Source organism: Miniopterus natalensis, chromosome 3 (assembly GCF_054644295.1).
Source record: "Miniopterus natalensis isolate mMinNat1 chromosome 3, mMinNat1.hap1, whole genome shotgun sequence".
NCBI classification, from domain to species: Eukaryota; Metazoa; Chordata; class Mammalia; order Chiroptera; family Miniopteridae; genus Miniopterus; species Miniopterus natalensis.
In genome coordinates, this window is record NC_142083.1 from 75,153,606 (window position 1) to 75,267,489 (window position 113,884).

The window sequence follows — 113,884 nt, forward strand, 5'->3', positions numbered from 1 at the left end:
TCCTTCCTTCCTTCCTTCCTTCCTTCCTTCCTTCCTTCCTTCCTTCCTTCCAAGGTTTTTTATTGACTTATAGAGAGAGAGGAAGAGGGAGAGAGAGAAACATCAATGTGAAAGTGAAACATTGATAGCTGCCTTCTGTGCACCCTCTACCAGGATAGAGCAGCAACCCAGGCATATGCTCTGAATGGAAATCGAACCAGAAACCTTTGGGTGCACCGGACTACATCCAACCAATTGAACCACACCAGCCAGAGCTGTACCGTCATCCCTTGATGGGTCCCCCTGTTGGTGGGCAGGTTGTTGCCATTATTTGCTTTCACCAAACAATTAGCATGGCTCATACATCATTTTGCAAGTGAGCAAGTGCAGCCAAGGATAAATTCCAGGATATGGAATCCCTGGGCCAGAAGACACGTGTGGGAGACTTCTGTAGGATTTGCCAAATTTCCTGCTGCAGTGATTGTTCCAGTGTACACAGCCACCGACATACAGAAGTGTGCCAGCACCCCCTTCCCCCATGTCCTCACCAATCTGTGACCATCGTCCAAGCAATGGGAAAATAAAGGTTTCTCAGGGTACTTAGGGCTAATTTTTTAGGTGGTTTATCAGAGCCATTATCAGTCATTCTTGGTTACTAAGATTTGCCCCCTCTGCCTGGTTGTCCTTTAGGCATGTTCCCCTCCCACCCCCCACCTTTGGATATGGGCCAGGCCACTGGGGACTGAGAAGCAGCTTTTTAGCTTCTGTAGATTTAGGATTCACTCCCTGTACTGTGGGCTACTGATGAGGCCTGGGTGGTGGGTGGTGGGCAGGGAGGGCCTCTGTGAAAGTCAAAAGTATTCAGGTGTTGCTGCAGGCTAACCCCTTCACCCAGCCTGGAGACATGCCCTCCACCCCCCCACCCCCTCCAAGGCCAAGCCAGGGAAGCCCAAGCTGGGCTTCTTTTGTCCAATTCAGGACACAGTCTTTGCTCACCCCCAGTGCTGGAGAGCTTGCCTCCTCCACAAGCAACTCTGTTTATCTTCAAACTATTCCAGCTGTGAGCAAGGCCTGGACCCCCACCCCACTGATCTGCCAGAGTGGCCCTTGGAGCCTACACCAAACAACCATGGCTATTCTTCCCAAAGCCTTCAGCCTACTCAGCTCCAAGCTCCATGTCCCTTTTCCCTACCCTGCCATGAGTTCTAGACCCCACACTGACCTTGTCATTGTCTCCTAGAGAGCCTCCACTTTGTCATGTTCCCTTCTGGAGTGTAGTAGCTTCCAGAGTGAGGTTGGGGCCTGGGCCTCCCTACTGTGCTCTGTGCTGTACAGAACAGACACGAACAGATCAAACCCTGTCTTCTTCTGGACACTAGACCTTCAATGATGCCACCACAACCCCCTTAGCTTTGTTGGCCACACTTCCCTGGTTTCTGGTCCTAAAAAACAGAAACCAGCTCCAATTAATTTAAACAGAAAGAGGTTCATTAGAAGGCTATCGAGTATGTCTCAGATTCTCTGCGAGGGCCAAAGAACCAGCCCAAAGTCCACACCCAGTCCGGAACAATTCCCCAAATCACCTGCCAGAAGTGGCTTGGTGCCAGCCCTGGCCACAGACCACCCCCCATCTCACACCAACACTGGACACCAGGTGCTGCCTCTACAACTGCTGGTCTGCTGCATCCCCCTCATCACCTGGAGACTGGGACGGCGCTGTCAGCTCTGGGTGGGCGGGGCCTGCCTCAGAAGACCAGGTGGGGGAAGGGATCAGACCTGGGCAGAAGAAAGGGGTTCAGATGTTGGGCATTCCAGAGTGACAGTATTCACTGTACGGTCTTTTTTTTTTTTTCTTAAATATATCTTTATTGATTTCAGAGAGAGGAAGGGAGAGGAAGAGAGAGATAAAAACATCAATGATGAAAGAGTAATTGATCGGCTGCCTCCTGCATGCCCCCAACTGGGGATTGAGCCCACAACCAGGCATGTGCCCTGCCCTGGAATTGAACCAGGGTCTCCTGGATCTTAGGTCAATGCTCAACCGCTGGGCCATGCCCAGCCAGGCCACTGCAGGGTCTTGAATCTCTCCATGTTGCACCCCAGATGACATTAGTTTAATACCCACTAAATGCCACCTGGCACCCACATAGTTTTCTCATTTGGTTCTCATGACAACTTGTGAGGTAGGTGCTGTCACCCCATTTCCCTGAGATTCCTGTGATGTGCCCAGCATCCTGCACCAAACTCCACTTTAAAAGGGAGGGAGGAGGCTCCAAGGGAGCTGCCAGTGGGTCTCAAGCTGCTGCCCCGTTTCATCCCGGCTGACACTTACCTCTGCATTGCCTGGCCCTGGCCCTGTGCCTGGGAGCACAGCCTCTAAACATGGGGAATCCCGGTGGTCAAAACAGAAGATTCAGCCAGAGAGGAGCCAAGCTTCCAGCATGTTCCCAGAAACCAGCCTCTGGGGAGCGGGTGAGTCAGAGGGCAGGTCTGAGAGGGGAGCTCAGCCCTGGAAATGTTGGCCTAGACCCTCCATTTGTTGTGCGTCTACAGAGGGGATCCTTTCGCTGAGCAGACCACTGCCCTCCTTTTTTATCCCTGTGTTCGTTCATTCATTCATTCATTCATTCATTCATTCATTCACTCAGTCATCTGCTTATGTATTCTGCATTCACTGAGTATCTGCTGTGTGCTAGGCCCTGTGCTGAGCACTGGGGATCCAGAGAAAAACTCGCCATGGTTCCTCCCCTGAGGGGTTCACAGTTGAAGGGAAGAGATGGAGGTAGCAAGGTGTTTAAGTGCCAGAGTAGAGAAATGCCTGAGGAATATAGAGGAAAGAGCCAGTGACATTTGAGCTGGATCTAGAAGGATTGATGTGGGAGCAGCCTGAGCAAAGGTGTGCAGGTGTGATGAAGGCTGGGTGTTCTGGAAACATCCAAGAGGGAGGTGTTGAAAGCTTATGGAACGCAAGCCTGTGCAAACAGATAGGTACCAGCCAATGAAGGACCTTGACTGCGGGGAAAGAGCTTGGATATATTCCTGCACAGGGTTTGAACAGAGAAGTGACAATGGATGGACTTGGTGCTGGGAATGCAGTGGATTGGCATTTGAAGTGTCAGCTTGAGGGTCTCCTTCCCACCCTGAACTTCCTGTGCTCCTCACCCATGTGAGTGGAATATCCCTTCTTATATGATATTTTTAGAGACCCACAAATATGTTCTCATTTCTTTTAGAATCAAAAAGAAAATGAATATAATAGTAATGAATATGTAACAATGAATCCATCCTGGATTGTATTCATCTTTATATCAAAGTGGTCATAAAATATAAATTTAATATCTTGGTTCATATCAGTCAAAAGCGCCTGAGTTCATGAAAATCATAATGCTCCCTGGCACAGGACAGGAGCACCTCTTGAGTTTCAACACATGCCTTTGAACTTCACAGCAGATTAGTAATGCTGAAGGAAAATAGTGTTTGAGTTGCAGAGTCCGGGTCTTTAAGCATCAGAGGAGCTTGGGTAGGACCAGTTATCTACCGCTCCAGCCTCCACCGGAGGCAGGGAAAGAGGCTTAGACAAGGGGGAGTCCCCTGGGTGCTACCCCAGGAAGGGGGTCAGATGCCAAATTGCCTGAGATGAGAAAGGAAGGTTCAATCAAGATCACATTGAATGATAGAAAAATAAAGTTTTACTCCGGGAACTGCTGAGCTTGTGTATTGCAGGCCTTACCCATCAGCTAGGGCTCCACTCTACACTCCAATAAACATTTAAAAATGCACCCATGCTGGAGGAGGGAGGTGAAATGGGTGCAGGTGGTCAAAAGTTACAAACCTCCAGCTATAATATAAGTCCTGGGGACGTGATGTACAGCATGGTGACTATAGTTAACACCACCATATTGTATATTTGGAAGTTGCTAAGAGATAGAATGGGTAAAGAAAATGTGTCATATATATATATGAATACTTTTAAAAAGTATTAAAAAAGAAGAAAATCCTGCCTTTAAAAAAGATTTTATTTTTTAATTTTTTAAAATATGTCTTTATTGATTTCAGAGAGAGGAAGGGAGAGGGAGAGAGAGAGAGAAACATCAATGACCAGTCACTGATGGGCTGCCTCCTGCACGCCCCCAACTGGGGATGGAGCCAGCAACCCGGGCATGTGCCCTGACTGGGAATCGAACCCCGATCTCCTGGATCCTAAGTTGATGCTCAACCACTAAGACATGCCAGCCAGGCTAAAAAAAAGCTTTTAAAAAGAAGGAAATTCTGGCTCATGCCACAACATGAATTAACCTTGAGGACATCATGCTAAGTGAAATAGCCAGTCATAAAAAGACAAATGTTGCCCGATTCCACTTATATGTGATACCTAGAGTAGTAAAACTCAAAGAAATAGAAAGTAGCATTGTGGTTGCCAGGGTTCTAGCCTGAGGGAGGGAAAATAGAGAGTTGTTATTTAATGGGCATGGTTTCACAAGATGAGAAAGTTCTGCAGATCTGTTGCACAACCATGAGCATATAGATAACACTACTGAACTGTAAACTTAAAATGACTAAGATTGTAAATTTTATACTATGTATTTTTTACCCCCCAAGATTCAAATATATCCCAACTTTATATGTACTTTTTGGCTGTAAAAATATTTGAAGAGATTTTTATAACTTAGCTTTTGAAGCTGGTTGGGTACAAGTAACTGGTTTGATTTACTGCTGGCCTTGATTTCTCTGCAAGCATCATGCCTTCTTGGGAACTTGGGGATTCTTACAGAGTGAGAAAATGTGACCTACAAATCGTTTTCATGCTTTAAAGTACTAAATTTCACAGTAGATGAAGCTGACATGTTGCATTTAGAAGCTATTTAAGTAAACATTTACTATTTTAAAACATTTTGTGGTTTTAATATTTTGCAGCCAATGCCTCCCCCTACCCCCACCCTTCTCAAGGACTTTGATGAGCTGGAAGCCCTATGCCCATGGGACCTCCTAGGGAAAACTGTCCCCGCCCAGAGGAAAGGCCTTCTCAGGCAATCCTTCCATCCTCCCATCAGACAGTGGCAGCCAGTCCCTGTCCTGCCACTGCCAAGTCTCGATGGCAGCCCCCACACGAAGGTCAGAGGGGCCCAGCTAGGGACCTGCAAATGCTGAGCACAGGAATCTGTACTAAACCCAAGGCCACAGGGAGCCCTGGCAGGCTATGGGTGAGCGACAGCAGTGTGCCAAGAAGCCTGGACTTGCCAATTGTGAGAAGCCTGGAGGAGACAGGCTGAGAGGTATTCACAGGCCAGATGGAGTTCTGTGCCCAGCCGCCCCCTGCCCTGCCAATCTTGACACCCTTACCTGCCCCCATTTAGACAGATAGGATTAAATATAACTTTAAAACGGAGGCCCACAGTGATGAGTGTGAGCCCTTGAGCCAGACCACTGAGTTTAAATCCTGGCTCCTCTATTATAATAGAACCTGCTGTGTGACTGCAGGCAAGTTAACTCAGTCTCTCTGGGCCTCATTTGCTTAATCTGTAAAGTGGGGCAGCGGTGGCTGCACCGCACAGAGTAGCTGTGACTAGACCATGTTGCTGTCGCCTGACCTCAGGAGGCACATTCACATGCTGAGCCTCTCCGGGCTCCAGGGCGAGAAGGATGGATGTGTGCCAGACAGGGGCTTGGCCCGGGGCCAGTGCAGCTGCAGCTGGAACGTAAACCTGTTGTGGCTTCTGGCGCCACGGCCTCCCTGCTACAGCTCCAGACAGAACTCTGACTGGAGTGACAGGAACCAGGAACCTCGGGGTGAAGGTTGGAGCCGCTGGGTGGGGGAGCAGGAGGTGGAGGCGGCTCCTGGTCCTCAGCCGAGCTCCCGCTCAGACAGCTCTTGTACACCCTTCACACCCAGCAAGCCCTCCCCTTCTCCACTTGTGCAGCTCCTGGTGCACTGTGGCTACTCAGGACCCCAGCTCCTGGGTGCCTCCCACCCTCAGCTCACCGGGGCCCCTCTGCCCAAGCTGTCTCTAGCAGGACTCACATGGTCCCTCCTGGGGTCTCTGCTTCTGCTTTACCTGAGATCTTCCGTGTGACTGTCCCCCCCTCCCCTGCTGGACCCCACACAGTGTCTCTTCACCCACGTCTCTCCGGCCTGTGCCTGAGTGAGGGCAGCGAGGCGGTGTGAGCCGCGCAGCGGGACCAGGCATCCCAGGGTGACAGACAGCTCCCCACGCTCCCAACTCCTCCTCGCTGCTGTGGCCACAATAGCATACAGTGGGTGCTCCATAGGTGCTTGCTAAATAAACACAGCCTGCTTTCTCCCAGTAAAACACACCGATCCTAAGTGAACAGCTTGTTGAAATTTTACACTTGCCTACACCTGAGTAACCATTACCTAGATTAAGATCTAGAACATTTCCAGCCTCCATCAGGCTTCCTTAGGCCCCAGTCCAGTAACCCCACCCTCAGGGATAAACTCTCTCCCAAACTGATCACCACAGTTAGTCTTACCTGCTTTTGATCTCCATTTGGATGGAATCATACAGTATACAGCATACTTCGGAGAGACTGAGTTCAGTTCCAGGTGACAGGGAAAAAAGCAAATATCACTATAAAGTGAGTCACACGAATGTTTTGGTTTCCTAGTGTATCTGAAAGTTATGTTTACACTATACTATAGTGTATTAAGTATGCAGTAGCATTATGTCTAAAAAACAACGTACACACCTTAATTTAAAAATAATTTATTGGGAGCAAAAATTGCTAACCGTCACCTGGGCCTGTTGGGAATGGGGTGCTGACAGACTTGCCTGACACAGGGTTGCCACAAACCTTCAAGTTGTAAAAAGCACAATATCGGTGAGGCGCATTAAAGTGAGGTATGCCTGTAAATTCCTCTGTGCCAGCTTCCCCTCAGCGCAGTAATGACCGGGACATCTGCACGTTGCTGCCTGTATCAACAGTCCCCTCTTCTTTATTGCTGAATGTATTCTACGGTGTGGATGCGGTTCCCTCCATAGTTTGCTTGTCCCTTCACCCTGGATGGACATCTGTATTGTGTGCAGTTTGGGGCTGTGAGAAATAGGCTGCTAACATTCTTGAGTGCATATGAGTGCAGGAGTACTCATTTCTCTCAGGAGAACTTATGGCCAGAACTGCTGGGTCCTTGGGTGGACATAAGAACGCCGAGTCCTGCCCTGGCCGATGTGGCTCAGTCGGTTAGAGTGTCATCCTGAACACTGAAAGGTGATGGGTTTGATTCCTGATCAGGGCACATTCCCAGGTTGCGGTTCTGTCCCCGGTTGGGGCTTATACAAGAGGCAGCCTATTGATGTTCCTCTCTCTCTAAAAGGAAAAAAAAAAAAAGAATGCTGAGCTCTAAGCAGGTTGATTCTTATCCCCCACATTTCACACCTGCCCCTCCATCTCACCAGTGGACCCACCAGATCTCGCCTCCACTTCGTCCAGGAGCCGAGGAGTTGAAACTCCAGATTCCTCAGCCTCGTTTGGCAGAGCAGGACAGCTGTCCTGATCTCGCTCTTGCCATCCTTGTGGGCCCAGGCCCCCCTTTCACAGCTAAAGGGCCCACTGGGCTGGTCAACAAGGAGAGAGCCCTTTTCCCTAAGAGGACATAGAACTTTCAGGAGCTGAGATCTCCCCTCAGGGCCCTTCAGGACTGTCTACTTGGGGGATGTCCCTCTGTCCTAGCCACCTTCCCCTCATAGGGCAGGACAACTAGAAGCCCAAGGAGGACAACAGGCAGCTGGAGACTCACAGAAAGGTGGAGTGGGAGAGAATAGCCCACAGACAAATGTCCCACTTTGGGGACTAAGCCTGGAGATGTAGGCTCAGGGTCCAGTGTCTCTGGGCATAGGGGCAGCTTTTGACTTCTCAGGGCCTTAGCACAGGCTTCATGTCCCTCCAGCATCCAGGTGGGATTTGAGACCTGTTCTCCCCTTCACCCTGGCCAACCAAGCCTTAAATCCAAAGCGAGCCAGTGGGGACAACCAAGGCCACATCGGCCACACCTTCTCCAAACAGCCTAGGCTGGAGCAGGTCCACAGTGGGAAAAGGAGTCTCCTGCCCTGTCGAGGCAGAGAAGGCCTCCGTTCAATGCCTGCAACATTCTCAGAACCTTCTCTGGGCTGGTGGCTGGTTAGAGAGACCAAGCTGTGGCCCCAGGGCAGTGGGCAGTCAGGCTCCAGGACCATAGGTGCTGTCGTCCACCCCGCCCTTGGCCCTCAGCCCAGACCCAGGTTCCTCTCTTCCCAGAAATTCACCCCCCTGAATGGAGCTACGTGCTTTGCCCTCGTTAACCTTCTGAACCTTCCAGAAAGGAGTGGAAACGCCCTACATCATCCTCCTTCGGAGGGAGCTGGGGGTGGGATTGGGGGAAGGTAAAGGGACCACCCTGGCTGCTGCCCAGATCAAGGCCAGGGATGGAAAAACGAGGAACCCCTGCCTCCCCACCAACGGCCCTGCAGCCCCCTCCCCTCTAGCCATGTCCCTCCAGCCAAGCTCTGAGACCCCTCCTCCACCCCCCTGCTGGGTTCCCATCCCCTGTGTTTTCTGCCCTGGTGGCACTTACCACACCTATTTTTCATCTGTAAAATGAGACTAATCATGGGATCACCCCAAGGATTTGGGGGTTCACATGTGTGAATTGTTCAGGCCAGTTCCTGGTGTCTGGTAAGTGCTGTGCAGGGGTCAGCCCCTCCTCTGAGTCACCATGTCCTTCTGTGTGTGGCCTTCTCTGGCTTGGGTTGGAGTGACCAGGGGTGGCTGACAAGGGGGGCCTGAGTCCCCCATCTCTGTTTCTGTTGCTCTCCACCTATTCCTTCAGTTCCTTCCGTCTCTCTCAGTTCCTTTACCTCACCAGGAGTGAATGGAGAGCCAGCTTTATGGGCAGAAAGGAGATATTCTTGGGGTCCTTGAGATTCACAGGGGACAGTAACTTGCAGTGGAAGGGGTCATAGGTGGCAACAAGGAGAAGATGATGTATGAGCTGGGAGTGAAGGACCAGGAGGATTTGGGCTCTAAAAAATGGATGGAAGGTGAGGATAGCATCAGGAGGGCAAAAAGAACACGTGTGAGCCCTCGGGTCATCACCCCAATGACACAGGGCCTGAGTCTGGGCAGCTCAAACAGCCCAGCAAGCAGGAGTTCCAGCCCGTGCAACACCATGTCCCCAGCATCCTGCAAGTCCCCAGGGGGATCCCAGGAATAGCCTGCATCTTGGCCTGAAATGTTCTCCCAGCGAGATGCCTCCCAACAGGGTGGCTCTCTCGGGTCATGTCCCTTGCATCTTTGTGCCCTGAGATGGAAACATCCCCCAGGGAGCTGCTGGGGTTAGACCCAGAGCAGGCCACTCCCAGACTCCAGAACCAGCTGATTCCTCCTCTCCTGGCCTCATAGCCCCTCCTCTCGGGCCTGCCTGGCTTCCAGCACCCCTGGGACTTCAGGCCCCTCTGTGTGAGCCAGCATTCCTAGGAGAGCCCAGGTCCCATGCCAAAGAGGGGGTGCAAGTATACATCTATGGGGAGCAGAGCTGCCCAATTTCCTACAACAGTCCACTTGGCCATCCAGGCCCCTGCTGCAGAGGACAGCTGGGTGTCCGGCGAAGGCCAGGGCATGGAGGCAGCACAGCAGGACCAGAGGTTGCAAAGGGCTTTGGGGGCAGGGCCAGCAGGAGGGGGGCCTGGGGTGACCCTCTATCTACCGCTTTGGGCTGACGTGCTGCGAACGGTCCTGTCCCTGACATACATTCTCTTTCTTCTTCTTTTTGCTCTGTTTTTTGCCCCTTTTCTCTGCTGAGCCCAAACCTGGAACCAGCTTTCTGATTTTATCTTGTATTTAATGGGAAACGGCTGTGCCCATCTCTGGGCCAGCTCAGACGGCTTCCCCTCCAGGAAGTGAGTCCTCACGGCTTGTTCTTGTCCAAGTTAAAAATAGAGACAAGAGACAGCGAGAAACAGGCAAAGAAACATAAGAGAAGGGGACACAGAGAAACAGCCAGCCAGGAAGATAGAGCGGGGCAGAAAGAGGCAGCGAAGAATGCGGCAGGTCCCCTCCTCCCATCCATGTGTCCATTTATCAGGCTGATATCAGGTGACATGTGGCCCACTGGATGTCACTTCATGACTCAAGACCATTGTCAGAGTCTGTTTTCCCAGGTCTGTGCCCTTGAGAGCTGGAGTGCTGAGTGGGTTGGTGCAACCATATCTGTGGTCAGTGTTACCTGACCAGCTCGTGCTCCAGGCCCGCAGAAGAGCCCAGAGAAGCAAGCCCAGGCATGGCTGGGGTCCCCATGAGAATTTGGGGGGATAATCCCACCCATACCATGCTGGCACTCCCATAGCCCCTGAGGTCAGGCCCTGGGCTCAGCACGGGGCAGATACCAAGAAAATGGCTTACATCTTTGTGGCCAGGCTGAGTCTATCACATGTCCCCAGTTGGGGGGGGGGGTCAGGGAGAGAGGTTGATGGGGGTCTTCTCCAGCCTTCGGTCTGGGGATTGGAGGACCACAGTACCATGAGGTGCGGGGCTGGGGGCCACTCTAGGTTTGGCTATGGGGGAAGCATGGTGGCCTGAGGGGTCTCTGGGCTATCCAGTCAGAGGCAGCCAGGACCCCTGTCCTCTAACACTCTGGGATCAGCTCCTGCAGAGTCCTCTCCCTGGCCTGAGGCTGCCCTCTGTCCGGGACAGGACTGTGTGGTCATCTGTCTACCCCTCTCCAGTCTGGAGACCACAAGAGGAAGGGTCTGATTGCACAGGATCTGCACAGCCAGCCTGTGCCCCTCTGTGATGTTGTGATACAATAAGAATACTGTAGTCCCCCCTTATTCACAGTTTCATTTGCCCACAGTAAACTGTGGTACAAAAATATGAAATGGGAAATTCCAGAAATAAACAATTGATAGGTTTTAAGTTGTGCGTCGTTCTGAGTAGCATTATTAAGTCCCGCTCCGCCCTGCTTGGAACATGAATCACCCCTTTGTCCGACACATCCACCTGCACCTGCTCTTTACTCCTTACTCGCTTAGTAGCCAGCTCACTTATCAGATCGACTGTTCTATTATTAGTCATTGTTGTTAATCTTATTGTGCCTAATTGTAAATTAAACTTTATCGTCAGTATGTATAGGAAGAAGCAGAGTGTATACAGGGCTCAATACTATGTGAGTTTTCAGGGGTCCAGTAGGAGACTTGGAGCATACCTCCTGTGGATAAAGGGGGGACTACCGATGTAATTTGGTCTCTGTCCCTGGTTCCTGGCACAGAGCTCCTAAAACCCTTTTGAGTGGTAGGGGTGAGAGGAGCATCTTTTGCTGTTCATAGTGTTGTTCACGATTCAGGCTGCTCACTAGAGGAACTAACCATGGGGTTAGAGGGCTGGGACTTTCAGCCCTGCCCCACCCCTATAATGTCCAGGTAGGGGTGTTCAATCACCAATGGCCAATGCTTTAATCAATCATGCCTGGTAATGGAACCTCTATGAAAAGACAATGGGGTTCAGCCCGGCTGGGCGTGGCTCAGCGGTTAAGCATCGACGTAGGATCCAGGAGATCAGGGTTCGATTCCCGGTCAGGGCACATGCCCGGGTTGCGGGCTGCAGCTGATCAATGACTCTCTCATCATTGATGTTTCTATCTCTCTCTCTCCCTCTCCTTTCCTCTCTCTGAAATCAATAAAGATATATATATAATAAAAAAAAGACAATGGGGTTCAGAGAGCTTCTAGGCTGGTGAGCACACAGAGGTGCTGGGAGGGCGGCACACTCAGAGAGGGCACGGAAGCTCTGCTCTGCCCCTTCAGAGCCAGCCCTGTGCATCTCTTCTATGTTGCTGTTCCTGAGCTGGATCCTTTTTCATAAACAGGAAATACTCAGTAAACGGTTTTCCTGAGTTCTGTGAGCCATTCTAGCAAATTATTGAAACTGAGAGGGTGGTTCTGGAAATCTCTGATTTATAACCAAATTGGACAGAAGTATGAGTACCCCAGGCACGCACTGCTTACAACTAGTGTCTGAAGAGGGGATAGTCTTGTGGGACTGAGCCCTTTAACTGTAGGGTCTGCACCAACTCCAGGTAGTCAATGTCAGAATTGAAATTGTGGGACACTCAGTTGGTGTCCAGAGAGTTGGAGAATTGGTTGGTGTGAAAATAACCCATAGATTCAGTGTCAGAAGTGCTGTGAGTAAAAAACAGACTGTAATACCCTCTGAGTTCCTTCTGTGTCTTGCTCTGGGCCCAAGAGGCTGGGACATGGACCATGGACCACACCATCCAGACCCCTCTACCCTCTTGCTTCTGGTGAGGTGTGATCAGTGGAGGCACCAGAAGGCGGGAGGAGAGAGGCAGGGGTATTTACTCAACAGCTCCCTCCAGGGACTGTGTCCCTCTATCTACAGCCCCAGCTTTTGCCAGATGGACCCTGCCTATGACTTCTACTCACTGGTTCTGGAAACACCACTCCCTCCCATCACAGCAACCCTTCAGGTACAGGAGTACTATGGCCCCATCAGTGCCTTAGGTCACCCTGTCCTGTTGGTTCTCCTAACTCTGCCCACACCTTTGTAAACTCTCTCAATTGCCCTGCTAGAGGCCTGCCATCTGTTTCCTGCCAGGGCCAGACCCTGGCATTGGTTTGTGGAGTGCAAAGCCTTAGGGTCACCTAGTTCAACCTTCACTTCTTACATAAAGGGACATTAAGGCCCAGAGAGAGTGAGTGATCTGTCCAGGGTCACCCAGCCCCAGAAAAGGCTGTGGAAAGACCAAGACAAGTTGGAAATCTGTTTGCTTCCTCCCCTGCCTGTCCCTCCCAGCCTGGCTCCCCCAGGGCCCGTGAGCGTTTCCTGTACAGCAGGAGCAGGATGTGTCTGCACCGGCTAATAAACCAATTAGGGCCATGTGCACCTCCCAGAGATAGGCACCTAGAAAGCCAGCCAGCATGCTCCTTCCCTGATCCCCTGCCCTAGTGGGTGAGGCCCTCCACGTGGCATGGGGTGCTTCCTGGCCTCCCCCCACCCCACCTCGCCCTCTAGCTGCCCCCAACCTGGCCACCCAGCAGTCTCCAACTGCTTCCAGGCCTTTGCACATGCTGTGGCTCTCGCCTGGGTACCCTTCCCATGTCCACCTGGCATAGTGCTGCCTCTTCTCCAAGGCCACACCCGCTTAGGAAGCCTCCTCCCAGCCTCAAAGTCTGTGTTCCCTCCATCCCTGTGTGGTAATGACTCTCTCCTCCCCACAATGGTGGGCAACTTGAGGGCAGAACCTCACTCGAGGCAGAACATCTCCGGCCCTTCAGGGCCAACCAGAGTGCAGTGATGATGGAAATGCTGGTGCCTGGGTTAGGTTCAGGGCTGGAGTCAGCTCTGGGCTGAGCCCAGCCTTCTCTGAGAGCTGAATTTCATACTCACTTTCTGCTCCCCGGGCCCAGAGTAAGCACAGGGGCCTGTGAAACTTTGAAGCTGCGCCTCTTGTGCAGGAATTGGAGAAAGGGGAGGTGAATGGCTCTCAGGCCTCCAGCTGGGAGGTGAGGCCAGCTGGAGAGAGGGGCCACAGGAGGCTGCTGGGGATGAGGGGGCAGCAAGTGTCAGACATGCAGGGCAGGTCAGCCCATTCACCTCCTTGGTTTGGACTTAGCCCAGTGGGCAGTGTGCTCACCCTCATTTTACAGATAGGGACACTGAGGCCCGAGGAGAGGCTTGCCCTGCTCTAGATGGCTTAGCTGGCCTCGGACCCGGGACCTCAGCCCTGGTACTATATCTGCCTAAGAACTCCCCGCCCCTACCCAGGGGATCTGAGGCAGAGAGTGGGGAGACTGCCAGGTGTACAATGACACGATGTACAGAGGGATGTTGGGGATGTTTATTTCTGATAGTGATTTCTGAGCTCCAGAAGCTGCAGGACATGCTCCCAGCCCAGGCTCTGCAGCCTGGACCAGGGAGAAGGTTGCGGAGATGGGTGCCCCCCAGGGCCACTCAGAAGCCCCCCATAGCTGGAGGGCTGAACATGTGGTGGGAGTTATATCTTCTCATGCACACCAACTCCTCTGGTCCCGAAATGGGGCTGCTCCCACAGCTGTCATAGCTTGGATGGGGACAGGGAGAAGAGATGGAAGAGAATGATGAACACAGGGCCTGAAGTCCCCTGATTATTGCTTAGAGTTTGGAGTTCTAGATACAGGAGCCCTGGAGAAACTGAGGCTCCACTGGCCAGGCTGGATTAACCAAAGGGAACCAGACTATTCCTCTAAATTTCACAAAGCCAGCTCTCCCCTCCCTGGCAGCCCCCATGCCCCCCTCTTCTATTCCTCACACCCCAGGATGCCTGTTTCCCTAATAAACCCACCACTGGATCCCTCTGGCCTTCAGGATACAGCCATTTCCTCAGCTGGGAGTCAGCGCCAGGCCTTGCTTGGCTTCCAGCAACCCTCCTGCCCCAGCACCTTCCCCTCTTCCTCCGCTCCAGATCCTACCAAGGGATAGGTTTCCGCTTTCCTGTAATTGGCCTTGTGGACACCCACTCTCCACCAGGCCCCCATCTGAGCTCTGAATGAAAGGCTTGAGGCAAAGCTTAGCACTTGGCCTAAAAGCAATTCACCTGGGTGACTCACAACTGGAGTGTCTGCTGCCTGCCCCTACTCACACTTCCAGCTATTACCACCAGGGGGCGATGGTTCCCACTCAGAAATTGTGGACCCGTCGGGCGGGTAGTAGGGAAAGACAAGGGAAGGAGGGGTTAAGAAGTTCTGGACCCTGAGGATTCCTTGCTCAATAATTGTCACCCATGTCTGGCCTTCAGGGAAAGCCACTCGGCATGGCTAGCAAGGGGAGCTGGGCTGGGGGCCTGGGCCGGGATCTGTGGACCGATCGAGGCGGGAGAAGGGGATAAGGGCTGTCTGGGTCAGGGGCCTCCCCCCTCCCAGGGGCCCGGAGGTCTCAGCCCTGTCCACTTACCAGGTGTAGATGAGCAGGGCAAGGAGGGTGGTGAGGAGGACAGCCAGCAGGACTGAGAGGGTGGCGATTATGACCACTGTGCCCGTGCTCTGGAGCCCTGGGGTAGCCTGGAGTGCCTCAGCTGAGGGGCAGGAAGGGACCTCGCAGGCAGGCAGGCAGGGCAGGCCGTGTAAGGAGGAAAGAGATATGATCTGACTGGAGAAGGGGAACCTGGAACAGCCTCCAGATCAACCACCCCCCACCCAGGCTGGGGGAGGTGTACTTGCGGACAGCCAAATGGCAATGGTGGCTCTGACTGACAGGGGCTGGCCCACACCCAGTCCTCGGGGTCTCCCTAGTGTGTGAACTGCTCATCTGGCCCCATACCTTGCTGCAGAAGGGCGTCACTGGACCACTCTGTCTCAGCCACGGGTCCTCTGTCACTCATCACCAGGAACTTCACTCTGAACAGAAGACCCAGCATTGGGGGTGAGGGTCTCTGGGTCCTGAACCCATGGGCCCTGGTGCCCATCAGTCTGCTCCCTTGATTCTCAGGGCGTGGTGGGCTGGGGAGCGGGGACTGGGCCTTAAAGCATAGCCTTGGAGTCCACCTGGAGGGGCCCCAATGCCAGCTGTGACATTTCCCAGATGTGTGGCCTTGTGTGCATGCCTTGCCCTCTCTGGGCCTCAGCGTCCTCACTTGGGAAACACGTGTGGAGTGAACTAGATCCCCCAGCACTGACATCAGTGAATGAAGCCCTGAGTGAGGGGAGATGGGTCCAGGGACCAGTCCCTCCCAGGGGCACACTCTGCCTGGATGGGGAGCCTCCACCTGTGGGATCCAAGTGGCCCATGGGCACAGGGGTTCGAGCTAGGGACCCTCTGCTCAAGAAGGACAGGAGAATTCACCCAGGCCTCCCCCCCCAGTTGCAGAACTAGACAAGAGAACCCAGGCATCCAGCTGGCAGCTGCCCCAGGCTCAGGTTTGGGCTCAGGCAGAGCTGCTCACCGGTAGGGCCCCGGACCTGGCAGGGGGTGGTTGCAGCCTCTTGTGGTTGGGAAGCAGCCAGTGTCATTGCCAACACGGAGGACCCGGAGCTGGTTGCCAGGCTGGCTACCCGGATAGAGTGCCCGGCTGGCCATCATCGTGAGGTAGTAGCCCCTCTGGGGGAGGTCAGCAGGGACTGGGGTGTCCTCCACCCTCTGTGGGGCAATGAAGTTCTGGGAGGCTGAGGGTGGCATTTGGGTCAGATGGGTAATGGTGGCTCTGATAACAGGGGCTGGCCCATCCCCGGTCCTCAGGAGTCCCCAGGTTCCCAGGCTTAGTGTGTGACCTGCTCATCTGGCCCCATATGGCATGGGGGCCACATGGGCGGGGCTCCAGCACATCCCACCAGGCCAGACAGCCTCCCCACCCACAGCCACATCCCTGGCAGCACTTCCTCCACTCCTTCCACCCCTGCTGCCCCTCCCATGCCCCTTGCCCATTTCACAGAGGGAAAACCAAGGCCTGCCCCAGGGACACCCACCGTTGCTCTGGGCCACCACCAGCCAGATAGGGTCAAAGTCGGAGATGTTGAGGTGACTGAACTGGCCCCGCGGCTGCTCCAGAGTGAAGGTGGACTGGGTAAGTGTCCCTGCCAGAGTGGCACTTGAGAGCTGGGGCACATAGTTGATGCGCTCTGCGGCCAGTGGGGTCAGAGAGAAGAGGCTCAGCCAGAAGCCCCCCACAGCCCAGACTGAGGGGAGAGGGCATAGACCTGACCTGGAAGCCCAGGTTGAGGGGGAAAGACAGGGTCCTGGGAGGGCAAAGGGATGGCCCTGCCCTGGGGGCCTTAGTCTGAGGGAGGAGTTAGGGCTTTTCCTGGGAGCTATGTTCAGGCATTAATCAGGAGGGCTCCCTGGAAACTCTGTGCCCATGGGCATGGGTGGGTGGCCTGAGTCCAGCCCTGGCCCCTGCCTTGAGAGCTTATGAGGGGTGGGCACTGTGGGAGGTCAGGAGAGGCCTATCTGGCACTGCTTTACTTGGGGTCTCCATGTGATGGGCACAGTCCGGGGAAGGGGGATAGCTAGAGGCACAGGAGGCCCTTCCTCCTGGCTGCAGGCACAGTTCTGGGGAAGAGGGTCTTAGGACTTGTTGGGGTGAGGCTCAGATTTGAGGGAGCCTGAACCCTCTGGTGCCCAGTGACCTTGAGCTCTGACTCACTGGACCTCAGTTTACCCACCTCTCAAGTCCCTCCAGCTCTACCTGTATGGTTCAGATTGGTTTGCTTGATGAGAAAAATGAATGTCTTGGGAGGAGTGGAGAGGTGACAGAGAAAGTTCCCTTCCAAGAACTGAGGCCCAGATTTGGGCCACCAAGAGGGGGGCTGTGTCCTGGCTCAGAGCTTAGGACACCCTCTCCTTCCCACCCAGTGTTTTGCCACCACCCACCCAGCCCCAGGGCACCTTCCCCTTCAGAAACTTGACCCCTTCTCAGCCCCTCACAGCCCCATCTGAGAAAGGCCAGGGATAGCTGGGAAGGACAAGAAGCCTGGGCCCCCATGCCCATGTCCAGCCCTGCTGCTGGGGGAGCTCAGAACCCCTAACTTCTCCCTGGGCCCCTTGAGAGCAGTGTTCCTCCTCTCTCCCTCTCTCCAGCCCCAAATTCCAGAGAGCTGCAGAAAAATGAGGTGAGCTTTGATGCAAGTTTCCAGAACCCTCTCCCCTCTTTTGGTTCAATTCTGTTCAATTAAATTCATTTCCATTTAATTTCACTTAACTCCCAAGGTTCAGTGCTAGAACCCTCCTTTCTCTGAGCTCCCAGTTCTTCTCTGAGGCCCAGTGCACACTGCATACAGCAAGTACTTAATGTTCGCTTCATGAGGGAAAAGGCCTGGAACAGCAGAGACGGGGAGACTGCATCTCTAAACCCCCCTAGTTTAAGAGCCCACAGTGAACAACGCCTGCAGCCCCCTCAGTGATTTCCTTTTGGGGTTGTCCTTGCAGACTTCTTTTAACCTTTGCTCAGGGACAGGAAGGAGGGCAAGGAGGGGAGGAGGGGAACCATTTGGTGAGAATTGGGGTGGGGGCTCAGGGAGCGTGGAGATGAAAACCCCAGAGAGAGAGGAAGCATTACTTACTTTCCTGTCCGGGGGTGGGGGATAGGTGTCTGTCTTGTGACCTGTTTGGTGGGCTGTCTCTCCTGACCCATCTAGGACCCAGTTCCCAGACTTGAGGTTTTGGAGCCAGCTGGGGGAGGTGAGGTCTGTTCTCCCAAAGCCCGAGGCACAGTGGGCACCCCTGCCCCACCCCACTTGCACTCACCAAGGCCTGTCCCCAGCTGCAGACAGATCAGCAGCAGCCAGGGTGGCATCAGCAGCCCAGAGTGTCTCCCACTGAGCCCCATGGCCAGGCCGAGCGTCCAGCTGTTTGTCAGAGGGTCTGTCTACAACGTCTAGAGCCTCAGAGCTCCTTCGTCTGGGCTCGGCTGGGGGAGGCTGCTTCTGGCACCTCCTGCTGCCCCTCCCAGGTGCCCCCTCCTCCCAAACAACTGGTTGGACAGGTTTTGGGGTAGAATCTGCTGGCCCATGGATTTCGCATTGTCAGGGAGGGGTCCGAAGAGAACAATCAGTTGCTGCTGCGAAGACAAGCCTGGACACCCTCGCCACCCCTCTAACAGGGCCAGGGCGGGGCCAGGGAGTAGGAGGCAGCCCAGGTCCAGGCAGCCCCATGGCAGCCCTCCCACGCCCTATGGAATCTTCTCTTCCAAACAGCCCCTAACCTGACAACGAGAGCTCTCCACAGCCCTCCTGTGCAGAAAGCAGTTGCCCTCATTTTCTAGATGAAGCATAGAAAGGGGAAGGGGGCTTGTCCAACATCACCCAGCCAGGCAGGGCAGCGCCCAGATTAAAGGATCACACTCAAGGGCAAGCTTAGGGGGCTCCCCGATATCACCTTCTCTCCTTTCCTCCTCCAGGTGACCTGCCCTCTCTCCTTCCTCCACCTGTGGCCACTGCCAAGGTGGGATAATCCCTCCTCGACACAGAGTATTATTGGATGGGGCCCAGAACAGGTGGGCAGAGCATGGACTGACCCCATCTCACCTGTATTGGAGCAGCGGCCCCCCATGGGTTCCCTGCCTCAAGCACCAACCAGCCCTTCTCAGCCTGGTGTCTGCACCTGGCCAGAGACACCCTCCCCAATCTCAATCTCCTTTTGGGAGTACTTAAGAAAATTCTTTTAAACCATTATAAATATTTTCTAGTTATTATAATGCATTTACACTCTCTTTAATTGCCAGCCCACATACACTATTTTTCTTTGCAAAAATTGTGCCAATTAAAAAAAATTAAAAATGAACCGTGCTGATTGTTTATGCCAGTGAACTTCAAAAAAGGAAAATATTTCTGCCAACACGACGTAATTACCTAGTATTTTTTTGGTGACCAACTCTTTACTCAAACATGCTAGCAGATGGTGTCAGACTTTTCAAGACAAAATTACTCAATTTCATGATTGATTGGCTCAGCCCCAAGACAACTGGGGGCCTAAACCAGAGTAAAGGCTCAGGGAAGGCAGCTGAAGGGAGGGGGGAGTCCTAAGTGTGCACAGGGCTCAGTCCAAAGGCCACTGACACCACCACTTACACCGCTCCTGCTGCTCCCCGCCTCTTGCTCTGTGCCTTTGCTTAGGCCAGGAGGGTCCTCGCTACTTCACAATACCCAGCAAACTTTTGTTTTACCTACCCCAGGGGTTGGCACTCTTAGAAACGTGCCCTGGTTGGCCTCGGTGCTTCCCCTCCATGACCCTGGTACCTGGCTGCACCTCCATTTTCTTTTTTTAGATATGTTTTTATTGATTTTAGAGAGAGGGGAAGGGAGAGGGAGAAGGAAAGAAACATTGATGTGAGAAACATCCATCAGTTGCTTTCCCCACGAACCCCAACTGGGGATCAAACCCGAAACCTGGGCACGTACCCTGATCGGGAATCGAACCAGCGACCTTTCTGTGTACAGGATGCCGTTCAACCAACTGAACCACACAGGCCAGGGCCGTGCCTCCATTCCCTACTCCCTGTGACAGTGCAGTGTTACGTCAAGGGCACCCTCCTGCTGAAAGCTCCCTGAGGGCAGAGCCTGGCCCTCACTCAGGACGGTGGAGGTGGGTGGGCTCCCAGTGTCCTTCACAGGCCCACCCACAGAGCAGCCACTTCAGCACAGTGGCAGTCACATGGCTGCATTTCAGATGCAGGTCGTCCAGCCATCAGCACTTAGAGGACAAACTGGTCAAACAGGCAGAATTTTAAGCAAATATGTGGGTCTTGGAGAGAGAGCATGACTGGAGCTACACTGCCCAGATGAAGAGAAGAGGATATGAGTGGGTCCAACTGGGGCCAGCGGGTAAGTCCGGGTCAGACTCAGCCATGGAAAGGCTTTCTTTACCTCCCCAGCTTTGTCCGATGGAAATGACCACATCTATATAGTATAAAAGTATCCAGGTCAATGAATGCCCGTATATACAGCCTCCACCCAGATCCAACAATTGTTAACATTTTGCTATATTTGCGCTGGACCCCCGCTCCCCAGGCATATATATATTTATATACTGTGTTACTCTCTGTACACCTGTAGGAGGCAGTTAGGCATGAGCAGAGAAGAAACCAAGGGCCAAGTTCGGAAGGTCACCAAGGCGGAAAGCCCCAGGGTGACCTTTCCTCCCCTAGGATATTGCTGGTCATGTGATTTAGGCCCCCTGACCTTTCATATTACTGGTCGTGAGGTTTGGACTCTCCCCTGACATTTCCTCCCCTGGCAGGTCCGCTAGTCAAGGGGTCTACCCTTAGAAAAAGAACAAGGGGGCCGGAGAATGGCCTCATGTGACTCCCTGGCACAGGCACTCCCTTAGCATTAAGCCCTCAGGACAATGAGGTTCTGACCCACATCAAATGATCTTGGAAGCAAAGCCTCAGGTCTGTCGACCACAGAGACAGAATTTTGGTCAAACTAGAGATAACTTCTAGGCCTCAGTTGTGTTTCAGCTCTAGGACCAGAAAAGCAGCAAGGCCAGGCCAGCAATGCCATGGCTGACATCGGGACCAGCTGTGAAGACCAAGGATCCCCCCTCCCAGGAGCTGACCAATCAGTGGAGACCGTGACCCTGAGGAGACACACCTGGAAAGCTGATGAATATTCGTATCCTCCCCTGAGACCTCCAGGTAAAAACCCTCAAGACAAAGGACTCAGCTTTCACTTCTTTCAGGGCTCACTTCTACCTCTGTGACTTTCTAAATAAACTTTTGCTTGTATTTGAGTCTTGACTCTGAATTTTTTCTTAGCCAAAACTCAAGAACTGAGGTAACACTGGTGCCATTTTGCTGCTAATTCATCTGTATACACACACACATATATGTATATATAATATATATGCTTATATAATAGGTTTTTATATATTACATATTTTATATAATATATATTAATATATACATGTTTACATTTCTTTCTAACTTTTGAAAAGAGGTTGAAAGCAGACATAAAGTGGGAAGGACTGGCTTCATCCCTTTGAATGCACGTTCTTGCTCAGGAGCTCATCTCCCCAGGTGCCCAGACGTGGGCAGGGCAAGCATTCCTATTAATCTCATTAAGCAGATGAGAAAACCGGGCCCCCAACTGACTGGGGAACTTCATGTGCTGGGCAGCGGCACAGCTGGAGATCAACTGCGAATCTTCTGAGACTCCGGCAGGACTCTCTTTTCCCTTTTTTATCTGTGTTTGATTTGGAGCCTGTGGGAGCAAGTGATTAAGCTTCTTTCTCAAATTGTGACTTGCTTCTTACTGCTCTGCACAAGCCCTGCCTTTATTTTGTTAGATTTTCTCTTCAAGCCCATCTCTTGCCCACTCTTGCCCCTCCCTCAGTTTGGTGTGTGTACCCATATCAGTTAGTTACCTGTGGCCGTTGTGATATACAGGGCGTCCCCCAAAAATGTATACACACTTTAACAGCGGATAGCTCAATTTGAAAGTGAAAAGTATTTTAATAAACACTGCCTTTATAATTATTCACAGTGTGTGTGTACAGTTTTTTGGGACACCCTATATATTATGGTCTTTGTCTGTGGACCAGGCACAGAGCTCCTAAAGGGGCACCTTTTGTTTCCTGAAATAGCTCCAGAGTAATGAAGGTCAAAGGGGTGCTTTTTGTTTTTCATAACAAGCCCCTTTCAAACACACCTGAGTTTATGTTAATAAGGTGGTTTTTTGGAAAGCCCCTGGAGAACCACAGGATGGGAGCTGGCTGCCAAGGGAACCAGCCGGGTGATATCAGCCTTACCTCCAGGGAAGGGAGAGGGACTGGAGGTTGTATTAATTATCAAGGATCAATGGCTTAATGAAGCCTCCAAAACAACCCCAAATACTGAAAAAAACTAAAATACTGAGAAATCAGTCCTTTCCCTATTGATTTGAAATACGATTTTTATCATACACTAGAGTAGTGGGCAGTCCTTAGCGACCCATCTCCCGTATGTATCAAGGGTGTTCACACCCGCAGCCTGCTCGGAGTACCAGCTGGCTCAGCTTATCTCCTTGGGTACTGGTGTGAGGGCTTCTTCCAGGCCCACAGGGCTCCAGGAGCCCTCTCTGGTCTTGCATTCATCCTGGGGCTGCTGCAGGTGACAAGAGGGGAGCCAGGCAGCGAACAAGCAAGCACTCGGCGAGGCTGGAGGGGGAAGAGGCTGGGTCACCTGCATTTCCCCTCCCTGCCCAGACAAAGTCCCAGGCCACAGATCTGGGGCCTCTCTTTGCTGAGGAAGAGCCTTGCTATGTCTCCCTGTATACCTCCTAAGGACAGGGTGTGATGGTTGTCAAGAAGCTGAGGACTTATTTGGTGACATAGGGCTGGGTGGGCCTTTGGGAGCCTTTCACTGGCTGCTCTATGTGAGGGGATGAGAGAGAGCCCCACCCTGTCCCATGAGTCACCCTAAAGGTATACAGCAAGGTAGGTCCTTAGGAATAGACTATATTCCCCAGGGCTTGGCATGCCCCCACCCAACCACCTTGGCCCCTCTGGCCATTCTGGGCCCACTCCCTGCACTCTGGGAGTTGGGGACATCTGGAGCAGGGCTGGGGACATCTGGAACAGGCAGAGGGGACACAGCAGGGAAGCTGGCCTCTGCCCAGAAGCCATGACATTCTGGTCATCAGCCTGATGCTATAAAACAAGACAGCACCCATGGGCCACCTGGCCAGGCACACAGAGCAGGAAGGGGTCAATATTAGCAGGCAAAATGATTGCTGAGCACAACTATTGTGCCAACCCTGGGCTCAGCGCTGGGGTGACCAGATCCCTGCCCTCAGGGAGGTACATGGAAAAAAGGCGTTCACCAAATAACAATATTGCTGATTGGCGACTCATGACTGTGAGGGCCCATTTATCCTGTGGCAGAGGGAAACACAGTGTAAAGTTACAATGACCAAAAAAATGGTCTGGTACCAATTCCTGAAGAGACAGATTGATCCAAAGCTTGAACCAGAGTCTGAAAACTAACCTTGGGGCCACTCACCAGACCTTGACAGACACATTGGTGTTAATATCAAGCAAGAAAGACCTCACAGTTCATCAACCCTGTCCTGGGCCTGAATCTTTCTTTTTTCTTTTTCTTCTTTTTAAAATATGTCTTTATTGATTTCAGAGAAAGAAAGGGAGAGGGAGAAAGAGATAGAAATATCAATGATGAGAGAGTCATTGATGGGCTGCCTCCTGCACGCCCCCTACTGGGGATTGAGCCCACAACCCCGGCATGTGCCCTGACCGGGAATCAAACCGAGATCTCCTGGATCCTAGGTCTATGCTCAACCACTGACCACGCCAGCTGGGCATGGGCCTGAATCTTTCTACTGCCCAGTCTGTTTGTACACCCCTCACGACAAGCAGCTCACCACCTCCCCAGTTTAGTTAAAGCCTCGTACACATGGAATCATAAACCAGAAACTGTTTAATAAGTGAATGCCTCTTTTCAGTAAAATCTCACAATTTTAGGGCCATGAGGCAAGCGACCCTGGCTGGTCCCTGATCCACTGAGCCTGGGGCCAGGTCCTGTCTGCTCTGGGCCTGCATCTCCCCACCTGGATACTGGGTAGCTGGGGGTCAGAATACTGAGACCTCTTCAGTTGTTACGTTCAGTACAACTGTTTGGTGAGGGTCTACTATATACATGCCCACTCTGGGCGTGGGCTGTGGGCAGAAGCTCTAGAGGAGAAGTGGGGGTTGGGAAAAAGGCAAGCACTTTATCCATTCATTCTCTAGCAGGTCATCATAGAGCCCCTGTTCTGTGCCAGGCTCCGGAGTACCTCGGGGAAAATAAACCAAGTCTCACATCCTGGTTGGGAGGGACACAGTAAAGGGCTCTGACAAGGACAGGGCTCCATGCACAGGGCTGAGAAGGCAAAACTGAGCCTGGAGTTTTCCTAAATTACTCCTGGGGACTTTGGGCCCCCTCTACTGGGGAGCAGGGAGGGGTCTGGAGATGGGGAGGGAAAGGCCAGGATGATTAATGGGACATTCCTCTCTGTCCTTTAGAGGGAGAAGTCGAGGAGAAGAATGGTTGTCAAGGGCAACACATTCTTTCCTGTGGATAACTCTGGCCTGCGTCACACACAGGGAGTGGGGTTTCGGGTGTCTGAGCCAAAGGCGCCTTGAGATATTTCCTCACTTACAGAGGGAAAACTGAGGCTGGGGAGGCGGGCAGGGCTGCCTGGCAGGGCTCACAATGAATGAGGCATAAAGGGGGCACCCTGGGCTCCTGTCTCAGTCCTGGGACCGTCTTTAGGAGTCAGGGACATCCAGGCTAAGACCAGTGTGAGCAGGGTCAGGGTCAGGGCCAGGGAGCAGGCAGGGTCCAGCCTGCACTCACCCCAGTCCATACTGAAGGCCCTTCCTACCTCCGAGCCTCTGCACAGGCTGTTCCTGCTGCCTGCAAAACCCGGGCCCTCTGCTTGTCTGTGGGCTCTCAGAAAAGCCTCGTCACCGCCGTCTGTTCTGCGCACCCACCCCCGTCACCACTCATGCCCATGACGCCGTAAAGGTGGGTGGATTGCTCTGATTGCGCTGCCATAGCAAAATGCTACAGACCGGGGGGCTTAAACAACAGATATTTATTTCTCATAGTTCTGGAGGCTGGAAGTCCAAGTTCAAGGTGTCGGCAGGGTTGGTTTCTCCGGAGGCTTCGCTCTTTGGCTTGTGTATTTGGCTGTCCTCTGCCGCCTCCTCACACAGCCTTCGTGCCCCCCCCCCCCCCCGTGTCTCTACGTATTAATCCCTCTTATAAGAGACTGGCTCATTGGATGAGGGCCCACCCTGAAGGTCTACATTTACTTCTCTCTTTAAAGGCTCTATCTCAAATTCAGTCACATTCTGAGAGGGGATTAAGGCTTCAACACGTGAATTTTGAGGAACAAGATTTGGTCTAGAACAGTGGGTGTGCCTCCTGGTGAGTGGGACACTTTCTGAGGACAGGGACTGGGTCTGAGCCTCTGCGTGGCCTTGGGCTCTCTGGGTCAGGTCTCTAGGCCCGTTGTCCTGCTCAGTAGTGGGTGCCCAGCAACTGCCCCCTCCCCCTGACTCCACCTCATTCCTCACCCTCCTGGACTTCTGGGGGTGGGGAGGTAGGCTGCAGAGCGAGCAGTGAGATGTGGCGGTGTCCCTCTGCTCCAGTTTCATGCTGGTCTCTCCTGAGCAGGTGGAGCCTGCCCCACCCTCCATAACAGGCCCTGCACGGAGGGGAGGGAGCTCCAGGAGGCAGGGAAGCGGTGGGCTGGGCTTCGAGGCCAGGAGCTGGATACACGCTCTCTGGGCCCAGCTTCCTCCTACGGACAGTGGCAAAGGGCCAAGCTCTGCAGAGGGTCCTCATGTCCCCATGCTGGGAGGGGCTGGGAAGCTCTGAGGCAGCAGCAACCAGTGGTCAAAATGACAGCTTTGTCTTCCTCTAAAATAACAAAAAAATATCTCAAAGGAAAATATAAAAATGCATTAATTGGGCATCTACATGTCAGACCTTTCAACCCCCTCCTTTCATGGCCACTCACAGCAGCCCCGGCTGCCCAATGTGCAGATGTGAACACTGAGGCTGGAGGGTGGAGTGTGACAGGCCCAAAGGCTGATCCCTAGAAAAGCCCTCCCTCTCTCCCATACTGGCCCTGGGACTTCCTAGAAGGCAGACAGTCACAAACCCCAGCAAGGCTCTCAAGAACACCCAGCATTTAATGAAATTCTTTTATTATAGTGGAATTTACCAACCAACATAAGCTCCTCAAGGTCCTAGGTGTGGGAGACGGGTGCCATTCTTTCTGACTGCCCCGCTCCTGCCACTCCTTCATGTCTGGGACATTGCTTTCTGGCCACACATGTCCTCAGAGGCAGCACTAGCCATATGATATCTTTGTGAGAGTCACAAAAGGGCGCCCCTTCTCCGGGTGGACTCACCCCTCATCTACACCTGGGTACCCTTGTGCTCAGCCCATCTCTCACCGCAGCAGCCAGAGGGGGAGACTTTCCAGTCTCCTATGCAGCCGGGTGCCCACCAGTCATGCACCCACACCAAACAAGGAAGTGGGTGCCGTGGTCAGTGCACTTTGGCCAGGGCAGTGGCCACCAAGCCCAGCTTCCAGAGGCAACAGAGCCGAAACTCCCATGGTGGGGCCAGGAAATACAGCTTTGAGCTGGGATTGCTGGTGTGATCTCCAAACCTTGCTCTCAGAGCCTCCAGGAGCTCCCCAATCTCCTCCAGAATGTCCCTTTCCCACCCAACTCTCCGAGGTTGGTTCTTGCTGTTTGCAGCTGAGAATACAGGGGGTGGAGGTGGAGCAGGGGCTTGGGTCCCTGGGGAGGCTGAGCCCCTTTGATAGTTGTCCTATGTGTCCTGGTGAGAGAGACTCTGCTTTTCCCAAAGGCTAGGCACTAGCTTGCAGTTCTAGCCAGTTACAAAGGGTTAAGAGACGATTCAGCCAAGTGAGAGGAATAGTGACTGACAGAGCTCACGACAGGCAATGTCAGGGCTCCTGTTTCCTTTCCCCCCCAAATTGTGCTCAATGAAATGAGCCAGTCACAAAGAACCACACATTGTGGGATTCCATTTCTATGAAATGCCCAGAAGGTAGGTAAGGAGTTACCAGGGACTAAGAGAAGTTGGAGAGGAATGGGGAGTAGACTGCTTAATGGGTACAGGGTTTCCTTTGGGGTGATTAAAATGTTCTAAAGTTGATAGTGGTACAACTCTGCGAATAATAAAATCGTTGAATTGTACACTTTAAAGAGGTATATGGTATAGTATTTGAATTGTATCTCCATGAAGCGGATCTTTTTTTTAAAAAAAGTATAAAGTGCCTTTTATAAAGCATTCAGTCAACAATTACTTATTAAGCACCTGCTGGGAGCCAGGCACTGTGCTTGCTCTGGGAGCACCCTGATGTCAAACCAGACATGGTCAGTCCCTGCCCTCCTGAGTTCACAGCTTAGTGGGGAAGATGCAAAAGCTCCCTGTCTTAAATGTCTAATTGCAAAATGGAAAATGTGCTGAGAAGAAAAAGAATCACAGCTTAGGAGAGCTGAGGGATCCGAAAAGGCTTCCTGAAGAAGGGAATGAGCTAGAGGAAGGGTGCAAGGTGGAAGAGTGTTCTACATCAAGAGAAAAGCAAAGGCAAAGGTCCTGTGGTCTGTGCGGCTGGAATACAGGGGATAAGGGGTGGATCATGGGGCCTTGCAACTGAAATGTTGAATCCAGATTCTGTTCTTAGAGTAGGAAGTCTCCGAGAGCTGTGAGCAATGGTGTGACACCATCAGGTTTATAATCTGGTCCCTCAGGATGCTGGGAGGAGAATGCAGGTGGGGAGCAGGAACACTGGTGTGGGGAGACCAGCAAGGGACAGCTACTGACATCCCAGCGAGAGCGCAGGCTGCCTGCTTTTTACCTGCTGTCATTCTGATTCCTTTGATTTTAGGTCTGATGAGTCATTTGCAAGTCACCACCCCCACAATCATTGCTGTTTTTTCCTTTTTAACAATGGACTTGTTTTTAACCACTGAGCCATTGTTACGGGCCAGTGGATTTGGAGATGCTTCCCCAAACACTGCCCTGGGGAAAATTTTAAATGCCATTTAATAAAAGTTTCCAAAACTCCATTTAATAAAAGATTCTCCACAACACAGCTGTCACTACGTGCTCGCTCAGGGCTGTCATGAGCTGGCCAAGGAAGGGCTGGGTTCAGCTGATGACTCCGGGGCACAGTGCCCTGGCACAGCTGCTGGGGCTCAGCGTGACAGTGTTTGGGCTGGGAGATGACTGATCCCACTGCCCCTTGCTGTGTGGAGTCTGTGACACCCTGGGGTGCTTGCTAGCACAACCCCGGGGCAGAGCACCCACAATCATGCCAGTTCACAGGATGGCCTCCTGCTGACCAGGGTACGCTTTCATCTTTGTAAAATACTAACAGCTTGTGGACTCACCCAGCTACTAAGATGACATCCCCAGTACTCCCTTTTCTGGGGATCTGCTGAAGCAAGCTAGGGTGATATAACCACCCTCAGACCATAAAGGGCCCCCATTTTGCATTCACAGCCATCCTCATGTCAGAAATCCAGGCAGAGCCTTCTCCTTCTCCTCATCTCCCACATCTAGGAATCTCCAGTTCCTCCTACCACCTCCTGAATATTTTTGGAATTCGCCTCTTCCTCTCCAATGCCCTTTGTCTGCCCTGGTTCAGGGCTCAGTTCACCTGCCTGGAAGAACAGGTCAGCTTCTTTCATTGGCCTCCCAGCTCCCAGTTCTTGCCACCACACCCCCCACTCCCCAGGCACCATTCATGCCACCGTAGGGCAAGATGGTCCCCTTCCTCTCTCCTTTCCTCTCTACTTGACTAACTTCCATTTGCCTCTCAAGACTCAGGTCAGAAATCACCATTTGGAAGCCCCCTTCACTCTCAGGTGGGGTCAGCTGCCTCCCCTGGGCTCTCCATTCCCTTCATAGTCTCCACCCATGTGTTGCAAAGTCTGTTTAGAGCCTGTCTCTACACTCAAGCCCAGGGTGGCCAGATGGGGTGAGAGCAGCTCCTCAGAGGGCTGGATGGGGGGGCTGTTCAGAAACTAGGGGCAGCCCAGGCACGCACAGGATGTCACTGGGGCTGTACCTAGGATCAGCACAGATTCTGGCACTACGAACAAGCCAAATAGGGCCCTGAGACATGGAAGAGCCTGGAGCAGTTTCTGCTCCTGGCTAATCCTCCTGCCCTGTGGGGTTTGTTCATATTTTCACTCAGCAAACACCAGCAGACCCCTCCTGGGGAGGCCCCAAGCTGGGCATCCTGGGCCTCGAGGGCCTCTTCATCTGGTGTTGAAACCAGGTCTGAACAGGACAGTGTGAGACAGACTCTGCCAGGGGTAACCAGTGAGGGTGAGGTGGGGCGCCTTTAACCCCCGTCAATTCCAGTAAGTCAATAGGGAACTGGGCTCTAAAGCAGTAGAATTTCAAAGGTGGCTGCCCAAAGGGGCTGGCTCCCATGACCAGATGTTATGCAGGACACAGGGCCTGAGCTCCTGGCTGCATTTGACTCTGCTCTGTCTGTGCCTGGAGAGGATAGTGTGGCTGGTGGGGGGCAGGCAAGATAGAGGGAAGGCCACCAGGAGCCAGGAGCACGGGGATTTGGAAGCAAAGACTCCCTAAAGTGTTTGCCTGGGAGGGAGCACTACTAAATCCACATAAACTGCTTAGTAGTTGGCTTCCTGGCTCTGCAATACATGGGTGGGTTTTCCTAGGGCCCGTCAGGAGGTGGGGGCACCCCCAAAGTACAATTAGGGTTAGCAATCAAGGGGACAGGCTCAGGGCAGCCCGGGGCTGGGCAGGGAAAGGGCTGGCTGGACCCCAATGTGTAAATGCTCCTCTTCTGAAACCAGCACAGGCACCACTCAGATGGAAAAGCCAGACAGCATTTATTCACCTCAAAAGAGAGGGCACTCCCGCCCGCAGGCCACCACAGAGCGCTGTAGTCAGGCTAAAGTGGCCAGGGGACATGGGGTGGGGTGGCTGTGGACAGAGCACAACTGAGCCTCAATTTCTCCATCTAGAAAACAGTTGGGGACTGTGTGGATTGGAAGGCACGCAGTGAGCCCTCAAGTGGGAGTGGGACGACTTATCCCTCCACCTTGGTCGAGGTGGGGCCTGGAGCCCTGACCTCCAGAGACCCTGCTGAGTGGCAGCTGCTGGTCTGAGATTAGGAGGCAGCCTGTGAGGCTGTGCGGCAGCAGCTGCGGTGCACCGGCGCCCTCGTGTGGCCACAGCAGGTACCACCAGCCTTGTGGGCAAACGGATGCCTGGGGAACGAAGTCTGTCCTGCAGTGAGGGGTGGTAGTAGACCCTAGAGGGCCCATTGGGGTGATTGTCTGAGGGAGTGTGAGCCCAAGGGTATGTGACAATCTAAGGGTGTGACAGCTTCCCAACAGTTACAAGTCACATCTGGACATGTGGTCATCTGAGGTCCAGAGCAATGAGAGCTCCCCAAGATTTGCCTGAGGCCCCATGTCTAACACTGTGCATGGCATGCAGAGGGCACTCAACAAATGTCTGTGGAGTGAGAGTGAGTAGATAAGTGTGTGATCCCTGTGTGTGTGCAAGGGGGGTGGAAGTAGTGGCCCAAATCAGTGGCTGGGTGGTCATAATGTGCATCTATACTCTGTCTGACGTTCTAGCCACCCTCAGGAAGGACCTGTGCCCAGGGACAATGAAGGGGCCTCTGAAGACTTCACTGCAGCCCCAGACACTGGCAGATGGGACAAAGGGACAGAGGAGGCTCAGGCCTCATAGACTCAATGATGGGCCCAGTTCAGCTCCCTGCACAGGAAAGAGCAAGGCCCCCTGTAGACCTCCTCCTGGGGCCTGGAAGTTTCCAGTCAGGGTGGCCTTTCCACATTGCCTCCAGCTTCATTTTCAGGAGGAGAGGCAGAACAGAGGGAGGGATGGAGGTGGGGGGCGAGATGCCCAGACTGACCACAGCCTTCACCCAAACTCCCCTGCATGCAACTTCAGTTGCCTGGAGGAGGTGGGGGCGGCTCACAGAATGGAAAAGCCAGTCAGAATGGGAAAGCCAGTCAGGGCTGCTAGTAGCAAGGGGAAGTGTGATGGGAGAGGGGCATGGGGGTGCAAGGGCTGAGAAGGAGCACTTTACCCTCACCCCCCACACACTGCCCCAGCCCCAGGCACATAGGCCGGGCTAGGGACTGAGGCTGGGGAGGGGCTCCAGGCCAGGCTCGCAGCCCACCGGCAGGGTGGCCACTTCACTGGGTGGGATATGATGGGTCATGTAGCGCTTGCCCATGAAGGAGCCAATCCGAAGCTGCTCAGGGACCTCCTCAGGCCACCACAGGCTGGAGCTGGACAGGGAAAGGAGGAGAAGTTGTGTCACTGTTGGGTGAAGCTGGCTGCCATGTCAGGGCCTCCTCCCCACTCCCACATCCCTCCTCCTGTAGCCTCTGATCTCCCGTTCCTTCCTTCTAGAATAAGCTGGAGGCCTGCCTCCTCCAGGTGGCCACCCTGATTACCTTAGTGTCAGTTCACTGAAATGATAGGGGGGCTCACTAGAGAGAAAATGAGGCCCAGAAGGACAAGGGCCAAAACAAAAGACGCTAATGGATAGGGGCAGAGCAAGGTGGCACCTTCTCTGAACCTGTTTGTGGTCAGAGGAGTTGCTGGACCACCTCTCTGACTGCCCAGGGGAGATACACAGGGTGGGAATTCTTTGCACAGCTCTTCCAGGGACACTTCTCAGCTCAAAACCAGGCTCAGGGGTCGGGGAGAGGGAAGGGGTTCCAGGTGAGGAAGGGGGCCCTGGGAGTGTCACCACTCACAAGCGCACAGTAGAGGCTGCCAGGAAGGCCAGGAGCAGGAGGCCGGCAAGAGAAGAGAGGATGGAGGTGATGACAATCATGTCACCACTTCGCCGCCCTGGCCATGTGTCGATGGAGCCTGGGGACTTCCCTGCACACACAGCAGCTGCTCAGAGGCTGTCCCGGGACCCTAGGGCAGTCACCCTCCACCCATGCTCATACCCAAGGCCGGGCTGTCTCTTGTCCACAGACAGCCTCCTGAGCACACCCATCTGTACATCTCAGACAGGCATCTGTGCTCTGTAGCCTGGACTACCCATCGCTCTAACCTCCACCCTGGTCTCACCTTCTAGGTTGTCCCACCAATGCACCAACCCCTGGCACACCCATGGCAGGCAGAGCGGCAGCAGACCTTGGGACTGACCATTTGGCTGCCCTGTTCCCTAGAGCATGACATACAAGGCCTTCAAACAATAAGCCCCCACCCCCATCCCTGGCTTCTGCAGCCCATCTCCCAGGCAGCCCCCACACAGGACATTCTGGTCTTCACACAAGCAGTGTTCTCAGCCTGGTGACTCATGCTGGCTTCTTGGGGCCCTGCTGAGGGAAGCCTCCCAGAGCCTGTGCCCTGACTGACTGGCCTCCTTCTAGCTTTGGCCCTTCACCCAGCAGTGCTGGGCTCCAGGCTGGCTCCCCATTGGGGGTGGGGGGTGGAGGCTGTTTCTGCCCATGAAACTGGGGCCTGGGTACCCAAGAGTTGGCAAACATTTGGGGATGGACAGAGTCAGTGCCTCTGCCACATGCCCCACCCCCTCAACACCAATTTCTGTGTGGAGGGGCAGCTGGATTTGAATACTGCCACCAGGACCCCAGTCCCATGGCATCGGGAAGCAGGGTGGGGGCAGCTGAGCATGACCATTTTGCAGAGGGTGGTAAGTCTACAAGGAACAGATTGGAGCCAAAATGCCCCCTCCCCAGCACTACCTTGGTGGAGAGCAATGGGGTTGGACCACCTGGTCTCAGCCTGGGGTGAGCCCCTGGTGTCCATCAGGAGGAACTTCACCCTGGGGAGAGGAGGAGCAATGAGGTTCAGAGCCTCAACTGCCCTAGGCAGGGTGCCCACCACAGCCAGACTCCAGGCAGCTTTTCTGGGCCAGCTGTGAGCCTTTGTTCAGGAGGGTGTACAGGCAGGGGGCCACAGGCCCCCCAGTGGAGAACTGCTGGTCCTGTAGAGTCTCTGAAGTAATGGGATGCCCCCCAATAGGGGTGAGCACCCCAGGTAAAGGCCTAGGGAGGGAGGGGCATATTCAGAATGCACTCGGAGCCCAGGGAAGGGGCAGGCTGGCACTGGGGGAACCAAGGGTGGGGCAGAGGAGCTCAGGTTGTATCTTTGTGGGGGTTGGGGAGCTCTGGAAGGTTTCTGAGCGTCAAGAGACTCAGGCAGGCTTACACTGAGGGAAGCTGGCTCTGGTGGCTACTAGAGATGGAGGCCAAGCCAGGGAGTGGGCCTGGAGGGGGAGGAGGGAGGTAGATCTGGCAGGACTGGGTGAGAGGGCAGAGGGAGGCTGTGGATGGAGGTGCTGCCCCAGCCCACACCACACTACCTTCCCTGCACCCCTGTGGTCCTCCCAGCTGAACTTGGCCTCCCCTGTGGACACCTGGCATCATCCTATGGCCCGGGCACCCCTGGTCTGAACACCTGCTTTCCCACCCCCGCTCTAACCTGACCTCGACAAGCCATTTGGCACTTTTGTGCCTCTCTTCCTTTGCCTGTAAAAATGGGTGGTGGTCTTCTCTCCTGCTTCCCCACCTCATATCCACTGACTGGGGCTGAACTCAGCCCTGGGCTTGGTTTCCCACCAGATCTACCCGTGGGAAAAACAGTGGGTGAGTTACTGCAGCCCTGCAGACCCACTCCACCCCCACCAGCTCTATGGTGCCACCTCTTCCTCCTGGGCCCACTGGAAAGGTTGAATTCTGCCTGCCCATGGCTGCAGTGAGTGCTGCTCTTCTTCCAACTCCCCAACCCCAGCCCAGAGGAAGAAGCCAAGGCTTGCAAATGGGAAGAGCTTGCAGCCAGGATGGGGCCTGGGGAAAGGCTAGGGAGGGCAATCCTGGTCCCTGAAATCCCTCCCTTCTCAGCATAGCCCCCATCCCAGGTTCCAGATAGAGAGACCCACCTATAAGGTCCGGGGCCAGGGAGCGGGGTGTTGCAGTAGGATGGCTGCTGGAGGTCAGACAGGCAGTCAGGGTCATTGCCCACCCGCAAAACAGGGATGCCGCTGCCACCCATGGGATCCTGGCAGGGCAGCTGGTCCAGGGACAGGGGCAGTGTCATGTAATGGCCATTGGTCAGCAGCTGTGGGAAAGCTGGGATCTCAGCCAGTGTCTGCGGGTTCTGGAAGTCCCTGGAGGCTGCAGGAGGGAGACAGATGAGGCTGGTGGGCAGGTGAAGCCAGGCCTTCCTCACCACAATTCCTAGCTGGGTCCAAGGCCTCCAGCCCTGGCCCTCCATGCCTCAGCCCCCAGAGGGCCCCTATGACACAAAGCAGGGTTTGTCACCCTTCAGAGACCTCTTTCCATAAAGCTCAACTACCAATCCACGCCCAGTTGTCAAAGGTCACAGTGAGGGGCTCCCCATTGCAGCTTTCCTCAGCCCCATCCCTCACCCCAGGCCCCACACCTGCACTGTGACACACCATTGCTAAAGGCAACCACCAGCCAGACAGTGTCGTCAGCACTGGCATGACCATCCAGCACACAGCGCGGCTGCTCCAAGGAGAACGTGGTGGCAGTCACCTTCCCTTCCAGGTCCCAGGCTGTTATCTGCGGTGTGTAGGGGATCAGCTCTGTGGCCATGGAGATAGGTATGAGGGTCCTGGGGGCCGTTTCCCCTGGGGCTGCCTCTCCCAATTAGGAGACATGGGCACCCAAGGTCCAATCACTCCAGCAGGTGCCCCAGCCCCTTGGGTCTAGCCAGGTGCATCCAATCCCCGGACCCCCACTCACCTAGGCTCCTGCAGGGCTGGGGCCAGATCAGCGCCATCAAGAGGAACAGCAGCCATGGGTAAGGCTGCCTCTGGGGCAACCCCATGACAGCCATATTCTACCACATCTGCAGCCTGGGGCTGGTCTGTTGGCCTCTGGCTGTACCCCTCCCCCAATACGTTGGGCCTGGAGGAGCTGGTTAGTCAGGCTGCCAGGCTGGCCAAGGGCTGGAAAGACCTGAAAATGTGAATGCAACCCAACCCCTCTCCTCAGCCCAATCCCCCACTGGGAGGGGCCTGAGCAGGGCGCTGGTGTGGGGCAGGCCAGAGCTGAAGGAGAGCCCAGAGTCCTATGTTTGAATTTAGGCCCCACCCAGCCTCCCAGCCCTGGGGAGGAAGACCAGTCTCTGGAACCTTGGGCTTGGGGCCACATGCCTGAGATTCCTGCACCCCAGGTGCCAGGAGACACCCTCTGGCCTTCTATCCCCACCCAGGAGCAAGCCTGGGGTAGCTCCAACTTGTCCAGCTCCAGCCCTATCACAGCACCCCCAACCTGTCCAGCTCCAGGCCCATCAAAGCCTGCCTGGCCCTGCTGCCATCTTGTGCCCTGCCCTCCCTCCTCAAGGCCACATACTCCCTGGTTCTTCAGTCCTGTTGTCCAAAGGAAGAACTTACAGAAAGGTGTGTAGAGCCCTTGACAGCTGAAAAGCGCCCCACTTACATTACTTCCTTTGGTTCTCACTATATATATGGGTGGGGCAAAAGTTGTTCAATAATTAATACATAATACAAGAATAAACACATACTCACAAGTATAAACCTACTTTTGCCCCACTACACACACACACACACACACACACACATATATACACACATGCATACATATATATAAACCTCTTCATCTCCCCAAGAGGAAACACAGTACCCATTAAAACAATCACTCCCCATTCCCTCTCCCCCTGGGAACCACTCATCTACTTTCTGCCTCTGGATTTGCCTATTCTGGACATTTCACATAAATGCAATCACACAGTATGCAGCCTTTCACGTCTGGCTTCTTTCACTTGGCACATTTCAAGGTCCATCGACGGTACAGTATGTCAGCACTTCCTTTTGATGGCTGAGTGTTGTTCCATTGTATGCAGAGACATTCTGGTTAGCCATATATCAGCTGATGAGTAGTTGGGTTTTTCCCACCTTTTGGCTATTATGAATAATGCTGCTAGGAACATTCAAGAACAAGTTTTGGTTTGTACATGTTTTCAATTCTTGGATATGATCATAGGAGTGGAATTGCTTAGTCATATGGTAACCACTTTTTGAGGAACTGCACAACCGTTCCCCACAGCGGCTGCATTTTACATCCTCACCAGCAGCAGATAAGGGCTCCAATTTCTCCACATCCTCAACATTTGGTATTTTCCTTTTTTTTTTTTTTAAATAATAACCATTCTCATGGCTGTGAAGTGGAATCACTTTGTGGTTTTGTGTTTCCCTGATGACACTAAGCATGTTTCATGTGCCTATAGGCCATCTATCTTCTTTGGAGAAAAGCCCTTTGTTTTTAAAAAATATGTATCTTTGATTTCAGAGAGGAGAGGGAGAGACAGAAACATTAATGAGTCATTGATCAGCTGCCTCCTGCACGCCCCCTACTGGGGATCGAGCCCGCAGCCCACGTATGTGCCCTGACCAAGAATCAAACCAAGATTTCCTGGATCATGAGCCGATGCTCAACCACTGAGCCACAACGGCCAGGCATGTCCTTTGCTTTTTTATTGTTTTTTAAAAATTTTTTTTCTTTAATTTTTAATTTGATTGTTTTTTAGAAATTAAGTTTATTTGGTATGTTCCTTTTTGTTGTTGTTAATCCTCACAAGTCCTTTGCTTTTTAAAAAAAATTGGGGGCCTTTTTGTTGTTGAGTTGTTGAGGTCCTCATATGGTCTGGATAGGTCCTCATATGGTCTGGATACTAGACCCTTATTTGGTAGATGATTTGCAAATATTTTCTCTCATTCTGATTCTCATTACACTTTAAGGGTGGAAGTCAAGAGGGCAGCGGCACTCAGGTGCCCATCCAACTCCTGTACCCTGTGAGCCAGTGGAGGTCTCACTGTGGAACCAAGCAGGTTGGGGGTCGAGCCAGGCTTCCCTGCCCTCCCCAGGACCAGCTCTCCATGAGGCTCAATGGGCAGTGCCCAGGGCCCACAATACATTTATGGGCCCAGGAAAAGCCTTAATTTCTTTTAAAATCAGAAGGAAAAAAATAAACTCTAACATATATTCACCTTTATACCAATACATCGTAAAACAGAACTTAACTTTTCTTCTTTTTTTTTTAATCCTCACCCAAGGATATGTTTTTATTGATTTTAGAGAGAGGAAGGGAGAGAAGCATTTATCAGTTGACTCCCGTACACACCCCAACTGGGACTCAAACCCACAACCTTTTGGTGTACAGGATGATGCTCCAACCAACTGAACCACCTGGCCAGGACTAACTATTTTCCTTATGTGGCCCTGTGTGTCCCTCATCTCGGGCCACAAGCACCACCACCCCCTTAGGAGACAGCAAGTCTGGGAGTATCTGATCCTCCTCTGAGAGGGTCCAGAAGAATTAGAACATTGAGGAGGATATCAGACCAATCCTGGCTGGGATTCCAACTCTGGCTCTACCACTAGCTGGGACCTAGGGATAATCACTAGACCCTTGAACCTGTTTCCCCATCTGTAAAATGAAGGCAGCAGCACCTTCCTCCCATGAGCAGTGTTCCCCAGAACCTGGGAAAGTAATGGGATGGTAGACTCTCCGTTGCTGGACTCTACATTGCAAGAACTGGAGTGGGGGATGGGGAAGCAGCATAGATCAGTGCCATGGGCTCTCCAGCAGCCTCCGTTTCTTCATTTAGGAAATGGGAGTCAAACGGGCAGCCCATAAGGTCCCTTCCTGCTCTGTTACAGCAGGACATGTATGTGTTGGCCTTTATACATATCACACAAACACACACAAAGCCTCTCCACTGACAAACGCACCAGGGCCTGCTGACTTTGGCTATTGGGCATTTATTGCAAACAGAACATCTGAGGTATGAGAAGCTGACCCAGACCCATGCCTGCCCCTGGCTGGGGGTGGGACAGTCTCTCCTCACCCCATGCCAGGCCCCCAGCACTGAGGTAGCTGCATCTTAAGCCCCCGTAAGTACAGCTCCCCAGGCTTGCTCTATTCCCATGCAGATATAGGCCTGGAGGGGAAGAGGAAGGAGGAAAGGCAAACAGAAGAAGCTCCAGCTTCGGTGGAAATCTCCCATACCCCCAACAAAGATTTCAGCTTCTGACGAAAGGCACCTTCCTGCCTGTCCATCCCAGGGGCAGCCCAGCAGGCAGTGGGGATGGGGAGGCTGGCTGCCAGGCTGATGGGTCACTGCTGCTCCAGGCAGTCCTCAGTCACTCCCTGGGCAGCCAGCTCAGCCAGCACATTCTGCAGGTAGTTGGGGTCAGGGTAGCCATGGCCTGTCACATTGCGGTCCATCTCTGTCTTGTGGTGGATTTCGTTCCACACTACTGTGTCAGTCTCACCTGTGGTGCTGGATGTCCCCACTGTGAAGATAAGTCGCCTCTTCCAGGCCACCTTCAGCAGCTCTAGGACCTAACCCAGGAGGGAGAAGGAAGAAGTGAGGGAAGAAGAAAGGTGAACATCCCAGCACTGGCCTGTGCCTTCACAAGTTTTTTCACCCTGGGGCAGGGATGGCCAAAAGACAGGGTGGGAGCATCCACTGCGCTCCCCTAATTTGCCCGTGGTAAAGATGTGGTCAGCAGCACCAACCATGCACCAGTGTCAGCTGTGGGTTGTAGAGTGCCGTGTGCTAGGTCCTTGGTCCAGTCAACATGTACCATTAACCCACCAGCACAGCCCCTGGGAGCTGAGCCCTTTTGCCTCTCCATTCGATTCTACTGCCACCTAAGTGATGTCATCCATAGTCCCAGGGTGTGAAACCCCATCTCTGAGGGTCCCCAGCCTATAGCTCTAGCCCTGACCCCCCTGGAAGGCCAACTGCTGATCTGAAAGTCCAACAGGACCTCACACCGGGCACCTCCATGACTCAAGTGTTGGCCCCACCCCACAACTGGCCCTCCCACCTCAAGACAGTACTGCCATCTACTCAGCCCCTAAACATCCAGATCATGCCCTACTTCCACATACACCTTGGATGAACTCCCTTCTATCCCTCCTTATTGAATCCAGGCCTCCCTGCTTTCTCCCATCCCTGTTGCTCTCCACGCCTGGCAACCTGCAGTCCATCCCGTCTCAGCACCAGAAGGCGCTTTCTCAAACCTAAAACCTGCAGCTCTTACTCCTCTGCTGGACACCCTCACCTCGTTGCATCACACAGTGCTCAGACTAAAGTCCCACTCCTGCAGCTGGTCTGGAGGGCGCCGACCTGCCTTTACCCCTCCTCAAGTACCTCACTCCCCCCTCACCCACCTGGTCCTCCTTCAGGCTCTTCACATCTTCCAAGCCTGTTCCTACCTCAAAGCTGTCACACTAGCTGTTCTGTCTGCCTAGAATGCTCTCCCATGAGCAAGGAAAGTCCCACCTCAGGTCTCAGTGCAGAGGCACAACCTGGCCCACTAGGTGGCTAGAAGATGGTCTATCTTCCCTTCTCGAGCCCCAGTAAAGTACGAACCATCTCTCCCAGGACTCCCAGTGCCTTGAGGATGCCTAGCCCACAATGGGGCACCTGGGAAGGAGTGGCCTTGCACTGGAACCAGCACTTGGGCTCAGGCCTGCCAGCACAGGGGGCCTCTCCCCAAGGGTGGCGCGGGGCCTTTACCTTGCGGCCCTGGGCATTGTCCGGAAGGTAGCACTGGCGAGGAAATCCTCTGGCGGTGAATGGCTTCCCGGGGTTGGGGTGCTCAGGGCCCTGAAGAAGGAACACAGATAGGGAATGGGGGTGCTTTGAGAGGGGCTCACCAGCTACAGAGCTGCACAAAACATGGAGGCCCAGCCTCACCCCTTAACCCTCCTGGCCGGGGCCATTCCTAAGGTCAAGTGGCCAAATAAATGGCTGTCTCTCAAATTCTGTCCCTAAAAGATCCAACATAAACATGGCTGCCCTCCCTGAATGCAGGGCGACTCCACCTTGTATTAGACACTCCTGCTAACTGTATTTCCCTGGTGAGTCAGAACCCATCAGAGGCTGGGACAGAGGCTCCTACTTCCTTTAGCGATCCTCCAGGCATGGCTCTCCGGGCTGTTTTGCTGGCCTTCAGGACGCCCTCACTCCAGCACACAGGCCTCTACATTTGTCACTCTAGAAGTGGCCGGACCAGGGCCCTGAGACAGTGGCAGTGGTCTGGCCAGGAGTGGGGAGCTGGAACAGTGGACAGCCCTTGCTCCTGCCCTCTGCCACACAGTGAACGCCACGTACAGCTCCAAGTTTCCCTCCAGCCTTATGGTTCCAACCTCATCTAGAATGTTTTAAAGTTTCACTCTGAGCCAAGGAGAAGCAGAAGGAAACCAGGGAAGAGCACATGATTAAACAAAATAGAGGGACGCCCCATCTGTGCCAGATGGGCCCAGTCAGGCTCCTGGTCCCTACTGCTCTGTATCTTCCCAAACCGCTCCAGGCTCTGAGATCAACCCTGGCCCAAGGAAGGAGGCCTAAGGGGCCAGTGCTCTTGTCTGGGTCTCCACTGGAATCCTGGGGTCTTCTGCTTGGATCCCTGCCTTGTTCCTGACATCCAGGCCCAGCTCTGCCACTCCCTACCCAGCCTAATCTGGCCACTGATCAGTCCTCACTGCTGGCACCTCCCCACCCCATCCTGTAGCCCCCAAGAGGGTTCCTGTTCCTCAACACAAGTGTTCTTCCTGCTTATACACTAGGCCTTCTGCTCAGTACAAATCCAGCTAAGATGTCTCCGCCTCCAGGAAGTCTTCCCTATCTCAGAAAAGGGCTAAGGGTTATCTCTTTGCTTCCACAGCCCTAAGAGCTTGCTGTAACCCCAGCACTAGTGCCTCTTGGTTCCTGGAGGCCTAAGCTTGGCAACCTGGACATCCTCACAGTGATCGGGGGCAGATTGCTGGGAGTGGGACTGATTCCAGAAAGATCTGAGGAGGCTCCTTTCGTGCCAGGGCGCCCTTACCTGAATGCCATGAGGAATGTTGTAAACTATGAGTATCGTCCCGCAGTCCTCGTGGCCAGGGAGGGACACCTGGAAGCTAAACACCTCCATCTTCCCCCGAGGCTGGGTCCCAGTTTTCTCTCCATAGATGGTTTTGCAGGAAGGACACTGTAAACTTCCATCCTGAGAAAAAGCAGAAAGCCATACACTGAGCTGGCAGCCCTGAGAGAGCACATAAGCAGCCACCCGCCATCTAGATGGGAAGGAGGCCTACAGGGGGACAGGTTGGCTGCCGTCAAGCATCAGGTTCTTGGCAGATGGCCCAACTCCCAGGCAGCCTCCTCACACAGAAACTTGATTCTACAACTTCCTTAGAAAGATAAGTTTTGTACCAGAAACTCGCTACACAATTTTATTAGAGGAGGAAAAGTACCAGGAGACTGGCATCAGGTAGAAAAATCAGGTTTATGAGCAAAAGTCCCCGCAATCTAATCACATTTCAAATCAAACAGGAAACCCTGTGCCTGATCAACTGTTGCTGCTGGCACCCTAGCTGAGACAGGATACACAGGGATACTGCGGAGAAAGGCTGAGCCACGCCTGAAGGTCTGTCACGTGACTCTGTTCTCTCCATACTCCCAACCTCTGTCCATTCTGGCTAAACTCCACTGAAGGAAGCAGCCAGGTGCTGCCTACCATCCCCAGCCCCCCAGCTTCCCACCCCCCACCTGGTGTAGGGCAGGGGCTGCCTCTGAGCACACTCCAGGTCCTTCACAGAGCAGCTACAGTCACTTGCTCAAGATGCATGACAGGGACACGGTCACCCCTGGCCCCCACCCTGGGTCAGCATGTAGGCACCTTGTTCCCATTGCAGTACATGGCCAGCAGGCAGAGCAGGTGGAAGGCATGGCTACACTTGGTGAGGCGGCCCACAGCCACTGGCCCGATGGTCTTGCTGTTGGTCACGTCACTATACCCAGACACCATGGACAGTTTCTCCATACAGATGTTGCAGTCCTAGAGGGGGACCAAACAGAATGCTCACCAAAAGAGATTGCACCCAGAGGCAAGACTTGTACGAAAAGGACTACATCTGCCGAAACGCTAGTTACAGTTGAAGTCAATTCAACAGTCATTTGTTCTAGAGGCTGGGAACACAGATGAATCACTGGGATCTGTGCCCTCAGGGGCTTACCATGAACCCAGGGGCCAGTGCAGTAACAGAAGCAGAGGCCAATACAGCAGCAGGAGCAGCCAGACAAAGAAGGAAAACAGGAGGCCCTCCAAGCTGGATTTACAAGGGAAAGGGGAACTTGTCAGATGGACAAGCACAGGAATGGACGTTCCAGGTACACGGAAGAGAATGATCTAAAGCATGAACCAACATATAGTTTGGGAGGGGCAGTAGCACCTGCAGGGGGCAGGGGGACAGGGTGTAGGAGATGAAATAAGACAGGACGAGGACCAGATCCTGGAAGCTTCTGATCATGCTCAGGAGTCAGGACTTTGTCTTATATATCAGGGCCCCTCTAAGGGGTTTTAAGCAGGGGGTGCTACCATGATCACAGCTGGTGTTGGTTGTATAGATGGCAGTTTGAAGAGGCTGGGGGCAAAGCAGCCCAGTTGTGCCTGATGAGCACAAGGGCAAAGACAAAGACTGAGTGCTGTGAAGTGGAAGCAGAGAGGGCTGGAGAGAGGGTGGGAGACACAAGGATGCCTCTCAGGCTTCTGTCTAAACCTTTACCAACTACATGTTTCTCACGTACTCAACTGGCAGGAGAAACAGGCCAGTGAAGAGGCCTATTAGTACTAGAAGGACTGTCATTTAGCCCACTTCCTCCAGATTCTCCAGGACTCTCTATTCAAATCAGAGGGAAGTGGCACTTGTAGCCTCTAAAATGTGGCTCAGCAGAGAGAGGTTCGGGTCCTACTGAAGCTTTTACAGGGGTCTGGCAGGCCCTGTCAATTACAGGAACCCTCACCTGCTCTCCCAGCATCCAGAGGGACAGGATTGCTATCTGGACAAGACCAATTCCCTTCTACACCAGTGTCAGCCCTCAGAGAGTGGGGCAGGCTCTCCCATCTTGTTTCTAGGACTCCTGACCCCCAGGATCGCACAGGACTACACAGAGGCCAATGTAAGAAAGAAGCTTCTCTCAGAATCACACTTGTTCGTGACAAAGCTAAGATTGAAATCCAAGTTTTAAAAGCTACAGCAGCCTCATCTTGGTAAGGTCTGCCTCCTAGGGAGGATGGGAGATTAAACCCAAGTGCCCAGAGCATGGGGTTGGCATCCAGTGGTGCCCTACTAGCCTACTAGCAGAAACCAGGTTGGCGTCCTTCTCATCTGGAGCTGCCCCTTGTTTCCAAACAAAACTAAAAGCAGCATGGCTCCTGTGACACCTACCTCATCCAGGGCTGTTTTCAGCTCTTCAGTATAGTTTCTTATCACCTGCTCTGGCTCTGGCTTTGGCTTTGAAGTCCCTCCTAGAAGAGAGGAGAACATCAGCAGAGTCCCAAGGAGTATGAACTGGAGATGCTAAAACCAGAGAGAAAGGAGGACAAGGGAGAAGTCCAAGCTGCCAGGAGGATGTTAGAGGGGCTGAGACAGGAACGTTAACATGCAAGAGAGGAGAGACCTGGAGCCAAGAGCAGAACACTCTGCTTGGCTGAGCCCTATCCAGGCCCATGCACTGGGGGCCCAGCCCAGCCCTAGGAGCCCTGGAAGCAGAAGAGCAGAGACAGCAGGTGGTCATAGCCCTGAGGTCCCTGTGCACATTCTGTCAGGAAACCAGACCCAGGCTCCTTGGAGGATATGCAGAAAAGTCAAATAGTTTCTAGAACAAACTACTCTGGAGAAGGTACTGACAGTGTCATTTCACTCCACTTTCATTACTCTTGTAAGAAAGTCTCAGTAAGAAAAGTTTTATGAGTTGAGTGTGTAGCAGGTGCCTACCCTGTGTGGGCGTCTGCATGCACACTGACTTCAGATGACGGCCACACTGACAATGTCACAATAAGCTGCCAAGTCTTCTTGAGGCTGTCCCCAGACTGTGGAGTCTTAGTGATACACTTACTAGGTGTCTAAGGTGAGTGACTCTGGAAAGCAGCCAAGATATGCAGCAGAAAGGGTGCCTTGGCTGCCACTCTCCTCTCAAAACCTCCCACTCCTCTGTGCACAGGTGCAAGAAGCTGGGAGGGGAGCCCTGCACTACACAAACACTGACCTGCACCAATAGGCCTCACCCAAAGACAAGACACTCCCCCAGCTAGCAAGAGGGAATCAGTACAGCTGAGGCATTTTTCTATTCAGGGGCAGGGGCAGAGGCAGAATCAGAGAGAATGGTAGCAAAGCCGGTGCAAGAGCAGAAAGGAGGGGCCAGGGAGATGAGGGCAACCTGGGAACGCAGCCCTGCAGGGCTCCTCATTGTGCCTCAGGGTCACTGGGGAGTTCCTGGCCTCTAAGAACAAAGGGCTCTGGTTTGAACCGAAGCTCATGGCCATCAGCCTGTGGCTGCAAAGACTTACAAGCCTGAGGATTCAAAAGCTGAGCTCCCTCTAAATCAGAGACCAGGTGATAGTTATGAGGGGAGCAGAGAGGCTGGCACCAGGTAACGTCTGGCTCTTGCGCTGGGACTGAATCATGTTACCTTCAAGTCTCAGTTATCTCATCTAAAAAGTGGAGACCTCATACTGACCAAAGCTGATAGCTATAAAGGCATTAGCTATTATTACCTGAAAGGCAGCTATAAGCAAAATAATATCACTCTACACCCCCCCGTACACAGGCACCCCCATACCAACAAATACCCACCACCCCATACACACTCATACACACACAAACTTCTAGGACCTGACTCTGGTCACTGCGGTGAGAAAGCCAGGCCAAAGCACAATGACCACCATTGGGTGGCCGTCCTGGCATCAGGGACTCTACTCAGACTTTAGGGAGGAGCCTCTTAGAAAAGCCTGGTGGCCACAGATCAGTTTCCAGATGACCCCATCCACCAGGATTAGCCACTGGCCCACTTCTGAGGAGGCCCAGCTGAGCATCCCATTCCCCCACCACCTGCCCTGGCCCAGGCAGCCTTTTAGAACTGAAGGTAACTTTCCAGGAGCCACATTTCTCCAACGGGGCCAAGCCAAATGACAGCTAACCCCATGAAAGGGCCATCTGAGCTCAGGAAGGCCAGAAGGTCTGCTGAGAGCCTGTGTTCTTTCAAGGCAAACCCGAGTGCCTCAGGAAGTTGCTGGCCTGCCCCGGCCCACAGACCTGTATCCATCACCAAGGCAGAGTAAGAACCAGAACAGAGTCAGGATCTCCGAGCCTGCTCAATTGCTGGGGGTGAGGGCTGGAGTGGGGTGGGGTAGGATAGGTAAAGCCCTGCCCTCTCCCTGGGCCTTTCACCTGCACAGTGGGGTGTGGGTTAGATAAGCAGTGGACATGATCAGAGTAGCCATCCTTACTATGGGCCAGATGCTTCATGTGTGTACTATCTACTCCTCCTATAACCAATCTGCTAAGTAGGAGGTACCAGCTCATGAATGGAGGAGACACTTGCATGAGATCACAAAGCTAGTGAGTGCTGAGCTAAGACAAAAACCCAGGACAGGCTGAGCCAGAGCTGTACTCTCTGCTCACCACATCATCCTGAAGGTCAGTGGCATTCAGCAATCCATGCTCCTCTGGCCACATGATGGAGCCAGAGCCACAGTAGGTTTTAGAAATGACAGGTTTAGAACGTCTTACCCACAGGCCCCTCCACGCAAATCTTGTTAAAACTCACAGGACCTTCTGCGGCTCTGAAACCACTTCTCCCCCAGCAGGGTAATGGGCAGGGCAGTGGTCATCGGGGGACCCCTATGAAGTAGACCCACTGGGGGGGGTGGGGACAAATAGGGCTGGAGGTCTTTCTTGAGACACCACTGGCCCCAGTGGAAGGGACAGAGCTGTCCCTCATCCTGAAGCAGGCCTCACCCCACACCTGTGTTTACAAAGCCACAGAGTCCTCAAAAACAGGCCACTCGCACTCCAACTGTGCCAGGGAGACAGGACCTAAACTCTGGGGCTACAAGGAAAGGTAGATTCTCAGGAGGCCACTTCTGCTGCTGAGGGCAGGGAGAAGGGCGCGGAGCCCATGCCCCAGCAGGTGAAGGAAGCGGAGAAGGGCCGTGGGAGTCAGAGAAGAGCGACCGATGCAGGAGAGTCAGAGGCAGCAAGACTCGGAGGCGGCTGAGCAGAGGCCAGAGAGTATTTGTGAGTAGAAACTACCTTTCATGGGCATTTTCCTCAATCTCTTAACTGAGCTGTGACTTTTAGAGGCCAGACAGGAGGCGGGAGGACTGGTGGGCTGGGGTGCGCGGCTAAGACACACAGGGAGTCCAATGGCTGACATCAGAACACTCGTCATGCCTACACGGGGTGCAAGATCAGACATGCAGAGGGGAGAAACATTAGGAGTCAATTGGCACATGACGTCCACAAACCCCAGCTGAGCCCAGGAGGCACTGAACAGCCATCAGGACTCACTGGTCTCCCTGGAGAATCTGGCAGCTCCAGGCTGCCAGGGCCTACCCGGGCTGGCAGGTCTAAGCTCCAGGCAAGCAACCAGTGAGATGCCTGGCTCATTGGAGTCCTGGCCCCAAGTTCTACAGGTGCCTATCAAGCAACTGATCAGCTTGCACCCAGAGCATGCAGGAGGGTGAGGCCATTTGCTTCAGGAGAACATAGGGCAGAATGCCAACCCAAGAAGTCTTGTGAGCAGTTCCAGGTGGTGTCCCCCCATGCCAGGCACAAGGAGAAAGAGCAGAAGGGGAACATGGAAGGGTGCAGCCAAGCTATGGGAACATGGACAGGCTCTTAAGCTCACAATCCTCCCAATGTACCCCCTGCATACCCCCTTGGCTCCTAGTCATTGCCACCAGCGGGGTGCTGTCTGCTTTCCATGCCCCATCTGGACTATCTAGGTGGCTTCAGTATCACTGCTGGGGTGGGCGAGTAGGAATGCTGACCCCTACACCTGCTCCCCAACTGAGGCATCCCCACAGCCCATGTGACTGCTCCTCTGGAGCAGCACAAGTCCCAGGCCATGGCTTCCTCCTCTGGTACCCTCAGCCGAGGCTTAAATAGCCGTCTGCCCTGAGTGGGCATGCCCATAGGGGGAGGGAGCTAAAGCAGACAGCCCTCCTGAGATGGACTGCCCATTCTTGTCACACTTCCTGATGCATACAGGGGGAGGCCTCACTCCTCAGCCTGATGCTCCTTCACCCCCCACTGTTCCCTGAGGACTCGACACTTTCTGGAACACAGCATGTCCTCCTATTGGAGTCCCTATTCCTACCACTCTCTCAGCCTATCCTGCTATCCACAGCACCACCAGCCCAATCCCTCCTGTCCTCAGCCTGGCTCAAGAGCACCCCCTCTTGAGGGGAGCTCTGGGCTTCTCCTTGAGCACCTCCCTGAGTGTGGCATTCGGGTCCCTCAGAATCTGGCTACAGAGCTGGGCACAGCCTGAGGTAGGAAGTGGAGATCCTGGCCCTGCTGGGTCCCATTCTCCATCTTGGCCAGGCCAAAAGAGCTGCCTACTCCAGAGGCAATTCAGAGGGGTGAGGTGACACCTGGCCTTGGGATCCATCAGGCCAGCCACTGTGGCACCTACCAGAACAAAGGCTCTCAACGTGACAAACATGGCGTTCAGGGACAGAAGCAGGTGCCAGCCAGCAGCCTGGGTGGCACGGCTGAGGCCGACAGGGTATGCTGTGGTGGCTGCTCAGCAGGAGACCTCAAAGTACACATCAGAAGACCAAAGTTGGACTCTGGGTGCCTGCTCATCAGGTAATGCAAAGCCACCAGTGTCCCAAGGTTCGTTCATGGGCTCAAATGTGGATTCATACCCTTGGGAACTAAATGTCAGGCAGACTGAGTAATAAGCAAACATGAGGGGAGGAGGGGACAAAAAGACAGAGAAAGCAGGAGCAATCCCTTAGGACCTCTGTAATGACCATAACCTCTTCCTCAACATCAGCTAGCTCCCACTTCCACCAGCCCTCTCCTCAAGCATCATCTCAGCAGGCAGCCCTTCCATGACCACCGCATCTACAGGGGTCACATTCCCCTCCAACTCTGTGTCCTTTTCTCTGCTTAGCATTCTTACCACATGAGGGGACTCATTTATCTGTTTTTTTGTGATTGTCTTTCCCCACACAGAGCACCTAGGGCAGGGGAGGGTCACAGGAGATGCACAGTATCTGCTGGGGAACACAGGCACCCATCATCAGCTCCCAAGAAGCTGGCATGAACAATGCTCCTGCCCTTTTCAAGGAAGGACCCTTTCCCCTGAATTCAAGTCACAGACACAGGTCTCCACTTAGAAACCTGCAGGTCTGCCTTGTGAAAAAGTGTGAAAATCACCCCCATCAAACACTGCATAGAGGCAGTGTCCAGTGGACAGGATGGTCAGGGGACACTAAGACTGGACCATCACATCTTCCCCAACAGCAAGGGCTCAGGACAGCCACCTAAAGTCCTAACATCCAAACTGTAACAGCTCAGATAGCCACAGCTTTTCTTCTACTCATCTGATCTGTCAGAGCCCCCAGAGATTGCAGTCCTCTGCACAGGCAGATGTGTGAATACCCCTTTTCTGACATCAAGGGTTGGCCTTTCATCCAGTGACCAGGGCTCAGGTCCAAGCTTATTCTCCTCCGGCTCTGGCTTTGCCAAGCAAGATTCAAGCCCGGCACCACTCCTCCCTGGCTGACTGGTCTTGGCAGGTTGCAGTAGCATAAAATGCAGATACTCCTCCTCCCTAGGTTCCCTAGCTGGGAACCTAGCCCCAGCATCACCCCCCCTCCCCCCAAAAAAGGTGTGGCCCAAGCCGTAGCCAGTGAAGCTGCCACCTGAGGCACTCCTGGCCTGACCTGGAGGTGGCTCCTCTGTGGACCTCCTCTGCCAGTGCACAGGGGTACACAGTCCAACATCATGGTCACTTATTTATAAACTTACCTGCAAAACCCTGTGTCCAAGTGCTCACCTCACTGCAGCCATGCCCGAATCCATATTCCCAAACCCATAAACATAGCCCAGGCTGAAAGAACACTCTCCAGACCCTGCTTCTTGTGGGGCTGGCCTGGGATCTCTCATTCTCTGGCCCTAGACAATGGGCCCAACAACAGGTACAAGCCAGAGGCTTGCGTTAAGGGTAGGTGGGGTCTGGCCATGGCCTCCAGTCTCTATTCTTTTCTAGCTGGGACCAAGTTCCTGAACCTTTAGAGTGTTTCCCTAATAAGTAAAATGAAGGTTAAAATACCCACTCACCTGCAGGATTGCTCTGAGAGCCAAGGCAATGGGGGACAGTGAGAACAGTTAGTTCTAGGTTCTTTCACTGTAGCATTTTTGCTACAAGCATTTTTGCCATAAACATTTTGCTGCATAATTAATTGGCCATAAAGCAATTTTGTCATAAAAAAAGAAAAAATTGTGACAAAAAGGGACATTAAAAGAATCACGAAATTAAAAATATATATTGGGAAATATAAAGTATCTGACTACCTTTAAAATGTGTGCTGATTCATGGCAATACTGCACCAATATCTGATTTTATTTTGTGGTTTGTACATAAGCACTTGTCTCTGTCCTATGGGAAGTGTGGGTTCAACTCTTTTTCTCTCTTTTCCCAATGTAGTGTGTTTCAAAATAAGAAACCAACTATCTCTTGGGGCAAATCATCGTCATCTGAAAGAAATGCAGAAATGCTTTTTTTTTTTCCCCAATCCTTCCCCAGGGATATTTTTTCCATTGCTTTTCAGAGAGAATGGAAGGGAGAAAGAGAGAGAAATATTGATGTGAGAGACACAAATCAACTGGCTGCCTCCCTCTCGTGCCCCAGCAGGGGCCAGGGATTGAGCCTGCAACCAATGTATGTGCCCTTGGCCAGAATTGAACCCGGGACCCTTTGGTCCTCAGGCCAATGCTCTAACCACTGACCCAAACTGGCTAGAGCAAGAAATGCTATTTTAACCACCACTATTATTTAAGTATTTTCTCCACCACCTCCTCAATAGAGAAATAAACCAACCAACCAAAAGAGAAACCAAACCAACCAAAAAAAAAAACCCACACAAAAAAACTGTCAACCAGTTATTTTACCTTTTTTTATGGAAAAACTGCCTTATAGCCAAATAGTTATGTGGAAAAATGTCTACAGCAAAGATGCTATGGCAAAAATACTGGACACAAGAGAGGATAATCTGGAACCTAGTCTGGAGAGGGTCCTCAGCCTCAAGAACAGAAGAAAAGGGAGCAAGAGCTACTCAATACCCAGACCACTTCTAGAAGTTATTATAACGTGTGTTAAATTCTTAGTGATTACAAAGCAGAATGGAGCTGTGTCATGTGAGGGCCAGGCCTGTTCACTCACAACCTTTCTCCAACAAGACCACCACCACACACATGTACTCACATGCACGCACAAACACCACCCCCCCGACTCATCTATGACATCTCATGCCACAAGAAGACCTAAACTGGGCAGGAACTTTTTAGTCACCACCTTTGCTCACTGTTCTTTCTGTCCCAGTAGAGGATATGAGTAGCTGAAGTCAGTGCCAGAAGGCCTGCAGGGTAGGGTCCCCCTCCTGGAGCTTTCCTAGCCCCATTCTCCCATCTTCTATTTACTTCCTGACTAGTCCTTCCATTTCCTTCAAGGGCTCTTCTTCCCAGTGTCCCACCCATGGTCTCTGTAAGCTCACACACTCCCATGGGGCAGGGCAAAGGCCACCCCATTGCACCCCAGACTGCTCGTCTGAGCTGCATGTCCAAACTCCCACTGCCTCCAGGCCAGCTCTGTCTATACACAGTCATTGCCACCTACCCCTCCCATCAGACTCAGGAGCAGCACAGTGTAATAGCTAAGAGGCTAGAGTCTGAGAACAGAATGCTTGAGGCTGCATCCCCGCTCTCCAAGAACAAGCTGGCTGACCTGGGCAAGTTTTAGAAATCTCTGAGCCTCAGTTTCCTCAAGTGTAAAATGAGAAGTTCATCAACACACATACAAAGCTCCTAGTTAATCCTCACCAATGATTTATTACAATACTGCCATGAGCAGCTGTACACCAGGCCTTGTTCTAGCCCTTCTCTCACAGCTAGGCCCATCACCAAGTCAGAAGCTCTTACCTCCATCCCACTGCCACGGCACTGATCAGGCCTTGGCTGGCTTACCTGAGGCATGAAGTCAGGCTCCACAAGGGAAGTCGGGCTCCACGAGGGTCTCCCTGCCTCCAGGGCTGTCTCCTCCAATTCCCGGTGTTACCATAGCAACTCACCTAACACATACACACTGCTTATCTTATTCCCTGCTTTGGTCCTTAAATGATGGAGGCTCACTACACTACGTCTACCTTTCTATCACACTTTATATTTCTCTAAGTTAAAAAATATCTTTCAGTGCCCCCCTAACACCTGTAAAAAGAACTTAAAAAAAGTTCCAAGATGTATGGTTAACAAAAGATCTAGCTAGACACAAAAACCACTTATTCATAACATCACTTCAACCAAATAGTTCTGGAACTTTCCAGAGGGCCCTTTTAGGGAAATGCCTAATGCACTTCAGTATACAGAAGTGACTCTCGAACCATGATTCAAGGTGATGTGAAAATTTAAAAGACGGTGCCCTGGCCAGGTAGCTCAGTTGATCAGAGCATTGTCTCGATACGCCAGAGTTGTGGGTTTGATTCCTGGTGAGGGCACATACAAGAATCAAACAACGAAGGTATAAATGGGTGCACCAAAAAAATCGATGTTTCTCTCTCTCAAAAAAAAAAAAAAAAAATCAATAAATTAAAAATAAAATAAAATTTTAAAGGTAGGGAAAGGTTCACACCAGGACACCCACCCCATAAAAGAGAAAGGAAGGGTACCCCAGGCTTGCTCACCAGAGGTATACCATCACTGACAAGAGGCATTGCCACCCCCAAAGGAGACCCTTTGGGTTTCCATGAGAATACAGAGGGTAAAACAAGACCCTCATCCCACAATCTCCTCCCACTGCCCCCAAGTCTTTCCAGCCAGAGTCTCTTCCGAACCCCAGAGCCTGAGAGCAGCCTGCCTACCTGCAAGGGCTTGCTGGACCCTGCTGGGCTTCGGCATCTGCACGGGCACAGTGGCAGGAATGTTCCCAGGGCTGCTCACAGGACCGCTGGGCAGGGAGGCACTTGGAGAGAAGAGAGCAAAGCTTAGTGTGTGAAGCCAACTTAGCAGAAACAAGAGCCAGAGAAACACCAGGTTAGGATACACTGGTGTTGCTGAGGCCCCATCACAGTTTCATTTTCTACAGCTGCTTTTGTGAGAGGGCTTCTGCTTTTTTCTTTTTTTAAATTAAAGATCCTGATGAAGAGTATCTGAAAAGAAGAGCAAAGAAATCTGAATTTTACCACTCTCAGATCAGAACTAGCCTATAGAATCTGAATACTTTAAGAAGTTAAGCACAGATTCCCATCCACTATCACTCCCTCTGCAAAAATCAAGTGATAAGAATCAAACTCCAGGCCAGGTGTTGGACAGGAAGGAATGGCAGGCAGGCACCGCTGGGTGTGAGGTCTCATCTCTTTACAAAGAAGCTTTAACTGTCAAAATATGTTTTCCTGGGAAATCAAGACTCTGAAGACAAAAAATTTTGAGCTTCCTGCTTCTTCAAAATGAGAGCTCTAAGGTAGCTGTAGAAGGAAAATCCGGCAGAAGCCACTCTAAGAAGTGATCAAGACCAACATCACTAGTAATATGCCCAATCAGTATCAGGAACCCCAAGAAACAATGCTCCGAGGACACACCACCATTTTTGCATTTCCTGCCAAGATTGCATAAACTCAGTCCAAATCATGAGAAGACATCTAACAAATCCAAACTAAGGGACATTTAACAAAGTAATTACAGAAGTGTCAGGGTTACAGAAGATGAACAAAGACCAAAGAACTGTCACGGTTCGTAGGAGGAAGAGAATTGACAACTGGATGCAAATAACAAGACACAGAATGAGCACAGTGGTTGAAAATTGGTTTAGTTAACATACTGCACCAACGTTAATTGTCTGGTTCTGAAAACTGCACTATGGTTACGAAAGATGTTAACATGAGAAGTAAAGTAAGGGAAATTGGAAACCCTGTACTATTTTTGTAACTTTTCTGTAAATCTAAAATTGCTCAAAATAAAGGGGTTTTGTTTTTTTTAAATGAGGGTCTTGCTTCTCACAGTGACTATGTTCAAGTCACTCATTTGGCTTTAGGCCGTTATTTTGTTGTTGTTTGTTAATCCTCACTAGAGAATATTTCTTCCACTGATTTTTAGAGAGTGGATGGAAGGGAGGGAGAGAGAGAGAGATGTGAGAGACACACATCAATTGGTTGCCTCCCACACGCACCCCGACCTGGGTCCAGGATCAAACCTGCAACCCAGGTACCTGCCCTTGACTAGGAATCGCATCTGAGACCCTTCAGTCCTCAGGTGAAAGCTCCAACCTTGTTCTGAGCCAAACCAACCAGGGCAAGGCCATTATACTTTTATTATTTTCTTAAAATATATCTTTATTGATTCAGAGACAAGAAGGGAAAGGGAGAGAGAGAGTTGAAACATCAATGATGAGTCATCATTGATCGGATGCCTCCTGCATGCCCAACTGGGGATCAAGCCCACAACCCAGGCACATGCCAACTGGGAATTGAACCTCAATCTCCTGGCTCCTAGGTCAATGCTTAACCACTAAGCCACGCCCAGCCGGGCAAGGCCATTATATTTTTAAATAACAAACCCATGTCATTATGGTTGTGGGCAGCCCCACACTGGAGAACAACTGATGTAGATGGCCCCACATACCAGTCAACATGACACAGATACCCCAACCCTGATTCCTGTGTCCTTCCATGCCCATGTTAAAAATTATGAAATAAGAAGAGTTATGAAACCCTTCCATGTAATCCCTACACTGGAGCTTCCCAAGGACGGGACCTTTGTCTCTTTTCTACTGGGCCCAGCCAGGAGCCAGGTGGTGGGAAGGTGCTCAGGAAAAGGACAGCTCCAGTCTACCGCACCGCCCTTATAGCTGCCAGCAAACCAACAACTTGCCTGGTTACAGCAAATGCTTCTCTAGAAGCTGCCCCAGATCCTTCCCTACCACCAGCTATGGGTCACAGATCCCGCTGGTGGAAACTACAGGGATCTGGCTGGCTCTGATCCAAACCAGAAAAGCCTCACATATAGCTGGTGCTGAAGCTGCTGGGGCCTCACACGGGGTCCATAAAACAGCAGGTGCTCTGGTATGCCTGAGTGAAGAAAGAGGTTGTTTTGTTTTCATTCCTGGATTGTTTTCCCAATCAGAATACCTTGTGTGGCCATACTACTCAAATAGCAGCTTCCTGCCCTCCTCATCTACTCTCATCCCCAAGAGAACAATGGAATTGGACCTGGAGTGCTCTAATAATGCAATGGAAGGGCTGGGTGTTCAGGACACCTGGGCTAAGGTTTTGGCCCACTAACCTCTGTTTAATTTGGAACAAGCTCCAGCTCTACTCCTTACCCCACTTTCTGAGCCTCTTCTCTTCACCCATTTGTTCTTTAAAAAGAAGGTAGATTATTTTGCAATTCTCAGGTTCTGTAAGTAAAGGAATTCAAGAAGATATAGCCCTTCCAGGCATCTTTCATCTCCCAAGCCAACTCTCCAGGGAGCACTGAGCTTGAGGCCTTACCTAGGAAGCTGGAAAGCAGAAGCTTGGCTCTACAACTGCACAAAATTAGTGAACTACTCAGTGGGCTCGGCACCACTGGCCCAGAGGTTCTCCAGGAAGTGTGGTCTTCCTTCACCAAAGAGAGGCACATATCTGAGGGAGATGGCCTAATTTTAGGTTCCACCCACAAGAACTAGAGCAGAAAACAGACGTGCAGTGAGGCTTCTAGTGGGCAGCTCACCCCAAAACTGGGACCAGGAGCCATGACTAAGTTTTATTTGCTTAGAGGTCTCCCAATGTGACCACTTCCCCTATGAATTATCCCAGCTCCTCCCCACATTTCCCTGCTCTGATCAGAGGAAATGGAGAATAAGGATCCAGTGGTTCCCAAGATGGAGACTCTCAGGAGTGAACAGAACCTTGAAGGTCACCAATCCATTCCACCATCCTCAAAGAGCTCAGACAAGCAGAATGTTCCCAATGTGGGGCATCATTTGCTCCATGAAGTGCCCTTGTCTGAGAATTCTCTGTCACTGCCTCAGGCCTCCCCACTTCCTGGGTCTACCTACTGGGCTCTACCTGGCCTTCCTGTCTGAGACCATCTCCTAGAGCTTCCAAATGGAGCTGAGAAAATGACACATGAGGACAGACAGAATTTGACAGTCCCAGGTAAAGGGCAGTGCTAGGAGGCTGAAAAGTAAAAAAATGCAAGGCCTCCCTCCAGCTCACCAAAGGCTAGGAAGCCAGCACCAACTGGCGGACCTCTGAGAGCATGTACAGTACAAGGACCATTCGTTGTGGAGTGTGGACACCTCACTTCCAATGCCTGCTCCCACTTAAAGCTGTGTGCCCTTAGGGATGTTGAGTCCCCTTTCTGAGCTTCAATTTCTCTATCTGTAAGATGAGAATAATTCCAAAAGGCCCCCGGGGCAATTGCAAGGCTTGATCTGTACCCCAATACAAATATCCATTGTTTCCCAGGTCTCAGAGGAGCAAAGGGGGTACAGGAAAGCTGAAGGGCTGCCGGGCACCTTTCTGCAGGGCCCTCACTAAACCCCTGAAACCCACAGAAATATTAGAGCAAAAGGAAACTTCAAAAATTGGTCAGCCCAACTCCTTAATTTTAACAGGTGAAAAGAGACCTGGAAAGGGAACAGAGCTGGCCCAGAGGCCTACAGTGAGTCAGGAGGAAGGTCCCACCTGGAACCCAGGACTTCAAATCACACAAGCCTAAAGAGCCTGGCCAACAGCAGGAGGGAGTGGGGTGCCTTTAGAGGAAGGGAGGACAGCAGTGAGAACAGAGCAAATGAAAGCAAACTGGAAGAGCCATTTTCTAGGGCTGTTTAGTTCAGAGATAAAGCGTGCTGAGGCTTAGTCACACCAAAGCTGCAATAGACTGTTGGTCATAATCACCACCCCAAGTCATTAAAATATGCAAGCCAGTACACCCTCTATTAAAAAAGACAGGAGTGTGCATGACACATTTTGGAAAGTTTTCCACCCAACATCATTAAAACACAAGCTTGGTGCTTAAAGGGATAAACTTCAGAGACCAGGAAATTCATTTAAATCCAGCAGCTCAGTAACAAATGATGTACCTTCTCAATGTATTGCTGCCTACTCAAAAAGCCTCTCAGGGTACAAGGAAATCAGTCAGCCAAGGTTTTACCCAGATTGAGCAAGAAACGATCTGAAACCACATGGGTTCCACAAATTTTTATTTTACTAACTTACATGTTCTTTCCAGTGCCTACCAGTAAACAAAGCTGGTTCTCAGGCTTCCCCAGCCTATGGCACTGCCTGCCCTGCTGCCTTCTCCTCTCCTCCACACACACGGTAACTTTCACCTGATGCTGTTGACATTCATTTGGCTTCAAGAACTATACCACAGCCCCTAGGGAGACCAAGCTGCCAAGTGTTTTCAATCCTCCCATCCTCACTGGGTTAAGAAGTCAGCTATTTATCAAGCCCCCTCTGGCTCTACAACACTCACCAGAGAAGGGTTAACTGAAGAGGGCCCCACTACAAATTAGATGCAGGAAAACCTAGTTTTTCAAAGTGGGGATAGGCCCATGCAAGTAAAGATCACCCCTCCCAGTTCCCAAAAAGCTGTAGGAGATAAAGATGAACATCCACCTTAGGAGGCAGGTCCCTCTGAGGCTGTTTCAACTAACAGAGCCAGCTGGCCTGGTTCCCTCCTGGCTTACAATGCAGGACAAGCAGCAACATGCATGGCCCAGCAACAAAGGTAAGACCGTCTGGCCCAGCCACTTTCCCTTTAGTAACTTGCCTGGCCTGTACCAATTGAGTCCACATCAACAGTCTCTTGAGCCTCAGGCTGGGGAGGGGAAAGCAATGAAAGCCCCATACCAGGAGAAAGTGACAAAGCCTATTATGTCACCTAGCTCAATCCCAGAATCCCCCCTCTAGAACCATCTAGAAATTTGCCTTGAAATAATTTGTAAGAACGTAAGAAACCCCAGGAGGCTAGGTAAAACTGATCTAGTAGAAGCTCTAGCCCTACTGATAGTCATTCTGGGCTGGCAGATACAGCATACTTTTCCCTAAAACAGACTGGCCTACATACTGGAGGGGACCTCAAAAGGGCACTGGGTGGAACTAGGCTTGCACAGAGTCCTGCTTGCTTATATCTATGTGAAAGTCCACAGAGAAGGCGCAAGTGAAAACTGTCTAAGCTTCCAATTCCTAGAAAAATCTCAGATCTACATGCCACAACTCTCAGAAGGACAAAATGCCCAGGAAGATGCCCTGCCCCACTAAGGACCCATTCCTAGACTCCTCCACACTCATCCCTCTGGACACCTTCTGCCTTCCTCTTCTTCTGCCTTTAAGAGAGCTTCAAGAACTACATGTGTCCCACATGGCCTACCCTGGGGCCTCAGTTTAATCCCAGCTTTGCCACTTTCTGGCTGTGCTGCCAATCTTGTCAGCCTCAAGGTGCTCACCTGTAAGCTAAGGACACCACCCACTACCTGGCTGTTATGAGGATTAATGAAATTACTCACACAGCCTGCTCAATGGGGCTGGCTATAATGTGTGCTCAGTGAATGGCAATAGTCACTGTGTCTTCTAGAAGCTTGCAGGGCCCTCTGAAACCTAGCTTGAAAAAATTTTAGAGGCCCAAGCTGCCAAGGTCTCAGCCACACTAGAAAGCCTCAGCCCTCACTGTGGTCAAGTGGGCAGGGCTGGGGCTGGGTGAGTGAGGCAGCACCAAGATGCTGACTGGCTGATAGTAGTGCAAATCAACAATATGCTGACTCCCTGGAAAATAGGGCAGCCACGGGCCCACATGTAACTACCTGCCCAGGTCACCCTCTCTCAGAAATCAGCCCCCCTCCCAACTACCACTCTCAATTCTCAAAATGTTTTTCAAACCCAACACCCTCAATAATGATCAATGACAAGGCCTTCGTCAGTGACAGGTGTCTGAGCAGCCCAGGGGCACAGCCCAACTGGCCACTCCAGGAGCTTTTCTCACTTTAAAGTGTCAATTGGTCTGGATGGGGCCTATTTCATCCTCTTTCTCAAGGTGCAGAGAGCTCTGATAGACACTGGGCTGGAATGCATCAGCACAGAAGCTGTCCTATGTCACCTGTTGCCACCCCCCCAACATTTTGCCCTCTCCTCAACCAATGTCTAAGCACTAAAGCTGAGGTCACAACTCTCCCCTGGACAAGACTGTGGGCTTAGGGAGGGGACTGAACCTTCCAGGTCTGTGTCCTCAGTGCCTGACACATAGGAGTCAATGAAATGTTCTCAGGCACACGGTACCAGCTGCATGGCACACAGGCACAGCCAAAAGGTAGGTAGCTGCTCTACACAGAAAGCTCGAGTCTCCTGAGTGGAGGGATTACTCGTTTTAACCAGTGTGGCAACTATTAATATTCAAGTCCCTTGCTCTGTGGGATGCAAGGCTGTGGACAGCTGTGGCACCACATGGCACATGCAAAGGAGACAACATAGCAGAAACAACAAAGGAAGCAGGTGCCAAGTCTGCAGGTATTTGGGCAAATCTTCCCAACTAAGTAAAGGCAAAACTCAAGCCTGCTGACAAGGTACATGGGTGGACAAAATGACTCCAATAACAAGGTACCTGGCTCCACTGGCAGTGGATGATCCTGGGGGCTGGTGCTGAGGTCCCAGGTAGGAGAGGCTAGAGCAATAAAAGGGTTGACTCCCCAAGGAGGGTGGCACCCCACCCCAGGGGTTGGTGGTATTCAGCCTGGGCGCAGACCTAGCCCCCGAGAGTGGGGGCTTACTATATGGGGCAAAGGCCTGGTGGGCCCCAAAGACACTAGCAGTCCTTTGGGGGGGCTGGGGGATAGAGTAAGCAGGGAGGCTGGTCATAGAATGGCGGTAGCGGCCTGACACAGGGCCAGTTCCACCGCCGTTGAGGCACTGATGGCAAGAGCAGGCAACTCCCGTGTGGCCCGGTGGAGCAATGATGGTGGTCACTGGGTAAGGAGGCCCTACTTGGCGCCGCACATTACGGCAGAAGTTCGAACTCTTGTTGATCTGTGTGTGGGTGGCATAGTCGACGAGGTAGTTGTACCCCAGAGGTGCCAAGTCTACAAGCTGGTTGCCACTAGCCAACTGCTGCTCCAGATAGTCACAAATGCTGGCTTCATAGGCCGTCCAGGAGCCATCGTCGTTCAGCCACTCCCAGACAATGCCCCGGCCCGGGGCTGAAAGCTGGGAGAACAGATGTCTCCGCACAGCCCGCATGGTGCCTGTTTTAGAAGGAATATTACATATAAATGGTTAATCTGCTAACACCTCCAAAACAAAGGGAGTTTAAAAATTATTTTTTTCTACAACCAAAATAAACCAATATGATCATCATGGTATATATAGGGTCATGGTGCCATCTGACCTAAAGGTTGGCACTGATTGTTCTTTCCAAATTTGGGGTGAAGGATAGTAAAAAATGTGTGGCCCAAAGGGATCAAGTAGCAGCAGAGGATCCATGCTCCTGGGCAGAAGTGGGGGGTGCTAGAAACTTAGGTCAAAGAATTGCTGTGGCTCAGACTCAGTGAGGCTTTAAAAAATATTTCTAATGATGAAACCTATACAGCCTCACTTAAAAAATTGAAAACGAAAAAATACAAAGAAAATTAAATCTCCCATAATCCAACCACCAAGAGGAAAGCACATAATTTATACTGCAATGCATTTCTTCCCATCTAGGCACATACATTCAGGTAGCTGAGAATCACACTGAAAAATGTTTCCTGCTATTTTCATGTATTATGCAGTAAGTATTTCATATGTCTCTAAAACTTTGTAAATCTCATTATAATTACGTAATTCTATTTATTTATTTATTTAAATATATCTTTATTGATTTTAGAGAAAGGAAAGACGAGGGAGAGAGAGAAATAGAAACATCAATGATGAGAGAGTCACTGATCAAGCCCGAAACCTGGGCATGTGCCCTGACCGGGAATTGAACCCTGATCCCCTGGATCCTAGGTCGATGCTCAATGGCTGAGCCACGCCCGGCCAGGCCGTAATTCTCTTATATGGTGTACCATTCCCTTTGACTTCTCAAGTAGTAAATATTGGGTAACACCATGCTTAGCTTAGTTTATATACTTAATAAAATCAAACCTGAAGATTAAGGAGAAAAGAAAAATAAATTTAGGCCATGCTTCCAACAGCACTTGCCAAAAGGTGATCACTGCAATTACCTTCCACCTGGTCTCTCAACTGCAGCAGCCCTTGCCTCCATCCACAGCAGCAAGAGGGATGCTCTTTACTCCAAATGGGATTACGTCCCTCTGTTCAAATCCTTCCAAGGCTCCCTCTTTCAGAATAAAAGCAGTCCCTCTGAATGGCTGAAAAGCACTGCAGAACTTCCCCCGCCCCTCCTGCCCTTCCTTCAGGTCTGTCTCCATCCCTTGCCAGTGCCATCAAAGCTCAAACTTCAAATTGACCTTTCCCCAACACTACACTTCCACTCCCTGATTAACACTTACTGCTTGCTATCTAACATAAAACACAATTTACACGTTATTTATCTTGTGTGCGGCCTTTCTCAGTTTCCTGCAAACATCATGAAGGCAGGGACTTTTATCTACATCCAACTGGAAGCCTTAGTCCTCACTTGCCTGAGGAGGCTACTACAGAGATAAGAGCAGGGTTTCTGGAAACAAGTGACACTTCGGGCGAATAACTCCCTGTCCCCAAGCCAGTCCTGTGCACTGTAGGATGTTTAACAGCATCCCTGGCTTCTACCCACTAGATGCCAGTAACACCCGCCCCACAGTCATGACAATCAAAAATGTCTCCAGACCTTATCAAATGTCCTGGGGGACAAAATCACCTCCATTTGAGAACTACTGGGTTAGAGGGACAGGACAAACTCTGGGAGGAAGTTGGTGGCCCCATTCTCAGTAATACTGATCAAAACATATAATAAAACCAAACATGAGCACACAGGAGAGTGAAGTAACCTGCCCAGGTCACACAGCTACAGTGTACTGGAGCCAGAACTAATCACCAGGCCCTCTTTTTTTTTTTTTTAATCCTCACCCAAGGATATTTTTTTCCATTACTTTTTAGAGAGTGGAAGGGAGGGGGAGAGAGAAACATCGATGTGAGAGAGACAAATTGATTGGTTGCCTCCTGCACAAGCCCCAACAGGGGACAAGAATCAAGGCCACAACCGAGGTACATGCCCTTGGCTGGAATCAAACCTGGGACCCTTAAGTCTGAGGGCGACACACTAACCACTGAGCAAAACTGGCTAGGGCAAGGCCCTCTTAACTAAAATGGCACACCACCTCCATGCTGCTGCCACCTGCCAGCGAGACCTCAAATCCCTGCAGGTGGAGGCAGGCATTTTTGGTTTGGGAAACAAGGAGGAAAAGGGCTGGGAGGGCCTCTGCACTGTGCTCCTAAGGTACCCTCTACTACTAAGAGGTACAGTAGGGACTCAAATAATGTTATTTCATTAAAAGTTAATGAGATGCCATAGTAACTTAACTCGTTTATACCAATTAGCCTGTGGTAAAACTGGTTTCATTATACATCGTTTCACTTAAAGTCACAGAACTTAGCGACAACGTTAAGTGAAGACCTACTGTGCATCTCACATTGTGTGGTACCTGCTATCACTCACAGTACCCACCTCCCAACGCTATGTTTATCAGGGACAGGATTAAGCTCTTAGAGTCAATTCTGTAACTCCAACACCTAGCATGGTACCCAGCCCAAAGCAGGTACTCAGACACACACCAGAGGCAGAACACGTCTTACCAGTGTCCTGGCGGAACTGGGTCCAGCTGGGGAGGTCGATGATGTAAGGGGCCAGCGAAGGGTCAGCTTGGCCTAAGGGAATGCTATGAGCCAGGCTCCCCAGCCCGAAGCGCTGGCCCCTCTGCTGGACAAACTGCTGCTCAATGTAGCTGCAGACAGTAGCACTGTAGGGGTGCCAGATGCCCAGCCCATCCTGCCACTCCCACACGACCACAGCCACAGGGCTGGTGTACACCTGAGCCAGGGAAGAGCTTGGGGCCATGGCCATCTTCCCCAGGATCCCTCTGCTTTCTCAAAGGGCTTCAGACCACTCTGGGCTGGTGTCTCCAGTTCATTGCCCAGTGTTTCCAGAGGACCTGTAAACAGGACAAACAAGCAGTTACCAATGCACAATGTTGCCCTGCCAGAGTCAGCTGCAGTGCAGGGGGAAAAAATCATGCTTTTCCAGTCACTTTTTCCCCTAATACCTTAAGGCATCTTGAATCAAGTACCCGATCCTCTCTTTGCTCAGGCAGCCAGGAAGAATTCAGTCAATCTAGCAGCCTACCTACCTCTGCAAATGTTTAGGGAGATACAGTGAAATGAATTTTAGCTGCTGATCAGCCCAGCTTCTGTCTTTTTACCAATAATTTCCCTCTGACCCACTACTAAATGTATCCTTTTATACTGTATTTTCATGAATCGCTCCAAATCCCTCATGGACTGAGGCCATGATGACCCCTTACACCTGTGTGAGGACTCTACGGTTTCCAAAGCAGGTTCATTTTTTTCCATGCTACAGATGGGAGAAAACTGTGTCTCAAAAAGGACAGGCGCTCAAGGATACTCAGGGGCTCAATGCAGAGCTGGGATTCAAAGTACAGGTCCTGGCTCCGCCTGAGTCTCCAGGCTGCCCCAGGAGGCATCATTAATCATGAAGGATGCCCTCGATAAACAGTAAAATCTCCTGGCTGCTGAAGCCTGGCCTCTCTGCACTCCACTCCCTGTGCCTGGGCCTCGTTGACCAGTGGGGTCAAGTCCAGAGGGTTTAAACCCATCTTCTAAGAAATTCTTCTCCCAGTCAATCCAGCCCACCTTCTTCCCTTGCATACCGTATTTATCTTTCAGGCCCGGCCTGTCACTCAGGGAGCCTTTCCCTAGCCACCCAGTACATTAACTTCTTCACAGCACTGCCCAGAATTCTATGCCCATAAGCATGTATGGGTATGATGACGTTCTGTGTCTTTCTACTCCCCCACCAACAGCAACCGGGTGAGTTTGCCCTGTCCACAGCCATATCATCAGCCACAGCATAGGTCTTGTCACATAGTGTTATACATGTTAGTTCAAAACATGGCTGAATGGAAGGGGAGGATGGTCCTATGCACCTGCAGCTTTTTGAAGGAGAGAAGTATGTGAATGCAGTCCCCCAGAGCACCAGCTCCCAGAGTGAGGAACAGGACCAACATTTTAGTGGCAAACACCAAATGTACTCATCTCTTTTAAGCCTAACAGACCAACAAGGTGCTTTTTCTTCTACTTTATGGACAGGAAACCAAAGCTCAAAGGGGTCAAGGTCTTATTGAAGGTCACGCATATACTGCTAAGTGTCAGCACTGAGAGCAAACCCAGATCAATCCAGCTCTGATACGCATTTTCTTAAAGAAAGATCAGCCTGAACTGTACCTTGGGCTCCACTCACAGGCCCTACTTAGAGATGGGGAAGGAGGAAGGGAAAGAGGAACTCGTATCTCAAGTCTGTTACAGCATGCTCATGCAGGCCTGATGCCAACAGGGTTCCCAGTCATACCATCTACTCTGATTTCCATACAAACTGCTTAAGTACAGACACTGAAGTTTATCTCCATTTTGCAGATGAGGCCCAGGTAGTTGCAGTGACTTGCTTACATGGCTAGTAATAAGGCTGGGATCCTGGGCTTTCGCTGTTGCCTCTAAGACTGTACTACACCATCAAGGTTTCCATAAGAAGGCCAAGACCACCCACCGCCCCACAAGGAAGGTAGATGTGGAGCAGCACATGAAAAGGAATAGCCATGGGTTCTGGCATCAACACACTGCCGACTTACCCTGCTCTACTCACTGTATCATCATGAAAAAGGTACCTAAATTCTCCAAGTTTGTTTTCTTTTTCTTTCATTTGGAAATGAAGATACCAGTATCTATTCTAAGTGCTTTTCATGGGGATTAAAGCATAGACGTGCACAGAGCACCCAGTAAAGCACCAGGGACACAGCAGGTATTAGCAAATTTTGGTCTCCCTCCCTTTCCCTACTCCCCTCAACCCCAGTACCTCCCCACCCCTCAAGTCTGGGTGAGGAATGGCAGCCTGTGGCAGCACTAAGCAGGAGAATGCAGGCGATGAGTCAGGCCTGCAATAACTGAGCACACCTGTGAGTGCCAATAACTGAGCTGCCAACTGCTCCAGTAAAAACATACATCCCGCCCTGGAGGGTTGGACCTACGATGCCCTTGGGATGGCTGGCTGGCTGGCTTATGAGCCCAGGGCCTGCAATCAGAAGTCTCTGGAACCACATCCGGGTACAAGTCACAGGACCAGTTTCAAAGCCAATTACTCTTGAGTCCGGACTTTCCTCCTGGCAGGCATCATTCCTCTCTCAGGCAGCAGAAGCCTCCAATGTATCAGCACACAGAGTATATCCACAGATTCCCAGATGAACGAACTTGTAGAACTTTGACAAGCAGCCTGAGAAATACAGTTGATAACTTCAGCTAAATCTTTTCATAAAAGTGTTCAGTCTCTACAGACTGGGGCCCACCATGGTCCAGGCCCTGTCTGGGTACGGGAGACCCAGAGATGAAGCAGTCATGGCAAATAACCCCTCTGCGCCCAGCTGCTGTCCCCACTCATATCAAGGTCTCCACACTACGTCTAGCCACATTAAATTTCAGTAAGTGCCAGAATATTCAGAGCCATTTCCCACCTCCCAGCCACTAATCCTGCTGGTGCATGTGTCTAGAGTAGTCTTCTTTCCACCTAAGCCCCCAAGCAAACTTGTCCATCTTTCTAGACTCAGCCATAGCACCCTCTTCCTGAGCCCTCTGCCCTCCATCCTCAAGAGTGTCTTCACCACACATTCCACTTATCCTTGGTTTCAGTGTCTATCTCCCCACTGGAACAGGAACTCCGAGGGCAGATCTAGGGCTGACCCAAAGCTGGAGCTGCAGCTCTTTAATATCCAATATCCCAGAGAGTCTGATATACCAGAGGACAACAGAGAGAACCCTCAGCTCCAGGGGCCAGGTGTTTGAGGCACTGACCAGAAATGCCCACTGGCGTTCTACTTGAACACAGCAATTATGCTCATATAGCAGCCCTGTCAATGCACCCATTCTCTACAACTACTTTAGCCATTAGGGAGCTGCAGTTCAAAAACCTAATTTGTTTCAGTTCCTAATGACAGGGCTCTTTAGTGTTCTTAATTATGAAAGTTATTATAATTGGCCATGGAAAAAAGCTTCAATCTGGAAGCAAGCTAAACATCTTAAAATAATGAAATTCTTAAATAAATTATGGTACATCCTAATGATAAACTGCAAGTCTTGAAATATGTTTGTAAAAAGTTTATGGACTGAAGATAATGTTCACAACAAATAAAAAATACAGGCTATGTAAGTGCACACACTATGCTCTCAGGCAGGTGAGAGTGTCATTTATTGAGCACCTACTATGTGGCATACACTCTGCTTGGTGCTTTTGTCATCCAGTTCTCTCAACCCTCAACCACCCTTGAAAGTAGAAATTCCCATTTTACACACAAGGGAACTGAAGTCAAAAGAAATTAAGAATTTATCCAAGGTCAGGCAGCCAGTCTGTGACACCATAAAACCCATGTTCTTTCTACCTTATATAAAATAATTTTTAAAAGGCCAAAAGGAACAATTCTGAAATGTTAACAGGAATGATGGAATTACAGGACTTTTTTTTACCTCTTTCTGCACTTGCAAATGTACTACAATGGCCATATTACTTTTTATGATCAAACCAAAAGAAATTTTTAAAAATACTGATAACTTTGACCATGAAAGAAACCATCCTGGTTTTGCTCTCTCCCCCCCCTTCCTCTAAAATCAATAAATAATTTTTTTTTTCTTCAATCCAGATTTCCAGCTTCTTGAACACCAGAAAAGCTGGCAACATTTGCAGGCCTGACCTAGATTCATCATTCATCCAGAAACAACTAGCTAGTACACACTCTCCAGGTTACCACAGTTACCATGACTCCCCATGGCAGGAGTCAGCCAACTTTTCCTGTAAAGGGTCAGAAACCACTTATTTTATGCTTTGCAGAACAAAGGGTGTCTGTTGCAACTATGCAACTCCAGTACTGTAATGTGAAAACAACCACAAACAATGTGTAAACTGGAGTGGTTATATCCCATAAAACATTTTTTCCCCCTTATATTGAATTTATTGGAGTGACACAGGTTTACAAAATTATACAGGTTTCAGGTGCACAATTCCAATAAAACTTTACTAACAAAAACAGGCAGTGGGTAGGACTTGGCCCATGGGCCATGGTGTGTTGACCCCTCCCCTACTGCCTCCCCAACATCTGTCACTGTGTTCCACTGTCCTACAGATGAGAAATACTTCTCTGAACCCATTTTTCTACTAAAAAGTAGGAGAGTGCCTATGTCTCTGGCTAATCACCCCAACAACATGCCCTCTGCAGACATGTAGGTCTTTGCCCAACATCTGACGATGAAATACAGCATCCAATGGCACAACAGGCAGCATGTTTGTCAGCGCCACCTCTAGGAACCCCAACTGCTTCCCAGAGTCACACCAGGCGTTAACACCTTTCCCTGCATCAGGAAATCAGGTCTGCCCTCCCTCTCTACACTTCCTCTGGACCCTCTTATCTGTTCCTAGGGCCTCAATAATGCCATGAACGCAGATTACCCAAATCTTTCTTCAGATGAGCCCTCTGCTCCAGCCATAGGAATTCGAGAGAGGACCCAGAAGAGGCAGGCTGTTCCATGCCCCTCAACCCCATTGAGAGAGTGTCCATCCCACATGCCCACCTACTCCTCTCTTTATTCCCAGCTTGAGACTCGATATACTGTGAAATCATTCCTACATCTGCTCCTGCCCCACAGGGAGAATTGGCCACTTCTATCAATCAATGTCCATGTAATATCTGAGTGCAATTACCTTACCTGTCCCCTCCACTAGGTCATAGGCTCCTTCAAGGCAAGGATATGGTCAGGAAAAGATATCTTAAACAAGACTCAGAACACTGACTATAAATGAAAATAATACATCTCACAATGTTAAAATTAAGAATGGTCATTCAACCAAAAATGCCTTAAAGAAAGTAGAAAAATAAGTTACCAGCTGGAAGAAAATATTTGCAATGTGCATAAAGAATTAAAATCAATATATAAAGAACTACAAATCAATAATAATAATAATAAAGCACCAAAAACCCCCAGAAAAATTGGGAAGAAACATGAACAAATATTTCACAAGAGATATATATGCCAATAAACTTATGAAGAGATGCTCAATGTCAGGGCTCAGGAACGGAGAAATCAAGATCCCAAAGATCCCATTTTATACCCATTCAATTGGCAAAAATTTTTAAAAAGCCTGCCTATATCAAGTGTTGGCAAAAATGGAGAGCAACTGGAAGGCCTCTACACTGCTGCTGGTAGTCTGACTATAACTGGTACAACCACTTCAGAAAACAATCTTACAATATCAACAAAAGTTGAACATTTACTTACCTGATGACCCAGCAAAATATCACCCCTCAGTTTATACCCAAAAAAACTTCTTGTACATGCTCAACAGATGTGTATAGAAGTGTTCAGAGAAGAACACTTGCAACAGCTAAAACCTGGAAACAACTAAGTGCCCATCAATGTAAGATCAGATGCATAAACTGTGGCGTGTTCCACCATAGAATATTAGTAGTAAAAATAAATGAACCACATGCCATGCAATAATATGGAGGAGAAATCTTAACAAAATTACATTATTTTACTTTCCTTAGAAATACATAGGTACAATAAAACTGTATTAAAATGAAGGCGAGGAAATAATGGTAATCTCAGGATGAAAAATGGGAAGATTGCATGATTCAACGTATATTTTTTTGTTTCAAGCCCCAAGCTTTTGTTTTAGTGGATGGAATACAGAAGCTTACTACATTCATTAAAAATAACTTAGTAGCCCTGGCCAGTGTGGTTCAGCGGTTAAAGCATTGACCTGTGCACCAGACAAGGGCACGTACCTGGGTTGCAGGCTCAACCCCCAGCCCCAGCGGAGAGGCAACCAATCGGTGTGTCTCTCACATCTATGTTTTTCTCTCTCTCCTCTGTCTCTCTCCCCCCTCTCCCTCCTTTCCACTCTCTCTGAAAAACTATGGAAAAAATATCCTCGGGAAAGGATTAACAAACAAACAAAAATAACTTAGTAAATAAATATAAGCAAGCCTGAGGTAAAAATTAAACACACAAAAGAAATCATTTATCTTTGTACTCCAAGTGCTAAGCACAAGCCCTGGCATACAATTGCTGCAGGCATGTATAGAATGAATCAGGGACTTTTCTCCCTAGCCCACTGTCCCCTTCCTGTTGACACTTTAGGTACCTTCAACGTCTGAAGCCAAACTCACCTTCCTTCTTCCTATTTCTGCCTTTTCTCCTAGATTCCCTGGCTCCACTCTGACCCAGGCTGTTAGGAGAAAAACCTTGGAGTCCTGCTCCTCCTTAACCTTCTCCCCAACTGCCTCGCAGTTGCCATGGTTTGCTCTCTCCTCCCTCTCAACTCCTCGGAGCCCATTGCCAGCATCTGGTTGAAACCTTTATGGCTCTCACCTTGATAAGTATTCTCTCCCACTGGCTTTCCCCAACTCTTGTATCTCCTTCTGGTCCACCTGTGACAGGTGCAAGATTGAGCTTCCTGAAATATAGTTCTGATCCTGTTTCTTCCACACCTCCGCTGGAATTCTGAAATAAAGTTCAAGTTCCTTGGGTTGACATTGAAGCTCATCACAATCTGGTCCCTCTCTATCAACAGTATTTGCCAGTGTACTTTCCTTCAATACCCTTTCATCTATACCTCCCTCTCCCCAACCCCTCCTCTCTCCCCAACTCCTCCCAAAGAGTTTAAGTGATGATCTATTACCACATTTACATCTCGCTTCCCCACCTCTACACCTCAGCTCCACACAGAATCCCATTCACTTGGCGACCCACCCTCACCTGATCCATACTTTCAAGGCCCTATTTAAATAGCACCTCCATAATGCCTTGATGTGCCCAACTGAAAGAAAACACCCTTTCATCAACTTCCACAGCATTCTGTCTGAACTTCACAGTTCTCTATGTCCATGAACAAGCTGACGGCAAAATCTCATGTTCACCTGCCCCTTACCAGACGCTAGCATAGTATAAGGAAACAGTCACAAAGAGAATAATCCAATCAAACCCACACTTTCCAGCCAGTGTGTAAATTTTAAATGTCACTCCTTCCCCCGACAACTGCTAAAATCCTTCTGCTCCCCAGAGCCTTGGCATGGCCCACAAAACCCTCCGCACTCAGCCCTCTGCCCACCTTTCCAGCATCCTCTACCCCACACCCATCCCTTATTGTTCCAACCACTGAGCTACTTACAGTGGCCCAGATGTATCCGTAGCTTCACGACTTTGCATATGCTCACTCCTCTGCCAGGCTACTGCCCCTACTTTCTAAGTACTACTCCTGCACAACTCACCTTAGCTATCATCTTCCAGAAGCCTTTGTGACCTTCTCATCTTCCTTCCTACCCCCTTCCTGGAGTGGTGGTAGCTCTGTCCTGTGAGACCCCCCTCAATCCATATCACACTGACAACACCTGTTTAATGTCTATGGTTTGTCTGTCTTTTCTACCAAACCACCAAGTCCCAGAAGACAGAGCTCTTGTTGCTCCTCACTGTACCCCCAGCACTGAGCACGGGGCTTGACACAAAGGAAGCACCCAGTAAAGATTCATGCAACAAAATAAAAATTTCCAGTTCAAATGCAGAAATTGTGACTTACGTCCTTCATCCCATAAAGCATGTCTTAAAGTGCAAACCATGTAGAAAGCACCCTCTAAGACTGGTTAAACAGGAGAAGTCATTGGCAAGAAGCCACCTGAATTTGAGAGAGTTAGCAATCAACAATCTACACCCAGGGCTCACTTTCATCCTGGAGACCTCAATTCTACCCTCCCCAGACCCCACCTTCTCTATTGAAAACCAGATTAAAAAGGTAGCAATATAAAGTCCTCATGGCTCTCACCTCTTCTCTCTGGAGAGCTGGCACAAATTGTCCCTTCTTGATGGAGACACCAGATCCTTAGGAGGAATGACTTGTTCAAGTTCCCATCTTGATATAAAACGCAAACAACAAAACCCAGGCAAATCTGAAAGGCTTGCTGACTCAGCAACACAAATTTCAAGGCACCTTTGCCAACAAGGAAGAAGATGATCAGGTTTTAAATTGAGAAACAGCAGTTGGTGAAAATAAACACACAGATGTTTGGTCCGCGTACTGTGACGGGGGACTGGAAACCGCCAGATTTATTTTCTGACATGATAGGCAGAGCAGTAGTCTTCCTCTACCCACTCAAACAATAAAGGGAATGGTCAAAAACAACAACACAAAAAAACAACCTGAGCCCTTTCATAGAAAAGCCCAAAAGGACTTGATAAGCCAGTCTGCAGTATAGGCACTGAGGAAATCAACACACCAGAGAGGGTAAAAGGCTGGCCAAAGTCACACAGCAATGAATGAGAGACCTAGTCATAGTTACCCAGATGGTTTAAGTTAAAGCCTAATTTTGGCGACCAGAAAGTCCACCTTCTAGAACTCTAGAGCGTGGATGGCATGCAGAAATGTTTTGAGTTTCTTAATGGTCCAAGCGTCTGTGCACACACTATTTCCAGGGCTACTGGCACTTAGGGAAGTGGAACCAGTAGCTGGCTGAGAAAGGCGGGACGAAAGGGTAGCTCCAGAAAAAGTCTTCTAAATCCTCTTAAGCAAACATTATGAACCCCGCAAAAGTAACCCAGGGTCCCTGGAAACAGGAACTTCCTAGAAGGCGGACCCCACTTGGGACAGGAAAGCAGAGTTAGGAGGCAAAGTCCTCTAAATTAAGCCCCCGCTCCAGTGAGTCGTTCAATTAGAAGCAGACCCCCAACAGAACCCACACCCTAACTGGTAGCCGGGTGGCAATGTCACCACCGCCTCCTCCCGGTCCTGTGGGAAAGGGTTCACTCCTCCTGACCGACCCAAACTCCCAGGGTCTGCGCCCCTCCACCTGCTAGCCCGGCGTTTACCCTCCTACCCAGCACCCAGTCTAAGCTACCAGCGCCTCCCAATTCCCCCAACTCTAACCTCCGAGACCTCCAGTCTAGAAACAAGTCCTCCCAATTCCCTTTGGACCTCGTCCCGGGACTCTTCACCCGCCCGGCCCAGCCCTCCTTCACTTCCACGCCCGCCCCCTTCCGGTCCAAGCACAACTCGGTCTTCCCCGCGCCCTCGGGACCCCAGCCCTGGAGACTAGCAGGTGACCTGACTGTCTTCTCTCACCAAGGCTGAAAAGGGCGAGAGGGCAGGATGAGGGCACCGCCGCCCTCGAGCAGCTGCTCTGGCTCGGCCTGGGCACAACTCCGGCTCCGGCTCCGACTCTGAGGAGACAGCCGGAGTGAAACTCCGCGTCGCAGCTTCCTTGCGCTCCGGTACGCATGCCCAGGATGCGGGGCCTTCTGGGAAATGTAGTTCAGTCGGGGTGGGGGGCGGGAGCCGGGGGCGGGGCCCGGGAGGACCTTTTCAGGTGTTTCCTTCCTCTTTAGCCTGTTCACTCATGACTTACTCCTTTATTAATTTACTGATTACTTACATAGTTTTTCACACAGCTTTTACCAGTGCATACATGGTTTCAGGCCCTGTGCTGGGTACTGGGGATTAACACATCAATTGGAAACTTGGTTTCTCTCCTGGAAAAACTTCATATCTAGTTGGGGGTATAGATACTTAAACACACAATACAATATAGTGGGATAAATATTATGATAAAAGAGTGGGAGCATAGACGGGTGCACCTAATTTTGGGGGTGAGTCAGGAAGACATCACAGAGAGGTGACACCTGAGTTGAATTTTCAAGCCCACATAGAGGTTTGCCTGGTGGAATGCAGGGAAGCCCATGCAAGAAAGAGAGATGTGAAAGTGCCTGACCCACTCAGGAAGCAGTAAAATGTTCCTTGTGGCCAGGGCAGAGGACATGTGAAGGGACTGAGGACAGAGAAAATGGATTAGGGTTTGACAGGATATGAGTATGGGGAGAAGGCTGGGTAGGAGTATGATGGACTTTAAAAGCCATGCAAGGCATTTAGGCATCTGGAGCCAATGGAAGGATTTAAGCAGGGGAATGAAGGTAATGAGACCTAAACAAGGCTGGTGACTAATTTTTTGGGATTACAGACCTGTTTTCCAAAGCTAAAGAAAGCCATTCCCAGAAAAATGCTCAGATGTCAGTATTCACACGTGTGCACACATATTACACACACATTTTGCATACAGTTTCAGGGGTACAGAGTCCTCTGAATCTTGAACTCTAGATAAGGATTTTTACTTAATCTAATGTCACTCATTCTTTATCAAAGATTTGAGGAAGATTCAGACTGCTGAGGTTGGAGGAAGAGATACCCCCATCATTCAGTTTTAAAACTTTATTTTATAGAAGAGGAAGCTGAGGCCTAGAAAGGGGGAGTAACCAACCCGAAACTGGTGAAGGAGAAAAAGGAGTGCCTCTAGTAGGCCAAATCTCTGGTATGCTAAGCCATGACTCTACCACCCTAAGCCAGGAATCTACAACCCAGGAGCTGACTTAGAGGACACAGGCCTTTAACTGTCTAGGAGACACCAAAGTCAGGTTCTCCCAATTACTTCCAGAGCCAGATCTCCACTGAGAAAAAAAGGGTAGCATTTTACCTGTGATTTATACTAGATGACCATAGTAGCTACAGCTTAGGATGGGAACATTTCCCTTCCTCTCTCAGTCTTAGTTTTCTCAGCTATAACCATCTACAACATTTCTAAAGCACCTAGTATGTGCCAAGCACTTGACATGCATCGCCTCCCTGAATCCTCTCAATGAGGTAGGTGCTATTTGTTATCTCCATTTTAAAGATGAGGACTTTTCAGGCACAGAGCTTAAACAGTGTGTCTAAGGTCACACATTTGGCAACTGGCAGAGCTTGTCTTTAAATTGAGGTAGTGTCTAACTCCAGATTTGAACACCCCCATATGACTGGCCCCATTGGGGGAGAGGTGCAGATGACATAGTCTGAAGTATTAGAAAAGTCTTTTAACATTCAAAAGATATTTTCTTAAGTGCTTCCTTTTCCCTTAGTGAAAAGCTGAATTGATAGTTACTGATCAAAAACCTCACTGCATACACAGGTAGAGACTCCAACAGAATACTGGTGAGAGGGTAGGCTGGAAAGGTTCTGGATCTAAGGCTCTGGAGCGGGGAGGAGGTGGAGGAGGTGGAGCTCTGGGGGAGGCTTGCTAGGAGGCAAGGTTGGGGATGATGTGGGATCCAGGAGAGAGGCCAGGATAGAGAGGCTCCACAGAGGCAGGAAGGACACTGCCTGGAAGACTAGGTTGCATGAAGGAGAGTGCCCTAGAAAAGGGGGACATCAACAAATTGAGTGTGAATAGGGGGAGAGGAAAGAACTACAAGGTGTGAGGCTCTGGAGAGATCTGGGGTAGAGATAGGGATTTTGGAATCACTAGCAAAGACATTGAGATCACCTGGAAGACCACAGATGAGAAAAAGTGAGTCCAGGGCCAAAGAACACTGGCCTTTAAAGAAAAGGTGAGAGGTAGAAGTGTCTGGGAAGGAGGCTAGACTGGGGGGGCACTGGGTGACCATGATGGCAGAGAACCCATGAAGGCAGTGCTCAGTAGTGACAAATACTCCTGAGAGGCCCAACAGGCTGGTCCCCTGGGAGGGCAGCCTATCTCTGGGGTAGGGGCTCCCGTCTCCCTATTCTGGGCTCTTTCATCTTTCAGTCTGCCAACTGACTTCAAGAAAGATTCCAAACTTCTGACTGTAGTACATGGAGGCCATTGGTGACCACAGAGTGTTTCCATTGACAGGTAGGACCTGGAGCAGGTATACCTGTGTTCGTGAAGGTCAGGAATGCAATCTAGGAGTAGATAGCTCTTTTAAGAGCAATCTTTGTGTCCCACACATTGTGGGGCAGGGGTGGAGGGGGCAGTAGAGAGAATAAACCCATTGTGTGTAATGATGCTACTTACATAAGTTTGCCCATGGCTATGTGTGCCTGGAAGAACACTAGGCAACATGGTAACATTGAAGGGGCAGGAGAGCGGGTGATTTTCAGTTTCTTTGTACTTTTCCTGTATCATTTCAGTGTGTCCCAAGAATAGTTTCCACTTTTATAACCTGAAAAGGAAAACTATATTTGGGGAAAAAAATAACGAGCTCTGATCATGAAAAGAAGCAAAATAGGGCAGCAGCAAGAGGGAGGATGGGAAACATGGACTTTTAATTTTTAGGCAGGACAGTCAATGTGCTGTGTCTTAAGGCTGCAGCAGGATGTCCTCCAGGAAGCTAGAAAGGAGGGAAACAGGATTGGCCACCTGCAAAATGAACTTTAAACCAATATACATAGCAAAGGATCAGAAACACCAGCAGAAGGGGGCTGCTTAAATAACCCTGGAATGCTAGGTAGAAAGACTGAGGAAGACTCACAGATATATTGTTAAGTAAAAAGGGTAAGAAAGGTGAAAAAAGGAACTTTCAGAGCAGAGAGTAAAGTAAAACATGCACCTATTTGTGTGTGTGGGGCGGGGGGCTATATATATATTTATACACAAATAGTCTTGTAGGCACAGAAAATTTCTGGGAGGAAACCTAAGATGCTCCAAGAAGGTAGGGGATGAGCTGAAGATTTTTATTTACTATGTACTCACGCTATTTTTTCTATTAAAAAAATCTGAGAATGCATACACACAGTGGGTTAGGTTTGCCTTGCATAAAGGCATGAAGTCTAGGGGTAAGTGGGAGCTGAAACCTTCCTGGCTGGGGCTCTTTGTCCTAAATCATCTGCCCGTAGAGGGAGCCTTTTTTTTTTTAATGTCTCAAAGGCTGGAGCTTGTATAGCCCTCAGGCCTTCCCAAGCAACCAAGAATGAATGACATGGCCCAAGAAGGAATGTGGCTGTTAGCCATGGAATGGGGAGTGGTGGTGGCAGAGAAGCTTAGATTTTTTTTTTTAAGTCCTTAAACCTTACTCTATGTGTCAGGGTTTACTGCTTTCAAAGGCTTCAATCCTGGAACCGGCCCCTAGCTCTCTCTGGAGCAAGAACAGATCAAAGTAAACCTGGGAAAAGGCCAGGCACTGGGACTCAGTGCCACTGTTAATGGGCTCGAGCACTTTTTGATGCTTTGCTTGTGAAGGCAGAATTTTGTTGCTCAGTCAGTGCCTCAGCTAATTGGCCTCCATCAGACGTTATGGAGGGAGTGTCTGATTAGAAGTCACAGCTGCTTTGCTCATTATTTCTATTTAATAGCACCTGGTATCTCTGGGCGATGGTGCCCGCTCAGGACCCAGGTGTGACCTACACAGCCAACAAAAGTGCAGTGGCTTTGCAGCCCCTAGGAATGAAGCTGACTTCCCAAAAAGCATCATCTTATGTAAGTCCTGGCCCCGTGGAACACGTTTTAAACTAGCTCATCCTTGCTAATTCCCTTGCTACAAATCTGAAATGAGGTGCACTCAGTGAATTAATCTGAAAAGTTTGTTTTTACACTAAACAATCACACTGGACCAGTACCCCCCACCCCCAGATAGTGTTCTAGTTATAAATTAATACTCTGGCACTCTGGTTTGGGATCTAGAGTTGCTCAGGAGAAGGGACCAATTATAGCGTTTGGACAAGCCAGGCTTTTTAGCCTAAAGGTTGAGGGTGAGAGGCCCCTTGGGAGACACAGTTTTATCTTTCTGGTAGTGTGAACGTAAGAATGGAAACATTCAAACCTGTGAAGAATTTTTGTGAGTTTATTTGAGCTAAATTGTCGACAATTACCGGGAAGCAAAATCTCAACAGTTTGAGATAATGCTCCTGAGAATGTCAGTTTTGCACCTTATGTTATATGTTACAATAAAAAAAGGAGACACATGTGGATTACATGAAATCCACTGGTAATAGATTAGGGAGGTGGGAGAAAGCAAAGGGGGAAATCTCTGGGATTGGATAAAAAGTAAAATGATAGCCCTGGCTGGTGTCGTTCAGTGGTTAGAGCCTCGGCCTGTTCACGGAAGGGTCGCAGGCTTGATTCCCAGCCCAGGGCATGTACCTGGGTTGCAGTTTGAGCCCTGCCCCCTGTCAGGGTGAGTGTGGGAGGCAACGAATTGATGTGTCTCTCACATCAATGTTTCTCTCTCCCCCCTCCCTTCCACTCTCTCAAAAAATCAATGAAAAAAATATCCTCACTCCTCGCATGAGGCTTAAAAAATTTTTTTAAAATAACACTATATTTAAAAAAGTAGCCCCAGCCAGTTTTGCTCAGTGGTTAGAGCATCGGCCCACAGGCTGAAGTGTCCTGCGTTCGATTCCAGCCAAGCCCTCAGTTGAGGGCTTGATCCCCGTCCCCAGTCCGGGCTCATGCGGGAGGCAACCAATCCATGTCTTTCTCTCACATCAATGTTTCTCTCTCTCCCCTCCACTCTCTCTGAAAAGCAATGTGGAAAAAAAAGTAGAATGATAGACACATACTTGGCATAGGATAGTTAGCAGTCAGCAATTAACTCAATGATAATGAGGGGATTTGTGGTCTCCACAGAGAGGTGCCTGTGCTTTAAGGGATACAGAAAAAGGAAAATTATTTTGACAGTCCAACATTGTTATTGAAACCAGACAGTAATGGGTCCAGGTTGCCTGTCACCACTTCAGCCAATTAAGCAGAAAAAGGGTTGAATCATATATGAGCATTTATTCCAATATTACAAGCAAATTGGGAGAGCAGTAATGGCCATCCACAAAAATCTGCCCTCCCCCCTCCCCTCCCCCCCATAATCCAGGTGCTTATATTGGGTAGAAGGACAAAGATTACATGGGAAAGTAGGAATTACAGGCCTGGGGAAGTAGGCAAGGTGGGCTGGGGGTTGCAAAGGGCAGGTGCCTCGGGGATTCCATTGTTTCTGGAACAGGCTGTTAATCTTCCCATGTTGATAAAAGTATGGACCGCATTCCACAGTTAACTCCCATGTCCCGGGGTGTACAACTCTCAGCCAGGTTAGAAAGTGCTTTTTCTGATTCAAACAGAATCACAGTTAACAGAACATGATTAATATTTCTTATAACTATAGCTAACAATCACCGTTAAGGCGAACATCTCTGTCCCTAACATCAGGGATGCAAAAAGACAATAGACTCAGTTAAGGTAAGGATTGACCTTTGTCAAGAAAGATACCGGCCTAGGGCATGCATGACTTCCCACCATAAACTGCTTTTAGTTAGAAAGTTTTCATTTCAGAGCATTTTTTTAAATGTTTTTATTGATTTCAGAGAGAGGAAGGGAGAGGGAGAGAGAGAAACATCAATGATGAGTAATTGATCAGCTGCCTCCTCCTCCTACAGGCTGCTTCCCAGGGATCAAGCCCTCAGTCTAGGCCTGTGCCTGACCTGGGTCGAACCATGACCTCCTGGTTCATAGGTCGACTCTCAACGACTTACTTAACCACTCCAGCTGGGCACACTGGCCAGGCTAATTTCGAACCATCTTTGTGGTTACTTTAGGTCTCTGAGTTTGCAAGGCTGCCATGCAGGCCTTTCCTGAACTAATCAGGTGGCCCCTTTTCATATCTAACCTTCTGGTGAAAACTTCCATTAGCCCTTAGGAGCAGCTTAGAATCCATCACTAAAAATACCTGATAAGTCTAACACCTGTGAGGGAAAATTGTGACAGACTTTGAAATAGGCAAAAAGATTACTGAGTGTTCTCCAACTGCCTTTCAGGTTATCTGATTCCACAAGAGCCAGCCTGCGCCTTTCCTAGTCTTTGTCTAAGGTATTTTACAATTCTGTAAGTTGTAGAAAATCGATAGTAATGCAAATGGTTGCAAATGATCTTGCCCTTAGAGATGCAATTGATTTCTGCCCATGGAAGAAGCCATTTGTGCACCTATCAGCAAATTCGTTTCTGCATTCCTGATTACCTTTATATAAATGTTATTTGCATTTTCCTTTGAACCAATCTTTTGCATCTTAGTTTTCCCTCAATGAATGAGTTAAAACAAGACCTTTGACACATTTTCATTTTGTATTTATACGATTATGATTTTACTTTTTTCTCCTATTGTCCTTTTTTAAAAAATGTTTTTATTGATTTCAGAGAGAGGAAGAGAGAGGGAGGGAGAAAGAAACATCAATGATGAGAGAGTCTTTGATTGGCTGCCTCCTGCACGTGCCCTACTGGGGATGGAGCCTGCAATCCTGGCATGTACCCTGACCGGGAATACAATCATGACCTCCTGGATCATAGGTCGATGCTCAGCCACTGAGCTACACCAGCCAGGCTCCCCTATTGTCCTTTAACATACCTCATCTCCCTTTTTTTCCTGGCTGCAAAGACAAAGTTTTAAACCCACACAAAAAGTGTTGATTCAGTAGAGTGTCACAGGGTATGATAGGAAGCTACCCCAAACACCAGGAAAAGAGGTGGCCGTAAGCAATGAAATCAAGACAACTGTCAGCTCTCTGCCATTTCCCTCCCTTTCCCACTCAAGTTCCACCTTGAGGGGGAAGGCAGGAAGCCCTGACATTACGGCTGGAGGCTGCCTCTTAGGCCTGCCCAGGGCCAGCTTCATGCTGAGCTGAGGCCTATCTGGAACTGGCTGGGGGTAATTTTCAGAGTCAATTCCTAGTCACACTTCCTCTCCATACCAGACACAGCCACTTCCTCTTTCTGCTGAGGACAGAAGTTGAATGAGAGATGAGTTCCCAGGGTGTCGCAACATCCGGGAACATGAGGGCAAGTAACGAATGGGTGTTCGGGCAGGGATGGCCCCCAGGGTGTCCTGGGAATAGCCTTTGCTTATAGAACAGCTTGGATTGAACACATGCTGGACACCAAGTATCACAGTAATCCTCGCAACAACCCTGAAGTAGAGAACTTCATCAGGATGTTGCTAGGCAGGAGTAAACGGGCTCAGTCGGGGTTAGAGCTGGGTGGGTGTGAGACAAACCATCTGGCCCCAAGAGTCCTGTTGCATGAACCAGGGTCCCACCATGTGCTCTGCTCACCCAACCTCCAGACATTCCCATCCTATAGCTGAAGTGGCCTGCCAAGCCTACAGTGGCAGGAGACTGGCAGGCTTTGTCTCAGCCTCCAGGCCATGCCCTTTGCTGCTCCAATTGATTTTCCTAACAGGAATGGTCCATCCATGGCACTCAGAACCCTTTAGTGGCTTCTTTTCACCAGCTCTCCTCCCTCTCTACTCCCCCATCCTTACTGGATTCCATTCCTCCAGGGCATAGGTTCTCCCTGTTCTCTCCTCCCTCCACGCCCACCTCCCCCATTTTGCCCATTGAGGATCTGCTAGTTCTTTGAGGATTTGCTCCAGGATCACTGACTCCCCTCTTCCACCTAGTCTTTTGCTCCCGCACACAGCACACCATGACCTACTTGGGGGGCATGATTCCTTCTTGATGCATATCCCCTGACCCAGTGTGCTTCAACACACCTGAATCACTGGGGATTTTGTTAAGATGCAGACTCTTAGATCTGGGATGGGCCTAAAACTCTGCCCTTTCCACAAATCCCCAGGTGATGCCAACAGTGTTTGCAGACCACACTTGGAAGGGCGAGGACCTAGGTCAAGGGCTTTCCTGCACTTCTCAGACCCACAAGTCACAAGACTGCTCTGGATGTACTTTAGACATCTGCTTCTATGCCCTGTCAACACATTTGAGCCCCTCACCTCAGCCAGACCCAAGGCCACAGAAACAGAGCCATCACATGCATTTATTGGTAACCATCCTGCCCAGCAGGTACCAGCCTGTGTTGCCTCCAAGGACCCCAAGACTCATAGGTATCTAGCAAAGCTGGGATTCTGCAGTGAAGGGGACCCTTCACCCCGTGAGAATGAGTTGGGTCTGGGGTGAGGTTGGAGCCAGCTAAGGGCCAGCCCACTGAGAGGCTTCACAGCCCTCAGCAGAGGAAACATGACCCCTTGTCCTGGAGAGGGGGCCACAACTCCCTGTGCACCATTTCTTTACTGGGCACTCTTAGGCGCTGAGGCCACGGCCTGGGGGAGGAAGGCAACCTATGTGGGGAGAGTGACATGAAGGTACGAGAGGCAAAGATGCAGTTCCCCTCAGCAACAGGAAGCACAAAGCAGGTCCCAGCCCTCCTGAGGTACCCAGGGCAGGGCGCACACACCCGCAGATGTGCTTCTCTACAGCAGCTTCAGGCGGAGATGTCCATTGCCCAGACCACCCCTCTAGGCCCAATCACCTCTGGACTTCAGGCCTGTGGCATGTGGACATGTGGCTTTCTGCTTGCTGCCTCTAGGAAAAGGAACTAGAAGTCCTTTAGTCCTTTCCTCCACACCCCACTTCAAAACAGATCCAAGGACCCAGAGACACCCAAGATCCTTTGCTAACCTAGAAGCACAGCTGGCAGGGCCCACACCACTTTTGCCCCCAGCTTTTGTCTTGGCCTTTTTGGAGACATGACATTATAGTTGCCCCTGGGAAGATGAGCCTTGCCCCCAGGAAAGACATGAGGCCCAAAGCCAGGGAAATGTAGGCTTGCCTTCACAAACCAGCCTGGCGACAGTGCTTAGATTGTGCTATTTGAATCCCTGGTGCTGTTTTGCAGTCTTCCCCTCCCCCACAACCACGCCCAGTTCACCCCCATCTGTAGTCACTGCACTACACCCCAAAGGTTGCTTTCTTGTTTTATTGAGAAGCATACATAGGTCACATCACAGTGTGGAAAGCAGCCTGACGCCACTTGGCAAGACCCAGGACAATGGTGGCCAGAGTCAGGGATACCACCATTGCTAGGCCTAACCCCAGCATCACAGAGGTGAGAGAAGAGGTTGACTCCTCCACATCATGGTAACCAGTCTTTCCCAGGAAGATCAGTGGCCCCACTGTGACATCTGCCTCTTCTGTCACTGAAAGAGAAGACATCCAAGGGTTACCTTTGTCCCTCACCAGGAATTGGGTTAATAGGGGTTTTGTCTGCCTCAGTGGGCTGAACTAGGTTTTGTTTTAAGCCGAGAAAGCTCAAAACTGCACTTCTAGAGGCAAGCATCCTTAAATTGGATATAAGGGAGAAAAATGTCACCCTGAGGTGACAGTAGGTACCCTAGACCAAGGGGAGGACAATAGCCCTGTGGCCAAGGTAAGACCTACCGTGCCTGCGACTGCGGGAAGCAGACTTGCGCCACTGTCCCACCAGTCTCCTGGAACGACCTGGAATGCCACAGCTGCCCTTGTTACAGCAGTGACAGATATCAGCAGTGCCTTCTACGGGGGACCAGCTGAGAGGAAGACAAGAGGATTAGAAGACTGAGTTGCCTGCAGGAAGCAGTTTGTTGATAATGTTCATGTTGGGGAATAGACATGAGGGTAGTCAATTAAGTTGGCTACCCCAGCCATGTCCAATCTTATCTCACCTGTTGGAGGACTTGCTGAAGGAACAGGCTTTGTTTAGTTGGTCTGGGACTTGGTCAGCCGGAGTGACCTTCAGGTGGCAGGTGATATATATCTGGAAGTAAAAGCTGCTATTACGAGGTGGGGTTCTAAGCTGTGTTAGTGATGTTAGTAAGTCAGTTCTTATATAATCCTTGGGGGAGGGGTGGAAGAGCCTCATTTTAGAGATGGGGCAACAGAAGGTCAGAGATTAACTTGTCTAAAACTTCAGAGCAAGTAGCAAATTGGATTCTAAATTGGAACCCATCATCTTTATTGCCCCAGTCTTTCCCAAACTTGTCCAATTACTTAGTGTGTCCATTACTTACCTGGGCCCATTAAGTTGGAACCAAGGGGCCAGGGCCAGGAATCAAGTACAAAGAGGCCAAAGTCCCCCAGACCACCTGGGGTAGGTGGAAATTTTGACAAAGCCAGGGCTCAAGTCAGTTCTGGTCCTCTTGACAGAGGCATCCTCAGCCAGAGGTCCTATTTTATACCCCAGATGGTACATCAACAGTCCCCTGCCAACCCTGCAAGGGCAGGGAAATTCCATCACCTTTTCTCTGAAGCTTCTGCTGAGCCGCAAACCTTGGCCACCACCTAGTGGCCAAGTATACAGGCAGGGAAACCATTTCAGAAACTTGAACAGGGCAGGATGCACTATCTGCCCCACCAGAGAAGGGTTCAGGTCCTTGGGAGTCCCTATTCCAGGAAGGAAACTGCTTTATCTTCAGCTTATTCTCAGCAGATTCCTGATGCTAACTGGGGCCTGAGATCCTAGGGCAGTTCCCCATTAGCTCGTGAATAAGGTGTTCCTTCTTTGTGCCATGGCCACAGTCAGCCAGACCACTCGGCCCACCTTTGAGGGAGAACCCTCTCAGAGCTCAGGCTAACTTCCACTGGTCAGCATTGTCCTCTGGTATCTTAGTTACTCCCAATCCCTGGAGATGCAGATACCAGCTCAGGCCACCACCTGTATAAAACCTTATGCCCATTCTTCCCACTGGACCACCTCTGAAGTCAATATCAACTCCCTATCCCCAAAAGGATCCTCTAGCTTATGGTCCACAAGTCACCAATGGGGGGACCAGGATCCTTCCTTGGAAGCTATTCTCCTTTATCCCCAGCTCCATTCAACCCAGGACCTGTCGTCAGAAGCTTCAGGGCATCTCACTAACATATGTAATTCCTGCCCCTCCTGCTATCTACCAGTCTGTATCAAACTACTCTTCTCAGCTTGGCGGGCGTGGCTCAGCAGTTGAGCATGGACCTAGGATCCAGAAGATCTCTGTTCAATTCCCAGTCAGGGCACATGCCCAGGTTGCAGGCTCGATTCCCAGTTGGGGGTGTGCAGGAGGCAGCTGATCAATGACTTTCATCATTGATGTTTCTATCTCTCTCCCTCTCCCTTCCTCTCTGAAATCAATAGAGATTTTTTTTTTAAAAAAAAAACTACTCAGAACAGAATTGCTGGGCGAGATGAGGGAGTATCAATGTAGTCTTTAATAAGTTCACACTGCTTGCCCCTAAAGCCTCCTAGCCTTTGATCCTCTGGTTCAGTGGTTTGCAAACCTGGCTGCTTATTAGAGTCATTGGGAGCTTAAGTGGCTTTTGATGCATTTTCGAGTAAAACAAGATAGATGAGTGGATGGGTAATATAATATTAATGGTAGAACCTAGGTGGTAGGTACATAGGTGTTTGCTATAAAATTCTTTCAACATGATGTTTGAAGATTTTCATAAGATGTTGGAAAAGGCGATGCCAGGCCCCACTTTCAATTAAGTGAAAATATATGGGATTATAAGCAAGTATCATAGGATCACTTTCCAGGTGATTAGTACAGAGCCAAAGTTGAGAACCCCTGCTTTAATCACTTCCCCCCCCTCACCAGCTATTCCAAACTTTGCACCTTCCACTCCTATCTCAGGAAGTTTGTTTAAAAGCTACTTGATTTTTATTTCTAAGGTTTTACCAGAACTTTCTGGCTAGAGGCCAGTCCTTCTGCCTGTGCTTCCTGCCCCATTTGTCCATACCTCAGGCATCAGGAGCAGTCCACAACTTAGCTCCCACCCCCTCCATCCCCTTAGTTTCAAGTGGGCTTTCTAGCTTAGTGGATCTGAAGGTGTGGCTCCCAGAGCAGCAGCAGCAACAGCCACTGGAGACTTGATAGGAATGCAAATTCTAGACTCCAATGCAGACCTACTGAGCCAGACCCTGGAGGTAGGGCCCAACAATCTATTTCAACATGCCCTCCAGGTGATACTGATGTATTCAGGTTTCAAAAAGTCACTGGTCTAGCCTATGATCTGGTTCAAGATGCTACCCTGTATGCAAAGAAGTTCATACCTGCTTTCCTTGCCCTTCTAGAAAGCCTCCAGGAAGGCTGACACACCTGCTTTTGTCAACTCCTTTACTCAACCCACCATCGTCTGGGTTCTGGCCCTGCTGACCCTGGCAAGGACAAGTTCAGTGACCTGGGCACCAAATGCCATGGCTGTTGGTGCTCATCTTAGTGTTCATCTTACTCTTAACTGTCAGCTAAGTCTCCTAGGTTCCTATTCTCCTACTTTGTTCTATTTCTAGGACCCCCAATTCTGTCTCTATCCTTCATGGGTTTTCTACCTATCTAAGGGATTGGGTCACCCATGCCTTCTCCTTGAAGATCTCTCTAGAGCCCACGGTTTTATCTACTTGGCAAGTTGAGTTACTAGGATAGGGGAAGACCTATCAAGTTATTCCTTGAGGAGGCAGTGAGCTAAAGCAGCAGAGTAAGCCTGGTCAGCCTGACCCCTAGAGTTCAGTCTCATTTCAGGGTACTTAATAAAAAGGTATTACCGTGTTTCTGGAGTCATTAGCAAAGTGAAACACATCCACTGTGAACTGGAGAGTCCCTGGCCCCGGTCTGGGAGCTTTGAAAGCGGATGAAGCTTCGTAGAGGCCATCCACGAGACAACTTTGAAGAGAATGAGTGAAGAGTGGGGTCAAAGGATGCAGAAGGTGGCGTAGGTCATGTTATGAGGGTGCCCCAGAAAGGCAGCCCAGCCCTCACCCGTGGAAGTCCACGATGGTGTGATAAGGGGAGGAGTTCCGATTTGGCGTTGGTGTGGCCACACAGTGGTCCACAAACAGTCGCAGTGGCACATGGCTACCAGTGTGAACTTCGGCCTGGAGGTGGGCTACATCTCCCAGTTGGAAGGTAGGGGACCTCTTCTTAGAGCTCCAGTTCTCTGAAGGGCACAGCCAGGGGTGAGAGACTCTCCCTGGCAGAGTTCTGCCTGCAAGCTCCCCCTGCCAGCCCTCCTTGCTTACCCTCCATGAGGTACAGGGAAAAAACCAGCTTCTCCTCCGAAAACACTGTGGTCCTGAAGGGCACCCAGGTGGGCAGGATGGCATGGCTGCTCACGTTACCCTTCCTGGGAAGAGAAAAGGAGCTGCCCACACTTGTTGTGGGGCTCACCCCATCTGGCTCCACATTAGAGAGGGGGGTGTGTCTCCCTTCTACCTCATTACAAAGTCTTTAGCAATGATCCAGCCAGGCAGCTAGTCAAGGCATCTGAACACACAAAGTCTGATCCTGTCCCTTAACCACCTGTATTCAACAACTGAGTGGGCCCTCCCAGCCATGAGGACACCTGAGCTACAGCATGAACAGATATCTCGTTACTTTGGTTTCTAGGCCCACATCTGCTCCTTGTTAAGGTTCATCCTGGAGGCTCAAGTTTGGGGTCTGAAGCCACAATTCCCCTCTGTACCACTCAGGATTCTTGAGACCAGTACCAGTGAAGAAGTTCAGAGATAAATGCAGTTAGGACTCTGGTTCCTAAGATGTCAGTGAGATACTCTGAGCCTATTCTGAAACAGGAAGGTCCCTGGAAGCAGCCAGATGGGGTCCATCCCTTCCATGGCATCTCATTGAAGAGGCTACTTCAAGAACCAGCCCTCAGCTAATAGAAGCAAGGATAAAGGATCTCAGCCTATGGCAAGCCACCCCACACTGTCTGCAGCCATTAGGCCAGGTGAGCCAACATTCTCAGGTCAGTCCCAAGCAGAGCTATTTTGAAGTGAGAGATAGCTATGATCCCAGGAAGGCTTCAGTCTCTCTGGCCAATGGGCGGGCAGGCTCAGAGTCCTGCCCTTGGCATCTCCATCTCCCCCACCCAACATTGTCAGGCACCCAGCTCCTATAGCTCTCCTTAGCTCCCTAAAGTCACCTGCCACAGGTCAGGTCTTACTGCATCCCAGTCTCCCATCTGGTCCCACCAACTCCCACCTTCCTCTCCTACAAGCTACAGAGACCCTTCCGGGTTGAAAATAAGTTCTTACCCATTCTGCTTGGTGCTTAGGGAGGGCACCTGCTAAGCTGAACACCTTCACTGCATCTCAGCCTTTAGAACCCATCTGTCCCCCTCCCTTTATTAGGCCATATGCTCCAGGCCCGCAGGCTGTAGCCCCTACTAGTGACATGCTGCCTTCCCTGGGGGTGGGGTGGGGCGGGGGGGCTCTGCCTACTGTCTCAGCCCCACACGTTCCAAGGCCTGATCTAGGATCTTGTTCTGGGAACCCCTCCCTCCACCCCTCTTCGGGCACATGGCTTATCCGTGTGCCCTCACGGTGTCAGCACCATCCTCCCCTACCTTCTCCCAGAGAAGAAGGCAGGGATTAAGGCCTACACACTCTGCACTCAGCCCAGCCCAGGACTCTGCATTGTGTTATAAGCCACAGTCACCCCCTCCTCACACCTCAATGCCCGAATTCACAGGTGTTGTTTAGTGCTTAGGGCTTGAGGGGCTTCCCCCACTCACACGTGTACTGGGTTACACCACAGGGAAAGAGCAGGTTGCCTTGGTCAGAGCTTGGAACCTCTCCCTACGCTACTGAAAAAGTCTTCTGAACTCCAAGGGGGCCTGGGCTGGGCAGCCCTGCAGCTTTCACCAAGAGGCAGCTGTGGCCCAGATGCATTGCTGAGGCCCCCAACTCCATCCAGGGCTGAGGGCGGTGACCACAGCCCAAGCACTTTTACCTTCTTGCAGCCATGTTGTCAGATGCTGCTGGGAGGCTGACACAATTGCCAAGGGGCCTCGGCACCAGCGGCAGCAACAGCTCCTTCCACACTAACCTGGGGAAGCGGCACGTGATGGGCACCATCGCCTGCTTAGTCCTCAGGATGGACAGGTTTCCCACAGGGTGGGGCTTGTGGAGCAGGAATGTGCTGTATACCAGGGCATCCTCAGTCACCTGAAGGAAAGGGAAGGGTCAGCCCCACCAGCTTCACCTGTCAGAGGTGGGCCCAACCTATGCAAGGGAGCAGGAGTGCAGCCCACAGGAGGCGGAGAGAACACAGGCCCTGGACTCAAAGCCCACTCTGCTGCTGACCCAGGGAGAGCCTGGGCAGGTATCACCCTCACACGTTTTTCACCCCTAAAGTGTTGATGGCACTACAGGGATCTGACTCAGCTCCCTGAACCAGAGGTGCTGGGCATCTGCTCCCCTGCTCAGGCTGCCACCCCCACCCCAGTTGCACATCCAGTTTTCTTTCTCTGGGAGGCCTGGGGCCAGGGTGAAACCAGGAAGTTCTGGGAACTTGAACTCATTGCCACAGCAGTTAACACTTATGATGCTCTCCCTCTTCTGGCTTGTTCTCATGCTCATTCCACAGAAAGCCAAATTGGTTCCATGGTTGCCTGAGGCAGGGAGAGCCTGGGGCAAGTGCTGTGGGGCAATCTGCAGCTTCTAGTCAGCTTCCCAGATCGCGTGGGGCCCAAGTGGCTGCCTGGCCCACCCTAACCCCTCGATCTTCAGGGGAGAGTCCTAGCTTCTACTAAAAAGTGCCCCAGATGGACCAGCTGCATAATTTGTGGGGCCCATTGCAAAATGAAAATGTTCAGAAGTTAAGAATTTCAGGATAGCAGGATATTAAACCAAGATTGAACCTGTGGGACTACACAGGTGCCATTCCCAAGAAGCCCTGGCCCCAGGTGATCCTTATTAGGCAAGATTGGGAAGCCAGTCATGGGAAACACTGCACTGGTCAGGCTAGTGGAGTCATCTGGGATCTTAAAGATACCGATATCTGCCTCCCACTTCCATTCTGATATAGTACAGAATATGGGAATGGAGTTTTAAAAGCCCCAGCTTAGTCTTAACAGCTGAGTCTAATACACAGGGTTTGGAAGTTACCAAACTAGAATAATCCCAGGGATACAAGGGGCCAGGAGGCCTCAAGGCAAACCCTAGGAACCACACCGAAAACCAGGGGCTGGGCTTGTCTCACCCCAGCCAAACTACAAAGATTTGAGTCCAAACCTGGGTGGGCAGAAGTGGGGGCCCCATGATGGAGGGGAGGGCAGGTTCTCCATGAAGTGCAATGAAGTTGGTCCAGGGGATCGTGGACCAGCTAGGGATCTGTGCCCAGGCAAGCCCTGCCTTGCTGGAAGGCCCCTCCTAGTCTGAGTACAGCAGTTTCATTATAATGTTGATGAGATGCCCTATTTAAATCAATTAGCCTATGATAAAATTGGTTTCATTATAGGTCATTTTGCTGAAAGTCACAGAACCTATTTATGACATTAAGTGAGGACTATATCTGCCATCCCCCCCTCACTTGGGGGAACTGGTCTGGCCTGGACTACTCAACTCTCCTCTTGAACATACCTCCCACATTAAGCCCCCAGTCCCCAGTCTAGCCCAAAATGCACTGCCCCTCTGTACTCCACCAACCTACTCATTTGGGCAACTAAAGACAGGAGCTTCCTCCCATCCCAGCCCCATATCACCAATGCCCAGCTCCAGGCCTCAGCTGTTCCTCCTCCCACAAGTGAAAGGGAGCTGCCCTAGTCTCTAGTCTGAATCCACACTTTCCATTGCGGGCAGCCTCTCCCATGTCCTCCCACCAAAGCCGGGGACACCGAGGGGGCCCAAGCCTCACCTGCAGGCTGTTGCCACAATCATGTAGCCCAACCTCAAACCTGACCACATCATCAGTGTCCATAGAGACCAGGGGCTCACAGTGCTCAGGGCCCAGGGTGAGGTCTGCAGTCCTGATGAGTTTCCTGGTGCCAAAAAGGTCTTTGCTGACAGTAACCACAAGCTGGGCCTCCAGACACTTCACCACAACGCGAGGGGTCCCACCCTGCCAGAAGGGCTCGGAGCAGCACAGCTCCGTGCCTCCCCAGAGGAGAAGGCAGATGAAGAGCCCATAGCTCAGCGCCATGACACCTACAAAACAAACACTCCCACTAGTGACTGCTGGCCAGCCCCCACCTGCCATCTTATACCCTGGGTGCTGGCCACTCACACCTGGACTCCCCCCGCCTCCCTTCCCCAGCCAATCCAGTCAGCCCTGTCCTTGCTACTCCAATCGACCCCCATGCAGCAGCATGGGCATCACCTGGAGCTTATTAGAAATGCAGGCTCTCGGCCCCACCCCAGACCACCGGGTTGGAATCTGTGTTTTCACTCTCTCCCCAAGTGATTGGTATTCACATTAAAGTTTGAGAAGTGTGGGCTGGCAGCCTGGTCAGTCATAATTTCCCATCCCTTTCTACTCCCACCCCGGGTGTCCACCCTTTGCTGGCCCTGCCCTCATAGCCCACGGAGGGAGCTAAGAGCTGTCCCAGGTCAATGGGGGAGGCCAAGAGAAAGGTCTTGATTGAAGGGTGGGGAGAGTTTGATCAGAGAAGGCAGGGAGCTCATCCCAAGTGAGAACAGGAGGAGACATCATTAGTAACTGGGTAATTTTGTGGGGTGCTGCCAACATTATGGAAAGTAGGAGGGGAGGTCATTTTAGGTGGAGGCAGCTGTGTGGACAGAGGTGTAGAAAGGGCACTGGATGGGCTCGGGGAAAAAGCCAGGAGCTCAGAATTAAGGAGCCTCAGATTGCGGGCGGGGGGAGAGCGTGGCAGTTTAAAGGGCTGGGGAGGATCATGAAGGTGCTGGCTGAGAAGCTGGGTTTTACTCTGGTTGAGAAACACCACAGAAGGGTGCCGAATCAGGTGAGTGAGCTGGCCAGCTCTGCCTCCAAGCTGTAGGACTGGAGCCAAGGGTCAGGAGGCTACTGCCCCAGTCCTGATGGGAGAGGGTGGAGAAGGGCTGACAGGGTCAGCATTTGCTGATGGCCTACTCTGCCAGGCCTGGGTGAAACTCCTTCAGGAGGAAAGGAGAAATACAAAGGTTAACTTCCTAAGGGTAGAAATGTGTAGTCACTTGTAAATGCATGCTTTTAAAGTAATTGAACCATTAATTTAAGTTGCTAAAGATTGATTGATTTTCAGAGAGAGAGAGGGAGGGAGAGAGAGAAAAAAACACACATCAATTTGTTGTTCCACTCATTCGCACATTCATTGGTTAATTCTTTGTGCCCTGACCAGAGACCGAACCTGCAACCTCAGTGTATTGGGAGGACGCTCTAACCAACTGAGCTACCCAGCCAGGGCCTGTGGGTGTGTATGTGTTTTAATACTCTAGTTTACTTGTGGGAAAATAAATAAATGGAGGGAAGAGATTACCCCCACAACTTCCTCTGACCTGATCAACATGGGGCTTGGGGGCTAGAGACAGCCAACAGAGAGAAGCAGGTAGGAACTCAGTTAAGGCTCCAGGCTCACCTGGGTGGCCTACCCCTGTGCAAACCCTCCTCTCTGGGTTTCCTGCCTACCAATTCCAGAAGGAGGGAGCCAGCTGTGGCCTGAGGCCCCTGTGGGACAGCTACTGAGAAACTGTATCCTAGGAGCTGGAGCCCACTGGGGAAGGGGCATCTCCATGCTTGTTACCCACAGCTGTGTTTTCAGATTGTGCTGGCAGTAGGGTGGGGTGGGCTGGTGAGGAGAGATCAGGACCTCCCTGAAGCCTCATATCCATCCCCTCTTTTTCTCTGCTTCAGAGCTAACCCCCCTTAGAAGAAAAAAAGATATGAAGAAATTTGTGAGGGTAGGGTGAGGGGAGTCTGGGTAACGATAGGGGTGTCTTCATGTACATGGACTTGTGGTAAGCATGTGGTGGGGGTGCTTGTGTTTCCCTTTTTTAAAAAAGAGAGCCAGAGACACCTCTATCAGGAAGCATGGCCTGCTCAGCCCAACCCAAATTCTGGGTCTTTTGCACTTTTCTGAGAAGTGCTGCCCTCTGGTGGCCAGAATGCACCAAAGTCCTGGCCACCAGCCCAGAGCATAAATTTTCCTTAAAATTCCTTATTGCCCAGATGTTGGTTTCTAAGTACTATTCCTCTGTAAGAGCAGGACCCATGGTTTCTTGGAGAATTGGCTGATTCCAGGCTAGGGCTGGGAAAATACAAGGAGACTCTGAAACATCTTGTTAAGCCAAAAAAATGCTCACAAAATGATGAGGATGGGTCAAAAGAACACAGGAGCCAAATCGAATCGTGAAGTGAAGGGGTCCCACTGGCCAAATTGGGGACAACTGTACATCAAAATGAATAGAACAATAAAAACTACACATTGAATAAGATAAGAGTCCATGAGCATCCATGCTGATGATAAATACCTACATAAAAACATGTCAATGGGAAAACTTTTTCCATATAAGGGAAACTTCATAACAGTTGAATGCCAGCTAATAACCATTTGCAATCATCATAGTAGTAATATATTCAGGCAAGAATTATCAGTGCATATTAAAAATTAGTTGATGGTGTGATGGAGATGTTAGCTAAATCTATGCTAGTGATCATTTTGCTATATGTGTAAGTATCAAATTAATGTGCTGTACACCTTAAACTTATACAATGTTATATGTTACTTATATCTTGATAAAGCTGGGGGAAAAGTTCTGGAGATGGATAGTGGTGATGGTTGCACAACACTGTGAATGTACTGAATGCCACTGAATTGTACACTTAAAAACGGTTAAAATGGTAAATTTTATGGTATATATGTTTTATCACAATAAAAACAATAAAACTAATTGGTGGAAGTTTGAATGCATAGTTTCAAAGTTTCTCCCTAAAGATTATTAGTTACAAAGAATTAAGTGATTACTTTATAGTGGATAAATCTGGCAGACACCACTTTAGCCACATTGTCAAAGTTAACTAACCATTAGTGGAAAAAATATCCCAACAGTGGGATAAACTGACATCAAGTGTCTCCTGATGTGAGGGGATGATGTCTAGTGTTTAGAAAATTAGCATGTTTATATATGTATGTAGGTATACATATGTACACACACATACATATATACATAGACCCTACATATGTATATATGTATGTGTGTATATGTGTAGATACATATATATAGACATACATACACAGACACACAAGTGTAAAGAGATACAGAGAGAGCATATGTAGCAAAATGTTCACATTTGCTGAATCTGGGTAAAGGGTAAACAGAATTTCAAAATAAAAAGTTAAAAATAAACCCTCTCTGACCCTGGCCAAGTGGCTCAGTTGGTTAGAGAGTGGTCTCAATAAGCCAGGGTTACAGGTTCAGTCTCCAGTCAGGGCACATACCAGAATCAACCAATGGGTGCATGGATGAGTGGAACAACAAATCTCTCTCTCTCTCTCTCTAAAAGCCCATTTAAAATATTGTAAAAATAAAAATAAACCCTCTCTAAGTCAGATTCAAGTGAATGAGAAGACAATGGGACCCATTTTCAGAAGAAGGCTATTAACCAGGTTTCAAAAGCAACTGCTAAAATAAAATACGAGGTTGCTAGGCATAAAACAAACAAAAGATCTGTAAGATCTTTGAGGAGAAATTTATGAAATTTTATTGAAAATCATCAAAAAATACCTAAATACACAGAGAGGTAGTCCATATTCATGGATGGGAAATGCAATATCATAAAGATATCAATAACCCCCAAATTTATTATTTCTATCAAAATTCCAACAGGTGTGTGTGTGTGTGTGTGTGTGTGTGTGTGTGTGAGAGAGAGAGAGAGAGAGATTGAGAGAGAGAGAAACTGATTCTAAAATTTTAAGGCTTTTGAAGAAAAAGAACAAGAATCATTAGAGATCTTGCATCCTGGCATATGTAGTAAGTTCAAATCAAATAAATTCTTATAAAATACTTTTACAGGATTGGACATTTCTTACATCAGCATTTACTTGGCACAGTTAGCAAAATTCTAAAGCACACCCACGACCACACTGCAGACCCAGACCCATTGTGTCCCACCAGCTCCCCAATTCATATTGGGTGAACATGCCCAGTTCCAAGAAAACAAAGATTTTAAAGATCATTTGACTGCCACCTAGAGATTTTGTTTACTGGAAAATACATCAAATAAAAGATAATCTCCAACCACATTGGAAGGGACCTTATCAGGCACCTAGCTGTGAATAGATATCTACCCCATCTGAGGACATCAAAAACTTCTCTAGGATGAGAAGCTGCTGAAACCAGAGGTAGACAGCTACCCCAAGACATTGACAAAGCCTGTAAACCTATAGATTGATATCGAATTCAGAATCCATTTTGTCCTTACCTGTCTGCTAATTAGACATAATAATAGTTATACTTGGGTTTTTCTATATTGGCCAACTGTTTATGATACTGATCATGTATAACATAACTGTTGCCTGGCTGGGTGTGGCTCAGTGGTTGAGCATGACCTAGGATCCAGGAGATTGAGGTTCCATTCCTGGTCAGGGCACATGCCTGGGTTGCGGGCTCGATCCCCAGTCAGGGGCATGCAGGAGGTAGCCGATCAATGACAACTCTCTCATCATTGATGTTTCTATCTCTCTCTCTCCCTCTCCCTTCCTCTCTCTGAAATCAACAGATATATATTTTTAAAAATAATAATAACTGTTAAAAAAAGAAAAAGAACAATGTGAGAGACACACCCTAACAGATATTAAGACACATCATAGGGACAGCCCTAGAGACACTTCTGGAAGTAACATTACCATGGCTACCCAAGGAGAACACCAAGTTAAGTTCAAACTTGTGTTGGTTGCTGATGGTAGGACTGGGAAAACTACATTCGTGAAACATCATCTGACTGGTAAACTTGAGAAGAAGTAGGTAGCCACCCAGGATGTTAAGGTCCATGCCTTCATGTTCCACACCAACAGAGGGCCTATTAAGTTCAATGTGTGGGATGCAGTGGGCCAGAAGTTTGCAAGAGAAGGCTTTAAGTCCAAGCCCAGTGGGCCATTATAATGTTTGATGTAACTTCAAGGGTTACTTACAAGAATGTGCCTAACTGGCATAGAGATCTGATAAGTGTGTAAAAACATCCCCATCGTGCTGTGTGGCAGCAGAGTGGCTATTAAAGACGGGAAAGTTAAGGGAAAATCAATTGTCTTCCACTGAAAGCAATACTATGACATTCCTGCCAAAAGTAATGACAACTTTGAAAAGCCCTTCCTCTGGCTTGCTAGAAAACTAATTGGCGACCCTAACTTGGAGTTTGTCGCCATGCCTGCTTTTGCCCCACCAAAAGTTGTCCTGAACCCAGCTTTGGCAACACAGTGTGAGCGTGACCTAGAGGTTGCCCAGATGGATGGGGATGATGACCTGCGAGAGAAGGAAGCTGGACCCAGCGTCAGAAGTCTAGTTTTACAGGCAACTGTCCTGTGATGTCAGTGGTGCAGCGTACAACACTTTCTTATACAGCTGAGCAGAACCTGTGCTTGACCTTTGGATGCTTAAAGAGCTGAATGGGCTTTGGAGTGAATGTGGCAGTTAAAAAATACCTTCATTTTTTGGACCTACATATTTAGCTGTTTTGGAATGAAGTTGTTTCCTTATTGAGTTTCAACTATACGAGCATTGCAGTTGCATCATAATATTCAGTAGTGAAATCTTATTTGTTACTGTCATTCCCATTCCTTTTCATTTAGAATCAGAATATAGTTGTATTTCAAATATAAAAAGAGACTATTATAGGCATGGTAATTAAAGCAGAGTGCTGTTAGGAAAAAAAAAAAAAAAATAGTGAAATAGATGACAGAGCCCAAACAACCACTTACATATGTGGAAATATGATACATGACCAAGGGAACAGATGGACAACTCAATAAAAGCTGTAACAATTATTATCCATATGAGAAAAAACTGGATTTCTATTTCATACATAAAAATGAATTCTAGCCCTGGCCAGTGTTGCTCAGTGGTTAGAGCATTGGCCCGTGCACCAAAGGATCGAGGGTTCGATTCCTGGGCAAGGTCACAGACCTGAGTTGCAGGTTCTATCCCCAGCCCCAGACAGGGCATGTGTGGGAGGCAACCAATCGATGTGTCTCTCCCCCCCCCCCCCCTTCCCTTCCACGTTCTCTAAAAAAATCAATGGGGAAAATATCCTCTGGTGAGGATTAACAAAAACAAACAAGCAAAAAAGAATTCTAGATAAAGAGCTGACAGTGAATGAACAAAACTTTAAAACTTTTAAAAGGAAATAAAACTTCCTAGGGCAGAGTGAGGTGGAGTGTGTTTGCTAAATATGACCCCCACTCCCCTGCCAAAAAAACACAAATCATAAAAGAAAATACTTTTGCCCGGCCGGGTGTGGCTCAGCGGTTGAGCGTCAACCTAGGATCCAGGCGATTGGGGTTCGATTCCCAGTCAGGGCACATGCCCGGGTTGCGGGCTCGATCAATGACTCTCTCATCATTGATGTTTCCATCTCTCTCCCCCTCTCCTTTACTCTCTCTGAAATCAATAAAGATATATTTTAAAAAAAACACAACTTTTTAGGTCACTTTTAGAAATTATGATAAAAATAGCTATAATAATAATAATTACCATTATCATTTACTCACAATATGCCGGGGCTAGGCTATGTACTTAATCCTTATACCCACCTAGTAAGTGTCATTGGCCTCATTTTACAGATGTGCAAACAAGCACTCAGACAAGTTGTACCCAAGGTCACACAGCTAGTGAGAACAGAAACCAAGATTCGGCCCCAGGTCTACCTGGCCCCAGTTCCTGTTCCATTGTCTCTGCACCTTACTGTCTCTCTGACACTTTGCAGTCGAGTTAATAACACCATGTGTGTGTGGTGGGGAAAGACACGCCAGATAAATAACTCCAATACAAACAAATGTTAGGGCATATATGCCCATCTCCCCAGCTAGTTTATGTTAGAGATTCAGTAGGTGCTTAAAACTTTCCCTTCTGCCTGTCACCCTGGGGAGACAAAACAGCTGGCGTGGGATAGAGAATAAGAACAAGAATAGCCACGAATTGTGGGGCAGCTGGAATTTGCCAGACACGCCTATGCACACGCCACTGATTCTGTGCCATTCGTTAATTCTGTAACCAGACTTTTGCTGGGGGGGCCCTGATGGACTAAGATTGGTGTACTTTTTTTCAGTGGGTGAGGTGAAAAGAAATTTAGGGGTATAAAAGGAAAAGGGCCCTGGGGTATGTGGGAAATTTTTCACTATTTCATTGTTAAATGTCAATATGTAATATTTACAGCTCACTTGACAGACTATGTGACCTTGATTACAGCTAAGGTAAATGGATATTTTTCAAAGTTTTGTACAATAGTTTGGCTTTTTATTATGAAGTATTAAAAAATTACCTTAAAAAATAAAAAAGTGTCTAAAGTAAAAATGAAAGCCACTCCCTCCCAGCCCCAACCTTTGTTAACAGTTTATGGTGAATCCTTCCAGACATTTTCTTCTCAGCATAATCATTTCAAAATGCACATACTAAATGCAATGTGGTATTCTGGACTGGATCCTGGAACAGAAAAAAAAGACATTGGTGGGAAAACCGGCGGTATCCAAATAAAGTCTGGACTTTGGTTAATATTAATGTATCAATGTCAACTTATCAGTTTTGACAAATGTATCATGGTTATGTAAAATTCTTGTTAACATTAGGGGAAACTAGGTGAAGAATACATAGGAACTCTGTGTACAATTTTGGCAATTTTTCTGTAAATCTAAAATTATTCCAAAAGAAAAACTTTATTTTATTTATTTATTTTTTAAATATATCTTTATTGACTTCAGAGAGAGGAAAGGAAAGGGAGAGAGATAGAAACATCAATGATGAGAGAGTCATTTATCAGCTGTCTAGCCCGCAACCCGGGCATGTGCCCTGACAGGGAATTGAACCCCAATCGCCTGGATCCTAGGTCCACACTCAACCGCTGAGCCACGCCTGGCCATGCAAGAAACTTTATTTAAATGTACTCTTTAAAATGGGAATCATATTCTACACTATTATTCAAATTGCTTTTTCACATAAAAAGATGTAAGGACATTTTCATGCTGAAAATCACTCTTTGGTGTGTGTTTTTATTGATAGCTGAATAGAACACCCTTATATGGATGCACCACAATTTATTCACACAATGTCTTCTTGCTAAACATTTAGGTGGTTGCAATTTTTCCACTGCTACAAACTAGAACTTCCTTGTATGTCTGTCTTTTCATATTCGCATGGATATTTCTGTAAGATCAATTCTTAGAAGTGGATTTGTGGGTCAAAGGTATCTACATTTAAATTTTTAATAGATTCTGCCACTGAACACATTTTTGTTGCCACCAACCTCATACAGATGTGCCTGTCTTCCCCCTCCCCCGGCACACACCTGGCCTTTATACTCATCCCTGATGTCTGCACTAATCGGGCAAGTGGGGAGAGGGTATTCTTCATGTTTTACTCCCTACCCAGCAGGTTACTGTGTGGGGCACATTCTCTGCCAGCTCTGGGTATGACCATGTTGCACATGCTGAGATCTAGGTGAAAGGCACTTGTGTGTCTTTCTCAGGGTTCAAGCTGCACAGACTATGTTTCTTGAACTAGAAGCAAAAGACTCTTTGAACACTTTCCAAGAGGCTGTGTGTGTGCTTGACTGGCAGGTGTTTAGACCACCTGCTCACCTGCTACAGTCAGGGGTGTGGTGCTGAAGTTTCAGGGGCATCACACTTTTTGAACAGAGCCATGAGGGTAGAGAGTGATGGGGACTGCTAATCTGAAGAGGGGGGTCAGGAAGGGACATTCTGAGGAAGTGACCTTTGAATGAGGTGAGGGAGTGAGTTGTGTAAATATCTGGGGAAAGACAGCTCCAGGCCAAGGGAATTGCAAGTGCCAAGGCAATGAGGTAGGAGCAGGCTTGTATGTTCAAGGAATGACAAGGAGGCCAGGATGGCTGAAGCAGAAGAATGAGAGAGGGAGCAGTGGGATGTGAACTCAGAGAAGCAGCCAGGGACCAATTCATGAAGGACCTTTTGGGCCTTTAGATCTCATTCTACTGAGAAGCCACTCGAGAATGAGAGCAGGAGAGTAACAGGATGTGATTTAGCTTTCAAAAGGACACCTGGTCACTGTGCAGAGACCGTATTTCAAGGGGCAGCGTGGAAGCAAGGAGACCAAATAGGCCACTGTCGAAGTCCAGACACAATATGGCAGTGACATGCACTAGAGCAGGGTTTCTTAACCTCAGCAATAATGACATTTTAGGCCAGATAATTCTTCGTTGTGGAGGACTGTCCTCTTCGTTGTAGGATGTTTAGCAGCATTTACCCAGTTGTGACAAAAAATTATCTACCTTCTCCAGCTGTGACAACTAAAAATTTTTCTAGAAGTTGCCAAATGTCCCCTAGGGGGCAAAATCATCCCAGCTGAGAAATATGTTACTGTATCAGAAAGGCATGGAGGAAGTAAGAAGGGATTGGCTCTAGCTATATTTTGAAGGTAGGGCTGAAAAGATTTGCTGATGGATGTAAGAAAAAGAAGACTGAAGAATGACTTCAGTGAGTAAATAAAATGTAGTATGTGCGTACAATGGGATATAAATCAGCTTTAGAGAGGAAGGAAATGCTGACGCATGCTACAATATGGATAAACCTTGAGAACATTAGGCTAAGTGAAATAAGCCCGTCACAAAAGACAAATACTGTGGGATTCCACTTATATGAGGTACCTGGAATAGTCAAATTCATAGAAACAGAAAATAGAATGGTGGTTGGAGGGGGAATGGGTATAGAGTTTTAGTTTTGCAAGATGAAAATGTTCTGGAGATTGGTTTTGTAACAGTATGAATATATTGAAGACTTTTGAACTGTACACTTAAAAATGATTAAGATGGCCCAGCCGGGCGTGGCTCAGCGGTTGAGCATCAACCTAGGACCCAGGCAATCGTGGTTCGATTCCCGGTCAGGGCACATGCCCGGGTTTCGGCTCGATCCCCAGTTGGGGGTGTGCAGGAGGCAGCCGATCAATGACTCTCTCATCATTGATGTTTCTAAGATATATTAAAAAAAATAAAAAGATTAAGATGGGCCCTGGCCAGTGTGGCTCAGTGATTAGAGCGTCAGCCCACAGACCAAAGGGTTGAGTGTTCAATTCCTGGTCAAGGGCATGTACCCGCTTGCGGGTTTGATCCCCTGCCTGGCACGAGCAAGAGGCAATCAGTCAATGTGTCTCTCACATCAATGTTTCTCTTTCTCTCTCCCCCCAACCTCCGTCCCTCCCTACTGTTCTCTAAAAAAAAATCAATGGAAAAATATCCTCAGGTGAGGATTAACAACAACAACAAATGATTAAAATGGTAAATTTTATGTTACATGCATTTTACCACAATTAAAAATAAAAAATAAAAATTTTAAACATTGTGTTAAAAAAATAAATGCAGTTTCTGGCCACAGGATCTGCTTGATTCTCAGAATGTGGCAGCTGCTGCCAGAAGGTTCCTCTGGGCATTGGTTGCCCAATACAAGAGCATTTTCCCACAGGATGTTTCTGCCTTGGCAGCCCTTAGGCTTTCGGCTGCTTCTGAAAGAAGGTGCTGGACAAACATAACAGCCCCCTGGTTCTGGTCATACAAAACTCTCCTTCAACACCAGGGCTTCACCAAACATGCTCCCTACAGTTGTCTATGGAAAGATCAAAGAATAAAGCTTCAGTGACCCTAGGGGGAATATTTGGCAAGTCTCCTCTATCCTCTGGATTTCACTTTTGTATATTCTGTAGAAATTGCATTTTGTGACAGCACAAATGCATTTCACAATGAGACTTTCATTTCACAACCAGGGGCTTCGCTGGATCCCCACTTTAGCCATGTTGCCTAGATAGGCACACCAAGAAAGAATGGTGATTTGGGCACTCTTGTCAGATTTAGTGCAACAAATTTCCTGAGAATAGGGAGAGCTGTTAGAAGTGCATTAGGGCTCCCCTCCTCCGTTTTGGCACTGTGAGCAAAATCTTCACAGCTGGCAAAATTCTTTACTGGGTAACTGAGAAACTGCTCTCCCAGGCTGGGAAAACTATTTCCTCCTGAGGACTGCTGCAGACTAAGGGATCCGGGGACATCTGATTAAGACGTCATGAAGAAAAGGTAAAAGACTGACTAACCTTGCCATTCCTTTTGACCAGGAGACCAGATGTTCCTCAAGGTCTTTAGAAGAAAACATGCACTATCACCTCAATGGAAAGGACCTTATGAAGTATTGCTGCCCACCTACACTCTCATCAAAATAAAAGAAAAAACTTCCTGGATCCATGCAAGCCATGCCAAAATAGACCCAAATCCTAATCGTTCTCAAAACAGCTGGGAGGTAGTCCCAACAGGTGACCTTAAATTAAAGTTTTCCAGGGCAGATTCACAGACCCCAGAAGCAGAATGCACCATGAAATAGACGGGTTTCCCAAGGTCACAGATCAAGAAACTTTGCTTCTACTTATGCTCACTTCCTCTTGACACCACCCTTATACATATATTATCTATAAAAAACTCTGCCTTTTTATTAATAATTTTCTACACTTATTAATCAGAAAAAAAGAAGTGCATTAAGAGGTCTTTTCATAACTGACCTAAATGGAATCATCAAAGCATTTGAGTGTCTCTGCCCTCGCAGTAAGCTGAAGAGAGGAAGAGGCACCCTACTCGGGAAAGGCATTCCAGACTGTAGAGGCCCAGTGCAGTCCACTCACACACCAGATATTCCTACACTCCTGCCCAGCCAAGGTGCTTCCAAAGGATCTTTGAAAAGGTAAATCAGTGAAACAACCCCTGGGCATCTGCAGTTTCTCATACCAGGAAAAACCACATGTCTGAATCCATTTTTCACACTTCAAGGTGATGATTTAGAGAAGTGCAAAATTTTTTTGCTTTTATTTTTAACTATTAGTCTGTTTTGTTTTTGTAAATCAGCAAAGACTTTTTTAAAAGTTTTATTTTGAAATAGTTATAGATTCACAGGAAGTTGCAAAGAAATGTGTAGGGAAATCCCCATGTACCATCTTACATAATTATAGTGCAATATCAAAACCAGCAACGTGTGTGTGTGTAGTTCTGCAATGTTATCATATGTCTAGATTCCTGTAACCATCATGGCAATCAAAATAAAAAATCTCTCCTGAGCTATCCCTTAATAGTTATACCCTCTCCTCTCCAATCCCTAAACCCTGGACATCACTAATCTGTGTCCCATCTCTATAATTTTGTCATTTTGAGAATGTGTATAAATAGAATCATATAGTGTATAACCTATTGAGATTAGCTTTTTTCACACAGCATAATGCCTTTGAGATCTATCCAAGTTATTGCATATATCAATAGTTTGTTCCTTTTTATTGTTGAGAATTAGTCCATGGACTGGTTGTACCATGGTTTGTTTAACCATTTACCTATTGTAAGATATTTAGATTGTTTTTAGTTTTTTACTATTACAAATAAAGCTGCTATGAACATTCTTATACAGGTTTTTGTGTGGACATGTTTTCCTTTCTCTGAAATAAATGCCCAGGAGTACATTTTCTGGGTTGTATGATAAGTGTATGTTTAGTTTTTTAAAAAACTGCCAAAGTGTTTCCCAAAGCAACTGAACCATTTTTACATTCCCAAAAGCAATGTATCCAGTTTCTCTACATCCTTGTTAGCATTTGGTATTGTCACCATTTTTATTTTAGCCATTCTGATAGATGTGCGGTGATAGCTCATTCTGGTCTTAAATTGCATCTCCCTAGTGGCTACAGTGCTGTTGAATATCTTTTCATGTGTTCATTTGCCATCTGGATATACCCTTTGGTGAAATGTCTCTTTATGGCTTGCCTATTGTCTTACTAGAGTGTTTGGGTTTTTAATATTAAATTTTGGGTGTTCTTTATATGTTCTAGGTAGGACTATATCAATTCACATATGTGGTATATATAGTGGAATACTACTGAACTACAAAAAGGAATGAAGTACTGGTACATGTTACAATATGAATGAATCTTGGAAATTCTGCTAAGTGAAAGGAGTGGGACCCAAAAGACCACATATTGTAGGATTCCATTTATCTGAAATGTCCAGAATAGGCAAATCCATAGAGACAGAAAGTAAATTAGTGGTTGCCAAAGACTGGGGGGAATAGGAAAAGGGAATGATTACTAATGGGCACAGGGTTTCTTTTTGGGGTGATGAAAATGTTCTGGAAGCAGATAATGGTGATGGCTGTACAACTCTGTGAATATACTCAAAACCAATGAGTCATAAACCTTGAGCTCATTCAAGGTCTCCTGGAGAGGGAGTATGGACAGAGAAGGCCCAGGACTGAGCCTAGTGCTCCCCTCCACTTGCCTGTCATGCTTTGCAATGGGCAAGTAACTGGATATGGCCAACAAGACATAAGGGGATATCTGCTGGTGGTTTTCTGGGAAAGTCTTCGTAGCTTTTAAAACAGAACACAAGCTAGAGATGTTTCCTCTTTTCTGGCTCTGAACATCGTCATACTCATGAGATACACAGAACTGAGGCCACCATCTTGAGTCATGGGGAAAGCCACCAAGACGAGCAGCCAACTTGCTGATGTTGGCAGATTAGACTGATAGGAAGGACCCAGGTCCCTGATGATGTCACCCCACTGAATTAACCAGTTCTGAAATGGGCTTACTTCTGGACTTCTGGTTAAGTGAGATGAAACCTTTTTTTGAGTGACTTTGATTTGTGTTTTCTGTTACTTGTAGCCAAAAGCACTGTCACTGAGAGTATCAAATGCTGCTGAGATATCAAGTAATACAGGGACAATGCAGAAGCTGTAGTTGTCCACTGGTATCTGCTCTCTCTTCTTTGCAATAACAGAATTCTTAGCTGGGTCATTAGAAGAAGTTCTAGCCATGAGATACAAGCAGAAGGGCATGATCATGCCCTCTAAGGAAGAAGCATAAGCTCTGTTTCTCCTTTCTATCCTTTTTCATTGTCTGTTATGGACTGAATGTATCCTTCTAAAATTTATGTTGAATTCCTAACCCCAAATGTGACCATGTATGGAAATAAGGTCTTTAGGGGATAATAAAGATTAAATGAGGTCATAAGGGTGGGGCCACAATCCCATGAGATTAGTGTCTTTATAAGAAGAGACACCAAAGAGTGTTCTCCCCTCCCACGCGAGGACCCAGTGAGAAGGCGGCCAACTGCGAGCCAGGAAGAGGGTCCTCAGCAGGAACCAAACCCTGCCAGAACCTTGACTGTGGACTTTACAGCCTCTAGAACTGTGAGAAAATAAATTTCTGTTGTTTAAGCTACACAGTCTATTTTGATGGGGCAGCCCAATCTGACATACATTGGCTGAAATAAAAGCTTTATGGCAGAGGTTAAAGCAGCCTTCTTGGACCAAGAGAAGGAAGCTCTGTGTTAAAAATGGCAGAGTGCCCTGGCTGGTGGCTCAGTTGGTTGGAGTGTCATCCCATACATCAAAAAGTTTGCAGGTTTGATTCCTTGTCAGGGCACATACCTAAGTTGTGGGTTCTATCCCCAGTTGGAGTATGTACAGGAGGCAACAGATCAATGTTTCTCTCTCACATTGATGTCTCTCTCTCTCTCTCTCTCTCTCTTGCCCTTCCTCTCTCTGTAAAATCAATAAAAATATCCTTGGATAAGGAATTTTAAAAAAAGAAAGAATGGCAGAACAACAAGAGAGAAGGAATTTGGATCCTTAACAATCATAAGCTCTAGATCTCCAGTTCTAGATCTCCTACCAGGACTTGTGTGAGAGAGAAATAAATTTGGATATTGTTCAAGCCTGTTGTTTTCTGGAAGATTATACTACTTTTCAGCAAATATTCATTCTCTGAAGAGAGAATGAGAGGGGTGTATTTCTCCTGCCCCACTGATAGGCACAGGCTTGGCCATGTAACTTGCTTTAGACAATAAAACATGAGCAAGATGGAGTGTGTATCATGCCAAAGCAGAGGCTGTAGGTGTGCTTGTGTGATCTGGCTTGGTCTCTGGGTTCCTGCCTCCTGTACATGCCCTAGGTTACCGCTGTTCCTTTTCTGGGTCCTGGTACAAGAGATTAATAGAGCAGACCTGAACCCAACCCACAGCCTGAAGCTGAGCCATCACAGCCAACATGCAGAACCATGGGAGGGAAGCAATTGTTGCTTTAAGCCAGTGATTTTGAACCTTTTTCATCTCACGGCACTCATAAGCTAATACTAAAATTCTGCAGCACACCAAAAAATATACTTTTTGCCAATCTGACAAAAGATATAGGTATAATTTTTATTCATTCACACCAAATAACTATTGCTGTGTTGGCTGTTGTCATTTCTTTAATTTGACAGTCTAAGGGAAAAGAGTTCATGCCCCTGACTAAATAGTCAGAAATTGCATGTTTTAAAAATCCCTGCCTTACACCAGTTGAAAATCACTGCTTTAAGCCATTGCAATTTAGGGGTTGTTTGTTTTGCATGTTACCACAGCAAAAACTGAGTAATACAGGTTCTCTCTGTTACCATATCAGAGCTCACTTTCTAACTAAAACAAGGAATGAAAATTGTTCCTTGAATCTCATGACAAGAAGGTCACTGGTGACCTTAGGAAGAGTTGCCTCAGTGGAGTGGTGAGGACAGAAGGCAGACTGGAGCAAGCTGAGCAGTGAGTGAGGTAAGGAAATGGAGATGAGGGTGCAGACAGCTCTTTCGAGAAGTTTGGCTGCAATGGGGAGAAGAGAGGTGGGCACTAGCTGCAGGAGGGAGTTGTGGAGTCCAGTAGCAGCCTTGTAGATGCCTGCTCAGACCTGCCCTGGAGAAAGAACTTGCTGATGAGCTGTGAGGAATTCAGTCAGCTGACAGCCTCCAGTCTAGCACCCTCCGGATGTGCTGCAAGCAGCATTTCAGCCAAGGCCACACTCTTCCCCGGCATCTCCCAGACAGTGGCAGAGCATGGCCGAGATACCAGCGCCTGGCCATTTCTACCCGGGAGACCCAACCAACACAGGTTGAAAGGGTTTTCTGTTATTTGCTTTTAATGACAGAGTGCAGAGTATGCTTAGAAGCTCAAAGTGAAGAATCCAGCTGGGACAGAGCAGCTGACAGGGAAGAGAAAAGACAGCCAGATGGAGAGAGGGAGGTCCCCAGAAGGCAGAAGGAGCTGGATCTGGACTGAGGGGGACTGTTCTTCAGGCCAGGGGAGGAAGAAAAGGCAAGAGGAAAGGAGGGATGGGAGCAGCGTGAAGGCAGGCCTCCCATCAGAGAGTTTTCTTTTTCCCCAAAGTGGGAAGCAAGATGAGGTCTGAGAGTCAGCAAACTAAGACCTGCGAGGTACATGGGCTGTGTCTCCCTTTTCTGCTCTTGGGCTCGGTCTTCCCACCTGCACCATAAACAGCTTCAGCTAAATCCAGGCCCCCAAAGATATTTGAGCCTCAGGGGTTTTTTAGAAATACACTTTTAGGGGAAACCCATCCCTGAACTGCTGGATCAAAATCTCTGGGGCAGAAGTGGTGGGGCAATAATCTATATTTTAAAAGTGCCCCTGGGGGTGATGGGATGCATACCAGGTTTGGCAATCGCCCTGAGGGGCCTGCAGCTCTGTGGTCCCAGCCAGAAGGTGCAGAATTCCAGCATAGCATTTTACTGAAGCTACAAATTACAAAATAAGCCAAGTGTCACTTCCTGTCACCCATAACTACAAAAGCCTAAAAGGTACCAGAACTCAAGAGGAACCACAGCAAGGCAAAATCAGCAGCAAAATCAGAGACCATGCTCACGTGAGAAGCCCACCATGCACACTCTGACTCCTGTGACCATGTTTCCAAACCCCCAGGTGGGATGGGGGTCAGGTCGTGGTCAAAGGGACTCCCCAGGCAACAGGGCTAAGGGGTTGAATCAGGGCTCTCACAGGAGATCAGGGATGCTTGGCTGCCCTGCAAAGGGGTGGAGATCTCTCCTGGCCTTTCTGAAACCTGAGTCCTGGAGTGGGAGGGAAGGGGGAGGAGGGGCTGCTGGCCCTGAGAGTGAAAGCCAGGGCCCCCCCACCCTTATAGCTCCTCCTCTGCTTGGATGCCCCTTCTCTGGGGCTGCTCCAGACTGTGCGGGCCACCTTCACTCTCCCTTTGCCTCCCTCTGCCCCTAAGGTTGGGTGGGGACAGGCTGGGGCCACCAGCCAGCTCCATGGACAGAGATTTTGCCTCTGCTCACCTTCCAGCTTTGGAAAGAAAAGAAAGATCTGTGTTGATTTGCATTTGGGGGATCCAACCCCCTCTTAAACTTCTGGGGGCAGAAAAAGTGATTTGACCTTGGATTGACTATAGAAGAAGGGACAGAAAGAGCCCAGAGCATTCCCCCAGGTATGAATCCTTCACTTTTGGTGGTGTGTGTGTATGTTTGTGTGTGTGTGTGATAAGTTTTCCACTGGTCAGATGTGGAGTTGTCCTTGATGATCTCCCAGGCTCCTTCTGACTGCTTCATTCTATGATTCTGGGGCACTAAAGTTTATCCAGTCATTCAATAAACATTTCCTGTGTACTCGCCCTGGGTCAGGTACTTCTATTGAATAAAATCTGGTCCCTGCCTTCAAGGGTTCACAGCCTAGATGGGAAAACAGTAATAGTAATAATAGCTACCATACTTATGGTGGGTCAGGCACAGGGCAACAACTGTAAGAGGCAAGCGTATTACTGACTCCATTTTACAGATGAGGACAGTGAGGCTTACTTAGCAAGGTGAGGTCACACAGCTAATAGTTGGTGGAGCTGATGCCGCTAACCATTGTGTAATGCTGCCTGCTCCACACTTAAAGAAACAGTTCAGGGCAAAAGGTGCACTAGTAAAGGGTGGGGAGGGAGAGAGAGTGCTTTAGAGACCCAAGTTCAAAGAAGGCAGGGAATGGTTAAGCCTCACTTTGGCCAAGGTTCCCAGGGAGTGAGGCAGGAGCAGGCTTGGGACCAAGTTTGGAGCTGGAGGTAGGCAGGCTCCAAGAGGCCCACTGGGAGCTCTTGGGTCAGCTGGGACTTGAGGTCAGTGGGCATCAGGATCAAGGGTCCTTGTCCGTCACCCCTGGGCTAGGGTGGCAGGGGATACAGTGGCGGGGACTTGAGGATTCCCGGCCAGGTTCCCTGGAAGCTGTGTGTCCCCATACTCACATGGTGCGAGCTGACCTGACCTGGGGGCTAGTGTCCCAGCAGCCTGAGGGTTGGGTGGCCTGAGGCCCAGGAGGTGGGGGTGGGGGTGGGGAGGCCCAGATCACTATGGATCTCCTCAGCAAAGATTGGACTGTGGCTCCTCCTCACAGCTCTCAACTCCTATCTCCCAGCTGTCTCCAGGCCAGGCAAAAGGAAGACAAAAGCTGATTATTCCACTGGGGGCTGTCCTGGGCCCCATGAATGGGGTATTGAAAACCCCGTGCCCATGTCCAGATAGGTTTTCATCCTCTCCCCAACCAGACTCTTTGTATGCCAGGGCAGAGGCACAGCCAGGGAGGGGGGCACTGAGAGGGGGACCTATGGCCCTGCACTCTCAATACCCATCCCCTAAGCCAACACCTCCCCATTTTGTCTGTGAAGAAAGGGGGATCTGAGGGTGCTTCTTGGATGCTGGCTACATGATGTGAATATTCACTGAGTTCTACACTTAGGTTTAAGTACTGTTTTATTTGTATACCTCAACCCAAAATTTAACAACAAAAAAATCCTCAAGGGCTCCCCATCCCAAAAAGGCAGAGCATCCCAAATGGCATTTACTGTCTGGGCCCCTTCACCATTTTTGCATATTTGTGAGTCATGGGAACTATATTTCCTTGATGTTTTATTTTTTTAATTGACTCATTTCTTCTGATTTAAATGAACTTTAAAGAGAAACTTTATACTGTTCCAATAAATGGAAAATCAGGATCCTTTGCCATAAATAAAAGGCATTGATAAAAAAAAAAAAAAAGCAATGAAAATCAAACAATAAATGTCCATCTATCTCCCCCTAAATTTACGTGGGTTGCCCCACCACCCTTTGGGACGCACTGTCCTGGAGAATAAACTCAACCCTGGGTACAGCTGCGTGGCCTGCCTGGGTTTAGGCTCAGGCAACTCTCCAACCTCATCTCCCACCATCCCTTTCACACTCTCTGCTCTAGCTGGACCTAACTCCTCATTAGCTCCCATCTGTGCTCCTTTCCTCCTCATCGCCCGGCTGTTGCTCCTGCTGCCTCCACTCAGAATGCCAAACCCAAATGGAAATGTCACTTCCCCCTGGAGCTCTCATTGAGCCCTTCCAGCTGGAAGAAGTGACTTGGGATTTTTAATTCCAGATGTTCCTGCTGTGACTTCTCCACCGGCTTCATGATGGAACCATCAGAAAGGCCATCGACTGGCTGGACACACAAGGAAGCAGAGATTCCAATTGGTCCCCAACCAGATCAGAGCAGGGGGTGGAGGCCTGGAGACAGGAGTACAGCCCCTGCACCCATCCCCCCAGCCCTGTCCTTCCTTCTCCTCTTGCCACTGGGTGAGTGCTGTCCCCCTAATCCCCAACAATTTCCCTTTCTGACTCTCAGTTTTCCCAGCTGTAAAGTTATGGTGGGAGGTGGTTTGTAAATGAGGTGGTTTCTAACATTCTTTCCATCTCCCACATTTGTCTATGGTTGATGAGAGGTAAGGGTCTGAGCTGGAGAAGTGGAGGGCTCAGTGCTGAGAGTGAGGGATCAATGTGCACAGAGTATGGGCAGTTAAGGGACACTGGAAATGGGAAAGGAGAGAAAGAGGGTGGGCTTACCAATGGCTGTTGGAAAAGCAGCTGGTAGAATAAATGAAATCAAATGAGCTAGGGACTATCCTAACTTAAAAAGGAAGAAACCAAGTCTCAGTTTCTTCATCTGTAAGATGGGTACCTCAGTACATGCCTCAGAGCATTATTGTAAGAATTCTCTGAGGTGATGTATGCAAAAGTTTCTAAACACAGTAATAGCCTGTGCACAAGTGGGCTATTATGGAGTTTTCCATTTCCCATGCTAGTCCAGTTTCCCTGTTTCCTCCTCACCTCCCAGGCCACGTACTCAGAAGTGTATGGTGGAGAAGAGTGTGGCTATTTCAGTTGGGATCCCAGTTCTACCCTTTGTTGTGTGGCCTTGAGCAAGTTGCTTAACCTCACTAAACCTGAAGCTTCCCCATCTGCAAAATCCTACCTACCTTATAAGTCGTCCTAATGGTTAAGTGAGCCAGGCCACATAAAGCAGTGAGCACAGTGCCTGGCATATACATACATGAGAGCTGAAGCAGAAGGACTTGTCTAGGTAAAGCTTTTGGGGGAAATCATAATGAATCCCAAAACCAGTTTACACATTAAGGCAGAGCTACTGAGCATCTGCTGAGTAACAGGCTCTGGGCAGAGGGCTCTGGGGGATACCAAGATGAGACAGGTACGGACACATTACTAGACAGACGGTCCAGAAAGGGGCATGTATATGGTGCCCAGGGATTCAGAGGGAATAGAGAGCACTTTTAGCTGAGGGTTCCAGGAAGGCTTTCTGGAGGAGGGGGCTCCAAGCTGGGTCTTGAAGGCTCTGAAGAGCTGTAATGAGTAGGAATGGCCAGGACTGTTCAAGCAGAGGAGACTGCATGGTTAAAGTTCTGGAGACAAGACTGATGGGATATTAAGAAGTGAGGTGAGGCTGGTCAGAAGATACTAGAAGGCTTCGTTGAGAAAGCTCAGGGGCTGGGACTCCTATAAGAAATGGGGAGTCTTTGAGAAATTTAGCAGTAGAGTGGGATAAACAGATCTGTATTTTAGGCAGCTCTCTCAGGGTGGCCCATGGGAGAGGGGTGAAGCAAGGAGGCCAACTGGGAAAGAGAAGATGAGACTTTGGGGAAGCAGGAGTAATGAAGAGGAGGGAGGTGATGGTAAGGACTGTGGTGGGAGGGAAGGCTGTGTTCCCAGGACCAGGCAGCAAAGGGAGGGGGGAGAGGGGCCAATGCTCTCCTCACTCTGTTTCAGCCAGTGCCCTACAGCCCACCCCACTGCCCTTTCCAGGTAGGTGCCCCTGCTCCTCCCTCCCCCACCCCTGCCCTGACCCCAGGTATTCAGATGATCAGACAGAAGACCTCCATTATTTTAGATGCCCCCAAAGGGATTGTGCCAGTCTCCCCATTTTATAGGAAGGGAGAAACAAGACCTTGAAGGGACTGCTCCCAAGGCTCCCATAACTTTATGGCAAAGTTGGCATCCTGTAGGTTGGACCCAGGGATCCCCCTGGTGCCAGCTCAACCCTCTCCACAGAACTGAGGCTGGTGGGGGGTCCGAGCCGCTGCCGGGGGCGTCTGGAGGTCCTGCATGGTGGCTCCTGGGGCAGCGTTTGTGACGATGACTGGGATGTGGTGGACGCCAATGTGGTATGTCGTCAGCTGGGCTGTGGCCTGGCGCTGCCTGTGCCGCGGCCCCTTGCCTTTGGGCAGGGCAGAGGCCCCATCCTGCTGGACAACGTGGACTGCCGAGGGCAGGAAGCTGCTCTGAGTGAGTGCGGCAGCCGAGGCTGGGGAGTCCACAACTGCTTTCACTACGAGGATGTGGCTGTCCTGTGTGATGGTGAGCAGAGGTCTGTGACCTAGGAGGGCAGACAGACTGTGTTAGACAGCAGGGCTAAAAGCTAGATAAATGAGGGGACTTCCCAGCGGTAACACTGTTCTATGTAGAAGACCTAGCCAGTGGCTTCATTGCACAGTGTTGGGGAAGAGCCCCAGGCTGGCTGTCAGGAGCCCTGAGCCCCAGTGGTGCTTCTGGCTCATTGTGTGACCTTGGTCAAAACTCCACACTACTTTCCACATAGAGCTTTGGCTGTTCCTGCAAAGTCTCCTTCCCATTTTTAAAATCAGATGATTGGGGTCAACACTGGCCACAGGTCCACTTGGCATTACAGTTGCAGCAGAAATCTCTGAGAGGTTTTGTTCTTGAGAGCAGTGGTTTTAATTTTCAAGAAAATCCCCCCGGAGGGTTCAGATTGTGGCCCCATCCCAGAGTTTCTGATTCTGCAGGTCTGGGTGGAGCCTAAGAATTTACCTTTCTAACAAGTTCTCAAGTGATGTGATGCTGCTTTAAGAACTAAAAGAATTCCTCTAGAGCTACTGCTTTCTGGACCCAAGGGGCCCTTTCACCTCTCATATCCCTGGCTTTGATCCTTTGTGTGGCCAGAGGCCCTGAGGAGCAGGTACCTTAGGGGTCCATGCCCTGCTACTTATACACCTGTGGGTGCGGATGAAGAACAGAAAGATACATTTGCCCTCCTCCCTTCCTTTCCAGAGTTCTTGCCCACGCAGCCCCCAACAAAGAAAGTGTTAACCACTAGGGCACCCACTACAACCACCCGGAATGGGAAAGGTAAGTAAGGGCAACGTGGGGGACCACCTGGGTCTTAGGAGAGGGACCCAGAGAACAGTCCCAATATCTACCCTAGACGGGAAAAGAGGGGTTACTGATGGTTGAGTTTGGTCATTTCCCCTCCCCACCCCGCCCCCTGTACCCCCTCAGGCTGCTCACCTTCTGGACATGGAAAGAGGATTCATTCCTGTGGAATAATTAAAAATAGTCAGCACAAGGCTGGAGAAAGTGAGAGAGGTTAGCCAGAGCTTAATCTAATGGGAGAGTCAGATATGCACAGGAGTGCTGATAATGATGTAGAGCAAGAAAATGAAAAGCAATCTAAAAACAGAACAACAGATAAAAAGGCAAGGAAGTCCAGAGAAGGAAGAGGTCCAGTCCATCAGAGATCAGGCAGGGCTTCCTGGAGGAAGAGTTGTTGGTGCTGCACCTAGAAAGGTGAAGCGGCTTTCACTGCAGCCTTAACTGAGGAAGCAACGCAACCTAGCCGCGCAGGAGAGCATGGACAAAGACTGGGAGGGTTGCTTTTAGGCAGAGAGCGACACAGTCAAAGCCAATCTGTCCTCTGATCCCACAAACCAGCCCCAATTTGGACTGTAAGGAGACAGTGCCGTGGGGGTGAATGAGGAGCTCCTCCCGGGCTTTAGGTCCTAGGACACCATGTGCTGTGGGTGTGGGGCGGTGCGTTAGATCGGGAGGTGACGGGAGTCAGAGGCCTGTGGGATATGCTCCTTGCCCCCTCCCCTGCCACCACCGTCACCAGGTGAGGGCAGTGTACGCCTGGTGGGAGGCGCTGGCCCGTGTCAGGGCCGAGTGGAGATCCTGCACGGCGGCCTGTGGGGCACTGTGTGCGACGATGACTGGGGGCTGCCAGACGCCACCGTGGTCTGCCGCCAGCTGGGCTGCGGGGAAGCCCTGGCCGCCACCACTAACGCCTTCTTCGGCTACGGAACGGGGCACATCCTTCTGGACAACGTTAACTGTGAAGGCGGGGAGCCCCGCCTGGCAGCCTGCCTGAGCCTAGGCTGGGGGGTGCACAACTGCGGCCACCACGAGGACGCGGGAGCGCTGTGCGCAGGTGCGGGCTCCGGGGCGCAGCGCGGCTGGTGGGCGGGACCCGGCCTCGTCCCGACGCTGGAGGAGCCCGAGGGGGACTTGGGCGGCTGCCTTGGTGTTTCCCAGAGTAACCCAGGAAGGCCCTGAAATTACTTTTAATATCTCACTACTGTACTCAGAAAACACCACTACTCTGTGGTGAGCTCCGCAGCTGTGTATACTACAGTATTGCTCTACCAATACGCTAGAATTATCTAGCAGTACCCCAAGAATGCCCCCGGAATTTTTGAGCATGTTCTAAGTACTCTTCATGGAACACTTCAAAATAATAGAACTCTAGAACTGACCCAGAAATACTCCATTGTAGCCCAAGCACAGCACTCTTTAATCCTAATTCTCCTATAATATTTTGCTCCACCTGGCCCCTCTCCAGTTTGAGAGGTTTTCTGAGCAAATACAAATAATAGGGCCAATGATGGCACTTCACAAATGGACTCCACTCTACAAGATATAAATGCTTGCCCATGCCTCACACCAAACCAGGGGCCATCATTTCCAGTTTACAGATGGGAAAGCTGAGGCCCGGTGAGGCAGAGCCACACCCATGGTCACACATTCAGTCCTGGCAAAGTCAGGGCTAACTTTACTGCAAGGTCTCAGGCATGCCCATTGCCCTTTCTAGTCCTATTTTATCTGTAGGAGGGGATAATGAGTCTTGTTCTACAAGTCCCTCAGGACTGTGTATGGCTCTCCCTCCCCCTGTGTTCAAGACCTTCTCTATCTCCCCATTTTGGACACACATTGGGTTTCTGAGAACATTGGAAAGAAATGAAAGCATGTCTGTGAAAGTCCTGTACAAGCTGTGATGTGTACACCTGTACAACACAAGTGAATTACGACCATTGTCAAAGTGGGGTAGACCTCCTTGTACCCCAGTTGGGGCTAAGCTCCTAGCTCTATAAGCAAAATCTGTGGTCTCCTTCAGAGAAACCCTTCTATCCTCCTGACAGCCAAAGGCTGATCAAGAACCTCAGCCTCTGACCCTGATCCCTTCTCTCCTACTCTAGTTCTAGGGCCTCCGACTCTCACGGCACTGCCATCCTCAGCCACAAGAGAGGCCTGGGCCTGGCACACAGAGCCAGAGGGTAAGGAGTCCAGCCTGAGCCTGCTAGCCTCAGGCTATAATGGTAGGGGCAAGGTGGGTTGGGCTGGGAATTGAAAAAGCTGTTTGGATGCATAGGAAGGGGGCCCTGACTAGAAGGCTAGAGCTTTTGGCCAGATGGTAGAGAAGGGTGAGAGAACGGAGGAGCAGATAGAGCAAGGATGAAATCCAGACCTCTGAAAAGTTCAGTAAGATGGGAAGAGCTAGTAAGTGATTTCTTCAAAGCTCTTAAGTAAAATTTGGCTGAGGGTGGGAATTGAAAGGCCTCGTGAGAGGTTTGAGATAAAGGTTGAAGGAAGGATAGAAGTACATTTGAAATTAGGGCTGAAACTGTCATTGGGATTGAAATTAGAATAATGCCTGGAAATAGGGTTCGGTTTATTCCAATCTAGTTTCTGGAGGACTCCACCACACCAATTAACATGGTGATTCTAGAGTTGAGGCTGAGTGTGGGGTGCAGGTGTGGTACAGTTAGGGGATTTCAGTGGGAGCCCCCACGCCCTGCGGTAGGCCATAAGGCCTCCTTGTCCCCTTCAAATGCTCTATCTAGGTGCCCTGTCTCCGCAGCTACAAGAGTTGGTGCCCTGCCTTCCAG

The 113,884-nt window shown here is 49.7% G+C and overlaps 5 protein-coding genes and 1 pseudogene across 7 annotated transcripts in view; 2 read left to right on the forward strand and 4 right to left on the reverse strand.

Moving 5' to 3' along the window:
• Positions 1-13,787: 13,787 nt before the first annotated feature.
• Positions 13,788-18,351, reverse strand: LOC107526568 (uroplakin-3b-like protein 1). The gene is made up of 6 exons (XM_087815096.1): positions 18,202-18,351; positions 16,425-16,577; positions 15,905-16,124; positions 15,283-15,359; positions 14,917-15,037; positions 13,788-14,047 (listed from the first exon to the last, which is right to left on the reverse strand). Exons 1-6 carry the CDS (start codon positions 18,281-18,283, stop codon positions 13,939-13,941), a joined length of 762 nt encoding a protein of 253 aa, XP_087671222.1. The 5' UTR covers positions 18,284-18,351; the 3' UTR covers positions 13,788-13,938.
• Positions 18,352-30,239: 11,888 nt separating this feature from the next.
• UPK3B (uroplakin 3B) lies at positions 30,240-34,855 on the reverse strand. The gene is made up of 6 exons (XM_016199066.2): positions 34,750-34,855; positions 34,440-34,589; positions 33,921-34,155; positions 32,725-32,804; positions 31,762-31,891; positions 30,240-31,287 (listed from the first exon to the last, which is right to left on the reverse strand). Exons 1-6 carry the CDS (start codon positions 34,841-34,843, stop codon positions 31,128-31,130), a joined length of 849 nt encoding a protein of 282 aa, XP_016054552.1. The 5' UTR covers positions 34,844-34,855; the 3' UTR covers positions 30,240-31,127.
• Positions 34,856-37,198: 2,343 nt separating this feature from the next.
• Positions 37,199-71,548, reverse strand: DTX2 (deltex E3 ubiquitin ligase 2). Of its 3 annotated transcripts, XM_016199000.2 has the most exons (12): positions 71,432-71,548; positions 70,139-70,303; positions 68,692-68,823; positions 61,846-62,201; positions 58,679-59,315; positions 51,961-52,061; positions 46,124-46,264; positions 43,259-43,338; positions 41,710-41,868; positions 40,873-41,034; positions 39,561-39,650; positions 37,199-38,374 (listed from the first exon to the last, which is right to left on the reverse strand). In XM_016199000.2, exons 4-12 carry the CDS (start codon positions 62,111-62,113, stop codon positions 38,147-38,149), a joined length of 1,866 nt encoding a protein of 621 aa, XP_016054486.2. In that variant the 5' UTR covers positions 62,114-62,201; positions 68,692-68,823; positions 70,139-70,303; positions 71,432-71,548; the 3' UTR covers positions 37,199-38,146. The 3 variants fall into 3 exon arrangements, with proteins under 3 accessions (XP_016054486.2, XP_016054487.2, XP_016054488.2); XM_016199002.2 differs by lacking the exon at positions 46,124-46,264 and having other exon boundaries at positions 37,200-38,374; XM_016199001.2 differs by lacking the exons at positions 68,692-68,823; positions 70,139-70,303.
• Positions 71,549-80,839: 9,291 nt separating this feature from the next.
• On the reverse strand, positions 80,840-88,791 carry ZP3 (zona pellucida glycoprotein 3). Its single transcript, XM_016199067.2, is given in 8 exon segments — positions 80,840-81,060; positions 81,302-81,429; positions 81,565-81,656; positions 84,417-84,534; positions 84,631-84,808; positions 84,891-84,994; positions 86,698-86,816; positions 88,507-88,791. Coding segments are annotated over 8 exon segments (1,245 nt in total).
• A 4,661-nt stretch (positions 88,792-93,452) lies between these two features.
• LOC107526553 (GTP-binding nuclear protein Ran-like) lies at positions 93,453-94,127 on the forward strand (annotated as a pseudogene).
• Positions 94,128-108,043: 13,916 nt separating this feature from the next.
• SSC4D (scavenger receptor cysteine rich family member with 4 domains) overlaps positions 108,044-113,884 on the forward strand; it is a 9,047-nt gene continuing 3,206 nt past the window's right edge. Inside the window, exons 1-7 of the mRNA XM_087815097.1 lie at positions 108,044-108,209; positions 109,695-109,730; positions 109,977-110,282; positions 110,994-111,071; positions 111,835-112,149; positions 113,195-113,272; positions 113,857-113,884. The exon at positions 113,857-113,884 is cut by the window's right edge and continues 47 nt beyond it. Coding sequence (XP_087671223.1) covers positions 108,044-108,209; positions 109,695-109,730; positions 109,977-110,282; positions 110,994-111,071; positions 111,835-112,149; positions 113,195-113,272; positions 113,857-113,884 — 1,007 coding nt within the window. The remainder of the gene's footprint in view (positions 108,210-109,694; positions 109,731-109,976; positions 110,283-110,993; positions 111,072-111,834; positions 112,150-113,194; positions 113,273-113,856) is intronic.

Excerpts from the sequence above, each read along its gene's own strand:
- LOC107526568 (XM_087815096.1), bottom strand. The coding sequence starts at position 18,283 with ATGGGGCTCAGTGGGAGACACTCTGGGCTGCTGATGCCACCCTGGCTG. Across the intron at positions 16,125-16,424 it reads GGTGGTGGCCCAGAGCAACG|CCTCCCAGAACTTCATTGCC; the intron begins GTGGGTGTCCCT and ends TGCCACCCTCAG. Across the intron at positions 15,038-15,282 it reads TGACGCCCTTCTGCAGCAAG|CTGAGGCACTCCAGGCTACC; the intron begins GTATGGGGCCAG and ends CCTGCCCCTCAG.
- UPK3B (XM_016199066.2), bottom strand. The coding sequence starts at position 34,843 with ATGGCTGTCATGGGGTTGCCCCAGAGGCAGCCTTACCCATGGCTGCTG. Across the intron at positions 32,805-33,920 it reads CCTGGCCCCGGACCTTATAG|GGTGAAGTTCCTCCTGATGG; the intron begins GTGGGTCTCTCT and ends TCCTCTCCCCAG. Across the intron at positions 31,892-32,724 it reads CCCCATTGCTCTCCACCAAG|GGAAGTCCCCAGGCTCCATC; the intron begins GTAGTGCTGGGG and ends CTGTGTGTGCAG.
- DTX2 (XM_016199001.2), bottom strand. The coding sequence starts at position 62,113 with ATGGCCATGGCCCCAAGCTCTTCCCTGGCTCAGGTGTACACCAGCCCT. Across the intron at positions 59,316-61,845 it reads CCAGTTCCGCCAGGACACTG|GCACCATGCGGGCTGTGCGG; the intron begins GTAAGACGTGTT and ends CTTCTAAAACAG. Across the intron at positions 41,035-41,709 it reads TGTACTGCAATGGGAACAAG|GATGGAAGTTTACAGTGTCC; the intron begins GTGCCTACATGC and ends GCTTTTTCTCAG.